Here is a 136100-nt window from a genome sequence, read left to right on the forward strand (position 1 = left end):
CTAAAAATATAAAAATTAGCCAGGCATGGTGGGGCGCCCCTGTGGGCCAGCTACTCTGGAGTCTGAGATGGGAGGATCTCTTGAGCCCAGGAGGTCAAGGCTGCAGTGAACGGTGCTTGTGTCACTGCACTCCAGCCTGAGCAACAGAGACTGATTCAAAAAAAAAAGGTGGGGGGGAGCTTATTACTTGAAAGAATGGTATAGACGTCTGATCACCTGAATCTACCATCCACAGTGTTTTGCGGTTGTGTGGCAAACCTTCACCTTTTTGAGGCTGTTCCTCGTCTGTAAAATTAGCATGATATGTATCTCACAGGGGTTTTTTTTTTCTTTTTGATGGAGTCTCGCTGTCGCCCAGGCTGGACTGCAGTGACACAATCTCGGCTTACTGAAAGCTCCGCCTCCCAGGTTCACACCATTCTTCTGCCTCAGCCTCCCGAGTAGCTGGGACTACAGGCGCCCGCCACCGCGCGCGGCTAATTTTTTGTGTTTTTAGTAGAGACGGGGTTTCCCCATGTTGGTCAGGCTGGTCTCCAACTCCTGACCTCAGGTGATCTGCCAGCCTCGGCCTCCCAAAGTGCTGGGACAAGGTGTGGTTTAGCAGTCCTACAAAGAATGAATTTGGCCGGGCGCGGTGGCTCACGCCTGTAATTACAGCACTTTGGGCGGCCGAGGCGGGTGGATCACGAGATCAGGAGATCGAGATCATCCTGGCTATCACGGTGAAAACCCGTCTCTACTAAAAAAAAAAAAAATATATATATATATATACACACACACACACACACACACACACACACAAAAATTAGCCGTGCGTGGTGGCGGGCGCCTGTAGTCCCAGCTACTCGGGAGGCTGAGGCAGGAAAATGGCATGAACCCGTGAGGCGGAGCTTGCAGTGAGCCGAGATCGCGCCACTGCACTCCAGCCTGGGTGACAGAGCGAGACTCCGCCTCAAAAATCAAAAAGAATGAATTCAGGCCCTTACCATTCAAAATGTAGTCCACAGAGCAGTGGGATCACCATCACATGGGAAATAGCTAAATGCAGATCTCAGGCCCCACCCAAACCTACTGAATCAATCTGCATATGAGAAGATCCCCAGATTATTACTGGAAAAAAGTTTAAGATGCACGTTTGGGCCAAAGGCAACTGAAATGGGGGTAAGCTCGGATGATGTGAGGATCCAGAGTAAACATGTAAGGCACTCCCTATTCGCTGCCTCGTTTGCACCTACAAGACCAGTAACTGGGAAAGGTGTCATTTGAACTAAGCACCATCTGGAGCAAGGTGGAGGAAGAGAGGGTTTTGGGACTCTTTCTTGTCAAAGAGGTTTAAGTAATTAGTTTTGTCTATTATACTAGAGATAAGTTAAGGTTCCACACACCAAAAGCTCACCTACTCCAGAGTCTTCATACCCGACAGACAATGGTGATAATCTTCTCCGTGTCCCTCCAACTTCTGCTACAAAGTAAGATCCTTGCTCACTCCAGTAAAAGCCCTTAGCCTAGTGTTAGAGTCACAGTGAATGAAAATAGCTTAAACCATGGCTAATTGACCCATTAAATAAAACAAAGCAACATATGCATAACAATAATTTGAATCCAGCACCAGAAACACCCCTAGGACCTTACATCACCTCCAACCACTGCTCCTTTCGCGCCCTAAACTCCTGAGGTCCCGCCCCCGACCGTGGGCTAAGGTCCGGCCCCCGTATTTCCGGGCGAGGGGTGGCCACGTGATTGTCGCCTATAACAATCAGGCCCTGCTCTCACCCACTGGCTAAAACCTGAGAGCGACAGTTGAATCCACCAATGGGACCCTGGAAGAGTCTAAGCGACAGCCAAAATCACCACTCAATGTCAGCTAAGTGTGAATAAGGCGGGACTTTAAGTACGGAAGCTGCCCCGGGACATGAGGAAAGGAACAAGGGAAAGACCCGGTGAAGGGGCAGAACAGGCAGGTGAGAGCCTAGGAGCCCTCAGTAATCTGAAGCTTGGTGGGGACAAGGGATTCAGGGCTAGAAAGGGTGCAGAAGCCTGAAGTAGAAAGAGACGGGATTTTGGTCCGGGGTGGAGAGAGCGAATGCATTGAAAAGGGCCAAGGCCCAGGATAACGTAGACATTTAAAGGGGCAGATGCCCCGAAGAGACATTCAAAAGGATACAGATGTCCAAGATAGAGCAGACACTTGAGGAGACCAGCTCAGCAAACGGAAGACACTTAAAGCGGTAGGTTCTCAAGAGAGAAGGAGTTTTTAAGACTACAGTTAAGCTTAGAAGACATTTAAAAGGGCATGGGTTGGGATTGGGGAACACGTTTATTAAAGAAGCAGGAATAAAGGAGTCGCTTGTCAAGGATCTGGTTAGAGAAGACTAGGGTCTTCCTCTAAGGAGGAACGTGCACGCCTGCTCTCCCCCATTGTCCTTTCTGGCTTCTCCAGGTTCCCTCGACCCAGGATCCCCTGTTCCCAGGCTATGGCCCCCAGTGCCCTGTAGACCTGGCGGGCCGCCTGTGCTTGCGACCCCTATTTGGGGGTCTGGGTGGCTACTGGAGGGCCTTGCAGAGGGGCAGAGAAGGCAGGACCATGACATCTAGGGCCTCTGAACTTTCCCCGGGGCGCAGCGTGACGGCTGGCATCATCATTGTTGGAGATGAGATCCTTAAGGTGTGTCTGGGACAGAAAAGGGGGGAGGGCGCCGCGTTCTCTTGTCCTTAAGGGCCTGCTGCACATCCCTCCATGGAGGGAAATGAGACAGGGTGGGAGCCTCCTTGCTGCAGTAGGATCCTGGAGTGGATCCAGCATACTGAAGGAAAATTAACCCTCATTCTTTGAATTACTCTACTGAAAAACTTGTAGCAACGTCCCTACAATTTTTCAACCTGAGAGCTGATTGAAGAAAAATAAAAAGGTCATTGCAATTTACCAAGCAGTATGGTAGAGGGCAGAGGGGCTACACAACAATGACAGGAAGCCCCTTGAGTAGAGGAGGTACAGGTGTATGTATTGTATATTTAAGAGTTTTACTCAGCCTTTTTGGAAATGACTCAAGGATGACAAGGGTTTTTTTATTTTTGAGACAGGATTTTGCTCTGTCAGCTAGGCTGGAATGCAGTGGCACAGTCACAGCTCACTGAAGCCTCCATTTCCAGGCTCAAGCAGTCCTCCTGCCTCAGCCTCTGAAGTTGCTGTGACTACAGGTGTTAGCTACCACACCTGGCTAATTTATTTTTATTTTTTTGCAGAAACAGGGTCTCACTGTGTTGCCCAGGCTGGTCTCAAACTCCTGGGCTCAAGTGATCCTCCCACACCTCGTCCTCCCAAAGTGCTGGGATTATAGGCATGAACCGCCGAGCTTGGCCAAATGTCAAGTTTTAATAGTAATCTTTTTAAATATTCTTTGTAAATTTGTCTTTTTTTTTTTTTTTTTAAGATAGTGTCTCGGGCCGGGCGCGGTGGCTCAAGCCTGTAATCCCAGCACTTTGGGAGGCCGAGACGGGCGGATCACGAGGTCAGGAGATCGAGACCATCCTGGCTGACACGGTGAAACCCCGTCTCTACTAAAAAATACAAAAAACTAGCCGGGCGAGGTGGCGGGCGCCTGTAGTCCCAGCTACTCGGGAGGCTGAGGCAGGAGAATGGCGTAAACCCGGGAGGCGGAGCTTGCAGTGAGCTGAGGTCCGGCCACTGCACTCCAGCCTGGGTGATAGAGCGAGACTCCGTCTCAAAAAAAAAAAAAAAAAAATAGCGTCTCACTCTGTTGCCCAGGCTGGAGTGCATTGGTGGAATCTCAGCTGACTGCACCTCTACCTCTCGTGTTCAAGCAGTTCTCATGCCTCAGCCACCCGAGTAGTTGGGATGACAGGCATGAGCTACTGCACTCAGCCTTAATAGACCCTTTTTTTTTTTTTTTTTTTTTTTAATTTTTGGTAGGGATGGACAGGGTTTCGCCATGGCTGGTCTTGAACTCCTGACCTCAAGTGATCCACCCACCTCAGCCTCCCAAAATGTTGGGATTACAGGCGTGAGCCACCACACCCAGCCCTGACCCCCTATTTTTATTTTTGTATGTGTGTGTATGTGTGTGAGACAGAGTTTCGCTCCTGTTGCTGAGGCTGGAGTGCAAATGGTTGCTCACTGCAACCTCTGCCTCCTAGGTTCAAGCAGTTCTCTCACCTCAGCCTCCCAAGTAGCTGAGATTACAGGCACCTGCCACCATGCCTGTCTAATTTTTGTATTTTTAGTAGAGACAGGATTTCACCATTTTGGCCAGGGTGATGACCCTTATATTTTAAGTGCCTACTAGAGCCTGGCAGTGTGCTATACATCACATATATGTGATTTTACTAATCTTCACAACAACCCTACGAAGTTGGCACTTTTTTTCTTTTTTAAAATTTTATTTTTCTGTGTGTGTTTGTTTTATAAACGGGGTTCTCACAATGTTAAACAGGCCAGCCTCAAGCAATTCTCCCACCTCAGCCTCCCAAAGTGATGGGTTTACAGGCATAAGCCATCTTGCCCAGCCTTTTTTTTTTTTTTTTTTTTGAGACAAAATCTCACTGTCACCCAGGCTAGAGCTAATTTTTTGTATTTTTGTGTAGAGACAGGGTTTCACCATGTTGCCCAGGCTGGTCTCGAACTCCTAGGCTCAAGCAGTCCTCCCACCTCAGCCTCCCAAAATGCTGGGATTACAGGCATGAGCCACCACACCTGGTCAGCAAAAAAGCCCAATTAATGATTAAACTGAGGGTCAGAGAGGTTGAGAAACCTGCCCAGGGTTACATACCTAGGAAGTTGTAGAGATGGGATTCCAGCCTAATGCCTGATAATCTCTTACTCCAAAACACAGACCCTTTTTTTTTCTTTGGTGACAAGGGTCCCTGTCACCCAGGCTGGAGTACAGTGGCACGATCTCAGCTCACTGCAGTCTCTGCCTCCCGGGCTGAAGCAGTCCACCCACTTCAGCCTCCCAAGTAGCTGGGACTACAGGCATGTGCCACCACGCCCGGCTAGTTTTTATATTTCTTTGTAGAGATGGGGTTTTACCATATTGTGCCAGTTGGTCTTGAACTTCTGAGCTCAAGCAAGCCATCACGCCCGGCCATCAGAACACAAACCCTTAACCACTAAACCCATTGTAGACAATTAGAGGGAGATGGGGCTGGAAAAGAAGATAGGGTGTACGCCACAGACAGCCCCAAATACTCTGCAAAGGAATTTGAACTTTATTCTGTATACATTTGGAAACAACAAATGGCTTTTAAGTCCAAGAGTGATGCAATCACAGTGACGCATTAATAAAGGTTACTGAGGAGACAGAGCAGAGCACTGTGGCTGGAGGCTGGAAGCCTGGCCAGGAAGCTGTTGCCATTGTCCAGGTGAAAGGTGCTAAGGACCTGCTTGGTGGCAGTGGGGACAGAAAGAAGAAAGCAGGCCAGGCGTGGTGGCTCCCACCTGTAATTCCAGCACTTTGGGAGGCTGAGGCGGGAGGATCACTTGAGACCAAGAATTCAACACCAGCCTGGGCAACATGGCAAGACCCCATTTCCACAAAAAAAAATTAAAATGAGCTGAGTGTGGTGGCACGCACCTGTAGTCTCAGCTACTCGGAAGGCTGAGGTGGCCCTTGAGCCCAGGAGGTTGAGGCTGCAGTGAGTTGTGATTGAGCCACTATACTCCAGCCTGGGTGACAGAGACCCAGCTTTAAAAACAAACAAATGGATTTTCCCACTCTTGTGTCCAGTCCAGGCCCCTCAGCAGCCTGAGGTGGTGTCCTTCAAAGAGCAGAGCACTGCATCATCAGGTGGATGCAGCCATCATCTCCAACCCCCTGCCCTTCATCCCTACAGTACTGACGGCCTCATCCTCCCCTTCAACCCCCAGGGACACACTCAGGACACCAACACCTTCTTTCTGTGCCGGACACTGCGCTCCCTAGGGGTCCAGGTTTGCCGAGTCTCAGTTGTACCTGATGAGGTAGCCACCATTGCAGCTGAGGTCACCTCTTTCTCCAACCGCTTCACCCATGTCCTCACAGCAGGGGGCATCGGCCCCACTCATGATGATGTGACCTTTGAGGCAGTGGCACGGGCCTTTGGGGATGAGCTGAAGCCACACCCTGAGCTGGAAGCAGCCACCAAAGCCCTAGGAGGAGAAGGCTGGGAGAAGCTGTCATTGGTGCCCTCCTCTGCCCGCCTGCATTACGGCACAGATCCTCGCACTGGTCATCCCTTCAGATTCCCACTGGTCTCCGTCCGAAATGTCTACCTCTTCCCAGGCATTCCAGAGCTGCTGCAGCGGGTGCTGGAGGGGCTGAAGGGACTGTTCCAAAACCCAGCTGTTCAGTTCCACTCAAAGGAGCTGTATGTGGCTGCTGATGAAGCCTCCATTGCCCCCATTCTGGCTGAGGCCCAGGCCCACTTTGGACGTAGGCTTGGCCTGGGTTCCTACCCTGACTGGGGCAGCAACTACTATCAGGTGAAGCTGACTCTAGACTCAGAGGAAGAAGGACCCCTGGAGGAATGCCTGGCCTACCTGACTGCCCGTTTGCCCCAGGGATCGCTGGTCCCCTACATGCCCAACGCCGTGGAGCAGGCCAGTGAGGCTGTATACAAACTCGCTGAATCAGGTAGGGACCTTATGGAGGAGGGGCAGTATGCCCAAAGCCATTGGTGCCACCCCAGATCTCAGTAATGCAGGGGCTGTTGGGTGCTTCCTGCAAATCCCAGAGAGGGCAGAAGATAGCTTCTGTTAATTCATTATTCTTCCAATAAACGTTGATTGAGTACCTACTTTCATCAGCACTGTGCTAGGTGTTGGGGATATAGCCCAAAAAGATAATGTATGCCCTGCTCTTGTGGACGAGTGTTTTAACAAGAAAGATGGACATTAAACAGGTGATCCTGCATGGGGTGATGAAGGGAGTGATCTCCCACAACAGGGAGATCAGCCTTGATCTGGGGTCAGAGAAGGCAAAGTGACATAAACTGAGCGATAAGGAGGATTTGGTCTAGTAGGTGGGCAAGAGCCAATAGTATGAATGATGGCCTGCAAGGAAGCAGCATGGGGTTTAGAGGAATGGAAGGAAGCCCACACCCCATGCCCCCTGCTACGGAGGAATGACACTGAGGCTACCGTGAGGTGTGGCTGGGTGGCAGATGGCAGGTCAGGGGCCAACTCTGCAGGGCCTAGTGAGCAGCATGAAGGAGTTTGGACTTTATCCTCGGACAATTGGGAAGATATCGAAGGGTTTAAGCAAGGGCAGCATGCCTTCACTCCCCTTTGATAGCCATATGTGTCCATCTGATGCCCTCTTCCCTGCCTGCTTGGCAGGGTCTTCTCTGGGGGAAAAGGTGGCAGGTGCCCTACAGACCATTGAGACTGCCCTGGCTCAGTACAGCCTCACCCAGCTCTGTGTGGGCTTCAACGGGGGCAAAGACTGCACCGCCCTCCTGCACCTCTTCCATGCAGCTGTGCAGAGGTGAGCCTGCCCCCTGGGAGACAAGACCCCTGATCTGTTTCTCCAGTTCCACATCCCAGAAAGCAAGGGGAGAGGGGGTGTATAGGTGGAGTTCAAGAGGGAGATAGTCTTGGTGACCTCTCAGTTCCATTCTCCCACCATATTGAGCATATGATATGTGCCTGGCCTTGTGTATGGATGTGCAGGCCACTATCCCTGACCACAGGGAGGTCACAGTCCACTGGGGAGATGGAAGATTTACATACCTGAACCAGGGATGCGTGCTTAGATTTGAGAGGTGAAAGGTCAGAGTGGGCTTCCCAGAGGAAGTGGGTCTAATGGACAGAAAGGACAAGGAAAAGGGAGAAGGGGTGGGAGTCTATTCCAGGGGCCAAAGAGAACAGTGAGCTGTTTCAGGAGAGCCATTTCCCTGTCCATGCTGGCAAGCCTGTGGATTCTTCCCCCTCCGCAGGAAATTACCTGATGTTCCAAACCCCCTCCAGATCCTGTATATCCGCAGCATCTCCCCTTTCCCTGAGCTGGAACAATTTCTACAGGATACTATCAAGAGGTACTAGGGGCCTGGAGGTTTGGGCTCCAAGAGAAGCTTGACAGAGCCCACTCCCGACCCCTACTTCTGTTTCTTCCTAAGGTATAATCTGCAGATGTTGGAAGCTGAGGGCAGCATGAAGCAGGCCCTGGGTGAACTGCAGGCACGGCACCCCCAGCTGGAGGCTGTCCTGATGGGCACCCGCCGGACTGACCCCTACTCCTGTAGCCTCTGCCCTTTCAGCCCCACTGACCCAGGCTGGCCTGTGTTCATGCGCATCAACCCACTGCTGGTAATGGGGAAGAGGGTTGATCGCCTTCAGTCTCACGTGCCCCATCAGTCACTGCACCCTAGCTCACTTGTAGTAGTGGGGAGGCTAGAGCCTGGAACCTGGATGAAGGGGCCTCATCATCCAAGTGAGGCAGTGCTATCTGTTCATTCATCCTTTTGACTAATATTTATTGAGCCCAAATTCAATAGCAGGCATTGTGCTTCCTACTGTGGACAGAATAGTGACTTAGACCTGTGCTGTCTAATATAGCCACTAATTATTTATTTATACTTAAATTTTAATTAATTAGAATGAAATACTTATGACTAAAAACCACTGAATTATATACTTTAAAAGGATGAATTTGACAGCATGTGGATACCTCAATTTTTCAAATTAAGTACAATTAAAAATTCAGTTCTGGCTGGGCGCGTGGCTTATGCCTGTAATCTCAGCACTTTGAGAGTCTGAGGTGGGCGGATCACTTGAGGCCAGGAGTTCGAGACAGCCTGGCCAACATGGTGAAACCCCATCTCTACTAAAAATACAAAAAATTAGCCAGGCGTGGCCAGGTGCGGTGGCTCACACATATAATCCCAGCACTTTGGGAGGCCGAGGCAGGCGGATCACGAGGTCAGGAGATCGAGACCATCTTGGCTAACAGGGTGAAACCCTGTCTCTACTAAAAATAGAAAAAATTAGTTGTGCGTGGTGGCGGGCACCTGTAGTCCCAGCTACTCAGGAGACTGAGGCAGGAGAATGGCGTGAACCTGGGAGGCAGAGCTTGCAGTGAGCTGAGGTCACACCACTGCACTCCAGCCTGGGCAACAGAGCAAGACTCTGTCTCAAAAAAAAAAAAAAAAAAAGCCAGGCATGGTGGCATGCACCTGTAGTCCTAGCTACTCGGGAGGCTAAGGCAGGAGAATTGCTTGAACCTAGGAGGCGGAGGTTGCAGTGAGCTGAGATCGCACCACTGCACTCCAGCTTGGGCAACAGAGCAAGGCTCTCTATCTCAAAAAAAAAAAAAAAAAATGCAGGCCGGGCATAGTGGCTCACACCTGTAATCCCTGCACTTTGGGAGGCTGAGGCAGGTGGATCGCCTGAGGTCAGGAGATCGAGACCAGCCTGACCAAGATGATGAAACCCCGTCTCTACTAAAAATACAAAAATTAGCGGGACATGGTGGCAGGCACCTGTAATCCCAGCTACTTAGGAGGCTGAGGTAGGAGAATCACTTGAGCCTGGGAGGCAGAGATTGCAGTGAGCCTAGATGGCACCACTATACTCTAGCCTAGGCAACAGAGTGAGACTCCGTCCAAAAAAAAATACAGTACTTTAGTATTTGTACTAGCCACATTTCAAATGACCACCATATTAGACAGTAGAGATATAGAACATTTCCATCACCACAGAAAGTTCTGGCCAGGCATAGTGGCTCACACCTGTAATTCCAGCACTTTGGGAGGCCAAGGTGGGCTAATCAATGCCTGTAGTCCCAGCTACTCAGGCTGAGGCAGGAAGATCGCTTGAGCCAGGGAAGTCAAGGCTGCAGTGAGCCATGATCATGCCAGTGCACTCCAGCCTGGGCAACAGAAAAGACCTTGTCTTTAAAAAAAAAAAAAAAAAAAATCGGGCGGGGCACAGTGGCTCATGCCTGTAATCCCAGCACTTTGGGAGGCGGATCATGAAGTCAGGAGATCGAGACCATCCTGGCTAACATGGTGAAACCCCGTCTCTACTAAAAATACAAAAAATTAACCAGGCGTGGTGGCTGGCGCCTGTAGTCCCAGCTACTCAGGAGGCTGAGGCAGGAGAATGGCATGAACCCGGGAGGCAGAGGTTGCAGTGAGCCGAGATCGCGCCACTGCACCCCAGCCTGGGCGACAGAGCAAAACTCCGTCTCAAAAAATAAATAAATAGACAGACATGGTCTCTGCCTGTCCTCCTGGAGCTCCACCCTTGCAGTAGAGGGTGGTTCAGGAATGGAAAGCAGAGAGTGGAGATGAAGTCCTTATCTTTCTCTTTGCATACATAGAGCAAGCTATACCAGAGAATCAGATAGCAAGCCCTCCTTCAGAGGCCAAGGGAGCAGAAGAGCCATCGATGGGCCCCTTCCCAGGACAGCAGGGGTAGAAGTGGGAGAGGGGAGCATTTGTGACTATTCTATTACTCTGACCTCCCAGGACTGGACCTACAGAGACATCTGGGACTTTCTGCGTCAGCTGTTTGTCCCATACTGTATCCTGTATGACCGAGGGTAAGGGTATTAGGGGAAAGGAATGGGTAAGGGAGTTTTTAGGGTGCTGGAATAGGGAGGGCCAGTAGGATTGCACACCCTACCACATACTTGCCCTCTACCCTCCCTGCTCCAGATACACATCACTGGGGAGTCGGGAGAATACCGTGCGGAACCCGGCTTTGAAGTGCCTGAGCCCAGGAGGACACCCCACATACCGTCCAGCCTACCTACTGGAGAACGAAGAAGAGGAGCGAAACTCCCGCACATGACCTCCCACCCTAGGAGGGAGGGAAGGACACTGTTCTAGGGTATAACCTGGCAATAAACCATGCCTGTCACTGTGCCTGTTGCTCTAGCTGTGTCTTCCTGCTCCAGAGGATGGGAGAAGCAGAATTGGGTCAAATGCTGCCAGCTCTGACTGGCTGTGCTCACTTTAAGGGGCCCAGGGGCAGGGCAGAACAGGCTGGAAAGGAGCTCTCACTGATGGTTCTCAATGTCAGCCTCAGCAGGAGCCCACCAGAGGGCAGAAGCAGGAGTTGTGCCAACCACTGGGAAAAGGGCAATCAGGCAAGGCAATACCCTGGCTGGAAGAGGGGAAGCTGCCTTGGCCTAGTTGTGGAGGATGAAAGATGGAGTGGCCAGGCCCTCCCTCCCACTAACCCCACCCTCCCATCCCTGTCTAGAGGGGCTGACTCAGCCTGTTCCCAGGCCTAGAACCTTCCCTTTGCTAAACCCTGGATCCTTTGTCTCTGTAGTCATGAGGCTGAAGGGGGTGGGGACAGTGTTGATAAAAGGCACTAGAGGCAGCTCCCACACCCTTCCTCAGAACTGCTGCCCACATGCAGCCCCGGACACAGCCCCTAGCCCAAACCCTACCTTTCTTCCTCGGAGGGGCCCCTCAAGACACTGGGCTGCGGGTGCCTGTCATTAAGATGGGCACAGGGTGGGAGGGCTTCCAGCGGACCCTGAAGGAAGTCGCCTACATCCTCCTCTGCTGCTGGTGTATCAAGGAACTGCTGGATTAATGGTGGCAGGGAACTGCCTCCTCTCCCCACCAGCACCATGGCTGGCATCGCTCAGGTGGGCAGGATAGAGTAAACAGGAGGCATAGCTGCAGCTTCTGTGGCAGAGCTTGCCTCAGCTTCTCATTCTCTTTAGCCCCCAGCCCAATTGCCATCAAGACTCCTGGGGCCAGCTGTGCTTGACCAAGGATGGGCCATAAACAATGAGTAAAGAGTGAAGTGTGGATCCTGCTTTGAGCTGTGTCATCTGGCGGACCTGCCTCATCTCTGAGCCTCCTCCATTCCCAACCCCTGCCTCTGGGGAACCTCTGGTGGGCAGGAGCTTGGACTGATCTGGCTAGGACCCCAGTAAGATTGTGGCAAGACCTGGCACTCCTCCAAGCTTGGCACAGTGGGCCCACCAGCTCAGATGGTTGATCTTACTATACTCTCATAGTACCAAGAATGGACTGTCTCCTAAGATAACTGAGAATCACTGAATTATAAATATAATCCACAGGCTTTGAGGCCCAAGATTCTAAATGTCTAAAGGGGAATCAGAAAAAGTCAGCACTAGAAGGGTCTGAGAGCCAGGGTGCAGACCAGGGAGGGAAGGAGCTTGTCCTGAATAGAACCAAGATTGAAAGCCAGGTTCCTGAGTGGGCAGGGTGGAAGACAGTCCAGGTTCCTCTCAATCTGTGGGTAAGGAGGGGACCCAGCTTGAGTAGGGTCTTCATCTGTGAGGCCAAGGGTGTATGGAAACCCAGAGGACCCAGCCCTTTCCCAAATAGAAGACCTGCCCAGGCAGCTTCCTGCTTCTGAGGATCTTGGGGAAAGCACTAAGCTGAGGCTAGTCCCCAGCTCCTGAAGGAAGTGGAACCGCATGAGCTACAAGAGCTCCCAGCTCACATACAAAGCTACAAGAGAAAGGCACCTGTGTGGCCACATGGGTCCCCCAGGCTTATCATGGCACAGCCCTATCAGGACATAAGCAGCTAGATTGAGCAGAATTGGCTCTTGACTTCCTCTTGGTAGCCACAGCTGGCATTTTCCAGGAGTTGCTCCGGTGGTGGAGGCGCATCAGCCACGTGCGTCATCCTGCTCATGGGGCGCTTATGCTTACTGATGCGCCCACCCACAGCCCCCACACCTCAGAGCCAGCCATGGGACTGCTCAGTATTTCCCTGGGATCCCCACCCAGCATTCTCTGTCCCCTCTTAGGGCTCAGTTTTCATCCCCCAGCCCTTTGTCACTTGGGGCACTGGCCTGGAGATTACGGTAGATAGGGCCCTCTTCCTCCCTGCCTGGGACCAGCTCTTCCTCAGCCTTCTTGTTAGTTAACTCTTGGTTTTTTTTGTTTTTTTTTTCTAGGTTCTTTTTGTAAAGGTGATATATGCCTACAGTAAAGAACTTTAGGCCAGGCTGGGTACGATGGCTCACACCTGTAATCCCAGCACTTTGGGAAGCAGAGGCAGGCAGATCACCTGAGGTCAGGAGTTCCAGACCAGCCTGGCCAACATGGTGAAACCGCATCTCTACTAAAAATAATCAGCTGGGCAAGGTGGTGAGTGCCTGTAATCCCAGCTACTTGGGAGGCTGAGGCAGGAGAATCACTTGAACCCGGGAGGCAGAGGTTGCAGTGAGCCAAGATCATGCCACTGCCCTCCAGCCTAGGGGACAAGAGTGAAACTCCATCTCAAAAAAAAAAAAAAAAAAAAGAACCTGGGGCTGGAGTGCGGTGGCTCTCCCAGCACTTGAAGAGCTAGTGGTGGATCACTTGAGGTCAGGAGTTTGAGACCAAGCCTGGCCAACATGGTGAAACCCCATCTCTACTAAAAATACCAAAAAAAAAAAAAAATTAGCCAGACGTGAGGGCGCATGCCTGTAGTCAGCACGGAGGCTGAGGCAGGAGAATGAGCTTAGATCCGGGAGGTGGAGGTTGCAGTGAGCCAAGATTGTACCAGTGCACTCCAGCCTGGGTGACAGAGCAAGACTTCGTCTTAAAAAAAAAAAGAGAACTCTAATAGTTAAAAGTCTCCTGGTCTATCCCCCAGTCCCTTAGTGCTGCCCCTGGAGGCAACCATGGTTACCAGTTTCTTGGAGAACATTCCAGTCTATGCATAGACTGCATCTTCATTCATTCTACAAATATTGAGTTTTTCAGTGTATACTTATATCAGTGTGGGTCTTTGGATACAGCAGTGAACAAAACAGATCCTTGTACTTGTGAAGCTTACATTTTAGGGGGCGGACAGGACAAACTAGAAACATTTTTTAAAGTATGTATATGTTATTAGATGATAGGCACTATCGGAAAAAAAAAGTGGAAATCGAGCTGGTGTTGGGAATGGGTCATAGAGAGCCTAAGAATTTGAGCTTTTATGCTGAGTGAAATGAGGAACTATTGCAGGATGTTGAGCATGAAATGGGTTTTTTTACTTAAAAGGCTCAAGCTGGCTGCTGTGTTGAGAACAGACTTCAGGGAAGCAAAGGTAGAATACGAGTGACCTATTAGGAGGTAATGGCACAATATAGGCCAGACACGTTGGTGGTCTCAGACCAGGTTTATAGCAAAAGCAGTAGTGAGGGGTGGCTGGATTCTGGATATATTACTCTTCCTAGTTAGTTAACATACTCTCCACATTGTTCTGCACTTTGCTTCTTTTCCTTTGATAAACCTTGGACAGGATTCAGGATCCCATATCAACACATGGAGAACTTGTCCATTCTTTTTTACAGCAGCCTAGTCTCTACAGTACTCCAACTTGAGCTTATTTCTTATCCCTGGCAGGTCAGTGCATCTTTTTTTTTTTTTTTTTTTTTTTTGAGACAGATTCTTACTCTGGCACCCAGGCTGGAGTTCAATGGTGCAACCTCAGCTCACTGCAACCTCCGTCTCCCGGGTTCAAGTGATTTTCCTATGTCAGCCTCCTGAGTAGCTGGGATTACAGGAGTGCACCACCATGTCCTGCTAATTTCAATTATTTTTTTTTTTTTTGAGATGGAGTCTCGCTCTGTCACCCAGGCTGGAGTGCAGGGGCACGATCTCAGCTCACTGCAAGCTCCGCCTCCCGGGTTCACGCCATTCTCCTGCCTCAGCCTCCTGAGTAGCTGGGACTACAGGTGCCCGCCCCCACGCCTGGCTAATTTTTTGTATTTTTAGTAGAGATGGGGTTTCACCGTGTTAGCTAGGACGGTCTTGATCTCCTGACCTCCTGATCTACCCACCTTGGCCTCCCAGAGTGCTGGGATTACAGGCGTGAGCCACCACGCCCAGCCAATTTCGATATTTTTAGTAGAGACAGGGTTTCACCATGTTGGCCAGGCTGGTCTCGAACTCCTGACTTCAAGTGATCCTCCCACCTTGGCCTCCCAGTGTGCTGGGATTACAAGCATAAACCACCGTGCCCGGCCTCAGTGCATCTCTTTAGGCATCCACAAAATGCAGCTTAGTGCTCTTGGCTGGTCCGTTGAGAGGCTCTTACCTGGTCCCAGTGATGGGAGTAGTCAGAATTTACCTTCCCATGAATCTGGGGCTCCTTCTTCCCCCTCAGAGCCTGTACCCTATTTGGCCAGCTCCAGCCCTTCCTTCCCTGACTCAGGCCCTGGCCTACTGCCTTCTTTTCCTTTCTTAGGCCTCACTCCCCCCAGGCGGGGCAGTGCCTGGAGGTGGATCCTGGAGTCTGAGGTCTGAGCTCAAGGGCCTTTGCCAGGGGAGGGGAAGTCTGGCAGAGACCACTGGGGAAGTGGTGGGTAGAGGAAGGCGGAGTCCAGGGCTGTGGCCTGTGGTGAGATGGCTGATAGAGAGCAGCAGGGGGAGTGAGACTGCCAGTGGCCCAAGGAGAATGTGAGTGGGAAAGAGGGCTTTGACAGTGTAAAGACTGGAGAATAACAGAAACCTCAGATACCATTCAGAGAGCCCTTTTCACAATACAGAGTGCTTTGGGCGCCACGGAAGTCCACTTCAGCAATTATCCCATGTTAACATGAAGGAAATAGGCCCAAGAGGTGAAATGATTCACCCAAGGACATACACAGCACACTGCAGTAAAGGAGTCATTTAGCAAACCCAGATTTTCAGATCACCAACTCACTGCTTCTCCTAATGAGCCTGCCTTCCTCTTCTGAGCTGCTGTTGCATGGAGATGGTGGCCAAAGTGGCCTGGAGGCAGGGCCATGCAAGCAAAAGCATGGAGGGTACCACCACCCCACTCTGCACCCACTCCATGCCACTTCCCACCTCAGCCCTAAGCTCCCTGTTCTCAGCCCATTTGGAGGTTTCAGCCTCAGCCCTTTCACCTAATCCACACAGGCCAAGAGATCTTTCCTGGCCCATGGCTGCCCACTCTGTGGCTGTTCCCCCACAAGTATCTCTCCCCAACTAGGGCAACTCAGGTTTTGAGTGTCCAAACTACTCCCTCAGGAACTCAAGTGGAGTGAGGTGGGAGGGAGGTGAAGGAGACAGGGTACAAGATATTAGGTTGGTGCAAAAGTAATTGCGGTCTTTGCCATTAAAACCTCGCATACCCCTTGGTGCCCTGGTGCCCTCTAATGGTCACAGGGGGTGGGGGAATGGGTGGAGTAGGAATGGAGACAAGAGGGACCAGATGGATGTGACCCCCAAGTACAAGAGCAAGAGGAGAAGCCTGATATCCAGGATTCCCGGCGGATTACATCGGATACAGGACCCTCGTTGGCATGCGAGAAACAGGTGGAGAAGAGGGATCACGGCCCAAGGGTCTGAGAAGCGGCAGGCAATAAACTGGATATCACAGCAATAATCTGGCAGTGGGGAGGCGTGGGTGGGTGGGGGTGTCCCACGTTTTCCCAACACCACCAACAGGCCAGCAGAAAGGGGGATGTGGCAATCATTTCACTGACAGAGCCAGAGCGCAGGCCTACCCCCAAAGGCATAGGCTTTTTTTGTTTTGTTTTGTTTTCTGAGACGGAGTTTCGCTCTTGTTGCCCATACTGGAGTGCAATGGCGCGATCTTGGCTCATGGCGACCTCCGCCCCCCCAGGTTCAAGCAATTCTCCTGCTTCAGCCTCCCGAGTAGCTCGGATTACAGGCGTGTGCCACCACGACTGGCTAATTTTTGTATTTTTACTAGAGACGGGGTTTCACCATGTTGGTCAAGCTGGTCTCCAACTCCTGACCTCAGGTGTTCCACCCGTCTCTGCCTCACGAAGTGCTGAGATTACAGGCGAGAGCCACCGCGCCCGGCATGGGCATGCAGGCTCTTACTTACATCCTATTTACATCTCTCTTGCATGTGAGTTATTTTCCCCCACCCACTTTCTCAGTTACTCTCAGACTCTAGAGTGTTCGCCAGCCTTGGAGCGTACGCGTTCCTCCAGCCATTCTCCAGCCTCAGTTCCTTTCCATCATTCGCCCTCAGCCTTTCGCCTACCCCAGCTTCAAAGAAGCGACCATACCTCCTAGCTGGCTGGGTTCGAGGAGCCGGGGACCTGCGCCTCCTGGTGGCTGATCGGAGGGAGGCTGAGTGCAGAGGGGTTCTCTCGCCTTCTCTGGGACGTGGAGTTTTGGAAAATGTTCCCCTGAGCTTCCTGAAGCTAAATTTACCTCCCCCGGCTTTGGGGGGCGCAGAGATCCCGGCGGCGATTAGCGCTGCGCGGCAGCCGGCTCCAACCCAGAGGCCCGGAATAGGCGCGGAGTTATAAATAGTGCCACCCGCAGGTGTTGGGGGGAGTCGGCAGGAGGGGGGTACCCCTGGCGGCCACGGCCCCTTCAGGTGGGTTGGGCGGTCGCGGTGGGAGCGCTGGGGGGCGGGGGGCGTGGGGGTCTGCGGTCTGAGCGCCCCCAGCGGTTTCCTGGGCGGCGGGTTTTTCGAGGGAAGCGGAGGCAGTCGAGGATGGGGGGGAGCAGCGGGGAAGAGGTGGGCGCCGGGCGCAGGCTGACACTCCGCTTGCAGCTCAGTTCCCCACATTCCGAAACAGTCCCCCAGACCCACTCACGCAGGACCCCGCCCAGGCAAAGCCTCGCCTATCTCGCCACCTGAAGGCCTCTTTCCCTCAGGTTCCGCAAGCATCTAACTTCTATGCTTCTACCCTTTGGCGCACGTGGCCCAGTCAGTCCGGGCACCTGGCCCTCACTCCGAGTCGCTGTCCCCAGCCCCAGGTATTCAGTCCTCCCACTCGGGGCTTTCATCCCTCTCTTAGGGTAAACACTTCCTTCTCTGAGTATTTCTCCAACTCGTGCTACTCTCCCCAAATATTAAGGTCTAGCTGGTCACCTAAAAATTTAAGTCTTAACATGAGGATCTGGGACGCTCCCCTATCCCCAGGCGGCCCCTGCAGGCCCCTCACTTGCCCTCCAGCTCCCAGTTCCAGTCTGGGCCTGGTGGCGGGGCGGGGGCGGCCGGCCCCTGGGGCCTAGCAGGGGCTTCAAGGGAGGGGGCGGGGTCTCCAGTCAGCGTTTCTCTACCGCCGCTGTTTCGGTCGTTTGGCGTGGTTAGGGGTTGGGGTAAGAGGGAATTTCAAGTAGGGGTTCCCCACTCCGATTTCTGAGTAAGGAGGGGAGCTATTTGCACCAGGAGAAAAAAAGAGACATGGGAGGGTGGGCGTCACTGAGGAACTAACTGAGGGTTCCAGGACTATTGGGAATGAGGTGGGGAGTGGCAATCTAGCCGCAGAAAGATCAGTCATGTTCAGCCAGATGTAGAACGCGACCCTCAGGGGGGAAGTTGAGCGAGACAAGCCTGAGGCACTGGGCACCTTTCGAGTTTCTGTACCCAAAGGCTGGTGCCAGGGAGCCCGCCCTGATATTGCCTCTGGAAGCCCTGGCCCTGCCCTTCCCGAGCCACGTTCCCACCCCCTGTCCCCCGCCCCCTTTCTTTGGCTATCCCCTTTCCTCCCCAAAGCAGCCCCCTCTCCATTTCACTTGTGGCACTGCCGCCTAGCTCCTAGCACAGCCCTTCGCCAGGCCTGCACTACCCGGACGGCTGGAGTAGGACGGGGAAAACCCCGGCCTGGACCCCACCGGCTCCTGGCCCCTCCGGACCAGAATCTGTCCGGCGGGGCTGAGAAGAAAACCCGGAGCAGTGACCGGCCTCGGGACCCAAGGGGGTCAGGGACGCCAGGAAAACCCGGAGCGGATTACTCGAGCCAGAGCGCCCCATGCCTGCAGCTACCTCCTCCTTCCTATAGCCCCCCTAATTCTCCAGTGAGATAATGTCTGGGGTGGGGGGCTGTTTGGTTTGGCCTGAGCCCTCAGGGGCGCCTCACACTTTCCGCCCCTGGCTGGGGCGCAGGGCAGCGGCCCCGAGGCTGAGTCACGGCCCGGCGCGGAGAGGGAGAGAGGGAGAAAGAGGGAGGGAGGGACCTGGACTCCGCCCCTCATGCGCGGGGATCCCGGGTCAGCCCGGGTGAGGGCCAGGGCCCCCCTGGCGCCGCCCATTGTGGTCCAACAGGTTGAGCTGGTGTCCCGAGGAGCCACCTGCTGGAAAGGGAGGGAGGCCCCCTGCGGAGGGGGGTTGGGAGGGGAAAGCGAGTCCGACCCGGTTCGGCCTGGCTTGTCGCGGGGGAGCCAAACCTGGCCCTAGGTAGCCTGATGTGATTCCGTTTGACACTAGTGGGAGGGGCCCTTTGGGGTACGCAGCTCCGCAGGCTCAGTCGGAAACATCCTTCACCCGCTACCTTTCTCAGTTGGGGGGCTCCCAAGTATTTATACCGGTCCTCCCCAAAACCTACACATACCACACATCCCAAAACATCCCGGCACCCCTCGCCACCTGGGTCTCTGAGCGAATCCATGTCAAGATATCCCTCCTCGGTGGAGACTCAGTTTCTCCACTTAGGGAACCCGCGGGATGGAGTTGGGGAGCAAAAGCGTGAGCGCGCCCCCTCCCCCTTCGCAGACTGGGCCCCTCCCCTCCGACAATGCCAAGGCCGCAGCGGGCACTGGCGACAGCACAGAGGCTGCTTGCCCGGGGCGCCCTTCCCTCCCCGCGGGGCACCGTCACGCGTGGGGAGGGACGCAGGGCGCCCGCAGGCTCAACTCCCCGGCTCCCTCCGAGAGGGGGTGGGGCGTAGGGGCCGGAGCTGAAGGCCTGGTGGCTCCCCCTCCCCCTCCCTTGTAGGTCCCTGACCTGATTATAGCCCCTCACGGGACCCCCTCCCTCAAGACCCTAAGTCCCCAATTCACTCCCACCCAGCCTATCCCTAACCTCTCATACCCTTCCCTCCTGAGGTCCTGACCCTGCAGAAGCCCCTCTTGGAGGAGAGGGAGCCCCTGTAGGGGGTGCTTGGTTCCCTGGCCGCTGCGGACACTGCCCCCTCCCCCCTCCTCTCCAGGTTCCAGGCCAGCCCCTCGGCTCCGCCCCCTCCCTGGACGAAAGCAAGGCGAGACCCACTGGAGATGAGCGGGTATTCAGGCCAATGGGCGGACAGGGCGGTGGCGTGCAGGGGGCGGGCAGAGCAGCGGGAAAGGGCTGGATGGGGGCCTGGGGCGGAGTTTGAGTTAAGGTGGACTGGGAGAGATAGGGGCAGGAGAAACGGGGGGGAGAGAGGGACCGCGGCAGGTGAAGGGAGACAGAGAGAAGGAAAGAAGGAGGGAAAGGAGGAGGGTGGAAAAGGCTAGGAGAGCTAAGTAAGAGTTTGGAGGAAGGGGGCAAAAAAGGAGAGAGGGACCCATCTGCGCTCTGCAGGGACTGGCTGGACGAAGGGGTTGAAGTTTATGTCCTTATTGGGCGGAGGGAGGGGGACCTGGGGGGGCGGTTGAGAAACCGGGAGATGGCAGAGGAGGTGGCGCGGGCCCTGGGGGGGGGGGCGGGTGGGAGCCAGGTGAATGTACGGCTCTTGGCGGCCGAGGGGGGGCGGGCGGCAGGAGGAGGCAGAGGGCGGCGGAGGAGGAGCCCCCCAGCAGCGAGCGGCGAGCAACTGACCGCGGCCTTCTGACCAGGACCGGAGCAGGGCCCCAAGCCCCCGGGCCTGGTGGGGGACGCGCTTCTTCCCACACCCTGAGCCTCAGCAGCTCCAGCCAGCGGACCCGACGGCTGAGAGGTGAGTGTACCCCACTTTTGTCTCCTAGCTCGGGGTTCACTAGACTCGAGACTACTGCAGTGTCCTTCGTCCGTCCTGTAAGTGGGACCCCCACATACACACGCATGCAGATCAGATTCCCACCACTCCCCTTCCCTGTGCTTTCCCAACACCCCGGGTCTCTGGAATTGGTTTTAATTGGGAGGAAAGACAGAGAAGGAACTGCGGATGCCCCCCAACCCTGGGCGGAGGGTCCCCAGAAACTTTCTCTGCACTTCTCCTGGGATCAGACAGACAGGCGGCTTCGGGATGGAGAGGGGGTGAGGCGACGCTGAGCGTTTCCCCAGTCTCCTTCGTGACTTTAGGGGGAGACCCCAGACCGGACCGAGTTGAGGGAATGGAAACGCTGACGGACTCTAACTAGGACAACGCGCACCCCCCCACCCCGCGCCCCCTGGCGCGGTGGGTTGGCCCCAGGCCAGTTGCATGGGGGTTGGGGGGGCGCAGGAGGAGCCGCTGCTTGGGGGAAAGTTACCGGCTGGACTACGGTTTCTTGCGCTTCCAGAGCCGCGCTCTCTCCAGCGGTAGTGGGGCTCAGCAACAACCTCCGAACCGACATAGAACGACCTCTCTCTCCCCTGCCCCTCAATCCCACTCCCTTCCTTCAGGCTCCAGTACCGCCGCTACCTTTTCCACGCCAGCTCATGCCCCCAGAACCCGAGAGCCAAGGCGGGTGACTAGGAAGAATTCTCCTACCTACCGCCCGTCCCCCCACCGGCGCCGGCGCACCTGCCCCAGCCCAGAGTGGGGGTCGCTACAGTGTTGTTGTAGAACCTACAGAGTGAGCCTGGCAGAAGGCTGCCATTCAAAGGGGTGGGGGGCGCTGCTTTCAATTTCCAGCTTTCTCTCCCTCCTCCCACCCCATCCCAAGTAAGAGAGCGACGTGTCCCGGCCAGAGCGAGGTGGGGGCGGGAGTGGGGGGGCGGCGTGGGCAGCGGGTTGTGCCCGGACACGTGCCTGCCCAGGCGCCCCGGCCCTGCTGGTGTTTAGAGAGAGGGCGGGTCCCCTGCCCCCCGCCCCGCACAACCCCCACGTATCAAAGGGCGGCTGAGACGTGGTGAGACCTCGGGGCGCCCTGGGGGGCGGGGGGGCGGGGAGCCTGGGTCCGGAGCAGGGGAGGGGCAGAGGCGCCGGTGCTAGCTGACCCACAGGAAACGAGCGCTGCTGACCTAGTTTGGGACACCGGAAGTGGGTGCTGGGGAGAGGGGGAGACCGGCTGGCTGTCCTGGCTTCCGGGCCAGGTGGAGGGTGTTCTTGAATTGACCCCCGCCCGAATGCCTTGGAGACCCCTAGCTGCAGCCGAGAACGGGAATGAGTCAGCGCAGCTATTCCTCCTTCCCCCAACTTATTCCTGGAGGAGGGAGACCGCTTATCAGGGGCGGGGGAACCAGATTGGGCTGTGAGGGGTTAAACCAGGATGGGAACTGTCTGTTCCCTAAGGGAGTATGTGTGAGTGCGGGGATGAGGCCTGGAGGATTATGGGGTTGCCTCCTGCTGCCCTACACGCACCAACTGGTTTGGTCACCCCTGTACCCGCCTGGCACTGCTGGGAGAGCTGGCATGGAGTGGGCATCAGGTTGGGGAGGAGAGAGTGGGCATAAGGAGTGTTGCGCTGCACTAGAGAGGGACATACTTGTGACTATGTCTGGGTGGTAGTTAGTGTTTCTCCTTAGCGGTAACTGGGGAGAAGGGCAGGGGGCTCCCCCTGGAGCAGCTGATGAAACAAGGAGAAATCTCTGTCAGTGCCTCTGTCCCTGGCCCCGGGGACCCCAGCTCCCCCAGCGTGCCTCTGTTACATGGTTGCTGTGGGCACAGCACAACTAGCTGGCACCCCCAGACACTGTCCCCTCCCTTGGGTACCATACACCCCCAGCCTTGGCATAGGGGTCAAAAAGGGGTTAATACCACCAGAATGGGGCTCTGGGGAAGAAAGAAGGCAGTGCCCACTAGGCTCAGGTGTCAAGGAGACAGGCTTGCTCTAATGGGACTCTCATCACTACTCAGCCCTGGCTGATGTAGACCCCAGTATCTGGAAGACAGGTGCTGTCCCCTTCTTCCCCATGGTGCCCCCTGGCACCCAGGGCCCCCAGCTCCTCCTTGGCCTAGTGCCTGCCCAGGGAGGGCGCGGCGGGCAGCGGGGGCTGGGCTAACAATGCACCATCAGGCCCTTTGTGTGCCTGCACTTGGCACCCTGGGGAAGGGTGGGGGAGGGGGCCCAGCAGGCATGGGGGGCGGAGCGCTCTGGGGTGGGGACAGTGAAGGCTGGGGGAGAGAAGCAGAGAATGAAAGCAGGTGGGGAGGAAAGGGAAGTAGGTCAGATAGGATGCCAGCCCCCCATTCCAAGCCAAGGCTGAGAAAACCAGCCCCTGATCCTATGGCTGCCTGCATGGCATCAGACTGAGGGACAGCCTAGGACTGGGCATTTCAGGTCAGAAGTCACTGCCCAGGGGACTGCTCAGATGGAGGAGGTTTGGCCTGGTACTGCCCCCCTTCTTAATGGCTAAGAGACCCAATTCTTCTGGCCCAAGACCAAGGTCCCAAGATGAGTAGTGAATGGGCTCCAGGCAGGGCACTGCCCTCTGACAGAAGCCTCTGGGCCTGCTGCGGGGCTTCCTGCCTCTGTCCCGCTTGGCTCCCTGACCTTCCTGAGAGTTAAGACTGCCCTGACACCAGGCCTTAGGGCCTATGCCTGTTTTGGCCTAGGGCAGGAGAGAACAGTGGGGGAGGAAGGTGGGGACAGGCAGATGGATAGGACCCTGGCATGGGGTGTGCCCGCCCTGGCCTCTTCCCCCTCCTTGTGCTGAGTAAACTCGTGAGTAAACTTGACGTTTTGCCCGGACAGTTTGAAGTTGCCTCGCTGCCCCCTCCCCCCCACCTCTTGCCAACACAGAAGCGGCCAGGCGCCAAGGCGGGCCTGGGGGACTGGGAGGTAGGGGATAGAGCTGCTGTCATCCACCATCAAGTGTTTGGTGGGGTGGGGACAAGAAAGACCCCCACACCCAGCCAGGCCCAGGTCTTGGCAAGAATCTTGGCTGGGGCCTGCAAGCATCTGTCCCAGAGCCTTGAGGAGCCCAGGAGAAGTGACTTCAAAGCAGGTCCTCTGCCCACGTCTGACCTCCACCCCTACTAGGGAAAGGTACCCAGCTACCACCTGGCCCCCTGAATTGCCATCTTTAATATTCACTGGCACAGGGACAAAGCTACCTTTAACAAATTCCCCAGGGAGACCAGAGAGGGCTGCCCTCTTCATCCTGTCCCACAGCTTAGGATGGACATCTTAGCCCTCTCTTCCCTGAGGCCTCCAGATACCGTGGTTCTGCTCTGGAGGATAGCATTCTCATTTGCCAGCACTTGCCCTGACTACATCTGGCCTAACCCCACATATACCTCTACCATATTCACCATCAGGCCTAGCCCTGATCTCCCCAAGCCCCTTCCTTTGCCTGCTATCCTCCCCAGAACCAGGTCAGCCTTCAGAGCTTCCCAGTCAGCAAATACCTATGCCAGATTCAAGGTTTGAAGGTGCCCCAGGCAAAAGAGGGCTGATGGAGGCAAAAGAAACAGTGATCCCCATAAATATATCAATTTGCTATCTTTTGACATCACTGATTCCTCTTCTTCCTCCCAGGCCAACAGAATGGCATGGGGAAATGCCATCCCAGTCCCTGACAGGCCTCAGAGTGGGGCTCCCCCAGGCCTTTACTTTCGACCTCATGTCTCTGGCTTCAATTTCCTTCCTGTTTCCACCGTCCCCCCAACTCCTCCCCACCCATATGCCCCTTTCAACAGACATCCTCTCCTCCTTCCTTCCTCCTTTCCTCCCCCTTTGCCTGGGAGCAGGGGTCCTCTTTCCTCCACCATGGACATCCTAGCCTTTTACCTCTTCTTAAACCTAGCCCCCTTGGAGATTCATGAGCAAGTCATCTGCCCTTCCCACCCATCAGCAAGGCTCTGGGGAAGAGGAGAACCCAGGGCTTCTCAAGGGGTACTACAACTCCCAAGGTACATACAAAGCAATTGTGGTGCACACTGGGAATTGTAGTCCTTGAGCTCTCAATTTGGCTGAGTCTGGAAGTGTTTCTTGATGAGGGTGAAAACCAGAACTGGGATGGGTTGGAATGTGGGTACCCTCTGCATCCCCCCACTTTATTCTTGCTATCGCATTGCCATGGGATGCCATGTACCTATGACTGACATCCATCTCCCTTGCTGAGACATGCTACCCGTCCTCACCTTGGGGCCCCACCCAAAAGATGCCCACACCCTGCCCTGCTGTCCCTGGCAGGGGTGAAACAGAGGGGCCCCATGAACTCCCTCCCTGCCCCCTGCCCTCTAGGCTGGTTCCCTCCCTTTATGGGGATCAAAGGGCAGAGAGCAGCCCCACCCCACTCCCTCGCAGGCTGCAGGCACTAGGGCTCTCAGGAATTGCAGGGACTTTGGTGCCCAAGCAAATGCTTGGGCAGGGGGAATGCCGGGAGGTTGGCACCTGGTGGTAGGGAGAGACACTGGCCCCCACCCTGGGGTGTGGAGCCTTCATTAACTGCTCACAGGGCTGTCCATTGCCTCCTAGGCTCTCCCTGTGTAGGCCCTGACCAGTGTGCTACCTCTTGAGGGGGTGGCTTGAGAACAGGGTCTTAGGCCTTATCTGTAGGGCCTAGGGGCCTGGGCCCGTCAGACTGGCACCAAGGCACAGGGTGACCCTCCCCCACCTCAGGCCCACAGTTGGCATGGGGCGCTGGGAGCAGGGGGGTAGGAGGGAGAGGAGGGCAGGACTGCCAGCATCCTGGTGGGTAGGTGCCAACCGGGCCGGGAGCTGGTGAGGGGCAGCAGGCCAGCGGCATTGAGCCAGCAGCTGTTGGGGGAAAGGGGAGGGGATACTTTAGGGGGCATTTCTATGGTACCCCCAAGCCTAGCAGGACTTGGGATGGCCTAGTGTCTAGGGGACACTAGGGCACTCCTCATTCCAGGAATAAGGGACCCCAGGAGTTGTTTAAGTGAAACTTGGTGGCCCATCCATGTCTGGGCTCAGAGCCCTCCTGAGTTGCCCCTCAGGCCCAGGCGGGTCCCACCCAACCGGCCAGGGTGGCAGCAGCTTGCGCAAGGGGTGGGGCTAGGCGCTTCCCAGCAGATGCCCCCTCCCGGCTCCTTCCTCTTTCGGTGCCCACAGCTCCCCCAATCTGTCTATCCCCCTCAGGCCAGCTCTGTACCCCCTGATCCCCCTGGCTATTGGGGGCTGGCATGAGTGCTGCCCCCTGGCCTGGTTGGCAGGGGTTGGCGCCCGGGCAAGGAACTGTGGTATGTGAGTGGGTTTGGGGTGAGGCTATGGGGAGGGCGGGGTGCCGCCTTGCCCAGCCCCTGAGGGCCCCAGCCCAGTACAAGGTAGGGAGAATTCGGCCAGCTCCCAGGGGGACTGAGGAGCCTGCTGGGGTCTAGAAGGCCTCCTTGTGGTCCCCATCCCACATATTCTGAGGGGCTGGGACCCAGGCACCTGTCACCCCTGGCACTGACCGTCCAGGGTTCCCCTCCTCCCTCTTCTGGCCACTGCCGCCTCTGTCCCCTCCCCTCCCTTCTTCCTTCTCCTGGTCCCACCTCCAGTAGCCTCTCCCATTGCTCCTCCTCATCTCTGTCCTCCTGGACTGTCCCAGCTCCTACCTTTCCTACCCCTCACCTTTTTCCTCTTTTAGGACTGAGTAAGGACAGGAGCGGGTGGGTTCTGCTGGGGCTTCGGGCACCACAGGCAGAGACTCTGGGCCCTCTCCCACGCCGCCAGCCCTCCGGTAACCCCTCCCTCCAAGCTGGGGGGAGGGGGGACAGCACCCAGAGGGTTAAGGCTGTAGGGGGGAGGGGCTGGGCCAGGTCGTGGGCGGCCCCTTTGAAGGAGGGAGCTGGAGCGGGGAACAGCCACCCTACCTCCCCCCAAGCCTGGCCCTCCCCCACCTGTCCCAACCTGCTGCCCCCAGGGGCCAGGAGGAGTTGCCGCCAGGCCCCTCAGCATTCAGGTGAGTAGGCCCTGCTCTGGCTTGGGAGATCAGGCCCCAGGGGGGCTTGGAGGCCTAGAATTAGCCTAGGGTCAGAGGACTGAAAAACAGGCCAGGAAGAGGGTGCCCAGACTTCACAAGAGAGTTTAGGGAACTGAGGGCTTGAGAAGCGGGAATGTGGGGAGGCTTCAGTGTCTAAGGGGACCCGAGCGGATCAGGAGAGGCAGAAGAGCGGCCTATAGGGACTGAGTGATTGCTGGGCCAGGCCAGAAGGCTGGTCAGGCTGGCAGAGAGCCGGGCTCCGGAGATCGGGCTGGGGTGTCCTCTGGGGCTGGGGGGCTCAGGTTTCTGCCGGCGGCTTGGCGGGTGTGGGGTTACCAGCCAGCTCGGTTACCCAGCTGGAGACACTAGGCTGGGGGGAGGGGGTGGGCACAGGGCAGACCCTGGCACCTTGTGCGGTCTCCTCAGGCCCTAAGGGGAGCTGGCACTGTCCAGGCAGACCCTGCTGAGAATCCTGATGGCCAGAGTCTGTCCAAGTGGACAATTGCCTGGTCCAGGGTGGGCACCCTCCGGGGAAAGTCCAGCAGCTCCAGGGCTGGAAACTCTGACGGGCACAGAGGCACAGGTTGTCCCTCCACCCCCACCCCACATCCGCTCTCGCTGCAAACCCCCCTCCACCACTTATTCTCCCCAACTGGCTCCCAAATTGTGGTCCCCTGCTTCATCCAAAAGTGGGGCGTGGATGCCCTAAACTCAACCATCTTTTGGCAAGACCAGGTGTTGGAGGGCAGGCCTGGCCCCTGATTTAATTCCTCTGCCTCTCTCCACCCCTCACATGCCTGGGGAGAAGGGAAGGGATGCTCGAAGCAGGGGGCCAATGGAGACAGTGGAGAGGTTTGAGCAAGAGAGAACCAAGGGGAAGAGAAAGGAGAGGCGGGGACAGTTCCTGGGAGGAGGCCTAGGGACACTGATGTGGTGGAGAGGGTGCGGAGTTCAAGGAGGGCTGAAGGAAGGAATGCAAAGGGTGGACTTGCGGAGGGAAGACAAGGGTCGAAGGAGGCAATGAGAACAAGGAGGCCAAGAGAAGGGCAAGAGTAGAGGCTGGCTGATGGCAGGGAATACCCAAAGGTGGTGGTGCGAAGGCTGGGAGAATTGCCCCCATTCCTTCCTCCGCCATCTTTTATCTCCCTCATATTTCCCTTGGTGGAGACTAAGGGGCTATGGGCAAGGGCTTGTGTCATGGAAAGAAAATGTAGGGAAGCATTAAGGTCTACCTCATTTCAGGAGCCCCAGAACCAGGACTGGGGGATTTGGAGCTGGGTAGAGACTTAACCCCCACAGCACCGGGAAGCAGCCAACTCCCCTCGCCTCCTTCCCCCTTCGTGGCTTGCGGTCTCTCTTCCCCGCCTCGGCCCCCAGGAAGTGTGAGTGCTGGGGGTGGTGAGGTTAGGAGGGGAAGCGTCATATGGGGGATGGGGAAGGCATGCACAAGCTTGGAGGGGCTGGGGTGGGGAGAGAAGAGCTCCATAAATGTCAGAGCATCCCTGGGCAAAGAACCTCTTCTTTGAAGCCCTTCTAGTCCTCATGTGAGAAGAGGTTCAGCCCCTTTACCTTCCCTCCCCAACTGGGCAATCCAGATGGCTTCGGCCCCTGGGCCCCAGAGGCCCTGAGAAGTGGTGGAGGAAGCTGGAGAATAAGGATTCCTGGGTCCCTTAGGACTTTGGACTGGCTGTCCAATTTCCCCACCCCCCTGGTCCAGACGCAGGCCAAAGCCCTGGCTTCGTGCAAACTTAGTTCCAAAAAAACAGGAAGAGAACCTGAGGCTGGAGTTGGGGTGGGGGTTGGAGGGAGAAAGGAGACAGAAGTAAGGGGGAGGGGTGGCCAGCCAAGGCACCAGGAGCGTTGGGAAGAGCCTCAGGTCTCTCCATCATCCCTGGCAGGAAGATGTTACAGCCTGGTCCTCATCCTCCCTCACCCCAAGCTGCTGCTCCTGGAGAAGCCTGGCCAGGCCCCTCTCAGGCTCCCTGGCAGAGCCTAGAGGTAGGGGCCTTGGAACCTGGGGAGGGGGGGCTCTGTGTGCCTGTGTCTCAGGCCCATATCTATTTTCTCCGCCGCTAATCCTGGTTCTGCCTGCTGCCCCCCACACTAAGCCTCACTCCCCTAATCCCCAGGGTGGGGAAAGGGGGGCCAGCTTTACTCAGCTGCCCTGTTCAGGGCCTCCTATCCCTGCCCTTCGGCTGGCTCAAGCCAGCAGTGTTGGCCCTAGTGGCCCCCAGCCCTGCACTGGACCCTGCCTGAGGTCAGCATCTGGAAAGAGTTCCTGTCTCCCTTTTCTTTCCAAGACCGGGCCAGTGGCCTCCACCTTTTGGTTTCTTGGTGCTGGACATACCCTGCCAGGTGTCCTTGAGCACTGAAGGGTAGGTGATAGGCACTCCCACCTTTACCCCCTCCCAACTTTCTCACCCTGAAGTCTTCCCCCAACCAAAGATAGGGCAGGCTTGACTCAGGGCCCAGTTTCAAGAGAGCTGCCCACCGGCTTGGCCGGTCTAGCAGGCCTGACAGTGAGGGGAGCCTGGGGGGGTGGCGGGAAAGAGGGGAGTGATGGGGCGGGGCCCCCAGTTCTTCCCCCTACCAGGCAAACAGACCAAACAGACCTTGCCCGGTTCCCTGGCACAACTGCACCCCCAACCACCACACACGCCCATGCCCACGAGGTCTTAGCAAGAGGGGGCATGCCAGACTGGGTGGGGATGGGCCGCCTTCATGGGGCGTCAGGGGACTGGGCCCTCTGGGATGCAGAGGTGGGAAAGGTGCCCAAGGTGGGGTGGGCACCCTGGCACCAGTGCCCTACCCTGGCAGAAAGAAGGGACGCCTTCGCCCCACCCATCCCTCCCAGATGATGGGCCTAGGAGGGCCCCTTGGCCTGGTTGGCACCACCATAGCTCCAGGTGGCACCTATATTGGCATGGGTGCTAGAACCCTGGGTAAGGGTTAGGGGAGTTTCCCAGAAGCTAGAGAACCTTATGAACACCCTCTCCTTCCCACGCATGTCCTCTGCCTCTCCCCCTCTTTCATTGCTACCTCTTGGCCATGGGCATTGGATTTGGGCCTAAGGAGTTAAACACCCACCCTTGCCCAATCCCTGTGTGAGTTGCGTGGTGAACGAGCCTGAGCCTGTGACCTGACAGTGAGGTCAGCCAATCAGCGCCCCCACCACACCAAGTTGCCACGGAGACCGGCCCTGGGGTGGGAGAAAGGAGGCGGGCTTAGCAGCGGGAATGGGTGGGGTGGGCAGGGAAGGAGGGAGAGGGATGGGGTGAGCCACGTGCCTGCCAGTGCCCAGCTCCCAGCCAATGGACAGCGAGGACAGCCCCACCCATCCCCCTTAGGAAGGACAGGATCCACTTGGGCCCAGGAGGGTGCCTACTGCTGCTTAAGTGGCTACAGCCACTGTTGCTGCTGCTCCTCCTGCTGCTGCTGCCCACCTGGCTTTTGTTTGTTCCCAAGTCTGGGGGCCATTTGCCACTTGTACCATTTGTAAAGTACAGTCAGGAGGATTAAAGGGAGCAGGGAGAGCTCTCAGATGGCTTGGTTCCTAGGGAGAGAAGTGGTTTGAGGACTTAAGGTGGAAACAGGTGGGCTATCTAAGGGTGCCTAGATGTGGCTTACAAGCAAAGACGGACATGCGGGTGCTGCTCACCTAAGGTTTCTGTGTAGGAGCCCTGGCCTTGCAATGAAGGGGGCAGGCAGGGAGGCAGACACAGATAATGCAGTTCTTGTGTCCTAAAGAGAAAATCTGTGGCCGGGCGCGGTGGCTCAAGCCTGTAATCCCAGCACTTTGGGAGGCTCAGACGGGCGGATCACGAGGTCAGGAGATCGAGACCATCCTGGCTAACACGGTGAAACCCCGTCTCTACAAAAAAATACAAAAAACTAGCCGGACGAGGTGGCGGGCATCTGTAGTCCCAGCTACTCGGGAGGCTGAGGTAGGAGAATGGCGTAAACCTGGGAGGCAGAGCTTGCAGTGAGCTGAGATCCGGCCACTGCACTCCAGCCTGGGCGACAGTGCGAGACTCCGTCTCAAAAAAAAAAAAAAAAAAAAAATTTGTGGCTTAACTCCCCCATTCACTCCCCCACCCCCCCAAAAAAAACCTTTCCCCATCAATGGCCAGGGCTGAACAGCTGCTGACGCGGCAGAGGGGACACTGACAAAATATCAGTGGGACTTGCCCTAAGGATCAACAGGGGTAGTCTTTAATATTACATATGAGGAACAGGCCTCCTCAGGAAAGGAAGTGACTTATCCAAAGTCATGTAGCTAGTAGTAGCCTGGTTCCCTCAGGGTGATTTGAGGGAGGGAGGCTGACCTGTCCCCAAGTAGTTTTCTTAACAGAGGCCATCTGTATAGTGGAATCTGACCCCAGGCTAGGCCAAGGCCAGAACATTTATTGAATCCCCACTGTGTATCAGACATTGTGCCATATTTGGTCTCATTTAACCCTCACCACAACTCTAGGAGTCAGGTGGAATTATCCTATATTACAGACGAGGAAGGCGGCTCAGAGATTAAATCACTTGTTTAAGGTCATGGAGCTAACTGGTGGCAGAGACAGGATTCAAACTCAAACCTGGCTGACTCCAGAGCCCAGCTCTTTCCAGGCCCCAGCACTGTCTCCAGTTGCTCCAGACCCACAAAATGTCAGGGCTGAAGGGCTGAGCCATTGGGGCCACTACTTCCACCCCCTCTTTGCACAGCTGAGGAAATGGAAGCACAGAGAGAAATGACTTTCCCAAGGTCATTCAGCAAGATAGTGGCAGAGCCAGGATTTAAAGCAGGTCTCACCCCCTTCCAGGCCCCAACCCCTGCCCACACCTCTGCCAGCCTTGGGATGGCTGGCTGCTCTGCACCCACCTCCTGTGGCTGGGCGTTGGAGGGTAAAGGATAGAGAGCAGGACCAAGGCCCTCTGGAGATGTGGCTCTCCTGGAATACGGAGAGAGGGGTGGCAGTAGCTGAGGGGGAGTTGGGGGGTGGGACTGGAACTTGGCCTATTGGCAGTGGGGGAGGGGGCGGGGGCGATGCTTATCTGTGCGGGGCAGGAAGCAACCGCGCCAGCCAGTGACACCCCAGCAAAGGGTGGCTGCTCCTTGGCCCCATGGGGGAGGGGAGGATGTGGGGGGAGGGATGCTGGGAGCTGTGTTTCCCGTTTGGCCTCAAGAAGCGGGGGATCTAGAAGGGGAGATGAACCTTTGGTAGCCAGGGGAGGGGCACGAGGAGGAAGAGGATGATGCTTGGAAGCTGCCTTCTCTTGTTTGCATATGTTTTACAGTGTCCTAGCCGCTTTGGAGAGAGATAACTTGAGTTAAAGCACCTGTCTGTGCCTGGCCTCCAGCAGATATTGGTCCAGTGTGAGTCTGAACTCTCTCATTGGCCTCTCCCCAGGTTATGAGGAGGTTTCACTACAAAGACCGTTACCTCACTTTTCAAATGACTGAGGCCAGCTGCCAGTACCACCCCCGGTCCTTCAGCCAATTCTTTATGAAGCCTGAACCAGGACCCAGGCATCTTAGCTCCCAGTCCACTGCTCCTTCCAAAGAGATGGGGAAGGGGGCAGGTGACACAGATGGACCTCTATGAAAAGGCCAGAAAGGCAGGGCTCCTGCTGCCACAGAGGCAGAATAGAACAGTGTAGTGGTTAGGAACAAGGACCGGGCCCACTGCCTGAATTCAAATACTGTTCTGCACTTAACTTGGAAAATCACTTCACCTGTCTGAACCTCAGTTTCCTTGTCTGTGAAACAGATGATGATCATACTTTGGAGGGTTTTGGAAGATGAAATGAGTGTAAAGTACGCAGAAGGGTGACTGGCATGTAGTCATCCTTCAATAAGTATTGGCTAAAGTTGGTCCTCTTTCCCCAGACCCCTATGGGCTGAGCGCTCTTAACCTCCCCTCTATTTGACTCTGCAGGAGAAGATGGGGAGCCCCGAGGATGACCTGATTGGGATTCCATTCCCGGACCACAGCAGTGAGCTCCTGAGCTGCCTCAATGAGCAGCGCCAGCTGGGCCACCTATGTGACCTCACCATCCGGACGCAGGGCCTTGAATACCGCACCCACAGGGCTGTGCTAGCTGCCTGTAGCCACTACTTCAAGAAGCTATTCACTGAGGGCGGTGGCGGAGCTGTCACGGGGGCCGGGGGCAGCGGGACAGCCGCTGGGGGAGCAGGAGCAGGTGTGTGTGAGCTGGACTTTGTAGGGCCAGAGGCACTAGGCGCCCTCCTTGAATTTGCCTATACAGCCACACTGACCACCAGCAGCGCCAACATGCCAGCTGTGCTCCAGGCTGCCCGCCTGCTGGAGATCCCGTGTGTCATCGCTGCTTGCATGGAGATTCTGCAGGGCAGTGGGCTAGAAGCTCCCAGCCCAGACGAGGATGACTGTGAGCGAGCCCGCCAGTATCTGCAGGCCTTTGCCACAGCCACAGCCTCTGGAGTTCCCAATGGTGAAGACAGTCCTCCACAGGTGCCCCTCCCACCACCTCCACCACCGCCACCTCGGCCTGTTGCCCGCCGCAGCCGCAAGCCCCGGAAAGCTTTCCTGCAAACCAAGGGGGCCAGAGCAAACCACCTAGTCCCTGAGGTGCCCGCAGTACCTGCCCATCCCTTGACCTATGAGGAGGAGGAGGTGGCGGGTAGAGTGGGCAGCAGTGGGGGCAGTGGGCTGGGGGACAGCTACAGCCCTCCCACAGGAACCGCCTCCCCTCCTGAGGGGCCCCAGAGCTACGAACCCTATGAGGGTGAGGAAGAAGAAGAGGAGCTGGTATATCCCCCAGCCTATGGGCTGGCGCAGGGTGGCGGGCCCCCGCTGTCCCCAGAGGAGCTGGGCTCAGATGAGGATGCCATCGATCCTGACCTGATGGCCTACCTAAGCTCCCTGCACCAGGACAACCTGGCACCAGGCCTGGACGGCCAAGACAAGCTGGTGCGCAAACGCCGCTCCCAGATGCCTCAGGAGTGTCCTGTCTGCCACAAGATCATCCATGGGGCGGGCAAACTGCCTCGCCACATGAGGACCCACACAGGCGAGAAGCCTTTTGCCTGCGAGGTCTGCGGTGTTCGATTCACCCGGTGAGCAGCAAGTGGGGAAGGGCCCGGCAGGGGTCGTGGGTAGGGGACAGGGTGGGAGGAGAGGGGGAAGGAGTTAGGAGACCCGAGGTGGAGGTAGGTGGTCGTGGAGGGACTGGGACATGAGTGGGTTACTGGAATGAGGAGAGCAGAATAAAACAAACCAGCGGGGGGGGTGGGTCTGGAGCATGAAGGATTTGGTGCCCAGGAGGGCAGTGCTGGAAGCAGAGGAGTGGATAATGGCAAGCCCTCGTTAAGCTAGAGGTGAGCCAGCAGGGTATGCTGGGGCAATAGTGGGGTAACAAATGGTGAGGGACAGGGATGGGACAAGGCCAGGGTGGTATGACCAGAAGGAGCCAGGGATCCCATCCTGAACACCTCCCTGCCCCTCACCCCTGCCTGTGCCAGGAACGACAAGCTGAAGATCCACATGCGGAAGCACACGGGAGAGCGCCCCTACTCGTGCCCGCACTGCCCAGCCCGCTTCCTGCACAGCTACGACCTCAAGAACCACATGCACCTGCATACGGGGGACCGGCCCTATGAGTGCCACCTGTGCCACAAGGCTTTCGCCAAGGAGGACCACCTGCAGCGCCACCTCAAAGGCCAGAACTGCCTGGAGGTGCGCACCCGACGGCGCCGCAAGGACGATGCACCACCCCACTACCCGCCACCCTCTACGGCTGCTGCATCCCCCGCTGGCCTCGACCTCTCCAATGGCCACCTGGACACCTTCCGCCTCTCTCTAGCTCGATTCTGGGAGCAGTCAGCCCCCACCGGGCCCCCGGTCTCTACCCCGGGGCCCCCTGATGACGATGAGGAGGAAGGGGCACCCACCACACCCCAGGCTGAAGGTGCTATGGAGTCCTCTTAAAGAGGGACGAGGGCCAGGCTGAAGCAGCACAAGGCCGGGGACACCCATGCCAAGCAGTGGGAGCACGCAGGACAGACACAGCAGGGGTCTGGGGCACGGAGCCTTGCTGGTGTCAGCATCAGCCCTTCCTCCCAGAGCCCTCATTCCAATTCCGAGCTAAGAAGGTATTGGGGCAGAGGCTCCCCAAATTGGGGTGATCCCCCAAGGAGTGATACATATATTGTGTATATATTTACAGCTCTATTGTAAAAGTGGGGTCCCTGTCCCCAGCTGCTCCTGGGGAGTAGAAGCAATAATGTATTTCTGATTTGTGGGTCCCACTTCGGCTATGCGGGTTTCTAGGGGGTGGGGGCTTGGGACCAAAGCCTTGCCCCGCCCCTCTGCCCCTTGGGGGTTTTGGCTGTGTAAGGGGGTGAAGGACTGCCCCTCCCTTCCGAGACCCCTCCTTCCTGGTTTCTGTTCCTTTTTCCTGGCAGTGAATTATGCAAAGGGGGCCGGCAAAGGAAGGGTAGGTGGGGGAAAGCCAGGTGGAAGCTTGAAAGACTGGGGGACTGGGCCTGTAAGGAAGGAGCCATCCCAGTCCCCCTCCGCCCTGCTGCCGGCGCTGAGTCATGGGGTCGCGGAGAAGAAGGGGGCAGGGTGGCCTGATTGGCTCGCCCGCCCCTGGGGGCAGTGGAGAGGGGCCCCGCCCAGCTAGGGGAGCCGCTCCGTTCCACTCCCCTCCCTGTCCCTCCCTCCCCGCGGCCCTGGGCAGGGAATGTCTTGTTCCCGCCGCTCCCTCCCCGGGGCCAGAGGGCAGGGCGGGCCGGGCGGCGTCCTACCCTCTTCTCCTCCTCCCCATCTCCTCCCCGCCCAGGTGCGAGCCGGAGCCGCCGCCACCGCTGCCGCCCCTGACTCACGCCGCCCCCGGGCTGGCGCAGCGAAGGGTGTGGGACAGGGTGAGGGGTTGGAAGAGCCTTGTGGAGAGCGGGCGAGCCGGCGCCATCTGGCGGCCATGCCCTGAGCGGGCGAGCGCCCCCCGCGGCCACTGGAGCGAGCTGTCTTCTCCTCAGCCACCCCAGCTGGTGAGCGGCGCCCCCTTGCCAAGGCAGTGGGCACAGAACTTCTCGCTTGGCCGCAGGGAAAGGGGCTGCGGACCTGTGGGAAAGTGATCCCCTTCCCAGATCCTTGCCAGCTGGGCTTCCTGTCAGGCAGGGGAGAATAATCCCTTCACTCTTCTCTTAGGATTGAATCCACCCCCATTCTGTACATAGCCTCTTCTGTTGGTCTTGAAATCTAGTTTCAGATTTTTAACTACCCAATTCTGCTGGGGGTGGGGGACACCCCCCCTTCCTCGCTGGGTGCTGGACCCCTTTTGCAGCCTGGGCTCTGCCTTGCACTATTTCCCCTTCCTGGCCTGACGGCTCCTCCCCCTCCTTAAAAGGGGCAGGTTCAGGGGCCCGGTGCTCTTCCTCCCTTCCATGCACCCCCATGCCCATTTGCACAGCTGCCCAGGTACCCCTAACAGTGGGGAGGGGTCACAGGGAGGGGGTAGCGGGACCAGTCCCTGTATCTATTTAAAAAGTGATGATGTAATATATTGGGGTGGCAGGGAGGTCGGGTTGTCCTGGGCCTCATCTTAGCATTTCAGGTGATGGGGGGAGCCCAGGGCTGGGGAGACCTGGGGCCCAGCCCCAGAGAGTGGGGACAATGTGGCCTCCTTTCTCCCTACTTTCGGCTTTCCCAGTCAGTGCCTTAGGGGGAGAGGCACTCCCCCCGTCCTATTCCCCTCCCCCCATCCCAACCCCCCGACCAAGGGTGTAAGCGACAGGAAGAAATAATAATAATTTAAGATTCACACTTGTGTCCACTTTTGGTTTATTTGGGGGGTAGGTGGGAAGGATCAGGAGGAGAGGGAGGTGAGAGAGGGACTGAGGGTTCTGAAGCTGGAGTGGGGGCTGCTTTGGGGGTGGAGGATGTCTCAGGTGGTCTGTGGGGCTCAGGGCTGGTGAGAATGCTAATAGGCTGATGGGCTTCAGGTAAGGGCTGCTGCCCGTGCTTTCTCTGCTGAGGCCCCTTCTCCTCATCCAGGTCACTAGTGAGGAGAGGAAGGGTGTGGCTGGATCACCCACCTTCTGTCTTCACAGGTGCATCCCTGCCCCCTGCCCTGCCCCATCTGTTCAGATCCAGCTCCTGTTCTTTATGAGGAACTCCTGCTCTCTCAGACCCACGAGGCATACCAGCCCATGGCTGTAGATATTTTCTGATTTTAGGCTGATGCTGAGCAGGGGCAGTGACTTGCCTGAGGCCACATGGCTAGGAAGGGCGGAACCACTAGTGACCTCAGTGGTCACACCTGCTCAAGGCTCAAGCTGTCCCCTCTGCTGACCCAGCTTATCCTTTCACTGGGCCCTCTAGAACCTCTGAAAAGAAAGCTTTGCTTCCCCTTCAACCTCTCGACTCATCACGACCTCCACCGTCCCATTCACACTGGAATGTGCCCACTGGACAGTTTTATTTGCAGTCCTCCCAAGAGGAGGTAGCTTAACCTTCTCAAACCCAGCTGGCCCCTAGTGATTTTTGCAAAGCCCCTGGCTGCCACGACAGCTATATCACCAGTGCTGTGGCTGTCTCCTTAGGCCTGCCAGACACCTGCCACATCTGTTTAAGATGCCGGCTCTGGACTCCTGCTGTTTGTATGGTCCTACAACCTCCTCGTTAGAGGACCCATCCAATTCTCTGGCCTCTCAATCCCTAACCTCCTTGGTCCTATTGACTGTCATCTCTGTTCCCACTCAGACGTCCTCCTCAGCCTTGGCCCTTCACTGGATTCATTCCAGAGTTCTTCCCTGGCCATGGCCCCCTCTCTGAGCCCCTCCTGTTCAGGCAGCTCTCCCTCCTGGCCACTGCCCCTGTTCTAACACGTCATCAAGACAGAGACCCTGGGCTGCCCCCAGGGGCCTTAGCCCCACCTCTTCACCAGTCATCTTAGACACTCTTACCAAAGACAGCTCAATTCTCACTCCATCTTGTCCTCCTGACCTGCCCAGAAAAAGCCCTCCACCCGTGAATCCTATTCATGGCTACCACACATGCCAGAGAAAATCACATAACCAAGCGCACTGGAGCAATCATTACAGGTTACGGCTTCCAGCATCATCTGGGCCTTTGACGCTACCTGGAAATCCCTTAACCTCCCCAGTCGGCTTCTTTGCACACTTGCCACAGTAGGTCTTTCAACCTCTACCACCCACTCCTTGAAATCTTTATTCCACTCCCAGCCACCTGCTCTGCTCTCTCAGCAGGTGCTCTTGCCTCCTCCTCCCCAGAGAGAAGCAAGGCCTCCAGGCTGGAGTGGGCTCAGCTGCTCAGGGGAAAGTATACTCTCCCCTCTGCCTCTGCCAGCCTGCTCCTTTCTAAGGCAGGCCACCTGGTCCACCTGGCCCTGGAACCCAAACCTCCCTCCCCAACGCTCTTTTACACTGCCTAAATGCTCAAATCTTCCTGTCCTTAGATCTAGAAAACGCTTTTAGTGCTGACTCCCCTTCAAGCTACTTTCTTGCTCTGTGAAGCTAACTCTGTCTTTCTCTTCACCATCAAGCTTACATTTTTTCAAACTACAGCACTCATTAGATTAAAAGCATTATCAAACTCCTGGCAACAGTGATTCAGGAGCCACATACCATATTTCTGAGTCCTTTTAATTTGTATGTATGTATGTATGTATGTATTTAGAGATGGAGTCTCTCTCTGTCACCCAGGCTGGAGTGCAGTGGCGCGATCTCGGCTCACTGCAACTTCCGCCTCCTGGGTTCAAGTGATTCTCCTGCCTCAGCCTCCCAAGTAGCTGGGATTACAGGCGCCTGCCACCATGCCTAATTTTTTGTATTTTTAGTAGAGACAAGGTTTTACCATGTTGGCCAGGCTGGTCTCAAACTCCTGACCTCAAGTGATCCACCTGCCTCAGCCTCCCAAAGTGCTAGGATTATAGGCGTGAGCCACCGAGCCCAGCCTTTCTGAGTCTTCTTTACCTGACAGCCCTCAACCCATCATGACAGATCCAGTTTTGGTCTTCCCGATGCCATGAAAAACATTCCCACAAGCCACTCCAGTGATTTCCTAACTGCCTGTCACCTGTCTTCACATGATCCTACTTGATTTCTATTTTTTTTTTTTTTTTTTTCTCATTTTTCGAGACTAGGTCTCGTACTATTGTCCAGGCTGGAGTACAGTGGCAGGATCTCGGCTCACTGCAATCTCCGCCCCCCGGGTTTACGCCATTCTCCTGCCTCAGCCTCCCGAGTAGCTGGGACCACAGGCGCCCGCCGCCTCGCCCGGCTAGTTTTTTGTATTTTTTAGTAGAGACGGGGTATTTTTTTTTTTTTTAATCTTCTCATTTTTCGAGACTAGGTCTCGTACTATTGTCCAGGCTGGAGTACAGTGGCACAATCTTGGCTCACTGCAGTCTCGGCCTCCCTGGCTCAGTGATCCCTCCCACCTTAGCCTCCTTAGTAGCTGGGACTAAAGATGTATGTCACCATGTCCAGCTAATTTTTATATTATTACTTATTTATTTATTTATTTATTGAGACCAATCCTCCCACTCATTTAGCCCAGGCTAAAATGCAGTGGCACAGTCTTAGCTCAATGCAACTTCTGCCTCCCAGGTTCAAGCAATTCTCCTGCCTCAGCCTCCTGAGTAGCTGGGACTACAGGTGTGTGCCACCATGCCTGGCTGATTTTTGTAGTTTTAGTAGAGATGGGGTTTCACTATGTTAGCCAGGCTGGTCTTGAACTCCTGACCTTAAGTGATCCTCCCGCCTCAGCCTCCCAAAGTGCTGGGATTACAGGCGTGAGCCACCCTGCCCTGCCAAGTTTTTGTATTTTTAGTAGAGATGGGATTTTGCCATGTTGCCCAGGCTGGTCTCAAACTCCTGGACTCAAGAGATCGGCCCACCTGGGCCTCCCAAATTGCTGAAATTACAGGTGTGAGCCACTGTGCCCATCCCCCCACTTGATTTCATAAGTTTGCCTCTCCTGCTTTCTTGAGCCTCTCCCCTCCCTGTCCCCTCCCACTCTCCCGCCATGCCCTCTGCCAGGATGATCTAGCTCATCCTCTCTCTTACAGTCTCTAGCTCAGCCACCCCCCAAAAATATACCTCCAGCCCGGAGCCCTGCCCTTTTCTAACTACCCCCCTGGGCATCTCCAGCTGGATGCCCTACAGACACCTCAAAGATCTCAAACTGGGCCAGTCGTCTTTCACCAGAACCTGTTTATCTTCCTGCCCTAACACCTGCCCAGGCCCAAGCATAGAAATCCCAGTCACACTCAGCACCTCAGTCCTGAGACCATCACGAACTCCTAGACTAAGACAAGCTCCTCTCTGACCTCCCTGCTCCTACCCAACCTCCACTCTGCCTTCTTCGTTTATGGTCTTAAAAGACAAATATGAGCATATCACTTTCCAACCTAAGCTTTTCAAATGACAAGTTAAGGTTCTTGCCCCTCTCTTCCCACCTTGACTTCCAACCTCATCTCCCAGCATTCTCTGAGGTCTCTACCCAGTCACACCCATCCCTTGGGCTCTACCCTTCTGAATGCCTCACATTCTCCAAACCCACACAGGCCTCCCCTTGGAATGCTTTCCTCTACTTCTCAGCCTAACAAACCACCAAGTTGCACCCAAAATCCAGCCCATGGCCAGGCACCATGGTTCATGCCTATAATCCCATAATCCCAGCACTTTGGAAGGCCAAGGTGAGAGGATGGTTTGAGCTCAGGAGTTTCGAGACCAGCCTGGGCAACATAGTGAGACCCCCGTCTCTACAAAATAATAATAATAATAAAATAATAATAAGCCAGGCATGGTGGTGTGCCTGATGTCCCAGCTACCCAGGAGACTGAGGTGGGAGGATCACTTGAGCCCAGGTGGTTGAGGTTGCAGTAAACTGGGATTGCGCCACTGCATTCCAGCCTGGGTGACAGAGTGAGACCCTGTCTCAAAACAAAACAAAACAAAACAAAAATCCAGCTCATTTATCACCTCTTCTATGAAGCCTTCATTAATATGCCCCTTTTCCCAAATTGGCTGTTGTGTCCTCTGTGCTGTCCAGAGTGTACTTCACTCCTTTATCAGGGTACTGTCCACCCTGTTATCTATTCGATGTCACTCTCCCCAAGGGCATGGTGAGCTCCTCCAGGGCCACGGTGCTAACACAGAGCAGCCGCTTGGCAAACCTCAGTTACTTCCCCTCCCCTCATGTCTCTCTCAAGCCCTGGCAAAGGTCCAGACACCCAGGAAGGCCTTTGTAAATGGAACAGAACCTGCTTAGGCCTCACAATTCCCAGGTGCCAACTCCTGCTTCCTGCTCACCTGGACTCGGAAGTGGACTCCACTGAGAGGCTCCTGCCGAGCACTTCTTGGAGCGGTTGCTGCAGTAACCATGCCTGCTCAGGGTCCTTCCATTGAGCTGCAGCCAGCCATAGCTGAGGGCCCTCCTCATCGCTGGAGTCCCTGGAGAAGACTCTCATCTCAGTGGCCCGCAGACACTCTGGGAGAAGGGTGGCTACTTCCACTGCCCCCACAGACTCCACCCACCCCATGTCACTGAAAGACTCACAGCTCCAGGTCTAGGTCCCCCTGGTAGGAGAGGGGAGATGCACACACAGAGCAGGTATTGTCCAGGAGGCGGAAGCAAGTGAGGCAGTAGAGACCTGGCGGAGGCCAGGGGGAATGGAGGTGAACCCGAGCTCACCCACCCATCCTCTGTGCTTCCTGGCTGCCAGCCCCTGCCTCCCCTCACACCCCTGGAGGAACCATCCTTGTCAAGGGGTGCATACTAGGGAACTGCTGCAATGTCACTTGCACATAAATCCTATTCATAAATACCCAGGAAAATAAAGGCAAGCATGGAGAAAATGAGCTACCTGAGGCCTCTGTGTAAATGAGAACATGCATAGTAGTGAAGGGAGGGGCACAAAAGGTGAGGTACAAGAGAAGTCCATCAAGGAAGGACCACAGTGGATTGTCATAGGCAAGTGGGGTAAGTCTGAGCAGCGAGAGGCACACGCCCCAGGGGGTCTCACCTTGGCAGCCCGGGGTACTGCAGGACACAATGTTCTCCATGTCTCCCTCATGCTGGGGCTGCCCACAGCCCAGGCAGTAGGCCTGATGCAGCCAAAAGTGGCTGACAAATGGACCTAGGCAAGGGCACCTAAGAAAGGGGTCACAGACACTAAGCAGGCCAGACCAGCCAGCTTAAGCCTCCCCACTCCAGCACCAACCTCCAAATGGCAGGGAGGACTTTCTGACTTCCTGCAGTACATCCTCCATCCCTCTGACTTCAGCAGCAACCTCTCCATGGCTCTGCCTTCCTTCCTCCCTTCACTCCTCACCCCTAAGAATTCCCATCTCTCACGGTGTTAAGGGCATGCAATGGGCATCCTCTTCAACCAAATCTCTTGACACTTAGAGAGGACAGAAATCCATTCCGACTCCTGGCTCTTTTTCTTTCCCCCTTGCCCCACCCCTATAGGAAAGACAGTGGCCTCACCGACTGGCCAGCACTAGGAAGGCACTTCTGTGGCCCTGGTCAGCCGCCCGCCGCCTCACTGATCGGTGCAGGGCAGCCAACAGATTGGTTCGGCGGCTCAGAAGTATGTTGTACAGGTAGGAGATCCTCTCCTGGTGCGGGGAGATCAGGGATGGGGTCCCACTTGACCCTGTTTTGTCTGCCTGGAATGCCCTCTGCGCCCATCTCCACTCCCTACCTTTTCCTTCTGTCCAACTCCTATGAATCCCTCTAAGTTTGGCTCAAATGCCCTTTCCTCTGGGAAGTCTTCTGGACTTGCCCAGGTGGAGTTACCACTCTCTCCTCTGGTTTTCCATAACACTTTTATTCATTCCTAAATAAAAGTGCTTTTTAAATTACAATGTCTTGTTAAAAGCTTGTTAAAAGGTGACCTCAGGATCACCTGAGGTCGGGAGTTCAAGACCTGCCTGACCAACATGGAGAAACGCTGTCTCTACTAAAAATACAAAATTAGCTGGGGTGGTGGCACATGCCTCCACCAGTTACTCGGGAGGCTGAGGCAAGAGAATCACTTGAACCTGGGAGGTGGAGGGTGCGGTGAGCTGAGATTGTGCCTTTGCACTACACCCTGGGCAACAAGAGCGAAACTCCGTCTTAAAAAAAAAAGGAAAGGAGGCCGGGCGCGGTGGCTCAAGCCTGTAATCCCAGCACGTTGGGAGGCCGAGGCGGGCGGATCACAAGGTCAGGAGATCGAGACCATCCTGGCTAACATGGTGAAACCCCGTCTCTACTAAAAATACAAAAAACTAGCCGGGCGTGGTGGCGGGCGCCTGTAGTCCCAGCTACTCGGAGGCTGAGGCAGGAGAATGGCCTGAACCTGGGAGGCGGAGCTTGCAGTGAGCCGAGATCGCGCCACTGCACTCCAGCCTGGGTGACACAGCGCGAGACTCCGTCTCAAAAAAAAAAAGGAAAGGAAAAAAAGCTTGTCTGGCCTGCCTCGAGTCTGTGAGCTCCAGACTGTGTCTGGTTCATCTCGGCATCCTTGGAGACCAGCATAGAGATAGGGGAATATAGTAGATGCTCAGTAAATGATTAGTGAATGAGTAAACCAATGGTGAGGGTTTTTTGTTTGTTTGTTTTGTTTTTTGAGATGGAGTCTTGCTCTATGGCCAGACTGGAGTGCAGTGGCGCAATCTCTGCTCACTGCAACCTCCACCTTCCGGGTTCAAGTGATTCTCCTGCCTCAGCCTCCCGAGTAGCTGGGACAACAGGCACGCGCAACCACGCCCAGCTAATTTTTGTACTTTTAGTAGAGACAGGGTTTCACCATGTTGACCAGGATGGTCTCGATCTCTTGACCTTGTGATCTGCCCGCCTCAGCCTCCTAAAGTGCTGGGATTACAGGCGTGAGCCACCGTGCCTGGCCCCGATGGTGAGTTTTTAATTATACCTCAACATGCCAACACTGCCCCCACCATGGTTTTTGTTTTGTTTTGCCGAGACAGGGTCTCACTCCATTGCCAGGCTGGAGTGCAGTGGTGCAATCATAGCTCACTACAGCCTTGAACTCCTGGGCTCAAGCGATCCTCCCTAGTAGCTGGGACTATAGGCACACACCACCATGCCTGGCGGGTTTTTTTCCTTTTCTTTTTTTTTTTTTTTTTTAATAGAGACAGAGGCTCACTTTGTTGCCCAAACGGTCTCTAACTCCTTGCCTCAACCAGTCTTCCTGCCTCAGCCTTCCAAAGTGCTGGGATTACGGGTGTGAGCCATGGCACCAGCTCCACTCTCCAACTCTCCCCCATCTCTCATTCCCCACCCCCCCAACACCCCTGTGATTTTAACAAAACTTTGGAGGTAAATGCTGTCTCAGGAAGCCCCACTCCAGAGGCACCATTTCTCCCAGCCCCATCTTGGGTCCAGAAGTCTGCAGTCCAGGTCATTTGCTTTGGAGTTCAACCAGAGGAGAGAGGGCTGGAGCTGCTGAAGGAATTCAGCTCCCAAAGCCAAAACAGCCAGCCACTAGCTAAGCCCCCTGGGGAGGGGGCAGGGCCTAGCTCCCAGCCCTGGACCCCTCACCTGCTCCCGGGATGGGTAGTAGGAGGCACAGATGACTCGCCGCAGCCGGCTGACATAGCTGCCAAACAGGGTGACGAAGAAGCATAGGCCATACATGACGCCTGGGAGCACAGCAGCCAGTCAGCCTCACCAGCAGGCACAGGTGTCAGCCCACCCCTGATGCCCCCCACACCCTCAGCAGTCTGCACCCCTCATTTCCTGCATGGTGTCCACTCCCCCAGGGCCCTCAGGGTGTGGTTGATACCAATGACTATGTAGCCAGTGCTGTCCGGCTCCGAGGGACGAAGGAGACAACGCCGGGACAAAATACTGATGTTGCCTTGCTGCAGGACATCAAATGCTGACACCAGGTCACGATAAATATTCCCAGCATAGCCAGTCCCTTCCACGGTTATAGACACCAACACAGGACCTGGCACAAAGACACTGTGTGAGTGACACTCATGGCAGTTGCTATGCAGAAAAGCCCACACCTTCTGGAATGAGGAAAGTGGAGCAGCGCAGGTCATAGGATGACTCAGACCCTCGGCTGGGGGCCTCTGATGCCTCAGGCACCCTCATGGTGCCCTGGCGCCTGACCTCAGTTCTGGCTCCTAGGACTGGCCCCATGGTCCAGCTGGGTGGTACTGGTGTCTGGTCTTCCTATCCAAGCCACCACATCTAAGACGACCTTAATGGTCAGTGAGTCCACCCCCCTGGCCTCCATGACCGCCCAGAAGCGGTATTTATTTATTAAATTTATTTTTTGAGACAGGGTTTCACTTTGTCACCCAGGCTGGAGTGCAGTGGTGGGATCTTGGCTCACTGTAGCCTCAACCTCCCAGGTTCGAGTGATTTTCCTGCCTCAGCCTCCCAGGTAGCTGGGACTATAGGCACGGGCCATCTTTTTCGGCTAATTTTTTTTTTTTTTTTTTTTTTTTTGTAGAGAGACAGGGTTTCACCATGCTGACCAGGCTGGTCTTGAACTCCTGAGCTCAAGCAATCTGCCTGCCTTAGCCTCCCAAAGTGCTAGGATTACAGGTGTGTGGAGCCACTGTGCTTCAGGTCTCCCAGAAACATATATTAATTCTGAGCACTGACTGTGTAGTGGTGACATCTCTGGTCCAAGTGCTTTATTGTTTGGTTTGGGGTTTTGGTTTTTGTTTTTTGGGAGTTTTTTACTTTTTTCTTTTTTTTGAGACAGGGTATCATTCTGTAACCATTGGCGCAGTGGCGGATCTCGGCTCACTGCAGCCTCCTCACTCCTGGGTTCAAAGTGGATTCTGAGCCTTAGCCTCCTGAGTAGCTGGGATTACAGGCCACCACCTCAGCTCTGGCCTATTTTGTATTTTATTTATTTTTATTTTATTTTTATTTTGTGACGGAGTCTCCTGCCTGTCAGCTGGGAGTGTGTGGCTGGATCTCAGCTCACTGCAAGCTCCCACCTGGCTTACGCCATTCTCCTGCTCCTAGCCTCCGAGTAGCTGGGACTAGCTCACCCACCTCTCGCTAAGTTTTTTGTATTTTAGTAGAGATGGTAGGCCTCACCCCTGTCAACAGGATGGTCTCTCTTGTACCTGACTCCGTGGATCCCACCTCCTGGCCTCCCAAAGTGCTGGGATTACAGGCTTGAGCCACCGCCCGGCCATTGTATTTTTAGTAGAGACAAGGTTTCACCATGTTGGCCATGCTGGTCTTGAACTCCTGACCTTAGGCGATCTGTCTTCCTCAGCCTCCCAAAGTGCTAGGATTACAGGCATGAGCCACCGCAGCTGGCTCACACTCTCAGTTAATGGCTTACCAGGCACTTGACACACTTAATTTATTTTATTTTTTTCTTCTTATTATTTTTTTAGACTTAGTTTCACTCTTGTTGCTAGGCAAGTTGCTTAACCTCTTCAGCTTCAGTTTCCTCTTTTTTTGTGCTAGGATTACAGGCATGAGGCACCCACCTGGCTCCAACACACATAATCTAATTTACTCCTTACAGTGACCCAGAGAGGTTGCTACCATTATTATTCCACTGTTCAGATGAGGAAACTGGGCTAGCACAGTGGCTCACGCCTGTAATCCCAACACTTTGGAAGGCTGAGGTGGGTGGATCACCTGAGGTCAGGAGTTTGAGACCAGCCTGAGCAATATGGTGAAACCCCATCTCGACTAAAAATACAACTGGACATGGTGGCATGTGCCTGTAGTCCCGGCTACTTGGGAGGCTGAGACAGGAGAATTGCTTGAACCCGGGAGGCGGAGGTTGAAGTAAGCCAAGATTGCACCACTGCACTCCAGCTTGGGTGACAGAGTGAGTGAGACTCCATCTCAAAAAAAAAAATGCCGAGCATGGTTGCTCACACCTGTAATCCCAGCACTTTCGGAGGCCAAGGCAGGCAGATCATGAGGTCAAGAGATCGACACCATCCTGGCCAATATGGTGAAACCCCATCTCTACTAAAAATACAAAACTAAGCTGGGCATGGTGGCATGTGCCTATAGTCCCAGCTACTCACAAGGCTGAGGCAGGAGAATCGCTTAAACCTGGGAGGTTGCAGTGAGCCAAGATGGTGCCACTGCCCTCCAGCCTGGTGACAGAACAAGATTCTGTCTCAAAAAAAAAAAAAAAAAAAAAAAAGAGGAAACTGCAGCTGAAGAGGTTAAGCAACTTGCCTACTAATAAAGTCACCACCTAATAAAGGACAGAGCTGGGATTTGAACCCCGGCCAATCTGACTCTAGAGCTTGCATTTTAAACTACTCTGTATTATATAACCTTGACCTAGACACAGGTGTTACTAGGCAGAGGATAGAGTTGAAAGAGTGGCCCACTTGGGGGCTGCTGAGTAACAGTGACATGGGGACATTCAGGCAGTCACCAGGACTGAGGATGGGAAGAGGAGAAGGCTTGGGAGCAGGCAGGGAGATGCAGGAGCAGGTCGAGGGGGCTGCAGTGGGTGAGTGGGAGGAGGCTGTCGTGTAGGCACTCACTGCGGGCCACAATCTCCCCCTGCAGCTGGTGCCGGGCCAGGTCGAGCACCCAGAAGACAGCATAGTCTAGGAAGACTAGGAACAGCACGAGGAGGAGGTGTCGGATAAGGTTGAAGGTCTCCAGAATGTAAAAAAACTTCTCCCATTGGGACAAGAAGATGGAGCCTGAGCAGGAGTGGGATGGTCAGGAGAATGCTCCCCAGTTCTCCCGTCCACCAGACCCCAGTTCTTGGAGAGGCCTCCTGCCCCTAATCAGACTTGGGCCTGTCTGCTCATCGGGAATATGGAAAAGAAAAGCTGTGAGGACTCCGGCAAGGATGGAAAACACTCTTCAGGGGAGGGGGCTCCGTGGCTAGAGGGGAGGGGCCTGCCTATCATCTCCACCTGGCCCTGTGGTCCATTCCAGTCTCAGGAGCCCTCCCTCCTAGGGCATCCCTCATCCCCTTACCTGTCTCCCCACCTCACAGGCAGTCCTCCCCCTCCATATTAGCACTTCCTGCCCACCTGGGGAAGCCCTCCCAACTTGACGTCCCTCACTCTGTGTCCATCCCCTGATGTCCTGATGTCCAGGGTGCTCCCAGAAGCACCATCTGCCTCTCCTGTCTCTGGCTACTTTCTCCAAGGGTGTCTATGTTCTCCTTTCAGACGGCGGGCTCACCAAGGACTGGGCAGTGTCTTCCCTCAGCCTGAAAGTTCCTTAAGCTCTGGGTCTCCTCCTTCTGGCCCCGCCCCAAGCCCATCCTGGGCCCTGCCTGTGCAGGGGCTTAGGGGCGGGGCAGCGGGGCAGGGGGAAGCCCTGGCCTCCCTGAGCTCGGCTCTCCCTGTCCTCAGGGTCCTCACCCGGTGGGATGTAGCGCCTGGCCTCGTGAGCACTGAGCGGTAGCACTGTGGGCAGCCCTGCCGCGGAGCGCACAGCCTCCATGCGCAGGAATTGGCTGGTGATGTAGATATTGTCATAATGGTCCCAGTTCAGGTAACAGTACCGGTAAAATAGGGCTCTGGGAAGGGGAGGTAGAGCACATATGAGGCCCTTTACCACCCCGGGACAGACCCCACAGGGCATCCCCCCTTCAACCCCACTTCAGCCTCCCTGGATGCTGGGGCGGCATGGGGATGAGCTGCTTCCTGCAGCCCTGGCCCTGCACACCCCACCCCGTGCCGCCCGGTAGCGCCTCACTGGAGGTAGAGAAGCACAAGCAGCAGAGGAGTGGTGAACCCCATCAGAGCCAGGGCCTCTCGGACACGGTGCAGCTTCATGCTGACAGCCTCGTGGAGGTCCATGGCTACCTGGGACAGACTCCGAGAGGCATTGAGATCCACAGAGAAGTGGTGGGTGGCTGTCATGTTGAACTCAAACTCCTGACGCACCCGGTTGAGCAACTGAATCACAGCTGGGGCCAGCAGGTTCAGGGGAGACGTGGGCAAGGAGAGTTAGGAGAGGGTGGAGCTGGCCCTGGGGAGGGGCCTGGCATAACCTATAGGGTGCAGCTCACAGACCAGCTGGGAACCCCCAGTGTTTGGGTCAAGGTGGACTGAGGAGGGGACAAAGCCTCCACATATGGCCATCGCCACCACATGTTCAGCACCCAGCACGACAGAAGGCATGCAACAGATGCCCCTAAGGAATGATCTTGATGACTTGAGTGTGGACCTGAGTGTGGACAGGAGGCCCTGGTTCTGTTTTCAGCTCCTGCTCTCACGGCAGGCTGTGGTGAGGCACTGGCCCTTCGCTGGACCTCAGTCTCCTGATCTGTATTTGTACAGCATGGATATGGGCCTGGGTGATCTCTTGAGCCCCTTTCTTTCTCTTACATTCTCCTTTATGGGCTGGGAGCACTGGGGGCTGGCCATGGCCACACTGGGATGAGGGAGGGAGACCACTAGGGAGCACCACATGTGGCAGGAGGGGGTCACTCACGGGTGCCGATGGTCTGGCGCAAGAAGGGCTGAATGTACTTAGGGATGACGCAGAACACCTGGACCACTGATGGGCGGAGTCTGCTGAGTGTCCGAAGGAGGAGCACAGCCAGGCCTGCCCCCCACCTCTGGAGACCTCTTCTCACAGGGCCTCTTTTCGATTTTCCTATTGGCCTCCACATTTGCTCAAAACCTTGTAGCACATCCCTGTCACCCCTCTCTCCCAACACCAGTCCCTCCCTACTGCCCACCCCCACCCCCAATACTGGTCCCACCAAACTTATTCCTCTCTATTGCCCCCAATGGTCCTCCTGGGCCTGTCCTCCCAACTGACCCCCACATTTCCACCCCGCCCCACCACACATAGGCTCCTCCCTGCTGGCGTGCCCTGGTTTTCTCACGACTGGCAAGTCCACAGAGCGTCAGTTTGAAGGGCATGAGCACGTAACACAGATGGTAGGCTTGTGGTATGACCATCATGCAGCTGTCCTTGGCATCATCAAAAACCCGTGCACACTTCAGGTAAGGGTTGCCCAGTTCCGCGTTGCACACATCCCCGATGTGCAGGAGCCACTGCCATACATTCCGGAGAGCCCTGGCTGGGGACAGTTGCAGGGTTGGCACCCAGGGCTGGAATCCTACAGCCTCTTCTCAGAGGTTTGGGGAACAATACCACAGTACCCAGGGTTGGAGAGGCCTGTGGTCAGGGACCTGGCTGTGCTGTGTCCAGTGAGCACTAGCCCGCACCCAGGAGGGGCCTGAAAAGCCCTGGACAGGGATACAGGTGAGGAGACTGAAATTTTTTTTTTTTAGATGGAGTTTCGCTCTTGTTGCCCAGGCTAGAATACAATGGAGTGATCTCAGCTCGTTGTAACCTCCGCCTCCTGGGTTCAAGTGATTCTCCCGCCTCAGACTCCCTAATAGCTAGGATTATAGGCATATGCCACCACGCCTGGCTAATTTTTATATTTTTAGTCGAGATGAGGTTTCGACATGTTGGCCAGGCTGGTCTCAAACTCCTGACCTCAGGTGATCCACCTGCCTCAGCCTCCCAAAGTGCTGGGATTATAGACGTGAGCCACCTCACCCAGCCTTTTTTTTTTTTTTTTTTTTTTGAGACAGAGTTTCACTCTGTCGCCCAGGCTGGAATACAGTGGCGCAATCTCAGCTCACTGCAACCTCTGCCTCGCAGGCTCAAGTGATTCTCCTACCTCAGCCTCCTGAGTAGCTGGGACTACAGGCGCATGCCACCATGCCTGGCTAATTTTTTGTATTTTTTGTAGAGATGGGGTGTCACCATGTTAGCCAGGATGGTCTCGATCTCCTGACCTTCTGATCTGCCTGCCTCGGCCTCCCAAAGTGCTGGGACTACAGGCATGAGCCACCACACCCAGTCCCCCCTTTTTTTTTCTTTAGAGATGGAGTCTCACTCTGTTGCCCAGGCTGGATTGGAGTGCAGTGGCACGATCATAGCTCACTGCAGCCTCAAACCCCTGGGTTCAAGAGATCCTTCCACTACAGCCTCCCCAGTAGCTGGGACTACAGACATGTGCCATTACATCTGGCTAGTTTTATTTTTTATTTTTTTATAGAGATGGGGTCTTGCCATGTTGCCAAGGCTGGTCTCAAACTCCTGGGCTCAACCAATCCTCCCACCTCGGCCTCCCAAAGTGCTGGGATTACAGGTGTGAGCCACCGCACCTGGCCAAGACTGGGTGCATTTTGAGTCCCCAGGAGTAGACATGCTAATGTGCTTACCTACATGTTTCACACCATCCATGATTGACCGAAAGAACTTGCGGACCCGGTCAGCCACCTCTTTGGTCTTTTGGGCAATAGCTTTAATCTTGTTCAGGGCACCTGATGGGTGAGGGACAGAGGCACTGTGGAGTCTCCTCCTTTAGGGGCTAGTTCTCAACATTGCCCCTTAAGCAGGGAGTGGAGAGGAGGCCACCGTACCAGAGGTGGGGAGCCTGGATTCTGGGGCCTGGGAGATAGTTAATCTGGGAGTGGAGGAGGCCAGAGAGCAAGGAGAGAGGGTTTAGCTGTGCCCAGAGTCCCTTCCAGGCCCAGATGCTCTGCAATTAGCACCAGCAGAGAAGGAGGCCAAAGGACTATAGAACATGCAGGATGAGGGGGGCAAGGAGGACCTGTGGGAGACAGTGGTGGAGGTGGGGGACTTACTGACAAGGGGCTGCTTGGCCCGCTGTAGCACTTCGGCGGTCTGGTTCAGGGCCAGCTCTGCCCCACAGGCTACAGCCTCGCTAGCCCGGGTGAAGTTGCGTAGAGTGTTGGCACAAGGACCTTGAAGCACCAACCCAAAGGCAGCCACCAACAGTAGTGTCCGGCCCTGCCCTGCGGGCGACAGCTCCGTTAGAACCAAGAACCCAGCCCCAAACACGGCAGCAAGTCCCTTCAGAATATTTCACTTAAGCCTTCAGAATATTTCCCTTAACCTCTGCCTCTCCCATAGTATCTCTCCTGCCCCAGCACCGGCTCCAGGACCTGCCCCCTAGCCCTGGGTGCCAAGCTCACTGGAGAAGGCCTGGGGCAGCAGCAGGAGGACAGTGGCTCGGACCTGGCGGGAGAATCCCATGCCCAGGCTAAGGAAGGCGGCCAAAGTGAGGGTGCCCACCAGGCAGCCCCAGGGGCTGTGCCCTTCCACCAGTAGCTCCAGAAGCCCATAGGCCGTGGCCAAAGACAAGCCCAGGGTAAAGCCTCCCACGCTGCGAACCACAGCTCTCGCCATGCTAGGCTCCTCTCCCCTGAAGGGGTGCACAACATCCTTCATGACTTTGGGCATGGCCGCTGAGGCCAAATGTCTGCCTGTCTCCAGGAGATGCCCGCTGACTTCCGTGCTCCTGGAATTTCTCACCGTGTTCTAAGGTTCCAAGGGCTTTCACTGCATGTGTCTTGGAATCCCTGACCCAGTTCCGAGGACTGGAGAGGGGATAGGTAGGTCTCTAATCTCCTTCCCCACTTTTTGAAGCAGAAGGATGAAAAGGCCTAGAGATCAGGTCTAGGCTTCCCGTAAGGCAGAAGAGACAGGCAGCGCCTCTCTTCTCTCACCAGAACCTTGTGTCCAAGGAGGTCTTTCAGGAGACTTGGGATGAGTGGTGCTTCCCCAAAACAGACTCATGGACATTAAACATCATCAGAGTGGGGCAAGAAGGCAAAGAAGAAAACAGCCTCATACCAGTGAGTCACTCAGCAGAGACCCAGCATCCCTTGACCTCCATTCTCATCCCATCTCTCCTCCTGGAACTCCCGCACACTATCTCCCAACTTGGTGTCCCAGCCTCCACCTCTCTGGTCTAGTGCCCCCTGCCCCCCAGCCCAGCCCTTGCCTTTTCTATCCCTTACACCCATACCACTTCCTCAGGCTCCCTCATCCTCCTCCAGGGTCCCCCAAGTTCCTACTGTTCCACATCCCAGGTTCCCCCAGCCTCTAACCACCTGCAAGCCCTGAATCCTAATGAACCCCATCCCGGGCAGAAGAGTGGGCTGTTGAGCTACCCTGTCCCCCTCTTAGTGGTGCAGAGGCTCCTGAGCTGGGGGCTGCCAGTCTCCTGTAGCCGGTTCCTATGGCGCCAGCCGGGCGAGTTTCCCGTCACTGCTTTCCTGCTGGGGGCAGGCGCTGGGGGGCTCCTGGCCATAGGTGAGTGTGGAAGCAGAAAGTCCGGGGTGGGCAGAGGCTGCACCAGGGTTAGGACCCATCTTTTGGCCCTTGGCTTGACCCTGTGCCCTTAGGTCTCTTTCAGCTCCTGGTGAACCCCATGAACATCTATGAAGAACAGAAGATGATGTTTTTGTACAGCTTGGTGGGTTAGTGCTGGGCAAAGACCAGGAACACTCAAGCGGCCTGTGGAACACAGGACCCTCCTGCATGCCCAGGAAGGAGTCAGGGCTTGTTTCTTCTGTACCCAAGCATCCCCTGTGGCTTCAGCCTCCTCCTGGGCTTTAGGGGGAGGTCCAGAGGGAAGAGGCCGCCAATTTAAGAAGGAAGACACCATCCTTGCCCTGAGGGAGTCTCTCCATTCTGAGGGACTCCCCATCACCCACATGATATAGTCCCACCCCATAACCCTTCAAAACTCTTATCTCTCCTGACCTGTCTGACCTCGTTTTCTGATCCTCCTAAGAAATTCAGTTCATTCATTCATTCATTCATTCATTCATTCATTCAGCACTTACTGAGAATCTGCTGAGGATTTAGCAGTGAACAAGGATGACAAGCATTGAGCCGTTTTGCTTTGGTTTTGTTTGTTTATTTTTGCTTTTGCTTTTGTTTTGAGATGGAGTCTTGCTCTGTCGCCCAGGCTGGAGTGCAGTGGCTCAATCTTAGCTCACTGCAACCTCCACCTCCCAGGTTCAAGCCATTCTCCTGCTCAGCCTCCCAAGTAGCTGGGATTACAGGCACCCGCCACCATACCCAGCTAATTTTTGTATTTTTTTAGTAGAGACAGGGTTTCAGTATGTTGGTCAGGCAGGTCTCAAACTCCTGACCTCAAAAGATCTACCTGCCTTGGCCTCCCAAAGTGCTGGGATTACAGGTGTGAGCCACCGTGCCGAGCCCAGTCTGGATAATTTAACAGCTCAGTAGCTTCAAGAAGGACTCAGGTTCCTTCTGTCTTTTCTCTGCCATCTTCAGCCTATTGACCACTTCTCTTCAGGTCACAAGATAGCTGCAGCAACTCTGGCATCACATCTTTATACAACAATGTCAAAGATCAGAAAAAAAAAAAAAAAAAAAAAAGAGGAAGAAACAGGTCAGGCACGATGACTCATGCCTGTAATCCCAGAACTTTGGGAGGCTGAGGTGGGTGGATCACTTGAGGTCAGGAGTTTGAGACCAGCCTGGCCAACATGGTGAAACCTTGTCTCCACTAAAAATACAAAAATTAGCCAGATGTGGTGGTGCACACCTGTAGTTCCAGCTTCTTGGGAGGCTGAGGCAGGAGGATCGCTTGAACCCAGGAGGCAGAGATTGCAGTGAGTGGAGATCATCATGCCACCACACTCCAGCCTGGGTGACAAGAGTGAAAGGCCATCTCAAAAAAAAAAAAAAAAAAAAAAAGGAATATAAGTTCAATCCCAGGCCCAACTTCACTGTCTTGGGCTGTGTGATTTGAGGCCAGGGAAAAAGGAAAATGACCTAGGTGACAAAGACTCTGTCTCAAAAAAAAAAAAAAAAAAAAAGAGGAAGAAACATCCTTTCCTCATGTCCCTTTTTAGGAACAAGGGAAACTTGCCTATAATCCCCGCAGTAGACTTCCTCACATCTCTTTGGTCAGAACTGCGTGCAACACATGCCCTTTCCTGAACCTGTCCCAGGCAAGGGAAATGGAATTAGCATTTCATCACCTGTTTATTGAATTAATCCTGCTGGATACCAACAGGAGACTACTTTTTCTCTGACCCACTATATTCGAACATGTTTTTTTCCATTGATAACCTTTCACACAGCCCCTTAGATTTCTAGTTATATTTCTTTAGAAGACCTAGTCCTACTTCAACAATTAAGACTTATTTTTAGGGATTAAAGAGGTCCAGTCCATTCTACATCAAACTTTTTTTTTTTTTTTTTTGAGACAGAGTCTTGCTCTGTCACCCGGGCTGGAGTGCAGTGGCCGGATCTCAGCTCACTGCAAGCTCCGCCTCCCCGGTTTACGCCATTCTCCTGCCTCAGCCTCCCGAGTAGCTGGGACTACAGGCGCCCACCACCTCGCCCGGCTAGTTTTTTGTATTTTTTAGTAGAGACGGGGTTTCACCGTGTTAGCCAGGATGGTCTAGATCTCCTGACCTTGTGATCCGCCCATCTCGGCCTCCCAAAGTGCTGGGATTACAGGCTTGAGCCACCGCGCTCGGCTACATCAAACTTTTAACCTCATCCATTCTCAAGCATCTTCCCTCCTTATCTTGCCCTCCCCATCCCTTAGGCCCCCAGCTCAGGCCTGCTCCCTGGCATGAGGTCCTACAGTGGAGAAGGGGCGTGGCCTGCTCTTTCCTTTTTTTCCTCTACTTCCTTCCCTTTCTGGTTCTTCTGATGTCAGAAGGGAGATTAGAAGAATTAGAGGAAAAGGGACAAAAGTCGTTAAGTCACCAATGCTGTTATAATTCCACTTGGATGCCTGTGTGTAGCAGGCACTCACACCCTGGCTGTCCCAGTGGGCCTGATTATCATCTCCTTGGAGGCTGTGTGTGGACCTCAGCAGTGCCCAGTTTCCTGCAGAGGGCAGTTCTTTTGGCTGACCTCAAGTGAAGCCCCCCTTCAGGGGCCACCCACAGCCTCTTGCTTTTTGGATCCCTCCCTCCAGCAGACTGGAAGTGCACATGTCCGTGCCCTGCCAGGCAGAGAAAGCAGGACACCTTCCTTTTTGTGGAGAATGGGGTCTCGCTATATTGCCCAGGCAGGTCTCAAACCCCTGGGCTCAAGCTATCCTCCCGCCTCTGCCTCCCTAAGAGCTGGGATTACAGGCATGAGCCACCACACCCCGTCAAAAGCAGGGCACCTTATGGCTGCCTCTCTCCTGCCCTGATGAGAAGCAGATACCAGTCTCCATGCTTGTATGCCCCCATCGTCCAGGGGAGGTCTACAGAGGCATTGCAGAGGCTGAGCTCTCCCAGGAGCTCTCCCTCCACTCTGTGTTCTGGTGGCAGCCCTGGAGTGGTCTCATGAGGCAGCCCTGGAGTGGTCTCATGAGGCTCTGCACTCAGCAGGAGTCCAGTCTACAGAGACCAGGCAGGTTCCCCTTCCTGCATCACCAGTCCCTGAAGCCTGTTGGACTCCTGGAGTCTCTCACTTGACATGTGACACCCATCCTCTCCACAGACTCTCCCTCTCTGCCCGCCCATTCCAGCCACTCTTCTCCCCTTCCAGGAAATCCACATTGCCAGTCATTTTTTTTTTTTTTTCCCAAGACAGAGTCTCGCTCTATCTCCCAGGCTAGAGTGCAGTGGCATGATCTCGGCTCACTGCAACCTCTGCCTCCCAGGTTCAAGCAATTCTCCTGCCTCAACTTCCTGAGTAGCTGGGACTACAGGCACCTGCCACCATGCATGGCTAAATTTTGTATTTTTAGTTGAGAGAGCCATGTTGGCCAGGCTGGTCTCGAACTCCTGACCTCAAGTGATCCACCTGCCTTGGCCTCCCAAAGTGCTGGGATTATAGGTGTGAGCCACCATGCCTGGTCCATATTGCTGGTCTTTTTATATAGACAGGGTGGGATACAGGAGTAAACATCAAGTTTTGCTCTTTTGGTGAGCTCAGAGAAGACACCCATAGCTCCATGGGGCTCTCATTAGAACGTAAGGCAACTATTTGTCAACTATTGGCCTCAGCTCAAGTCTTTGGCCAGAAGGCCAAGACCACAGAACTAGTCCCTTTCAATGTCCTGTTCTACCATGATTGGTTTGGACAGATCCAGATTTATCCCTCAGGGGCTGGGGCAGGGCCAGGCTATTGCCCTTGCAAAAAACCCAAGTTGTGTTAGCAAGGAAGAAGGCAGAAAAAAACTGTGGGGTGGCACCCGACAGGGTTTGCCACAAACCTGTATGACTAGGTGGAGCCAGCCATGTGAAGAACAGGGAGAAGAGTGCTTCTGGCAGGGGGAACAGCTAGGGCAAAGATCAGAGAGGAGGAATGAGCTTGGCTTGTCCAAGGAGCAGCAACAAGGTCTGTGTGGGTAGACATGGTGGGAGAAGGGCTGCATAGCATGAGATCAGGAAGCAGGCAGGAGCCACATCACAAGCTAGGTAGACCATGTTAGGGAGTTTAGATTTTACACCAAAAGTGGTAGAAAGCCACCAAATGATTTGAAGCAGGGAAGGGACATGATCTGATTTATGCTTTTGCAAGATCACCCTGGCTGCCTTGTAAAAACTGAAGTGTAAGGTAGCAAGAGAGGACATAGGGAGATTCATTAGGTTATAGTCCCAGTAAGAGATGATGGGGACTCTACCAGGACAGTGGAGATGGAGGAAGTGTAAGGATTTGGGATTTGCTTTGGCGATCATTGAGTGAACACTCCATCAACACAGGAATCTTCTAGCTCCCCTGACCAGCTTATAATGCTCCTTTGGCCTGGAATGCCATCTGCACCTCCTAACAACACTTACTCACCTTCCAGGCCCAGCTGACACATCCTCTCTTTGTCCAGCCTTCTCAGCCCCACCCCTCCCTGCAGAAATACCTACTCCCTCCTTGGCTCCCACAGCGCTCTATAAGCACCTCCCTTGTGCACTTAGTACATCGTGTTGTAGTCATTTGTTTACTCATCTGTCTCTTTCTCTGGATTATGAGCTTCCAGAAGTTCACTGTCTCCTTGCAGAGACCACAGGGAGACACATGTGAAACTGCTAAAACATACCAGGCAGTACATGACTAAGGGCTAAAATTAGAGGCAGGGACTGCGAGTGCTGTAGGTATCTGAGCACTGGGAGTACTGAGGTGGGCTCTGATCTCTCTTCTGACCACTCTGAGCATGAGCGCGTTTCCAGAGTTTTTCTCTTGCTCTCTCTGCTCCCTCAACACCTAGGGTCAGTGTGACTGTAGCCCAGAAAACCTTGACTCCTTTCCCTAACACAAACACACACAAGTCAATCATTTGTGGCTTTTTAAGTTCTAGCCATCCCTCTATGCCCTTCCAGAGACTGGCACATAGCTGAACTCTGTGAGTGGCTGCTGAATGAATGAATGAGCGGCCTAGCAGGTCTATCAGAGTCAGTGTAAATGGGGATAAGGGCAGGATGGTGGTGGTTCCAGAATGGGGTGTTGCAGGTGGGTGTTCTGGTAAACAAGAGGAAGGGAAGCAGCTTCCTCACTTTGCCTCACCACCTCCTGGGCTCTCCTGACAGGCTTGGGAGCCATGGGCTGGGGGACCTCCCCTCACATCCGCTGTGCTAGCCTCCTGCTAGTACCCAAGATGCTGGGCAAGGAAGGCAGGCTCTTTGTCCTGGGATACGCCTTGGCTGCCATCTATGTGGGTGAGTATGTGGGGGCCAGTGAGTTACACTGAAGCAGTGACCCTGGGTGGGCCATCCAATGGGAGCCAGGCTGGGTGAAGGAGAAAAGGCAAGGGTGTCATCCCAGCTGCTCTAATTTGCTGTGTCCCTGAGGGAGCTCCTGCCCATATCTGGGCCTCCTAAGTTTATAAGAGTGAAAAAATTGGCCAGGCACAGTGGTTCATGCCCGTAATCCCAGCACTTTGGGGGGCTGAGGTGGGTGGATCACCTGAGGTCAGGAGTTCAAGACCAGCCATGGTGAAACCCCATCTCTACTAAAAATGCAAAAATTCACCAGGTGTGTGGTGCACACCTATAGTCCCAGCTATTCAGGAGGCTGAGACAGGAGAATCGATTGAACCTGGGAGGCGGAGCCTGCAGTGAGCTGAGATCACACCATTGCACTCCAGCCTGGGTGACAGAGCAAGACTCCATCTCAAAAAAAAAAAAAAAAAAAAAAAAAAGGCCAGGCACGGCAGCTCACACCTGTAATCCCAGCACTGTGGGAGGCCAAGGTAGGCAGATCATGAGGTCAGGAGTTTGAGACCAGCCTGACCAACATGGTTAAACCCCGTCTCTACTAAAAATACCCCCAAAATTAGCCAGGTGCGGTGGCACATGCCTGTAATCCCAGCTGCTCAGGAGGCTAAGGTAGGAGAATCACTTGAGCCCAGGAGGCGGAGGTTGCAATGAGCAGAGATCGAGTCACTGCACTCCAGCCTGGGTGACAGAGGGAGACTCCGTCTCAAAAAAAAAAAAGAAAAAAAGGTGAAAAAAATCAAGGGTTGAACTAGATGACCTTCCATAGGCTTCTCGGCCCCACCACTGTATAGTTCTAGGAGATGGGCACCATGTGCAGAGGGGAGCTGAGCGGGTTTGAGAAAGTGCTGGTTATACAGGGAGGTGACCCACCAGGGCCTCTTTCTCCAGGGCCAGTGGCCAATCTGCGGCACAATCTCAACGACGTGATCGCATCGCTGGGCTGCACCGTGGAGCTGCAGATCAACAACACCCGTGCGGCTTGGCGCGTCTCCACAGCCCCCTTACGGGCCGTGTTCAAGGACCTGCTGGTCAGGAATCTGCACAGGCAGGGCCTGGGGGGTCCCTCTCCCTGGAGCCAAGTTTACTTGAGCTGGGAGTTGTCACCCTGGATTTACAGTTCTCCAGTGGGGATACTACTGGCATTTTTTGCAGAACTATTCCCAAACATTGCAGAATATGCCCTGGTCCTGGGACATTAAATGCCAGGAGAGCCCCTGAGCCATTGGGACATGCTCTATACACATTTCCCAATACTTGAGTGGTCAGTACTCTGGACAGCTGAACTAGAATATCTAGGAAATTTGAGGGCCTTGGCCTTAAGTAGCTGAGAAGTTTTGAAGACAAGAGGATTCAAGAGTTGGGTATTGGAGGGCTGGAGACTGGGGTTTGAGAGAATTGGAGAGCTAGAGAGTTGGGGAGATGGGGGCTGAGGGGTTTGGAAGTTGGGGCATTCAGATGGCATAATGATCTCAGAGATTAGTGGTGAAGGGTAAGGCCTAAGGACCTGGGGAACCACTGACCAGGAAGGGTCTGGGATGGGAGGACCGAGAAGAGCTGAAAGTCCCGGAGGTACGCAGAGCCAGGACATGTGGGATCAGACAAGACAGCTGCGGAGAGCAGGGAGCTCCCAAGGGCAATGGACAGCTGGGAATTTGAGGTGAGAGGCTGTGTCTCAGGGCCTAGGCTCCCTGCCAGCCTGAGGTGAGAGCCCAAAACTCGGCTACTGGGGGAGGACAGGCCCTCAGGCAGCAGAAGCTCTAAAGCCTCAGCCCTCGCCCTTTCCTCCCTCCACCTCCAATCCCAGAGCAGCAAAGAATTGCTGAGAGCAGAGACTCGGAACATCTCCACCACCTTTGAGGACCTGGATGCCCAGGTGAAGAGCGAGACAGGCTACACACCTGAGGATGCCATGGACTCAGGGGAGACAGCCCAGGGCAGGGAGGCCCACCAAGCCCCAGCCTCCAGCCTCCACCTGTCGACACAGAAGATGTATGAGCTGAAGACCAAGCTGCGTTGCTCCTGTGAGGGGTATCCCTGGGGAGTGGAGGGTGGGGTGGGATGCAGGGCCAGCGTTGTGGATCAAGATGTGGGGACCTCAGACACCCTTGCTCCTTCCTACAGATGTGGTGAACCAGGCCATACTCAGCTGCCGTCGTTGGTTTGACCACAAGCATGAACAGTGCATGAAGCACATCTGGGTCCCACTCCTCACCCACCTGCTCTGCCTGCCTATGAAGTTCAAGTTCTTCTGTGGCATTGCCAAGGGTCTGCACAGTTGCAAAGGGGTGGGGAGCATCAGGGGTAGGGAGCTGAGTCCTTGGGACCCATGGTAGGTGACAGGCAGGAAAGCAACAGATGAGGAGGGTTTTGGCCCTGAGGCCACAGCATCCTTAGAGCCCAGTCCATCTGCTGAATAGCTCTGTGACCCAGGGTGAGTTACAGCAAAGCTGTGAGCTGTGGCTCTTCATCTGAAAGATGGGCATGGGCAGAATAACAGTAATTCTTGCATTAAGGGCTTTTTTTTTTTTTCTTTTGTGAGACGGGATGTTTCACTCTTGTCACCCAGACTGGAGTGCAGTGGCACGATCTCGGCTCATTGCAACCTCTGCCTCCTGGATTCAAGCGATTCTCCTGGCTCAGCCTCCCAAGTAGCTGGGATTACAGGTGGCCGCAACCACGCCCAGCTAATTTTTGTATGTTTAGTAGAGACGGGGTTTCACCATGTTGACCAAGCTGGTCTTGAACTGCTAACCTCAGGTGATCCACCCACCTCAGCCTCCCAAAGTGCTGGGATTACAGGTGTGAGCTATCGCACCCAGCCACATTAAGGGCTTTTGAGGATTTACGGGGCTAACATATGTGAAGGCCGTGGCAGAGCTGGCACACAGAGGAGCTGCTCTGTAAATGCTGGCTCTCCTTACTGATGTTTGTTATGGTTGAGGATAGGTTGACAAAAATAGGGGAACTCAGGCCTGGTTCCTGGAAGGCAGAATCCAAAGAGAGCAGAGAGGGGAAGACTCGGTGTTGGTATGGTAGCAAGCCATGGGCAGAGAGACAAAAAAGTAGGATGAGGAGGACCACAGAAGGACAGGCAGGCCAGGCCTGCACCTGGAGGACAGGCCCAGGGAGGCCCCCTGACCCCGCCCACTGTCCACCAGTGATGGAGGTTTGGTGCCGCAATCGCATCCCAGTGGAAGGCAACTTTGGGCAGACCTACGACACCCTCAACCAGTCTATTCGTGACCTGGATGGGGAATTTTCAGCCAATATTGACTTCAAGGTAGAAGGCAAGGGCGAGAGTTGGTGGGGGGTAGATAGGGAGTGGGAGGAGGGCATTAGGGAATAGGGCTAGAGAAAGGACAAGTGAGAGAGCACAGGAAAGAGGTGACCAGGGGTGAGGAAGGGGGACAAGGAGGGGAATGTCGCTGCTGTTGAGGAGGCCCTCTGTTTCTCATCTCCATCCCCGAACACCTAAGATGGGCAGGGGAGGGGAAAGGTGGTGAGGAAGGGACAGTGCCAAGCCTGTGGTTTGTGCAGACTTGGCCTGGGGCGGGAGCTATCAGCCAGATATGAGATGATGTCAGCTGATGTAGGTGCAGGGGAGCAAGACTGTGTCCAGGAGGGTAGTGAGCAGAAGGAAGTGACAACTCCTGGAGGTCCTGGAAGGGTCCCGGAGACACAAGTGGGGTGTTGGGGGACAGATGGCATGAAGAGGTGGGACCTGGGTCTGGCGAGGCAGCCGCAGGCTGAGTTTGCTCATGTGCCCTCCACCAGGAAGAGAAGCAGGCTGGGGTGCTGGGGCTCAACGCGAGCTGGGAGCGAGTGAGCACTGAGGTGCGGGACTACGTGCACCACCAAGAGGCCCGGCTGGAGTGGGCCCTGGGGCTGCTGCACGTGCTGCTCTCCTGCACTTTCCTGCTGGTCCTGTACACGTGAGCCATTGTCCCCACCACAGCAGCCCTCCTCTGCCCAGAACTAGAGCCCTGCCCTGAGGCAGGCTGTAAGGATGGAACCCTAGTGCCTATTCCCACCTCTGAATCTGAGTATTATTTACCTTTGTCTTCATTAAGTTTGTTTACACAAAGTTAAAGGAAATGTGGACATTTTGTCAGAAGAACATTACCCATGTTCCCACTGCCTTAAAAGGCCAACCATCTTCATTCATCCACCTCCTTCCAGCCTTTATCCCAATACTGATTTTTTTTTTTTTTTTTACATTTAGCTTTGACTTTTGATTTTTTCTTGCCCTTCATATTCCCCTTGGCTCTGACTTTGTGCCATTTTTATCTTTCCATTTTGCTTTCATTTTCTCCTGCCTGCTGCGTTGGCAGCGACTTTCCCTCCATTTAGAAGAAAGTCCTCAACCCCACCCAGCCCAGTGACCAGCTGGACTGCCCCGGGCCTTGCTCTGCTCTAGCTCCCCTGCTGGTCTCTGGACCTTCTATTTCCCATCTCTACTCCTAAACACCTGAGATGGGCAGGGCTTAGGTGAGGGCCGCCACAGGACTGTTGCTCTGTCTGCCCCTGTGTGGGGGGCCTAGAGTGACTGCAAGTGAGTGGCTATGTGTGTATCTAGGGCCCTGTGGGAAGACAAAGATGAAGGAGCTCTACTCCTGCCCTCAATAAGCTCATGGTCACCGGACATGGTGGCTCACTCCTGTAATCCCAACATTTAGGGAGGCCGAGGTGGGAGGATGGCTTGAGTTGAGGTGTTTGAGACCAGCCTGAGTAACACAGTGAGACTTCGTCTCTACAAAAAATGAACAAAATTAGCTGGGTATGGGGCACATGCCTGTAGTCCCAGCTACTTGGGAGGCTGAGGCAGGAGAATCACTGGGAGGTCGAGGCCGCAGTGAGCTGTGACTGTGCCACTCCATTCTGCATTCCAGCCTGGTGTCAGAGTGAGAGCTTGTATCAAAAAAAAAAAAAAAAAAAAAAAAGCTAATGGTCTAGTTGGGATGATGAGATACCCACAAGACAGAGATGGTTCAAGGGCCATTCTATGGATTGGCTTTTGGGATGTGTGTGGGAGCTGAGAAGGTGCCCCTAGAAGGGCCATAACTGGGCTCCAAATGGCTGCAGATGGGGAGCGATGGTCAAGGAAAGAAGGGTGTCCCTTGGGTAAGGCTCCTGGTATCCGTGGGGTATAGAGGGCAGAGGCTGGCCTGGAGGACTGAAGTGGGCATGACCAGAACAGTCTAGAAAGCCCTGCAGGAAGACCTGGAACTGGCAGTGATGGCAAGATGGCCTCAGGAAGTCTGGAGGCAGGGAGGCCAGGCTGGGTCAGAGGTTAGGGAGCCTGGCCCGGGTAAAGCATGGCAGGAAGATGGCTTGAGGTGGAGGGGGAAAGGGAAAGGTGCAGCGAGGATCAGAGCCAGCTTGTGGAGGGAAGGAAGGAGACACAGAGTCAAAAGCTACTTCCAGGCTTTCAAGCTGGGTGAGGTCATGCACTGAAAGGACAGCTGGCGGGAGGGCAGGCCCTGGCTCAGGAAGCCCAGGCACCGCCTCTGTGAGCCTCTCCACAAGAGGGCGCTCACAGTATGTCTTTGCACTTAACAGTAGTTTTAAAGGCAAAGATGTGGATTTTTACAGGGCCCCAGAAGCAATAGCATTGAAACTAATGTTGCACGCTTTACAGAGTTTATTTAATGTACTTTTACAGTTTTAAACACATTTGCAATAATTAACATTTTTTCCTTAGCAAACTGAAGCATTATGTGGGGCTTTGGGAAATACGTGGGAGATAGCTATATATGCAGGCATGCACCCATGCACACATGCACCATGCTCACGGGTAGGCAGGGAGGGCCAGGGTGTATTGGGGAGGATAGAGATGGTGGTTTGGGATGAGTTTTGCCCTAGCACACCTCCAGGAGATATGCTGCAGGCAAAGCCAAGAGGCAAGAACTTGTGAGTCACAGTGGATTAGGTGATTCCTGAAACTTCCAGGAGTTTTCTGTCTCTGTGACTCTGCTCGATATTCATCCTGCAAGATGCATGCCTGTCCCTATCTCAGACGCACACATGCAGCTCCCTCCCAGACAGGCTGGCCATGCCCTCCTCTAAGCCCCCACCTCATCCCCTACTCACTTCTGCTATGTCTCACCCATCGTGTAGGGGGATATCTTCCTCTACACGACTGGAAGGCAGGGACAGAGTCTTCTCCTTATTATCGCCATCGCCTAGCAGTGCCTAGGACATAGATGGTGCTCAATGAATGCTGGCTGGTTGGCTGAAAGACTGTGCCTCAAGGAAGCCCATGTTTGGGGATGGATGAGGAGAACCTGGAGGAGACAGAGACATCCCCACCCATCCACCCACAGGTCTTTCTCCTACATGGACAGCTATAACCATGACATTCGTTTCGACAACATCTACATCAGCACCTACTTCTGCCAGATCGATGACCGCAGGAAGAAGCTGGTGAGTGGGTGTGGCACTGCCCAGGGATGCCTTGCTATGTGCCCTGTGTGGGTTCATGTTCCAGGAAGGCAGAGGGGGAAAGGGCAGAGGGCCCTTGGGCTTCCTAACTGTGTGGACATTTGTTTTCCAGGGCAAACGGACTCTGCTGCCACTCCGCAAAGCTGAGGAGAAAACCGTCATCTTCCCCTGCAAGCCCACCATCCAGGCCTCAGAAATGAGCAACATGGTGAGGACAGCATGGGGTGTGGGCTCCTGGGTGCAAAGACAGGCCTGAAGGTGAGGGTGGAGGGTAAAAGGCACCAGAGAGTGCTCCGTGCCCAGACAGGTGGCGCTGCCCAGCTCTGCCCCTCCTGCTCCTTGGCCAGGTGAGGGAGCTCCTGGAGACACTGCCCATTCTGCTGCTGCTGGTGGTGCTATGCGGCTTGGACTGGGCTCTCTACTCCATCTTCGACACCATCCGCCACCACTCCTTCCTGCAGTACTCCTTCCGCAGTGAGCCCATCCCCCAGACACATTCCAGGCCCAAGAGACACCCTCTGGAGAACTCCAATGCCTGCACAGGCACTCCACCCTCGTTCTTCCAACTGTGCCTCCTCCTTCTGCCTTTTTTTTTTTTCCTGAGACAAAGAGTCTTGCTCTGTCACCCAGGCTGGAGGAGTGCAATGGCACGATCTCAGCTCACTGCAATCTCCACCTCCCAGATTCAAGCAATTCTCCTGCCTCAGCCTCTTAAGTAGCTGAGATTACAGGTATAAGCCACCATGGCCAGCTAATTTTTCTATTTTTAGTAGAGATGGAGTTTCACCATGTTGGCCAGGCTAGTCTTGAACTCCTGACCTGACCTCAACTGATCCACCTGCCTTGGCCACCCAAAGTGCTGGGATTACAGGCGTGCACCACCGTGCCGGCCATCCTTCTGCCTCTTCTTTTCCCCTTTCTATGATTCAGCCCCTCCCTGTCCTCCTCAAGGTCAAATGTCAGCCCTGCAACCTGACAGCTCTCACAGCAGAGGAGGGGGGCTCTTTACCCCTTTATACTTACAACAGGGAGCAGGGAGGGGTTAGGATTCATCGAAGTGACAGAAAGACCCAGGCAGCTGAGAAGCATTTCTGTGTCTTGACCCCTCCTTGACATCCACCCCACATCCTGTCCCACCTCCTTAACACATTCCTGATTTCCCCACCTGCCCTAACTTCCCTACCCACCCTCCTGGCTGCAGGCAGTCATAAACTGGAGGTGAAGGTCGGGGGAGACTCCATGCTAGCCCGGCTTCTTCGAAAAACCATTGGGGCCCTAAACACCTCCTCAGAGACAGTGATGGAATCAAACAACATGCGTGAGTGATGCTGAAAGTTTGGATCTGAGGAATTGAGGGCGGTGGGGCAAGGGTCAAAAGACACCAAGGTAAAGAGTTGGGGGCCTGGGCCTCAGGTGTGGAGAGAGGGGCGTTGGAGCATTTGAGCTGGGGAAATTGGAGCAGGGAACACATCTGGGCAGGCTTGAATAAGGGGAGCATGACAAGCTTGGGTCAGAGGAGTCTGGAGGCCAGGGTCTTGGGGCTAGAGGGCCCCAGCCCTCCAGAGCAGCACTCTCCAACAGGACGTTCAGCCAAGATGGAGATTTGCAAGATCTGTGCCACATTTTGCCCAGTGGCTACAGTACTGACAGGGCAGTTCTGCAGTGAGGGGCAGGCTGGAAGAGACCAGGGGAATCAGAGGCCCTGCCCGCACCTCCCACTGGGATGGGAAGTCCAACCCAGGGCTGCCCTGCTCCTTGGCTGGTCCTGACCAGACCCCTGGTCTGCCCCTCCCCTAGCCTGCCTGCCCCAGCCTGTGGGCCTGGATGCCAGGGCCTACTGGAGAGCTGCACTACCAATTGGCCTGTTAGTGTGTCTCTGCCTGTTACAGGCTTTTGGCTACCGACTCCGGAGGGTCATCGCAGCCTTCTACTTCCCTTTGCTTGCCTCTGTGACTCTCCACTTTACATTATTCTTGCATAGTAAGCAAGGTGACCGCTAAAGACGCGACACACACACACACACACACGCACTCTCCTTAGCCGCGACCTTAGCTTCCCTTTACCATCCTATCTTTGATGTTTTCCTTCCTCATTTCGTCATATCATTGACCCCCTCCCTGCCCCCAGCGAGAGAAGAAGCGGATCCTGTTCCTCTCTACAATGACCTACTGAGGAAGAGAGCAGCCTTCACCAAACTCAGGAGGGCCGCTATCCTGAGACGGGCGCGACAGCAGAAGGCTCCAGTAAGTCCAGGCGTGAGTGCTGCTGCCCGCTCCTGGCTGGGTTTAAGTACAGTGGGGCAAGGGCAGCTCCCTTCAGTCCACCCAGCACCCACCAATGGTCGCAGGCCTACTCCAGCCTGGTGAGTTCTTTTTGTTTTCTGAGATGGAATCTCACTGTGTCACCCAGGCTGGAGTGCAGTGGCACGATCTCAGCTCACTGCAACCTCTGCCTCCCGGGTTCAAGCGATTCTCCTGTCTCAGTCCCCCATTCCACAAGTAGCCAGGATTGCTGGTACAGGCCACCACTCCCAGCCACTTTTTGTATTTTTTTTTTTTTTTTTTTTTTTTGAGACGGAGTCTCGGCTTCGTCAGCCTAGGCTGGAATGCAGTGGTCGGATCTCAGCTCACTGCAGGCTCCTACTCCGGAAAGTTCACTTATTCTTCCTGCCCCGTCCTCCGAGTAGCTGGGACTACAGGCCTCAGCCACTCGGCCTCGCTAGCTTTTCAGGAGTTTAGTAGAGACGGGTTTCACTGTCGGCCAGGGATGGTCTCGGATCTCCTGACTCTGATCCGCCTGCCTCGCCTCCCAAAGTGCTGGGATTACAGGCTTGAGCCACCGCGCCCGGCCAATTTTTTGTATTTTTAGTAGAGACAGGGTTTCACCATGTTGGCCAGGCTGGTCTCAAACTCCTGACCTCAGGTGATCTGCCCACCTCAGCCTCCCAAAGTGCTAGGATTACAGGCGTGAGCCACCACACCCGGCCAAGCCTGGTGAGATCTGATGTAACACATGCTGAGGGCCCTAGCCATCCAGCTCCTAAGGTCAGGGCTGTGCCCATTTCTCAACCCCAGGATTCAGCCCAGCCTAAGACACTCAGTGGACCATTAGGAAGCAGGCAGAAAAGGAGAATGAGATTTAATAGTCTGCTCAAAGAAAAGCAAGAAGGCCGCACAGAAACAGGAGGCCCAAGGCAAAACCATAGGTTCTACCAGAGGGCTGCAGACCAGAAGCTCAGTGCAGTTCAGGGGATGGGAGGAGACAGGTGGGCTGGGAGTCAAGAAGGCCTCAGGCAGGGGCACATGGTAAGGCACATGGAATCTGAAGAAGCAGACTCCAGTCCAAACTCCCTCATTACGTTGTGTCACCTTGGCCAAGGTCTTCACTGAGCCTCAGTTTCTCCCTCTGAAGAATGGCAAGACTGGAGAGATCTGTAAGGCCTGCTCACTGGAGATCAGCCTAGAGTGGTGGTCAGGTGTGGGACTCCGGTGCCAGAGGGCCTAAGTGTGAATCCCAGCTCCTTCCCTCATTACTATGACACCGGTGTGACCTTGAGCACATGACTTAACTGCTGTGCCTGCTTTTGCCTTCCGTAAAATGGGGTTAACTACTCCATCTGGTTGTTGTAAGGATTAAATGAGTTGTACTCACATGGTGCTGGCATGCAGCAAGTTCCATATGCATGCATGTTGTCATTCTGTGACCCTGGGCAGTGATCACATCTCCAAGCATCAGTTTTCTCACCTGAAAAAGAGGTGATAATAACACTATCTGCCTTATATGATAATTGAATTTTTTTTTTTTTTTTTTTTCAGACAGAGTCTTGCTCTGTCACCCAGGCTGGAGTGCAGTGGTGCAATCTCGGCTCATTGCAAGCTCCACCTCCCGGGTTCACGCCATTCTCCTGCCTCAACCTCCCGAGTAGCTGGGACTACAGGCGCCCGCTGCCATGCCCGGCTAATTTTTTATATTTTTAGTAGAGACAGGGTTTCACCGCGTTAGCCAGGATGGTCTCGATCTCCTGACCTCCTGATCCGCCCGCCTCGGCCTCCCAAAGTGCTGGGATTACAGGCGTGAGCCACTGTGACCACTTTTTTTTTTTTTTTTTTTTTTTTTGAGACTAAGCCTCACTCTGTCGCCCAGGCTGGAGTGCAGTGGCATGATCTTGGCTCACTGCAACCTCCTCCTCCCCAGTTCAAGCGATTCTTGTGCCTCAGCTTCCTGAGTAGCTGGGATTACAGGCACGCACCACCATGCCTGGCTAATTTAGAATTGAAATAATTTACGTACAGTATCTTAGTACAGGACCTGATATTATAAACAATGAGTGGCAGCCATTCTTATTTAATCAGTCCTAACAAAGTTCATAAAAGTGAGACTGTGTTTGCTTAGCTTTTTCCCTGGTACCTGGATAGCCCCAGCCCCCATGACACACAATAGGGGTCAAATGAATGTGTTATGAAAAAATGAAATCCAAAAAACAAAAAAGAACATGCTGGGATTCCTTGACAGGGTCGTGAAGCAAACTGAATGTGAATGCACAGATGGAAATGTGCGGGACAGCCATTCCAAGCAGAATGTGCAAAGACTCAGAATCCAAAGGGAATGCCAAGTGCCAGGGCTAGTCTCAGGAGAAACTGGCTCAGAAGAGAACAGCTCTCAGGGAGGGCTAAAGTGGGAAAGATGCTAGAAAGGGACCAGGTGATGGAAGGCTCTGAAGGCCAAGCCCAGGAGTTCTTCTGCCTGTCTGGCAGGCAGCAGGGCCTCTGGAGTTTCTTGGGCAAAGAGTGGCTGCTTCCTGGGTAAGGTGGCTTGTGAAGAATCCCTGACAACTGTGTGGAGACATGTCGTGAGGGATGGCAGGGAGCATAGTGAACTAGGTTTGTTGTTTGGAATTAGGGTCCCTGGGGTCCAGCCAAGTTGGATTGTTTACTATCTGTGTGACTTTAAGAGTCACTTCACCTTTCTCCTCTGTAAAGTGGGGATAGCAACAGTGATAGTCGATCTGGCCTGCTCACTTCTCAGCCTCACTGTGAGAATCAAATATGATTTACAGGAAAGTGCAAATGAGAGTTGTGGCTGATATCTGCTCGGAGAGAGCCTGGAGGGTGCATCCTCCCATTCTCTATCATAGAGTTGGGGAGGGAGGCACCCTAGCCCTCCAGGAGTTTCCTTTGTCCAACCCAGCCTCCTCCAAGATGCAGGCATTGTCAAGCCTGGCGACTTCAGTCAGGAAACGCTGTCCAGGTCCCCTTCTTTCCCGCCTCGCTCCCCGGCTGGCGCTAACGCCCACCTTCCAACAGCGCCACCCGCTGGCGGATATCCTGCACCGCGGCTGCCCGCTCCTGCGCCGCTGGCTGCGCCGGCGCTGCGTGGTGTGCCAGGCACCCAAGACGCCCGAGTCCTACGTGTGCCCGACGCTGGACTGCGAGGCCGTGTACTGCTGGTCGTGCTGGGACGACATGCGGCAGCGGTGCCCGGTCTGCACGCCCCGCGAGGAGCTCTCCTCCTCCGCTTTTAGTGACAGCAACGACGACACTGCCTACGCGGGGTGAAGAGGCGTCCTGCTCGCTCTTCCGCCCCGTCCTTCCCGGTTAATAAAATGCCCTGTACGCTTCACGTGGGTCGGGGACTGGGGTGAGCCGCGCGCTGCCTCGCCTGCAGTCGGGAGAGCCTGTCCGCCCGACTTCTCCAGAGCCAGGCCGCGCACAGCTGGCAGAGAGGCCGCGAAGCTACTAGGGAGGGGTCCAGACCTGGGGCCGGGTGAAGACGCGCCGCCCAAGCCGGTCAGACCGGACCCCGGTTCCCATCCTGCACAGTTGCGGGAAGGCTGTAGCGCGGAGCAGCCCGAGCAGCGCCGGCGTCGTGGGCGGGGTCCCGGCTCCCGAGTGCAGCCGGGATGGCCTTGCCGAGGGCGGAGCTTGGCTTGGGGCCAAGTGGGAGGGGGCGGGCCGGGGCGGGGCCTGGTGGCTGCGCGGCGCTGCTGGGTGCTCCGAGGCGACCCGGCCGCCGGCCGCTCCTCGGTGCGCTGTTCCGCACTTGCTGCCCTCGCCCGGCCCCAGGCGCCGCTGCCATGCGGCTGGCGCTGCTCTGGGCCCTGGGGCTCCTGGGCGCGGGCAGCCCTCTGCCTTCCTGGCCGCTCCCAAATATAGGTGAGTCCTCGGCCTGTAGTGGGTCGGGGGGGCGGACTGGGAGGGAGGTGCAGGAAAGTCAGAAGGCATTAGGGTAATGGGGCCGGACGGAGACCCTGGGAGAGCCCAGCCAGAGCGCGGCCCGACCTGGTCCGTTGTCCTGGGCCTAGGGCCCAGTGATTTGGCGATGGAGTGGAGAGGGAAGGAGAGGGGATGCCGGCGCCCCCTTCCTCCTGCCTGGTCATCCTCTGCGCGGTCCCTGCGGACACTTTCAGGCTCAGGTACCAGGTACTGAGGGGCCTGTCCAGCGCCACTTCAAGATCGTAGTGAGAGGGTAGCTGCTCCCCAGGGCTGGCATCTTCGCTGCTCTGGGGCCTAGCTTACCGTTCCACCCGGTGCCAGGGCGCAGAGCGGGCATGGCTTGTAGGGTTTAGTGAAGAGGATTCTCTCTAGCCTGTATTCCAGGCCTGGGGCCGCCAGGCACTCCTCACCCTGGTGCTGTTGCCACCAGTGCCTGGCCGAGCGGGAGGGGCCCGAGAGGAGCCAGGAGAAGGGAGAATTGGCCAGGAAAGAGGCTGGGACACCAACTCCTCCTTGGAACTTTCACTTCCCGCTGCTGTCTTGGGCCGGGACCGAGAGGGCAGGCGCGGGTGGAGTGTCCGGAGGAGAGAGGGCCATTGTGTGTTGGGGGGGTGTGGGGGTGCTCGGGGAGGAAGCAGAGGCTGTAGGCAGCGGGTGTGCCTGACTGGGCATGAGGGTGTTTAGGGAGGTGGGGGTGTTTGCACTGCTTACCCAGAAATGGGCGTTCCTGGCATCTCCGATGTGAGCGAAGGGGAGGGTGAGCGGGCACCCGGCCACAAGGCTTAGCTCAGTCTCCAGAGGGGGCGTTCCTGAAGTGGGGGGAGAGTGATTGGGAGGGAGTGGGAACAGGGGAGGGTCCCTGTGAGAACCTGGGATTGGCCGGAAGGGGACAAGGAGGGCCACAGGCTGAGCAAGCCGAAAGTCTTTCTTGGGGACTTGTGAATGGGTGGGTGGAAAGCCATAAATTAGAGAGACACCCCCTCCATCCAGTATTTTCCTTTAAGTCTCAGCATGCAATGAGGAGGCCCCTCAGGTGTCTAAGGGCCTTGACTGGCTGGGAGCTGGTGGGTCTGAGGGCACCTGCCACCCCCAGCCATGCTGTCGATTTCCTCAGTACTGTCTTCGGGTGTCCTGGGACCTGCAGGTGGCACCGAGGAGCAGCAGGCAATGTCAGAGAAGGCCCCGAGGGGGCCCTTGGAGCCCCAGGTCCTTCAGGACGATCTCCCGATTAGCCTCAAAAAGGTGCTTCAGGTGAACTCCCACACCCCTCTAATAAATAAATGAATCCACACACGCCCCTGCATAGTCAGGTGTCTCAAGGCCAAAGTTTGGCTGAGGAGCTGGTGGGTAGAGCTCGCTGTAGTGGGTCTATCCCAGGCCCAGCTGCCTCTCCCACCACACCCCAGCACCTGGCTTCACTTATCTCCCTCTCCCTCTGCACGCACATCTGTCTGCCTCAGCCCCACCCAACCCATCCATCTCCACTGGGGAAATTGTGAAGCCAAACTTGCTTTCTTCATCTCATGTTGTCGGTTTTTTCAGTGGGGGGATTTGGAAAGAGTCAGGACCTTACCAAACCACCCCCCAACCCCATTATAAAGCTGAGTCAGAGGAAGGGCTGGGGCTTGTGCTGGGTCCTACATGGTGCTTCCTCTCTGGGCAGGAAGCCGAGAAGGGGCGGCTCAGATACCTTCCTTGACCTCCCCACACAACCCCCCAGAACAATGCCGCAGGCCAGGCAGGGCTTCCTGGCCCTTCCCCTGGGATCCCCCCACCAGTGATCTAATCGCTGGTGCTCTTCTGAGGGCCTTAGGTTTTCTGGTTAGAGAGGCTGGGAGTTGTGGGCAGGTCTAGGGAGGTGACCTGCCCTCTGGTGCCCACAGACCAGTCTGCCTGAGCCCCTGAGGATCAAGTTGGAGCTGGACGGTGACAGTCATATCCTGGAGCTGCTACAGAATAGGTAATAGTGATGGTGGCAACAACAGTGACCACAAGGCCAACAACTTGTATAGCATTTATTATGTGCCAGGTGCTAAGTGCTTGTGCTCATTTAATCCTCATAACAACCCTGTAAGGGAGATACTACCATGTATTATTGTCCTTATTTTATACATGAGGAAGTCAAGGCACAGAGAGATTAAATAACTTGCCCCAGGTCACACAGCTAGTATGTGGTGAAAACCAGATTGGAATTCAAATAAACAGAGTCAGTGGCCCACCCAGTATACTTTGCTGACCTGGTGTCAGGGAGTGGAAAAGTTGGCTGGGGGGTGTTCCCTGGTCCCCAGCCCCACCACCACCTTCAGGCCTCTGCTTGTCAATGCACGACCTGGGAAGTGGCTTGAGCACTGCGTTCTTTTCCTTCACTCCACAGGGAGTTGGTCCCAGGCCGCCCAACCCTGGTGTGGTACCAGCCCGATGGCACTCGGGTGGTCAGTGAAGGACACACTCTGGTGAGTCAGGGCCTCTTGTGCCGTTTTTGGCTTAGGGGAAAGAGGAAGGGAGTAACTGGAAGATGAGAAGACACTGCCTATTTTTACTGTCAAGCTAGACTCCTCGGTTCCAGTCCTGGTCTGCTCTCTGAGACAACACTAATGTTGTTCCTGTGCTGCAGGAGAACTGCTGCTACCAGGGAAGAGTGCAGGGATATGCAGCCTCCTGGGTGTCCGTCTGCACCTGCTCTGGGCTCAGGTATACTGGGCGGATTTGATGACAGTAGAGAAAGTAAGGAGACCCAGGCATGGAGCTGTAATGTTTTCTAACTTCCTTTCTTTTTTCTTAGAGGCTTGGTGGTCCTGTCCCCAGAGAGAAGCTATACGCTGGAGCAGGGGCCTGGGGACGTTCAGGGTCCTCCCATTATTTCCCGAATCCAAGATCTCCACCTGCCAGGCCACACCTGTGTCCTGAGCTGGCGGGAACCTGTACACACTCAGACTCCACCAGAGCACCCCCTGGGACAGCGCCACATTCGCCGGGTGAGGATGAATGGCAGGGGAGTGGGCTTCACTTGTCCTGAGCGCTGACCCCCAGACACTCAGAGCTATGTGTTCACAGTAACAACAGCTCCTGCGAATGGAGCACTTTCCACATGTTGGGAACTTTGTGAACATTAGCTCGTGTACTCCTCCCATACCTAGGAGGTAGGTGCTATCAATAGCTCTATTTTAAAATGAAGAAACCTTACAAAAAGTATACAGGCATGGTGGCTTGTGCCTGTAGTTCCAGCCACTCAGGAGGCCGAAGTGGAAGAATCGCCTGAGCCCAGAAGGCGGAGGTTGCAGTGAGTCGAAATCGAGCCACTACACACCAGCCTGGGTGACAGAGTGAGACCTCATCTCAAAAAATAAAATAGGCCAGGCGCGGTGGCTCAAGCCTGTAATCCCAGCACTTTGGGAGGCCGAGACGGGCGGATCACGAGGTCAGGAGATCAAGACCATCCTGGCTAACACGGTGAAACCCCGTCTCTACTAAAAATACAAAAAACTAGCCAGGCGAGGTGGCGGGCGCCTGTAGTCCCAGCTACTCGGGAGGCTGAGGCAGGAGAATGGCGTAAACCCAGGAGGCGGAGCTTGCAGTGAGCTGAGATCTGGCCACTGCACTCCAGCCTGGGCGACAGAGCGAGACTCCGCCTCAAAAAAAAAAAAAATAAAATAAAATAAAATAAAATAAAATAAAGTGAAAATAAAATAAAATATATAAAATATAAAATCTAGCTGAGACAGGTTAGGTGGTTTGCCCGAGGCCATACAACTAATAAATGGCCTATCCATATTAGTTGTATTTGGCTCAAACGCTTCATCTGTCTTATGATCCCATTTGCAGAGAGCTCTCACTTGGTTATAGATAATACATAGTTACCAGTGATAAATCAATATAAACCCAATTTCCTAATCTGTAAAATGAAGATAATAAAACTACTTGCTGCAGAGAGTTGCTGGGAAGATTAAATGAGTCAATATAGATGTGAAGTGCTTAAAACTGTGCCAGGCATATGGTAAGTGACAAGAGTTGATATTGGGATTTTTTCAAATTATTATTATTATTATTATTTGAGATGGAGTCTCGCTCTGTCACCCAGGCTGGAGTGCAGTGGCTTGATCTCGGCTCACTGCAAGCTCCACCTCCCAGGTTCACGCTATTCTCCTGCCTCAGCCTCCCGAGTAGCTGGGACTACAGGCGCCCGCTACTACGCCCGGCTAATTTTTTGTATTTTTTAGTAGAGACAGGGTTTCACCATGCTAGCCAGGATGGTCTCGATATCCTGACCTCGTGATCCGCCCACCTTAGCCTCCCAAAGTGCTGGGATTACAGGCATGAGCCACGGCGCCAGGCTAAATTATTATTTTTTAAAAATTTGAAAAAAAACCCACTGAGTTTGGAGCCAGAAAAGCAGGGGTCTACTCCGACCTTCATTATCTACTTCCTGGTCCTCCTTGGCAAGTTCCTGGGCCCTCTGGCCCTCAGTGGCTCATCTGTAAAATGGGCTCTTCACCCTCCTGTTTCACCCACAGAGTAGGAGTGGCTGCCTCTTGGTCAGCCCTGCACAGCTGTTGGCTGCGAGCGGCAGGTTTGCCTGATACTTCTTTTTGTCCATAGTGGAGGCGGGATGTGGTAACAGAGACCAAGACTGTGGAGCTGGTGATTGTGGCTGATCACTCGGAGGTGAGCCGGCTGGCCCCTGCGCATCCTCCTCCCCCCACACTGCCCTGCCGCCTTTCATGTCACCTCTCTTGGCCTACAGGTCCAGAAATACCAGGACTTCCAGCACCTGCTGAACCGCACACTGGAAGTGGCCCTCTTGCTGGACACAGTGAGTGCTGGACAGGGCAGCCCCCACCCCAGGCCCCTGACCATGACAGCCCCTCTTCTGAGCCCCAGCTCTCTTTCAGTTCTTCCGGCCTCTGAATGTACGAGTGGCACTAGTGGGCCTGGAGGCCTGGACCCAGCGTGACCTGGTGGAGATCAGCCCAAACCCGGCTGTCACCCTTGAAAACTTCCTCCACTGGCGCAGGGCACATTTGCTGCCTCGATTACCTCACGACAGTGCCCAGCTGGTGACGTAAGGCCCAGACCCAGCCAGAGAGGCCAGTCCTGTCCTGGCCAAATTCACACCCCTTCAGCACTTGCCTCAGCCCCTGAAGCTCTGACCACCGTGGCTTCTGGCCCTGAACTTTGGCCTCTCTGTCCCACAGTGGTACTTCATTCTCTGGGCCTATGGTGGGCATGGCCATTCAGAACTCCATCTGTTCTCCTGACTTCTCAGGAGGTGTGAACATGGTGAGTTATTTCCAGGTCTCCTCCTCATTCCCAATTCAGTTCCTCCCAAGTGTGGAGGCATTTATTCACAGAAATCCCCCTACAAAGTTGCCCAACCCCAAAGCTATGGGTATAGAGGGTGGAGATGCGTGATGTGGCCTTTGCAGTCAGGGAGCCCTCGCTTGTGGTCAGCTCGTCACAGTGTACACAGTCATCCCCTGTGCAGTCTTCCCATTTCTTGGAGGGTAGGAGGCAGCTGAGGCCCAAAGAACAGAGGTGATCTCCAAGGGCCCACAGTGAGGCAGGGGGACAGAGCTGAGCTAGAGCCCAGGTTTCTGCCATCCAGGCCTGGGTTCTGCTACTTTAGAAGCAATTCAGGAGGGAAGCAGTGCCTGCTGAGTGCCCGTGAGGTCAGACATGGAGGGAACAGAAGCAGAGAGGGTGGTCTGGGCATTGTGGTGGAGGCAGGCTGGGACTGGACCTGCGGTACCCCTCCCCAACGACAGGACCACTCCACCAGCATCCTGGGAGTCGCCTCCTCCATAGCCCATGAGTTGGGCCACAGCCTGGGCCTGGACCATGATTTGCCCGGGAATAGCTGCCCCTGTCCAGGTCCAGCCCCAGCCAAGACCTGCATCATGGAGGCCTCCACAGAGTGAGTAGCTGCAGGATGGAGAGAGGCGGTGGGGCAAGGGGCAGGGAGAGGCCCCCAGCCCCAACCTTCCTTGCCACACTCCCCAGCTTCCTGCCAGGCCTGAACTTCAGCAACTGCAGCCGACAGGCCCTGGAGAAAGCCCTCCTGGATGGAATGGGCAGCTGCCTCTTTGAACGGCTGCCTAGCCTGCCTCCTATGGCTGCTTTCTGTGGAAATATGTTTGTGGAGCCGGGCGAGCAGTGTGACTGTGGCTTCCCAGATGTGAGCCCCTTTCCCAAAGCCTCGCCCCACTCACTTCTGTGCCTTCACCCTGGTCATTAGCCCTCTCCTAGCCTCCTGAGCTCCTCTTGGGTTCTGAAGGGACTTCCCACCCCTCTCCTACTCGCCGTGTCTGTGGGGACAGCATGTGGGTTGTTCGTCTCTAGCCCTTGCTTGCTGTGTAGTTCTGGGCATCCTTCTGGTCTTGGCCTGTGGGAGGAGGAGGGATTGGAGGGAGGCTCACAGGCCCCACCTGCTCTGATGCCTGGCCCCCGTGCTCCTGCCCACAGGACTGCGCCGATCCCTGCTGTGATTCCTCAACCTGCCAGCTGAGGCCAGGGGCACAGTGTGCCTCCGACGGACCCTGTTGTCAAAATTGCCAGGTGGGTAGAGACTAGACTGGCCACCCAGAGCTCACCTGCCGGGGCCAAGGTGGAAAGGGTCATTCTGACCCCCTAGCTGGATTTGCCCAGTGCCCACACTGATGCTCATCCACCCTCGACAGCTACGCCCGTCTGGCTGGCAGTGTCGTCCTACCAGAGGGGATTGTGACTTGCCTGAATTCTGCCCAGGAGACAGCTCCCAGTGTCCCCCTGATATCAGCCTAGGGGACGGCGAGCCCTGCGCTGGTGGGCAAGCTGTGTGCATGCATGGGCGTTGTGCCTCCTATGCCCAGCAGTGCCAGTCACTTTGGGGACCTGGAGCCCAGCCCGCTGCACCACTTTGCCTCCAGACAGCCAATACTCGGGGAAATGCCTTTGGGAGCTGTGGGCGCAACCCCAGTGGCGGCTACGTGTCCTGTACCCCTAGGTAAGTGAGGAAACCTGGCTCCTCCTTTGGGTTTCTGGGAGTCTTGGCCCTGCTTCTACTAACCTGTGTGCCCTTCCCCCTTCCCCCTTCCCCCAGAGATGCCATTTGTGGGCAACTCCAGTGCCAGACAGGTAGGACCCAGCCTCTGCTGGGCTCCATCCAGGATCTACTCTGGGAGACAATAGATGTGAATGGGACTGAGCTGAACTGCAGCTGGGTGCACCTGGACCTGGGCAGTGATGTGGCCCAGCCCCTCCTGACTCTGCCTGGCACAGCCTGTGGCCCTGGCCTGGTGAGCAGCCTGGGTGGGCAAGACCAGGTGTGAGAAGGGACATTTGGACCACAGTGAAGTGCCCAGACTTCACCGTTCACCAACGTCAAAGGCAGGGACTCCAAGGGAAGTCAGTTTCTTACTTCAGATGGAGCAAAGCCTATCAACCCACTACGCGCTGGTTTCCCCATATGTAAACGCAGGGTGTGACCTCAACCTTGTTGGCCTCCCAGTCCCATTAAAACTCTGTGGGAATCTGATCCAGGCTTTTCTCTCCCTGGGTCAGGTGTGCATAGACCATCGATGCCAGCGTGTGGATCTCCTGGGGGCACAGGAATGTCGAAGCAAATGCCATGGACATGGGGTGAGCTGGGATGGGTGAAGTGGAAGGGGAGCAGAGAGCCTCTAGAGAGGAAAAGGATGCTGGGCTTTGGAAACAGACATATCTGGGTTCTAATCCTTGCTCTACTACTTCCTAGTTGTGTGACCTCAGGCTGGTTACTAACTTTGCTGAGCTCAGTTTCCCCACCTATCAAATGGCTATAATAATAGTATCCCCATCCAAGGCACATGAGGTGAGTATGAAAGCATCTAGCACAGGCTGGGCACGGTGGCTCACACCTATAATCACAGTTTTGTTTGTTTGTTTTGTTTTGAGACAGAGTCTTGCTCTGTTGCCTAGGCTGGAGTGCACTGGCGTGAACTCGGCTCACTGCAACCTCCGCCTCCCAGGCTCAATTGTTTCTCCTGCCTCAGCCTCCCTACTAGCTGGGATTACAGGCACCCGCCACCACGCCCAGCTAATTTTTTTATTTTCAGTAGAGATGGGTTTCACCATGTTGGCCAGGCTAATCTCAAACTTCTGACCTCAAGTGATCCGCCCGCCTTGGCCTCCCAAAGTGCTGGGATTACAGGGGTGAGCCACTGTACCCAGCCAAATCACAGTACTTTGGGAGGCCAAGGCAGGAGGATCACTTGAGGCCAGGAGTTCAAAACCAGCCTGGTCAACATAGTGAGACCTCGTCTCTATCAAGGAAAAATTTAAAAATTAGGCCTGCTGGTGCACACCTGTGCTCCCAGCTACTTGGGAGGCCAAGGCAGGAGGATTGCTTTAGCCCAGGAGTTCGGGGCTGCAGTGAGCCATAATTGCACCACTGCACTCCAGCCTGGGCAACAGAGTGAGACTCCATCTTACTTGCTGTCTAAAATAAAATAAAACAAAACAAAACAAACACAAAGAAAGCAAGCATGTACCACAGTGCCCAGCACACAGAAGGTGCTCAGTAAGTGTTAGTTTGATCTAATTTGCTCTGGTGTGGATAAAGACCCTCCAGGCTCTCTCTACACATCATACCCAGCACAACCCCCAGTTGTAGAAATGTGAGATCTTGAAAAGCTAGAGATAAGGAAATAGTTCCAGAGTGCAGCATTCCTCATTGCTCACCTTATACCTCCTAGGTCTGTGACAGCAACAGGCACTGCTACTGTGAGGAGGGCTGGGCACCCCCTGACTGCACCACTCAGCTCAAAGGTGGCATGGGGTTGGGGGACAGGGGCAGCTGGGAGGGCAAAGTGGTTCATGCTTTATCTTTCCCCCTCGGCCCTCTCTTTCTGACTCCCCTTTGCTGCTGGTTCCCTGAGTCTGCCCTTTGACCCCTTCACTCTCCCTGATCACTTGACTTCACTCCCTGCCCCCTGCGCCTTCATGGCTCTAGAGTTCTTAGCCCTGCCCTCCTTTAAACCTGACTTCCGCCCACAGCAACCAGCTCCCTGACCACAGGGCTGCTCCTCAGCCTCCTGGTGTTATTGGTCCTGGTGATGCTTGGTGCCAGCTACTGGTACCGTGCCCGCCTGCATCAGCGACTCTGCCAGCTCAAGGGACCCACCTGCCAGTACAGGTATGAGCATCACCTCCCTGCTACCACTTCCTTTTTTTTTTTTTTTTTTTGAGACCGACTCTGGCTCTGTCGCCCAGGCTGGAGTGCAGTGGCCGGATCTCAGCTCACTGCAAGCTCCACCTCCCGGGTTCACGCCATTCTCCTGCCTCAGCCTCCCGAGTAGCTGGGACTACAGGCGCCCGCCACGTCACCCAGCTAGTTTTTTGTATTTTTTTTAGTAGAGACGGGGTTTCACCGTGTTAGCCAGGATGGTCTCGATCTCTTGACCTCGTGATCCGCCCATCTCGGCCTCCCAAAGTGCTGGGATTACAGGCTTGAGCCACCGCGCCCGGCCTACCACTTCCTTTAACTGGGGACAGTGCTGAAGGCTGCCTCACCTCTGCAGCCCCTGCAACCTGGTTCTGAGCCCCAAGCCCCTTGGACCTTAAACTTGCTGACTGCCATACCCCACACTTCCCTTCCCTATATGCACCCACAGCTTTTTACCTCACAGCTGTGCCCCTGTGGGGTGGCTGGAGTGCTAGGGCCATTTCTCCCCAGGAGCTCCTGTGCTGGATAAGTGGGGTCTTCCCTCAAGCTAATAAATAACGCCCCCACGGGCCCCACCACAGTTTTCCCTATACCACACATAAGTGCCTGCAAAGAAAGGGTTAACCCCACTCAAGGATGGCATAAGGTAGAGAACAGGGTCTGAGGCTGGGCCCTCTCCCTTCTTGCCTTTCCTCATGCATAGGGCAGCCCAGTCTGGTCCCCCTGAACGGCCAGGACCTCCGCAGAGGGCCCTGCTGGCACGAGGCACTAAGGTGAGTCCCAGATGCCAGAGGAAGGGGACTCCACCTTGGCTGGGCATCCAGCTTGGACCCTGGGGGGTGCACATTAAAGGCTCCAGACTCAGAGAAAGGCTAGCACTGCCCAAGAGTCAGTCGAAGGAGTCAGGGCCAGCCCTGCCCTGCCTTCCCCTCCCCTGGCTACAGGCAGAGAAGCTGAGTCCAGAAGAGTGGGGAGGGCAGCCAGCTGGAGCAGGGGCTGCTGGGCTCCATCCACTGGCCAAGAGGTGGCTTTGAGAGGTGGGTCTATCCGTGCCCCCAGCAGTGACCCCAGGAGGGCACAAGGGCAGTGGTGCTCAGAATGGCCTTCCGTGGGCCCAGGTCACCATGTTAGAAGGGCTGGTGAGCACCCCCGCCCTGAGCCCTCTGCTTGGATGATGGGAGTGTGTGCACACCTCCTCCCCACTTGCTCCCCACCTGCATGCACCTGCATAACTGCATGCACAGCACCCACTGCCCTGGGCCCCTGCCAGCCCTCCCTGGGCACTGACCCTTCTCTGCCCACTCTGTCTCTCTGCTTCCTCTTCCCCCTCTGTGCCCATCTGCCCCTCCTGCCCTCTCAGCAGGCTAGTGCTCTCGGCTTCCCGGCCCCCCCTTCCAGGCCGCTGCCGCCTGACCCTGTGCCCAAGAGACTCCAGGTAAATCTGGGCCAGGGCCCGCCCTGAGCCAAGGCAGGTGGGAGGCTTGGTACCCAACTGCAGTTCTCATCCCTGCTCCCTGCCAGTGGTGCTCTTCATTAGGTGATCGGGGTGCCCCTCAGCCTTCAGACACTCTGAGCCCCAGAAGCAGCAAAGGGTGAGCCTCCTGCCTTGGTTTCTACCACCATCTGGTGGTCAGTGGCGGGACTGCAGTCGGCCAGGGACTCCGCGGTTGACCTACACCTTCCTCCCCTGAGACATCAGCTGGCATGCCTCCAAACCCTCTGCGCATGCCCTCATTCTCTCCTGCCCCCTGGCTGACTTTGCATGTTGACTTGAACCCCTCTGGGGAATCTCTATGCATGTCCACAGCCCCTGGTTATGCTCTCACAGCCACTGCCCCTCTCTCTGTTCAGGCTGAGCTGGCTGACCGACCCAATCCCCCTACCCGCCCTCTGCCCGCTGACCCGATGGTGAGAAGCCCGAAGGTAACGGTGGGGGGAGAGAAGGGCACGGCCTCTCCCCCCATCTAGGGCTGTGGTGCTGGTAGCCATGACGGTGGTGGCCGTGGCGAGATGCCCCCCTCAGTGCATGAGGGCACATATCCAGGTGGTGCCTTTAATGGTGACAGGTTTGTTTGCAGACAAGGGTGACCGATGGTGCTGCCCCCAAGCTGGTGTTCCCCAGCACCAGTGCGTTGGGGGTGGGCAACAAGACACCCCCCGAACCTAAGCCGGCCTCCTGCCTTCTCTCCCTCAGTCTCAGGGGCCAGCCAAGCCCCCACCCCCAAGGAAGCCACTGCCTGCCGACCCCCAGGGCCGGTGCCCATCCGGTGACCTGCCAGGCCCAGGAGCTGGAATCCCGCCCCTAGCGCTACCCTCCAGGTAGGAGGAGCCCTGGGGATGGGTGGGCGGGGCGAGTGACCTGGGGGAAGGGGGTCTCTGACCCTTTTTTCTCGGCTTCCCGCACTCCAGACCAGCGCCACCGCCTCCGACAGTGTCCTCGCTCTACCTCTGACCTCTCTGGAGGTTCCGCTGCCTCCAAACCGGACTTAGGACTTCAAGAGGGGGGCGTGCTCTCTGGAGTCCCCTACCATGACTGAAGGCGCCAGAGGCTGGACGCGGTGTCTTAAGGCTCCGGGCACCGCCACGCGCTGTCAAGCAGCACTCTAGGGACCGGCGGCGTAGTTGCAGTTGGGGTTTGGGGAGGGGCTGGGGGTTGGAAGGGGTTGAGGGAGGTCCGCACAGCCTGTCTCTGCTCAGCTGCAATAAACGTGACATCTTGGGAGCGTTACGCAGTTTGTCTGCTTCTAGAAGCCGGGTCGCTCCTGCTGCGGTTCCAGGTCTGGCCGCCAGGAGACGCTGCTGCCTCAGATGAGGGCGGGCTGTGTGGGGCGGGAGTACCAGAATGGGTCGGCGTGTGTCCCCGGGATGCTCGCGGCTTCCCTCTGCCCAGACTGGGATGGCTTTCGGCGCAATCTGTCAAGCCGTTGGACCTGCCGTCCCGACTCTGACCACTGGCTGGGAAAAGTGGATCTGGCTGGTGTTCTCAGAGCCCAGGAGCCAGGGCGGAGCGGGGCGGCGGCTGCTCCCACGATCCCAAGGCGGCGCACCTGCCTCCTCCCCCTCCGCCACCGCCGCCACCTGAGGGATCCGGAACAAAGGTGCTTTGTACAGGCTACAACCACCTCATTACTTCGTCTTCGGGACTGGGGCCGCGTGGGCCCCCAGCCCGGATCGAAGGTGTGGAGCGGCAAGGGACAGACGCCAATCCCAAAGTGAGCATCTAGCGCGCCACCTAAGGCTTTTTAGGGAAGGTGGTCCCAGAAGCTGTGTTGTCCCTTCCGCTTGCACTATCCCTAGATTTGCAAAGAAAACGGGGCAGTGTATGAAGGTGGTTGGATAGGCTAAGGTTATGTACCCTTATTTAAAATCTTCCAAACTTCTAATAAGGCAGTCTACCCAGGACTAAAGCAGACACGAAAGGGATAACCTCCCTAAAAATATTGCTGTTGGAATACGTCCTTCTTCCCCGTCCCCTCGCAGTGAGGTGCAGCCTCAGCAGAAGCTTTGGCGAACCCGGCGTGCGCTGCGGTGCACAGAGGGTTAACTGGAGTTGGCGCTGGATGGAGAGGAGGAGACGCGCTCCCATTGGCGGAAAGTTATCCAGGGCGGGGTCTGTGAATCTCCGCACCCCACCCCCCTTTCCACAACCCCCCTCTTCACTTTGTACCTTTCTCGCCTCGACTGTGAAGCGGGCCGGGACCTGCCAGGCCAGACCAAACCGGACCTCGGGGGCGATGCGGCTGCTGCCCCTGCTGCGGACTGTCCTCTGGGCCGCGTTCCTCGGCTCCCCTCTGCGCGGGGGCTCCAGTGTCCGCCACGTCGTCTACTGGAACTCCAGTAACCCCAGGTAGCCGGGCCGAACCGGGCGAGCGCCTAGCCAAGTCTGCGCGCTCCCGGGCTTTGCGCGCGCCCGCCACCCGCTCTGTGCGCGGCGCCGCCTGAAGCTGGCCGCGCGTCGGGGCTCCTTTGTTTGAGCCGGCGGGGAAGGGGGGAAGGGGGAGGGGCGAGGCGCGCCCTGGGTCTCCCCACAGCCCGCATGTGTTGGGGGGCAGGCAGAAGACCCCAGCCCCGAGGGTTGTCTAGGGGGTCTTGGAGCATGGACCTGGGGGGGCCTTTGCCCGCACTCCGGGCTCCGCCCCCCTCGCTGCTCTCCTGGCATCCCCAGCCTCCCGCCGGCCGGAGCTGGGGCTGGCGAACTTGAGATCAAGGGAGGGGGCTTTACTCTTGTGAAAGTGCGTGGGTTACTCTCCTGCCCGCTGGGTCTCACCTCTGGCTCTTGCTCTGTTTCCTGATCTCATTTACTATCTCTGCTTTCATCTCTGTCTTTATTGGTCCTTCTGTTTCTTTCCAGTGTCAGCCCTGCCCTTCTAGCTGAATCACCTCTGGGCAAGTCTCGTGACCCTCCTAACCTCATTTATCTCACCTGTATAATGGGCTAATAATACCTAGTACCCTGGGAAGTCCGGCGGGGTAAGTGAGGTCATGTATGTGAAAGAAGCTCAGGCTGTACAGATATAAACTATTATTTCTTTCTCTCTCCTGAGCTGCCTGCCTTTGAACCTCAGTATATTTTACTGTTTCCAACCCCTTCCCCAAGTCTCCATGTCTCTTCTGTTTCCCAGCTGTTTTTCTTTCTGATTTTCTACTTGAGACAATCTATAACTCTATTCATTTCTTCACTTACTAACACTTATTTATTAAACACATACTGTGTGTGCCCAGCTCTGTGATAGGTTGCAGGGGATTAACTATATAGATGAGAAGATCAAGACCCTGCCCTCTGGGATTCCACAGACTCTGGAGAACAGGCGCAGGCAGCAGAGCCTGCGTAAAGACAGGTCATTACAATACCAAGTGATAAGAGCTTTTGTTGTCCTTGGACTCTGAATTCCTCTATCTCTGTCACAGACCAATGCTTCTGAATCGCTTGGAGGACCTGTTAAAAATTCAGGTTTCTCACTCCCCAATCTTAAGGTTTCTGGTTCATTCATTCAATCCACAAATATTTATTGAACACTATCTTGTGCTGGGCACTTTTCCAGGCACGGGGAATGCAGTAGAACAAAACTTACCAAGGCCCTGTCCTTGCTCAGCTTGCGTTCTAGTAAGCCTGGACTGGCTAAACCCAGGAATCTTCATTTCAAATCAGAACTGATACAGGTGGGCCTTGGACCACCCATTGGAGGCTTTTCCTACGTCACGCTTCGCTGTGTTTGTGGTATGGGGGGTGGTTCATGCAGCATTCGGTACTGTGGGGAGCAGCCTGTTCCAGCCCTTCCCACCTGTGCTGGCTTCCCCAGGCAGCTCCCAAGAGGTGGGGAAGGGAGTGCTGAGAAGACTGAAGACTGGGTAGTATGTGGACTCCCCCCATGCCTGGCACTTGCTCCTCCTGGCCAAAAAAGGGAGGCACCTAGCACCCACTCCCTCATTCTTTTTTTTTTTTTTTTTTTTGTTAATTTTTAGAATTTAGAGACAGGGTCTTGCTCTGTCACCCAGGCTGCAGTGCGGTAACAGCTTGCTACAGGAACTCATGGACTCAAAGGATCCTCCCGCCTCAGCCTCCCAAGCAGCTGGGACTACAGGATTGCACCACCACACATGGCCTTTATTTATTTATTTATGGTAGAGACAGTCTCACCATGTTGCCCAGGCTGGTCTTGAACTCCTGGCCTCAAGCAGTCCTCCCACCTCGGCCTCCCAAAGTACTGGGATTCAGATACTAGCCACCACACCTGGCCTCCCTCATTCTTTTTTTACCATGACATTCTTTTCACCCTTGGGTTGAAGTCTAAAGGACAGTGTTCCTCACTTTATATCTGTGTTTGAGGAGACCTTTCCCAACCCCCGTCTCCTCCTCTGTATCTGCAGCTGCACTGTGTGCAACTGTACTTCCTGCCTCTGCCCAGCTTCTTCACAGCATCCATCCACCTGACATTGATCAAGCCTGGTGCTGTACCACGTTGAGTGTTGGGCACTGGGGCTAGAGAGGTGTGTGGCACCTCCACCCTGAAAGATAGGGTGTGGTGACCCTCTTTCTGGCATCTAAGCTGTGTGGTTATGGGCACTGCAGGTCTTAGCCTCTCGGAACCTGTGAATCAATCATCTCATCCATTTCTTGCACTCTTTTTGTCTCTCAAGAGTTGTCAGTCTGGGGACCTTGGGTCTTCCTGAGCTTCTCCGTCGCTCATGGGTGGAGAAGAGGCTGTGAGGGGCCTCTGAGAAGGGGTGTCTCTGGCCTCCATGGCCATGGTGTGGTGCCCTCCCCTCCTCAGCCCACCCCTGTCTTATGCCTGCAGGCTGCTTCGAGGAGACGCCGTGGTGGAGCTGGGCCTCAACGATTACCTAGACATTGTCTGCCCCCACTATGAAGGCCCAGGGCCCCCTGAGGGCCCCGAGACGTTTGCTTTATACATGGTGGACTGGCCAGGCTATGAGTCCTGCCAGGCAGAGGGCCCCCGGGCCTTCAAGCGCTGGGTGTGCTCCCTGCCCTTCGGCCACGTCCAATTCTCAGAGAAGATTCAGCGCTTCACACCCTTCTCCCTCGGTTTTGAGTTCTTACCTGGAGAGACTTACTACTACATCTGTGAGTGGCCAAGAGCACACTGGATACCTCTTGGGAAGGGTAGGGAGGGGGAAGGAGAGACCTGGGAAGAGGAGGAGCTGGGTCTCTAATGTACACTGGGTTGGGGCCTGGGCTGAACTCAGGACTGGGGAGGGAAATGTCTAGTAAGGCAAAAGTAGGAGGAGCTAGGAAAGGGGGCCAGGGAGAGAGAGGCCTGGATGGGGCCTGATACATGGGTGTGGCCCCAAAGTAAGGAAACGCTTTCCCGGGACCTGGAGAGAAGAAAAGCTGGGAGGGTCTGAAAGAGTTTGAGGCATACAAAGGGGTGACTCCTTGTGCTAACTTCTTCCCAATTTCCCACTACCCAGCGGTGCCCACCCCAGAGAGTTCTGGCCAGTGCTTGAGGCTCCAGGTGTCTGTCTGCTGCAAGGAGAGGAGTAAGTGGGTTGGGGGCATGGACCCTACTGGCTAATGTGGGGCCTTGGGAAGGAGGGAAGGAGTGAGAAGAATCTAGGAGCATCAGACTCCAGGGGTCCTGGTGAAGTTTCAAGCTGTGCTCTCTTCTCCCCATTTAGCCTTGTGGGAGCTTCTACTGCACCATCCTCTCCCCACTTCTGTTGTGTTTTGTTTTGAGACGGAGTCTCTCTCTGTCGCCCAGGCTGGAGTGCAGTGGCGCAATCTTGGCTTACTGCAAGCTCTGCCTCCTGGGTTCATGCCATTCTCCTGCCTCACCCTCCTGAGTAGCTGGGACTACAGGCACCCGCCACCATGCACGGCTAATTTTTTGTATTTTTAGTAGAGACGGGGTTTCACTGTGTTAGCCAGGATGGTCTCAATCTCCTGACCTCATGATCTGCCCGCCTCAATCTCCTGACCTCATGATCTGCCCGCCTCGGCCTCCCAAAGTGCTGGGATTACAGGCGTGAGCCACCGCCCCCAGCTCTCCCACTTCTTTTTTAAGAGACAGTGTCTTGCTGTGTTGCCCAGGCTGGAATGCAGTGGCACAATCATACTTCACCGCAGCCTCAAACTCCTGGGTTCAAACGATTCTCCTGCCTCAGCTTCCCGAGTAGCTGGGATTACAGGCGCCCGCCGCCACAACTCACAGCTGGCTAAATTATTTTTTATTTTTTGTAGAGATAGGAGCTCACTGTGTTGCCCAGGCTGGTCTTGAACTCCTGACCTCAAGAGATCTCCTGCCTCCCAAAGCACTGGGATTACAGGCGTGAGCCACCATGTCTTGTGTGGCCTCACTGCACACTTTTTTTTTTTTTTTTTTTTTTGAGACAGAGTCTCGCTCTGGCTCTGTCGCCCATGGCTGGAGTACAGTGGTGCGATCTCAGCTTACTGCAACCTCACCCTCTGGGTGCAAGCAATTCTCCTGCCTCAGTCCGCCGAGTAGCTAGGACTACAGGCGTGCGCCACCCAGCTATTTTTTTTTTTTTTTAGTAGAGGCAGAGTTTCACTATGTTGGCCAGGCTGGTCTCAAACTCCTGGCCTCAAGTCATCCGCTCGCCTCAGCCTTCCGAAGTGCTGGGATTACAGGCATGAGCCATCACACCCGACCTACTGTACACTTTTTTAAGCTGGGCCAAGAGAATGGGGTGTCCAGGGGCAAGGCCCTTCAAGGCCTTAGCTGAGTTGGTTGTCTCTATTGGCAATTTTGAGGAGGCTTGGAAGTTGGGGCTTAGAAAGGATGAGGTCGTAGATCATGGGAAGGGATTGGCTGGTTTGGGAGACCCTGGAGGATGGTAAAGGAGGGAACTGCTAATGGGAAGGGGAGGAAAGAGGCTGGTAAAGTGGGAGGACTGATCAGTGCTACCCCCTCCCCCTCACAGAGTCTGAGTCAGCCCATCCTGTTGGGAGCCCTGGAGAGAGTGGCACATCAGGGTGGCGAAGGGGGGACACTCCCAGCCCCCTCTGTCTCTTGCTATTACTGCTGCTGCTGATTCTTCGTCTTCTGCGAATTCTGTGAACCAAGCAGACCTTCCCTCTCACCCCAAGGAGCCAGAGCCCTCCCAAGATCCCCTGAAGGAGGGGGATCCTTGCTGCCTGCACTGGGGGTACCCATTCAGACCGACAAGATGGAGCATTGATGGGGGAGATCAGAGGGTCTGAGGTGACCCTTGCAGGTGCCTGTCCCCTCATCACAGGCTAAAGAAGAGCAGCAGACAGCCCTGGACACTCTGAAGCAGAGGCAAGACAAACATAGGTGCTTTGCAGGCTGCTCTGAGGGTCTCAGCCCATCCCCCAGGAAGACTGGGATTTGTTACGATCAAATCCTCAAGCCAGCTGGGGGCCAAGGCTGAAGACCTGGGGACAGGTGGATTGCTGGACCAGGGCAAAGAAGCAGCCCTGCCATCTGTGCCCTGTGGGCCTCTTCCCTGGGGCAGCACCTTGCCCTCCCCACGGGGTCACCCACTTGTCTTCTGTGAAGACGGACTCTTCATGAGGTTGAATTTCATGCCAGTTTGTATTTTTATAAGTATCTAGACCAAACCTTCAATAAACCACCCATCTTTTTGTTGCTCTCCCCAACCTACTGCCCTCAGGCCCCTTCCCTGATAGCAGGACTCCCTGTGGCCTGTACTCTTCAGCTTAGCTTGGCCTGACCTCCATGCCAGCTGTGCTCAGGCCATCCATGCCAGGCCTCAGTGGGCACCCCTCTGGGCAATGTGGGTGGGTGCCAGCAGCAGCTGTGGAGCTTGGCACCCTCTCTCACCTCCCCAACCGGCTTCCTGTGCTGAGGAGGGGCAGATGCTCCTGACAGCCCATCCGCTTGGGGCCCTGCCCAAGTCCTGGTAGCACCAAGCCGGGTGCCCAGCAAAAGCAAGAGGTAGTATTAATAGAAAGACAGCATCTGGGTTTCAGAATGCCTGGGTCCCTGAGAGTTGGTCATCCCTCCCCCTCCCCAAGGGCACTCTGGGCGGTGCCTGGCCTAGAACTGGGAAGGTGGGGTCAGATCAAAGCCTCCTTCCCCAGCGGCCTCTTTGTTCCTAGCTTTTATAAGGAGGAGGAGGTGGGGCTGAGGAGGGAGGGCCCCCTCTGCTCTCAGCCCACACTGTCTCTTCCACCTCTGGTAGGCGAGGCTATGATCCCCACAAGGCGAAGTGGGGCCCTCTTTCTGAATGGTGTCCTGGATGGTGCCTGGGTAAGGGGCGCCCCTTCCCCTGCAGCTGTACTTTACCCGCCTCGGTGCCCCGCAGCCTCCACCGGCACGGTGCCAGCCCGCCTGGCACCGAGCCAGCGATCGATAGGTGGATGTTGTGCTGATTAGCTCGGCCCGGCTGCGGCAGCGAGAGGCAGCGTGTGAACACGGTTAGGGGGGCGGGGGGGAGACGGCGGTGGCGGGAGGGAGGGCGCTAGGGGTCCAGAGACCGACACAGAGGTGCTAGGGTTTGCGAACCCCTCCCCCACCCCTTTGCACACCTAGGTCAGATCCCGGGCTCTCTCGGAGCGGGCGGGGGCCCTCTCCCCCACCACCATGCACCGATTTCGGCTGCCATCGTTCATGTTAATTCTATTGCTCTGGCTGAGGCCTTGGGTGGAGGGCAACACTGCGGGCAGAGCAGACTCCAGTCAGTCCCTTCCCCCATTCGAGGCCACCTTTCAGAAAACGCCTCTTGTAGGTAGGTGCATGTATCAGGGCCTTCACCCCAAACCTTGATCTTTAGCGAGGGCGAGGGTCTGGGGCTCGAAGGAGAGGGTGTAGTCGGCTGAAGGAGAAGCTATGGGCTAGGTCTTCAGGTCCTGGGTTCAAGTTCCATCTTTACAGTCATCCAGGAGGGTGTCTATACGTTGCTATGGAAACCGGCTTACTGCTACCTCCGCCCCTCCCAAGTGAAGCCATAGGCTGAGTAGACTGGGAGCGACTGGTTAGCAGCCCTTGCCCTGGATTGAGAACTGTGGGGGTCTCACCCGGCTCCCAGCGTCCCCAGACCACCCCTCTTTTCGCGGAACCAGGCGGGCGCGCTCGCTCCCGCGGCTGGGGCTGGCGCGCGGATGCGCGGCTGATAAGAACGCATGTGCGAAAGAGACGCGGGGCCCAGTCAGCTTTCCCCGCACTCAGACGCACGCCCTAAATGTCGGGCGCTCCCACTTGACGCGGACACACGCCCCTGCCGGCCGCCAAGCCCCTTGCAGGTGCAAGGGCGGATGCCTCAGCTACCGCGGGAGCCTGGCTGAGGAGGTGGTGGGGGCTGGGGGAGTCATAAGCTTAGGCCCGCCCAACCACAGGCGCTCAGGCCAAGCCGGCCTTCCCTACACACACTTTGCTCATAGCATGCGCGGGCGGCTGATTCAGTCCCGGGGCGCGTCCCCATGGAAAGCCAGGGCCGAGTCCACTCATGGGGCCGAGACGGACTGCAGGCGCTGGGAGGTCTTCCCCACGAGAAGCCCTCGAGGCGTGTTCCAGGGCGCGGTTCCAGGAGGCTGGGCAGGCCTGAAAGTTTTGGGGCGTAACCGATCTCCCCTAAACTCAGTAGCGCTAGGCGGCTCAGGGTGGGGCCCTCAATTTACTGGGCCTGCCCTAGTCTCTCCCAAATAGATGCGAAAACTCCACTCATCTTTACCTCGCCCTATCTCCCTGTTTGAGAGCCTGAGAGTCTCTGCGACCGGGAATCCTGCTCCACACTTTCTGGGGTTGCAAATCTCCCTTTTCTTCTCCAGATTCAACCCTGAAGTTTTGTTCTTTTTGTGTCACCTCCCCCCTTTTTCTTCTTCCCTTTTATTAGTTCCTTCTTTTCTTTATTTTTCATTCATTCAGCACATTGTGAGCTTCCGGCGCGCCTTTCAGTAGGCCAGACGCTAGCTGGGGTCGTCGGGGGATCCCCAGCGGTGACGCAATTGAAAAGGGTGCACTCCGGTTTCCAAATAGCCAATAGAATCCCGGGGCCTGGGCCATGAGGTCATCAGCGGTGATGCCCATTGGTTCAGGTCTGGAAGTGGGGGAGGGGTCCCCATAGCAACCGACGGTGCGTCCGAGTGCAACCTGGAGAGTAATGTTTGCCTGAGCTGCTGTGGCAGCTTGGGATGGGGTGGGGAAGCTGGGGTGGAGCTCAGCTTCCCAGGTCCTGCAGCCCTAGCCCAAGCAAGCTCATCTCTCTTGAGATCCTTTTTCTCTCTCAAAGTAATGGTCAGCACCACTTAACGCAGAAAGATTAGGAAGAGATTGGTTATTGGCGACAGCATTGGGGTACTGGGTGCAGAGCTGCTGCCACCAGGAATGTCAGTACTGAGATCCTGTGTTAATCTGCATATCGTCTGCATCTCATTTGCATTCTCTTCATTTAAGGTCAAATTGGGCAGACATCTCCACATCCCCAGCCCTGTCGCCTGTTTCTGGAATCTATCCCTGAGTGGCTCTGTAATCTGTCCCTCAGTTCTCCACCTTCATACCACACCTCTCCTCGCGTTCTCCAGTGTCTGTTGGGGATGGATGGGGCAAAGCCAGCTACAGAAGAAAGGATAAGGAGTTTGTTCTCCCTCTGAATGTTTGGTGACAGATGGAGAGTGCTGGTCTATACTGCTTGGAGACTAAATTGGCAAAGCCAGTGGTGGGGGGAGGTGCCCCGGCTGCGTGGAGGGTCTCCAGGGCCAAATCACCCACATGCCTGGTGGGGTGCTGGAACTAGGGATGCCTGGTTCCAGCAAGGGGCAGGCCCGCCCACCTGTCTGGTGCCAAGGCAGCTTCCTTCCTCCAATTAAACACTAATGAGGTGTCATTAACCCTTACCTTGCCTGCCAACCCTCTGGTCAAACGCAAATTCGTGGTCTCACACTGCGGGAAGGGGAGGAAAGGAGGGCTTCTGGAGAGCTGAGTGGTGGTGAGGGGACCAAGAGAAAAGAAGGCAGGGTCAGAGGCCTGAGTAGCATGCATGGTTATCCTCTGCAAGCTTCTGAAGGATCCTAGAAATGGATGTCCCACTGTCAGAAGGCATTTATTCTTTTGTTCCTTGATTCAACAATTATTAAGCACCTCACCTACTCCTACTAAGTAAATACTAGGCTGCATACTAGATGCTGGGGATACACACTTGCATAAGACAATCGCTTCCCTTAAGGGATCTTCAGATTACCCAAGGAGACAGACTCGCCAATGAGTAATTATAATGCGAAGTGAAAATGCTAATATAGAGCTATATACAAAGTGTTATGGGAACACGGGGAAAACGGGTCGTCAGAGAAGGCTTTGATTTTGAAGGACAAAGTTTATGGCAGAGAGGGGATGTGTAGAATAATGTCTGTGAGTTTGACACAACATGGGTCTATGTTTGGATGTGTTTTCAGGACTGCTGGTGTCTGCCTTCCCAGAGCGGCATGTTTTGCATCCGTATGTATGTGTGTGAGTGTGTATGTGTGTTGTGTCTGGAATCCCTTCTCCTGAAACACATTGTGGTTTTATTACAGATCAATGTTTGCTGTGAAGCTCTTCAGCAGATTGGCCTGAACCTGCCCAGCCCAGGGGAGGGGAAGTGGAGACTGATGTTGGCTCCTCGGGAAAGGGTGGGCAGGCACCATCTTCACACTGGGGGCCCAGACCCCTGGCTCCCCACGTGGCAGCAGGCTGACCAAGGAAGGCAAAGGGTTGGGTCCCAGGCTTCGTAGGGTGTGCCCAGGCTGTAGTCCTCTCTGTCCCTAACTTCTCAGAGGAGACACGGGGGTTACCGCTACCACTACCCAGCAAGATCTCAGGCCCCCTCCCCCAACCTGTTCTTCTTCTGTCTGTGGAGGAGCAGGCCAGCTCAGACCTGTTTGCTGGCTCTCCCACAGGGAGCAGATCCTTTCCAGGGGACACAGAGGGCTGGGGAATGCTGGGGCCTACTGGGTGGCTGCCAGATAGTCCACCCTGGCCCTCCAAGGCTCTCTCCATCCTGGATTCTCCCCACCCACTCTGGGGTGCCACTCTTCCGGTTTTTGCCCAGACACAACCATTTTTACCAAGGAAGGCTTCAACCACTAGGCACAGGGTGGGGGCCAGAGCTCTGGCAGGGAAGACTTGTTGGGGGTAGTGGTTGTGATGCTACTCAGAGACCTCTGCTCCAATCTCTCTGCCTCCTTGCGACCACTGTCTTCCTTTCTTTCTTTCTTTTTTTTTTTTTTTTTGAGACGGAGTCTCCCTGTGTCGCCCAGGCTGGGGTGCAGTGGCCCGATCTCGGCTCACTGCAAGCTCCGCCTCCCGGGTTCACGCCATTCTCCTGCCTCAGCCTCCGAGTAGCTGGGACTACAGGCGCCCGCCACCACGCCCGGCTAGTTTTTTGTATTTTTAGTAGAGACGGGGTTTCACCATATTAGCCAGGATGGTCTCGATCTCCTGACCTTGTGATCCACCCGTCTCGGCCTCCCAAAGCACTGGGATTACAGGCTTGAGCCACCGCGCCCGGCCCCCCTTTCTTTCTTTTTTAAGAGACAGGGTTTCACTCTGTTGCTCGGGCTGAAGGGCAATGGTGTGATCATTGCTCACGGCAGCCTCAAACTTCTGGACTCAAGTCATCCTCCTGCCTCAGCCTCCCAAAGTGCTAGGATTGATTACACGTGTGAGCCACTGCATGGGCATTGCAGCCACTTTCTTTTCTTTTCCTTTTTTTTTTTTTTGAGACGGAGTCTCGCTGTGTTGCTCAGGCTGGAGTGCAGTGGCGCGATCTCGGCTCACTGCAAGCTCTGCCTCCCTGGTTCACGCCATTCTCCTGCCTCAGCCTCCCGAGTAGCTGGGACTACAGGCACGTGCCACCACGCCCGGCTAATTTTTTGTATTTTTAGTAGAGACAGGGTTTCACCTTGTTAGCCAGGATGGTCTTGATCTCCTGACCTCGTGATCCACCCGCCTCGGCCTCCCAAAGTGTTGGGATTACAGGCGTGAGCCACTGCGCCCAGCCATTGCAGTCACTTTCTAGAAAGCTAAACTTTGGTGAAAGTCTGGATCTAGGAAGACTTTTAAGGCTTAAGGAACGTCTCTGGGGTCTGAGGAGAAGGTCAAGGACCCCTTCTTCCACACTGTCAAGAATAGAGAATTCCTTTTTTGACTGTAACCTCCTCATCTCATTCCATCTAATCTTTTCCTCCCCCTTGCATACTTTCCAAGCCCTAGGTCACATCTCTCACTATGATAGCTATTAGAAAGCTTGGAAATGAGGGAGAACAAATGGAAAAGAGTCTGGGCTGGTCTAGGTGGGCAGGCCTCAGTAGATAACCTCTTAATTATAAGAAACCCTCCATTAATCCAGTGCCTCTGGGATCCTAAACACTGTGCTAAGTGCTTCCCAGGCATTATAGATCTTAATCCTCATAACGACCAGCTCCCTGAGGTGGGGCATTATTATCCCCATTTTACAGATGAGGAAGCTGTCTCAGAGAAGTTAAGTGACTAGCATAGTTAGCAAGTGGTAGAACTGGAATTCGAATCCAAGCCCAGGCTGTTCATTGCTCAGCCAATACTGCCTCCCTCTCAGCTTCTCTCGAAATAGCATTCAGAGGACACACACACAACTCTAGTGTAACACCCCAGAGCTGCCTCCCCACTCCAGGCTTCATGGCTTGCTGGACTCATTAGAGGGCTCAGGGCATGACCAGAATCAGAGGTGATTATACCCCAATGCCACCCACCAAGCCCTGCATCCTAATTTTCTGTGAACTGGACCACATACCAGTGCCCATGTTCCCTGCTGTCAGGCATGTATGCAGTCCCATGTCAACTCATGGATGTTAGAGCATCCTCAGAGCCGTGCCGACACACACACTTGCTGGCACCCAGGTTTCCCAGTTAGGACTGCACCAACAGCCTGCCTGGGCTGGGGTCACACACATGGGCCCTGTGCAACGTGCAGAACCTGTGAATATTTCATGCCTGGAGCTGGCAGCTGCCTCTCTTGCTCACACGTGTGCCTGATCTTCCCTCTCACACGATCCTTGTTTATTTGTTTAATGAATTATTTATCCATGGCCCCCGCTTCCCTCCTGACCTCCCCCTTCCCCAGGCCCTAGCCTCCATGATTTATTGAACACGGCTCAGTTCTGTGGTTGCCACCTACTGTCCCAGAAGCTGCCTTGGGCCACACAGCCTGAGAGCTCCCTCTGTCCCACACCTGCTCAGCTCCCTGCTTCCTTGGCCCCTGAGGGATGGAGGAGAGTGAGGCATCATGTCAGAGTCCTCCCAGGAGCTGAGCTCAGTGCCCTGGGAGAGATCATGGCAGCCAGCAGTGTGCTAGCAAGCCCAAGGGTCACAGCCTGCAGGTAAGTAGGAGGAGGCCTGAAGCCCTGAAGACAGGACCAGCCCCATGGAGGGAGCTCCAATCTCCACAGAGGCCCTCATCCAACAGAGAAGTAGTTCAGGGCCCAGGCCTTAGACACCAGTTTTTCACACTATAGGTTGTGATCCACTGGGGATGGTAAAGTCAAGAAGTCAATTTTATGGGCCTCAACCAGCTTTTTATTTTACTGTTTTTAATTTTAAAACTAGAACAGCCGGGCGCAGTGGCTCAAGCCTGTAATCCCAGCACTTTGGGAGGCCGAGACGGGCAGATCACAAGGTCAGGAGATTGAGACCATCCTGGCTAACACGGTGAAACCCCGTCTCTACTAAAAAAATACAAAAAAACTAGCCGGGCGCGGTGGCGGGTGCCTGTAGTCCCAGCTACTCGGGAGGCTGAGGCAGGAGAATGGCGTGAACCCGGGAGGCAGAGCTTGCAGTGAGCTGAGATCCGGCCACTGCACTCCAGCCTGGGCGACAGAGCGAGACTCCGTCTCAAAAAAAAAAACAAAAAAAACAAAAAAAAAACTAGAACAGAGGAAAATATCATAGCGCATCCTCTGTAGTAAGGGTAAGTATTGTTTCATGAAACTTATTATTTCAGTTGAATATGTGTGTGTGTATGAGTGTGTGTGTATGAGAGTGTGTGTGTGTATGAGAGTGTGTGTGTGTATGAGAGTGTGTGTGTGTATGACAGAGTGTGTGTGTGTGTGTGTGTGTGTGTTACTGAACTGCAATGCAAAATATAATCCTACTGTGGTGGATCACAGTCAGGAACAATTTGAGTTACAGTTACATGCAAACGTCTAGACCCCATCAATAGAGGCCTGGGTCCTTCCATGACACATGCCACAGAGAGAGGCCCGGGCCTTTAGATTAGGCCCCGGGCATGTGGACAGTGGCTCAGATCTTATACACAGGGACTCAGTCCCTAGAGAAGCCCAGACCTTATGAATAGAGGCCTATAGACAGACATAGGCATTATAGATAGAAGCACATATCCTGTAGACATAATTGCCATATAGGGTGGTATAGTTTATGCATAGCACAAAGGAGCCACCCAAGGGGAAGGGGACATCAGCCCAAGCTCCCTCACTAAGACAGGGAGCCACATAGAGCCACCTCTCACTGAAGGAGGCAGCACCTTTGTTTTTGCACAAAGGCACCACTTGCCAAGAGATGCACCCTAGGGACTGAGCCTGCAAAGAAGGGTCCTTTTTCTAATTCACACAAAGGCCCAAATCAGCTAGCAGCCCTATGGATAGAGGCCCAGGTAGACAAAGCACTAGATCCCACGGACACAGGCCTAGCTAGGCCCTCTAGAGAGTATCTCAACTTCAAAACCAGAGGCTTCAACCCCATAGAGAGAGCTGCTTAAATCCTGTAGAGAGGGCTCCAGATTCTAAGAGAAGGGCTCAGTTATTATTGGAGGGTGGGTGTGGGGGTGCAGATTCTAAAGAGTACCCAGACCCTAAAGAAAAAGGCCCAAATTCTTTTTTTTTTTTTTTTTAGGTGGACAGGAAGTAGAATTTATTGGTGAATATTAAGAGGGGGCAGCACAGTGGAAGCCCTCATGAGTGCAGGGCCTGCCACTTGTCCAGAGCACCATGATTGGGAACGTACTTGACCCATCTGGGATGAGCCGCTTCTCAGCCACCATGTCTTCAAATTCATTAGCATTGAACTTGGTGAAGCCCCACTTCTTTGAGATGTGGATCTTCTGGCGGCTGGGGAGTTTGAACTTGGCCCTGCACAGGGCCTCAATCACATGCTCCTTGTTCTGCAGCTTGGTGCAGATGGGCATAACTTGGCCAATGTGAACCCTGGTCACAGTGCCCTGGGGCTTTCCAATGGCATCTCGCATGCCTGTTTGGAGCCTACACTGGGGTAGTGCAAGGTCAGAAACATGAACATCCATCTGAAAGGACTGTCTCCAAGGTCCCTTAGAGCAACCCATACAACAAACAGGCTGCATCACTACCAGGGAAGCTGCTGTTTACAGCCATTGCACACTGGGCCCCCATGAGGAAAGGAACTCAGTCAGCTTAATTGGCTGCAGGAAAAGGCCCAAATTCTTAAGCAGAACCTAGATTCGATAAACAGGGATATAACTTTTCTAAAATGGAATTTAAAGTCCTAGACCAAACAAGCAAGTTCCTGTTCACTATCAATATGGGCAGTGTCTCTGCCAACTGTGGGCCCCTACAGAGAGAAGCTGACCTTGTGGAGCAGGGAATATGATTTGAGTGGAGGGGGCTGGGATTTGTGGCACCTGGAGTAAGCAGGTTAGCATCATTTGGGTGAAAAAAATCTCTCTGGGGATGAGGAGCCTGGAGGGAGGGAGAGCTGTTTGCAAAGTTCCCCACTCCCATCCCAAGGGGCCTAATTTGTTTGCTGGCTCCTGAGAAGGATGAAGAGATCTCCTGGGGTGGAGAGGAGCCCAGAGAAGACAGAGCCTACTCTCACCTGGCAGCAGTCAGACACACAGCTTATTCTGGATAGCACAGCCCCTACCCCCAGCCTAGCACGTAAGGCTGACTTGTGGTCAAGACCCTATCCTGCCACAGATAAGCAGATGCGGGGCGGGGCGGGGCGGGGGGGGGGGGGGGGGGGCGTTGCCTGCATGTTCCCTTTCCTGAAGGATAGAAGCAAAGTAGCAGCATGCCTGTCTCCCTGGACACAGGTGGGTTGGCTTGCGTTCTGAGAACCCAGTTAGGCCTGGTTCCACCTGGTCTGGGCCTCTCCAAAAGAGAAGAGATAAGGGGCGGATAGCCCTAGGTATGGTTTCTGAACCCTTTTCCTGAACTTCTACTTCCTAGGAAGAGACGAGAGCAAGGAACTGTGTGTGTCGGGATGCATATGGATTTGTGTGTGTGTTGTGTGTGGATGGATATAGGTGTGTGCTCAGGTGTCTTTGTGCCTGGGTTTCTCCAGATCTCTAGCAGTCTGACTATGCCCTTTCCTATATGTGTCTGGAAGGTGTGCCTGTGTGTCCACATGTCGGTGTCAGGCGTCTGTGTCTGAAGAGGCTCTGCCTTTGGGTGACTGTGTCTTTTTTCCTGAATGTGTGTGTGTGATGTGTGTGCTTGGGTGTCACTGTGAGGACAATGAGTGTGGTGAGAGCTGGAACACAAGGTGCTCTGCCCTCTGACTCAGGATCAGCGTCTCTGAGAGTAGGAGTGAGAATGCCTGGGGACACCCCTGGCTGCCCCAGGAGGGGCCCTGCCTAAGTGCCAGTAAGGAATCCTCTGTAGGTGTCCAGGGAACCCTGCTTTGCCCCAGCTGACTCTCTCCTTGACCCCCTCCTGCGCCTTGGGTTCTGGACCGCTGAAGGCTCTTACAGCACCTAGTATTGATATTCTGGGGGGCTGAGCTCTTTTACTCTGCCTGCAAGAAAACAAGCCTCATTCTCAGCTGGGGGCTTCAGGTCACCAGCTGTCAGGGCCTTGGTGCCAGCTGAGGACTTCTCCACCACCCTTCTGTGCCCACCTGAGTCCTCATGCACACGGGAAAAGGGGGCATGGACGCAGCAGAGGGCCACAGTGTTCAGAAGGGAAGGGAGTCCAGCCCTACTTACTAAGAGGTCCTGGATCCCCAGCTTCTTCTCAAGTCTGCTTCTTCCCCCCATTCCCAGAGATGAATGGGCTTCCCTGAGGTCCAGATCCTTATCCTGGGTTCCCAAATCCTTCTGGGAAATTCAGCCTGGGGAGCAAAAGGCCCAGGACCAGTTGTAGCAAACTGAACCCAAGAGGGAGAGGCGAGGCATGCGCTGGTCTTTCCGGAGGGGGTAGCACCGTCCCCAGCTCCCATGCGTCGCGCGCTCCCGGCCGGAGCGGGATGGGACCTGTCGGGGGCGCGCCAGGGGCGGGGCTTCGGGGGCGCGCCCAGGAGGGCGGAGGGAAGGGCTGGGGGCGTGGCCTAAGGCCGGGGGCCGGCGGCGGCGGCAGCAGGGAGCTGGGAAGCGCAGAAGCCGGGAGCGCGGGGCTCAGTCGGGGGGCGGCGGCGGCGGCGGCTCCGGGGATGGCGGCGGCTCCGCTGCTGCTGCTGCTGCTGCTCGTGCCTGTGCCGCTGCTGCCGCTGCTGGCCCAAGGGCCCGGAGGGGCGCTGGGAAACCGGCATGCGGTGTACTGGAACAGCTCCAACCAGCAGTGAGTCGGGGACCCTGGGAGTCCGCGCGTCCGGTGTCAGTGAGATGGGGAGCCGGTGGGCCCGAGAAGTCCTGGGGGATCCCGGGGTGGGAGTCCTGGGAGACCAGAGCTGGGGACTGGGAGGGGACAGAGAGGGGGACGCACTCTGTGGGCGTCTAGGAAACTCGGGGGTGTCTGAAGAGGCTGTTGGGCTATAGTAAGGAGCGCTCGGGCCGTGCGGAGGAGGCTGCTGGAGGGGTCCCCCACCCCATCTTGGCTTCTCCCCGCACCCGCCGCTGGAATAGCATGGCCCTGTCCCATAGTCCCCCCAGTTGGGCTGGGGTTTGGGGGTAGCGGTGTGCTGGGGATAGGCCGCTGCATTTTTGGGCCCAGGGATGACCTGTTTTTGGCCATGAGGGCTTCTAGGGGTTCTGTCTAGGACTCCTGCTTTTAAAAGTGGGGTCCAGAGCTGAGGCAGGGAGTCCGACCGAGCACCTCCCTAGAAGGAAGGCAAATGGGTTGTCTTGGTTGTGTGGATAAGCCCGGCTGGGGTGAGCTAGGGCTGGGTCGCCGAGTTGGGGGGCCCTAGGAATGCTGCTTGGTTAGGATGGGAACGTGGGGTACCCGCGAGAGGGAAGGAGGCAGAGAGATGTCGGTGTGTCACACACGCACACACACGCCCGGGCTGGGGACGGCGAATGGCTCCAAGTGTGAGCGGGCGTGCGCGGCTGTCAGTGTGCGTGTGTGTCTGAGTGTGTGATTTGTGTGTCTGCGTCGGCGATCGTCTGGGGGTGGGAGCGGGCGGCGGGTCGGAGAAGGGGCTGCGGTCGCTGTCCGCGCGGCAGGCTGCGTCTGGGCTGGGGTGGCTGTTGGCGCCGCCGCGGTCTGGGCGGGTGTCAGGGCGGCCGTGTGGTTTCCCGGGGTGTGTGGCGCGGCGGCCGGGTGCTGGCTGCGGGGCCGGGTCCTCATTCTGCTCAGTCCTTGCTGCCCTTGTCTTCTCCTCCCCGCCAAGCCGCCGTGTGTATCACCCTGGCCACCTTAGTGTGTGTCTGTGTTGGTAGGGGGGGATCCCTGGGGACGCGGGGGTCACTGTCACACCTGCCCGGGCGGTGGCGGCAGCACTGCCTCTGGCTCCCCACCCCAGGGACCGACCAGGGAGCAAATGGCCAGACCCCAGGGGAGGGGACCGGGAGGGCCAGGCGGCCGCGACCCCCCAGCCTTTCGGAGGAGGGGCTGCCGCTCGCCGCTCCGCTCTTTGTTGTTTGGGGCTCCGCGCCTCCGTTTGGGGCTCCGCGCCTCCCCCTCTCTCCCTCCTCGCGCCCGGAGTGTCAGACTGGGGGTGGGGATGAGCCAACGACGCCCCCCTCTCGCTTCCCATGGAAACCTCGGGGGTGGGGACGTGGCCCCTCCCCCCCGGAGCGGGACTCCAAGAACTCCGGGGGGCGCTGGGGGCTGACTTTCCAGCTCTATCTAGCTCAGCCCCCTCCCCCAGACTCACACGTCCGCCCCCCACCCCGCTAGAGTCTGGCGGGGAGTGAAGAGCTCGCAGGTGAGGGGCCCCGGGTTCCCCGCCACCCTTGGAGCACCTCAGCGTTCTTAGGGGAAGCCAGAGCAGGGGAGGATGCGGGAATAGGTTTGGTGGGGGGAGGTGTTGATCAGGTTCCCCTCCCCCGCATACACCTGGGCGCAGGTGAAAGCTCAGGGAGCGGGTGGGGGAGCCCGGGTTCCGGGAGCCTCCCTTCTGTCCTCTCTACTCCGTGCGGGCCTGAGCCGGCAGAGGTAGAAGGGGGCGCACACCGGGCCAGGAGTCTGCCGCCGCCCCCGCCTCGCTTCCCGGGCCTTTGTTGCCGCTGCGCCCGGGCTCCCCGGCTCCCTCACTGCGGCAGCCGCGGCCCCATAAATCGTGAGAGCGACGTGCTCCGGAGCCGAGAGTGGAGAGGGCCGGGTAGCTGGGGGCGGGGCCGACCGAGCCACGGGCTCCCGCGCCCCCTCCCCCTAGTCACGTGAGCTGGGCTCCTGGCTCCCACCTCCCGTCACGTGCGGAGGGTCTCTGCCCCTTGGGGTCACGTGGGGAGGGTCTTGCGACCCCGCCTCCTTGGGGTCACGTGGGAGGGTGCTGGTGGGACACGTGCATCGGCCTCCTTTGACAGACCTGGGGACAGTGCCCTGCACACCGGCCACGACCTAGCCCTCTGCCCCCCACTCAGTACTTCTGTTTAGTCCCGTGGAATAGGAGAGACCTGTTCCCAATCTGGCCCAGAAACTAGGGGTGGGGGGACTGTATTGGAGGGATGCATTAGGTTGTGAGGTCGAGGAGTCCCCTAAGCCCGGAATCGAACTTGGTGAGGCGGGTTGGGACGGCCGATGGCCAAATATATGCCCCCTGGCCTGTGTTTCATTTCTTTGCAGAGCTGAGCAAGGATGTTGGTATTCGCCCCTGTCTCAAGGAGCCTCAGGAACATCTTTCTATATAGCTGTCTCTCTACTTATCTCTGAAACGCTTCTGTTGCTGATCTCTGTTTCATTCATACATTCATTCAACAAATATTTATTGAGGCTCTACTACGTCCCTGATGGTCTTTCTCTGTGTTTTCTCCCAGTCTCTGAGTCTCAGCCCTGCACCCTTCGCTGTCTCTGCTTCTCTCCTTTGCGTCTCTGTCTCCGTCTCCGCTGTCTGTGGGCCTCTCTGGCCTGCCTGTCTCTCCTGTTCTCCAAGACTCTCGGTTCTCGTTCTCTTCCTTGCCTCTCTCGGTTTCTGGCTTCTCTCGCGCGCCGTGTCTCCCTTCCTTTCCCCTTTTAGTGAATCCGGCCTCTGCTAACCTCCCCTCTCGGTGTGTGTCTCCGCCTCACTCCGTCTCTGTGTCTCGCTTTCGGCGGGTCTCTCGCTCCTCTCCGCCGCTGCAGATCAATAAACCTTCGCCGCCGCCGCCGCCGCCGCCGCTGTCGCAGGGAGGAGGGGCGGAGGTGTCGGGCGCGCTGATTCTCCCCTACCCGACGCGGCCCAGGGAAGCCTTGCGCCCAGACCCGGGCTGACCAGACTGGGACGGGCGGGGCGCCGAAGCCCAGGGCGCCTGAGGGGCGCAGGGGTGTCAGCGTGCAACCGCCGCCCCTGGAGCGTTCCAGCCACCACCGCCACCACCCTCAAAGCCCGGGCGCGCGGACCCCACGCCGCGCACACGTGGTCCGGCCTCGCCTGCTGGAGCGGGCGGCGCGCAGTCTCGGGGACGCGCGCTAGAGGGAAGAGGAACCCGGGTCTACGTTCTTCCTCCATCCCTTTAACTCTGCAGCCCGGCATCTAAGGCCGGGGCTGCGGGTGGGGGGATGGCGAGAATTTGACAAGTTCAGGGCCCCCTGGGATCCCTTCCCTACTCTCTGGTCTTGTTAGACACCCTGTTTACTGCCCTAATTGCTCCGGGCTAGGGAAGAAGTTTGCTCCTTCCCCGCTTCGCCCCCCTGCCCCCTCCGCGGACACTCCAGGTTAAGTGAGGCCAGGCGCGGCCCAGCAGGGCACTGAAAGAGACAGAGAGGTGTCGGGATGCGCCTCAGAAGCGGTGAGAGTCGGGAGAGACCGAAATAACGGGGTGAGAGGGTACCCCCTCCAAATGGGGTGTGTCGGCATTCGCCTTTCTGCAAGAGAGGCGAGAGGCTATAGGGGATGAAGTGGAATAAGAGAGAACAGTACGAAGGAGCAGAGCACAGCCCGGTCCCCAGGTCCCAGGCCACCCCCACCCTTCCGCAGGAGATGCGGCCCTGGAGGCGGGGTTAGCTGCGGAGCTTCGCAGGGGCCCAGCGGCACCTCTCTCTCCGCACTACCAGGGAGAGGGAGGGAGGATGACAGATTCAATTAAAGTGCCCAAGCCATGCAGACACGTTGGGTCTCCAAAGAGTTGTGACTGGGAATTCCTTGGCTCCCACCCCGTTTGTCCCCGTGCCCTCTGTGTACCAACTGGGCCCAGCCACCCCACCGGCAGGTCTTTCTCTCACATACCCAGCCTTGGGGGGGCATTTCAGGGGCTGTTCCTGCCACACAGCGCAGGAGTACTTAACAGATAGCTTCCCTTCACCTGTGGTCGCCCTGCAATCTTTTTTATAAGACTAGTCCTGCCCTGTTGAGGAAATGAAATTACCTGTAGGAATACCTTGGGTGTTGGCTTCCTCCCTGCTGGAATGGGGTGTGTTGTAGGGGGAACTGGGCGGTACAGCAGGGAGGGGCTGCTTCAGAGTGGGACTGGAAACATGGGTGAGGCTCAGAGACAGAGATCCCAGTGTGGCTGTGCAGCTGCTCCAGACCTGGCACCCTCACCGCTGGCGGCCCCCTCCCCAAGGCCTGAGGGGAGGAACAGACTATGGGGTTGGCAATGGACAGGCAAGCCTAGGATGGCAGCTTGGAGCCAGGCCTGGTCTAACCCGTTTTCCTGCTCCCAGTGCCCCAGGCCGAGACTCCTGCCCACCTGAGTGCCAGGGCAAGGGAGGGGCCTGAGTGACCCATTACTCCCATGGGAACGGAGTGGGGCTGATGGCATTCCTGATGACCCAAGGAGGCTGTGCCAATTCTTACTGTACCTAAACATCAGCTCTCTGCCTGCCTCACTGCCAGGCTTAGAATGGGTTGCTGGTGGAGGGGACAGCACAGGCAAAGCCAAGGAAGTGGGGTCAGCGAGGAGGGACCTTCAAGGCCCCACCGCATGCAGAAGCCTCCACGCTCATTTCTTTAATGCATCTAATTACTGTTTGGGGAACTGGGTGGTGCCTGGTGACACGGGGAGCCAGTCTCTCCCCTCAGGGAGCTCACAGGGACTAGGGACCCCGTGATTTGACATTTTGCCAAGGACCCCATGCCTTCCTGTGTCCACCACTCTCCTGGCACTGCCAAGATATGTGTATTCTTACCCTAAAGAAATTAGGGAAAACCCCTGCCCCCTCCCCATTCAGAGGTTTCTCCATCCCCACACCGCTCAGTACCGCCATTGAGGATGTTAAGACCAACACTTTGATGGTGACTAGCAAGGCAGGTGGGGATTACAAGGGACCCAGCATCTGCTTCTGTGTCCCAAAGAGGGATCAGGGAAATAAGAGGCACAGCCATCTTGTCTAGGCCCTGTGCCCACTGCTCTGCCCAGCATCATTAAGGGGGGCCTTTGTGCCAGGTTGAGGAAGGAGGTGCACATTGCACAATGAGACAGAAGTTTGGGCTGGTTGGCATGATGCCACGTGGAGTCTTGGTGCTGAGTCCCTTAGCGCCCTCATGTGTTTAAAGTTCCTGGGAGCCTAATTGTCCTTGGCCTCAGGGTGGGGTCTCTGTCACGGGACTCTGTCAAGGTACAGAAGTCAGTGATACTGTAGTATGGGGAGGGCAGGGAGAGACCCCCAGATTGGTGGGGTCAACCAATACTGGCATGCGGGCCAGCACACATACAGCCCAGCTTTTCTGTGTGTCTGCCTCCTATGAGTGGGCGGTGGACATATTTGTGTGTGTGCCATAGAACTTATGCATGTATATGCATGAAGCCGCCATACATGCGTCTGTAAGGGCAGGTCCTGTTGGACTGGCCCCGGGGGTGGACTGGCAGCCGCAGGGAAGCATGGTGGGAGAAGCGATTGAGGGTGTGTGTGTCCCTCGGAAGGGATCCCTCCCACGTTCACCCTTGGCTTCCATCCCTCCCATCCCTCCTCCCGGCTGCTGAATTATGGGGGATGGACGGAGGAAATCCGGGCCTGGGTCTGGGAGTCGCTGGGGCCTGCGCCGTTTCTGTGGCAACCAAAGCGTACGCTCCCTTCTTCCCTCCGCCCCTCTCCCTCGCCTCCTTTTCTTTGGAGGCAGGCCGGGCTTCCCTGCGCCTTTGCTACCCTCTGGTGGCCAACAGGAGAAGGACAGACCAAGAAGGAGGGCACGGAAGAAGAGTTAGGGGAGCGGCGGCACTAGGGCCCCGGGGGCAGAGACAGGGCTGAGCCGCGAGGAAGCTCGGAGGAAAAGTCAGGAGGCTACCCGGACCCTGGGGAGGGGCTGCGGAGCGGTCAGATGGAAAGCGGCTTTGCTCTGGGGTTTCTTCTCTCTGAGCCGCTTCCTCTTCCCCACAGCCTGCGGCGAGAGGGCTACACCGTGCAGGTGAATGTGAACGACTATCTGGATATTTACTGCCCGCACTATAACAGCTCGGGGGTGGGCCCCGGGGCGGGTCCGGGGCCCGGAGGCGGGGCAGAGCAGTACGTGCTGTACATGGTGAGCCGCAACGGCTACCGCACCTGCAACGCCAGCCAGGGCTTCAAGCGCTGGGAGTGCAACCGGCCGCACGCCCCGCACAGCCCCATCAAGTTCTCGGAGAAGTTCCAGCGCTACAGCGCCTTCTCGCTAGGTTACGAGTTCCACGCCGGCCACGAGTACTACTACATCTGTGAGTGACGGCGGCCGGGCGGGCAGGTCTGAACGCGAGAGTCTGAGTGACAGCCGGGGGGTGGAGCCCCGAGGCTCCGGGGCGGGGCCGGCTCGGCGGGCTCCAGGTCTCGCGGCTGAGAGATCCGGGAGAAGGCGTGGGCACGGGGCGCCTCAGGGGTTCAGCTTAGACGAGGTCGTGGGGCCAAGAGAGGAGTTTGGTGACAGTCCCAAGTTTGGGCTGCGGAGAATCGCTGTTTCTGTGAGGGACATTCCGGGGTTGGAACATCAGGGATCCCAGTTTCTTAAGGAATGGGATCAAAGGGGCTTCTGGGGCCGACGGCAGAGCTACAGTGACCTGTGTCCAAAGGGTAGGGGAGCTCCTGAAGGAGACCGCCCGACGGGGACAGTTTGAAGGGGGTGAGAAATAGAGCCGTCGAGGGAGGGCACAGGGCACGAATTGGGCGAAAGTGACTCGGGCCCTGTCTCCTCCCCAGCCACGCCCACTCACAACCTGCATTGGAAGTGTCTGAGGATGAAGGTGTTCGTCTGCTGCGCCTCCAGTGAGTAGACTCGGCTCCGAGCCGCGCCCCCATCCTCAGCTCCCTGCTTTGGGGCTCCCCTGGCTTCCTGGGGGTGGGGGTGGAGAGCACAGGTGAGGGGGGCTTGCTCCCCAGCCGTAGCAAGGGGAGGGAATCCTGGCCCTGACTCTCCCCTCCTCTCTCCCCACCCGCACCCCACCCCGCAGCATCGCACTCCGGGGAGAAGCCGGTCCCCACTCTCCCCCAGTTCACCATGGGCCCCAATGTGAAGATCAACGTGCTGGGTGAGTCTGCGCAGCGCCCTCTGGTGGCCACTGCTGGAACCGCAGCCCCCCACCCCGGTGCCTGCTCACCTCGCATGCCTTTCCCGGGGGCACTGATCCTTCCTACCCCGTGGGTGATCACGTCCCTGGCTCCACTGCTGCTGCCGCTGCCGCGTGCCCCTGCCCTGGCGCGCAACCCAGCCCTCACCAGTCTGTCTATTCCTCTGTCCACAGAAGACTTTGAGGGAGAGAACCCTCAGGTGCCCAAGCTTGAGAAGAGCATCAGCGGGACCAGCCCCAAACGGGAACACCTGCCCCTGGCCGTGGGCATCGCCTTCTTCCTCATGACGTTCTTGGCCTCCTAGCTCTGCCCCCTCCCCTGGCGGGGAGAGATGGGGCGGGGCTTGGAAGGACCAGGGAGCCTTTGGCCTCTCCAAGGGAAGCCTAGTAATGGGGCCTAGACCCCTCCTCCAGTGGCTAGAAGTGGGGCCTGCACCATACATCTGTGCCCGCCCCCTCTACCCCTTACCCCCAGGTAGGGCACTGTAGTGGACCAAGCACAGGGACAGCCATGGGTCCCAGGTGGCCTTGTGGCTCTGGTAATGTTTGGTACCCAACTTGGAGGCCAAAAAGGGCAGTGCTCAGGACTCCCTGGCCCCTGGTACCTTTCCCTGACTCCTGGTGCCCTCTCCCTTTGTCCCCCCAGAGAGACATATGCCCCCAGAGAGAGCAAATCGAAGCATGGGAGGCACCCCCATTGCTCTCCTCCAGGGGCAGAACATGGGGAGGGGACTAGATGGGCAAGGGGCAGCACTGCCTGCTGCCTCCTTCCCCTGTTTACAGCAATAAGCACGTCCTCCTCCCCCACTCCCACTTCCAGGATTGTGGTTTGGATTGAAACCAAGTTTACAAGTAGTCACCCCTGGGGGGGCGGGCAGTGGACAAGGATGGCAAGGGGTGGGCATTGGGGTGCCAGGCAGGCATGTACAGACTCTATATCTCTATATATAATGTACAGACAGACAGAGTCCCTTCCCTCCTTAACCCCCTGACCTTTCTTGACTTCCCCTTCCAGCTTCAGACCCCTTCCCCACCAGGCTAGGCCCCCCACACCTGGGGGACCCCCTGGCCCCTCTTTTGTCTTCTGTGAAGACAGGACCTATGCAACGCACAGACACTTTTGGAGACCGTAAAACAACAGCGCCCCCTCCCTTCCAGCCCTGAGCCGGGAACCATCTCCCAGGACCTTGCCCTGCTCACCCTATGTGGTCCCACCCATCCTCCTGGGCCTTTTTCAAGTGCTTTGGCTGTGACTTTCATACTCTGCTCTTAGTCTAAAAAAAATAAACTGGAGATAAAAATAACTGAGTGTGTGTGATTTCAAGGGGCCATCACCCTTCTGTTACACTGGTTAAACCCCACAGGTCACAGGGCCTGGGTAGGAGAGGGAATTCTGGGGCCAAAGAGTCACAACAAGGTGTTCAGACCTTGTTCTGGGGCTCATCTTCTTTACAAAGGCAACGCTGCATGGAAAGAGTAACGGGCCTCCTGACAGGGCCTGGTTGACTTTGGGCAAATCACTCAACCTCTCTGATTCTCAGGTATCCCACCAGAAAAACTGGTTGTGGTATCACTCTGTCAGGGTTGGTGTAGGGATTAAATGACGTAAGGAGTTAAAGGCTCCATCAATTATGGTTTCCACCTTTTCTTCCCCTTCCATTCTGTAGTTGAGGTTCTTGACTGGGGTCTATGGATTTCAGGGGATTTGAGAACCTAGACAAAAAAAATCTATCTTTATTTTCACTCGCCTATAACTAAAATTTAACATTCTCTTGTGTGCTTGGGCAGCAAGCCATAGTAGTATTAATAGTACCTGTGACTTTGTAACCAGAAATCACAGATGTTTTCAGGCTGCATTATAGTTGTTGAAGATGTCTCAAAATACCATTTACACTCATCAGTACTTTGAAATGATCATAGTTGTTAGACCTTCCTCATTTTTAATGTGTTAATAAGAAAGCATATATATTACTATATCAATAAATGTAGATGTTTTGATAACGTTCAATATAATCAGCTTCCTTTATAACCCTTTGTAATTTTACTCATTTCAAACATTATGCCCAAGGGGCTGTGAGTTTGCTGGGGCTGGGGCTGCTCATAACTACACCACCCTGCATCGCTCAGGAGGGCAGAGGGGAAAGAAGGCAAAAGACAGGAGAATAGCCACTTCCTGGGGGCCCCAGGGCGAGGTCAGGGTTTACAGGCCAGCGCAGCATAAGGGAGTGCGGACAGGGGCTGAAATGTACCTGCAACTTCACTTGCTGAGCCAAGTTTCTGGCCCAGGGAGGAGACACCTTATTTCCAAGCTGTGCACTCATGGGACTCCATCCCACCCAGGCTCTCTAATTGGCACTGTGTGGGCAGGCCGGATCCTGTGTGCCCCTGCAGCTCTTGCCAGCTGCTTTGTGAGAGTGAGCCCTTGGTGGCAGGGACTGTGTTTTCTCCTCCTCTCTCCCCATGAAACATGGAAAATGGAATCTCAGCTGGACTCTGGAGAGTGGGTGGGTTTCCCCGTAGCGGAACAGGGAGGAGTGTGGGGTGGGAGAGCAGGTGGGGAAAGAACTGGGGGCAGCCACTAGACCAGTCTGAGACTCCCTGCGTACTGATAGACAGGAAAGGTGGGCCTATCCATCTAATCGTCCATGCATTTAACCCACATTTATCGAGCACCTGCCAAGTGCCAGGCTCTATCCTAGGTATTGGAGACACAAGATATAGCCTCTACCCCAGAATAAGCTCATACTTTAGTATTGGTTGATGTATGAGCAGAAATCGGTAACACACACATACAAAACTGACAACCAGCTCTTTCGTGGGTAAATGCCTGGGGGCTGTGGGAATGCCAAGAAAAAGCACACATTTGCCTAGGGACAAAGGGAAGAGGCTTCAGGGAGGAGGAGATACACAGAGCTGGGGCTGGGTCCTGTTGGGGAGAATCTCGAGGGCCTTGAAGCATGCAGACTGAGGACTTGTCTCATGAGGGAGCCCATAGCAGTGGGCCTGGGCTGCAGGCTTGCTTCAATCCCCAGACCAGGCAGGATAGGGGCTGGCCAGCTGGGCTCAGGGAGGGCCTTGTGGATTCAAAACTTCAGGAATGGTAAGACTGAAAGGGCCAAGCGCTTTGGGCAGTAACTAGAATAAGCCAGCTTCCATTTACTGAGCACCTCCTATGTGCCGAGTGATGTGCCTTTGTAAGCCTCACTATTCCAATAACACAGATGAGGATCTAAGACTAGGGTCACACAGCCTGGCTAATTATAGGGCTGGCATTCAAAGTGGGTCTAATAGGAGGCTGAGGTTGGGAGGACCACTTGACCTCAGGAGTTTAATGCTAGCCCAGGTAATATAGCAAGACCCCATCTTTTATTTTTATTTTTATTTTTATGTTTATTTTTATTTTTTTGAGACGGAGTCTCACTCTGTCGCCCAGGCTGGAGTGCAGTGGCGCCATCTTGGCTCACTACAACCTCCGCTTCCTGGGTTCAAGTGATTCTCCTGCCTCAGCCTCCCGAGTAGCTGGGATTACAGGTGCATGCCACCAAGCCTGGCTAATTTTTGTATTTTCAGTAGAGACGGGGTTTCGCCATGTTGGCCAGGCTGTTCTTGAACTCCTGACCTCAGGTGATCTGCCTACCTCAGCCTCCCAAAGTGCTGGGATTACAGGTGTAAGCCACTGTGCCCAGTCGACCCTATCTTTAAAAAAACAAAAACAAAAACAAAAACAAAACGAATGGCCAAGCACAGTGGCTCAGGCCTCTAATCCCAGCACTTTGGGAGGCTGAGGTAGGAGGATCACTTGAGCCCAGGAGTTCGAGACCAGCCTGGGCAACATAGGAAGACTCCATCTCTACAAAAAATTTTAAAAATCCAGGTGTGGTGACAAACCTATAGTCCCAGCTACTGGGAAGACTGAGGCGAGAGGATCGCTTGAGCCCAGGAGTTCAAGACCAGCCAGGGCAACATAGTGAGACCCTGTTTCTACCAAAAAAAAAAAAAGCTAGGCGTGATGGTATACACCTGTAGTTCTAGCTACTCTGGAGGCTGAGACGGGAGAATTGCTTGAGCCCAGGAGGTCAAGGCTGCAATGTGCTATGATCACACCACTGCACTCCAGCCTGGGCGACAGAGCAAGAGCAAGAACTGACTTTTTTTTTTTTTTTTTTTTTTTTTTTTTGAGGCGGAGTTTCACTCTTGTTGGCCAGGCTGGAGTGCAATGGTATCATCTCAGCTCACTACAACCTCCACCTCCCGGGTTCAAGTGATTCTCCTGCCTCAGCCTCCCGAGTAGCTGGGATTACAGGCATGAGTCACCACACCCAGCTAATTTTGTATTTTTAGTAGAGACAGGGTTTCTCCATGTTGGTCAGGCTGGTCTTGAACTCCCAACCTCAGGTGATCCGCCCACCTTGGCCTCCCAAAGTGCTAGGATTACAGGCTAGAGCCACTGCGCCTGGCTGACCCTGTCTTTTAAATAAATAAATAAGTAAATTGGCCAGGCACTGTGGCTCACACTTGTTTTTGTTTTTGTTTTTGAGACGAGTCTCTGTCGTCCAGGCTGAGGCAGGGCCGACCCGCTTCACTGCAAGCTCCGGGGCCTCCCGGTTCCCGCCATTCTCCTGCCCCAGCCTCCTATAGCTGGGACTACAGGCTCGGCCACCTCGCCTCGCTAGCTTTTTGTATTTTTTAGTAGAGACGGGGTTTCACTGCAGTTAAAGCCAGGATGGTCTCGATCTCCTGACCTCAGTGGATCTCACTCGCCTCTGCCTCCCAAAGTGCTGGGATTACAGGCTTGAGCCACCGCGCCCGGCCGCCAGGATGGTCTTGATCTCCTGACCTCGTGATCCGCCTGTCTCGGCCTCCCAAAGTGCTGGGATTACAGGCTTGAGCCACCGCGCCCGGCCTGTGGCTCACACTTGTAATCCCAGCACTTGGAAGGCCAAGGTAGGCAGATCATTTGAGGTTAGGAGTTTGAGACTAGCCTGGCCAACATGGCGAAACCCAGTCTCTACTAAATATACAAAAATTTAGCCAGGCGTGTGGTGCATGTCTGTAATCCCACTTACTCAGGAGGCTGAGGCAGGAGAATCGCTTGAACCTGGGAGGTGGAGGTTGCAGTTGGTCGAGATCGAGCCACTGCACTCCAGCCTGGGCGACAGAACAAGACTCCGTCTCTCAAGAATAACTAACTAAATAAATAATAAATAAATGAAATCAGTTTTAAAAGCTGCGGAACCCTGCTGAGGATTTTCCCCTCCAGCGAGGCTTTCAATCCCAGAACATGAAAGGGAGACTGGGGAGAGAGGCCTGCAATTACATGGCCAGACACCAATGACCCTGAGCCTGTCTGGTACAGGGCCCTACTTTGTTTGTTTTTTGTTTTTTTTGAGACAGAGTCTCGCTCATCGCCCAGGCTAAAAAGTGCAGTGGCGCGATCTCAGCTCACTGCAAGCTCCGCCTCCCGGGTTCATGCCATTCTCCTGCCTCAGCCTCCAGAGTAGCTGGGACTACAGGTGCCCGCCACTACACCCGGCTAATTTTTTGTATTTTTGGTAGAGACGGGGTTTCACCGTGTTAACCAGGATGGTCTCGATCTCCTGACCTCGGGATCCGCCCGCCTCGGCCTCCCAAAGTGCTGGGATTACAGGCGTGAGCCACCGTGCCCTGCCCAGGGCCCTACTTTGTGACACCAAGGTCTGCAGAGCCCAGGGCATCCTGGCCAAGGCAGTAGTGAGATGTCAACCAGGCACAGTGGTATGGCCTGAGGGCAGAGACGGAAGGGAGAGAAGGAAAGAGACCTGAAGTGCAGACCCAATGCCTACTGATGGATGGGAGAGGAGAGAATAGAATGGGCAGAATAGAACAGCTTCAGATATGGGACTGAGCAAGACATGGGGGAGTGGAGCAGATGGCAACAGGGCCACAGCTGGTGAAGGGGAAGCCAGGAAGAGCTCCCCGCTTTCTACTGCCCAACTCCAGCACCTGGGAACCCTTACAATTGACTGGTAGCCGCCAGATGGTGCCCCAGGGCCTGGACATTCTGCTCATCCTGCTGTCCCACCCCAAAGCACAGCCCCCAGGCAAGGGAACTTCAAGTCAGTGAACTGTGCGGGCTCCAGACTGGCAGAGCCCCTTCCACAAGGGCAGCAGCCTCACCCTGGGCAGGGTCTTCTTCACCCTTGTTTTGTCTCATACTGGCCGCCTCCAGCATGGGCACAAAGAGGGCTCCCATCTGACACGCTGGCATTCCCAGAGGCTGTCACAGGTTAATGCCCCCAACACAGGTAGAGATCACACACATCCCTCCTCTTCCCATCCTCCCCAGGGTGAAAAACAACAGCAACATCAAACAACTGAACAGATATTTTGGCTTGGAGAGTAAAGTTCAGAGCTGCCCCACCCCTCCCTTCCGGGTGAGAGGTCACTCCAGCAGCGCTGTGGGTAGGAGGGAAGGAGCTATTTACAATCCTGGCTGGAGTCTAAGCCTCGCTGCCACGTGGGTTTGCCACTCGGGGCCTGCAAGTCTGCCGATATCCACCAGGTGGCGCAGCACCTGGGCTGGGACCCGCCAGAGCTGTGAGGGGAGCTTGGGAAAGGTTTGTGGTTGGTGGAAGGGCTGAGAGCTGGTGTTGGTCTTTTTTTTTTTTTTTTTTTTTTTGAGACGGAGTCTCGCTCTGTCGCCCAGGCTGGATTGCAGTGGCCCGATCTCGGCTCACTGCAAGCTCCGCCTCCCGGGTTCACGCCATTCTCCTGCCTCAGCCTCCGGAGTAGCTGGGACTACAGGCGCCCGCCACCACGCCCGGCTAGTTTTTTTTTTTTTTTTGTATCTTTTAGTAGAGACGGGGTTTCATCGTGTTAGCCAGGATGGTCTCGATCGCCTGACCTCGTGATCCGCCCGTCTCGGCCTCCCAAAGTGCTGGGATTACAGGCTTGAGCCACCGCGCCCGGCCTGGTGTTGGTCTTTGAGGGGACTCAAGCAGCCGCGCTGTAGGACCCTCTGTTCTCAGGCCTGGGGCAGGGTGGGCTAAGAGCCAGCCCACTCTCTGTCCATTTCTCGTATCCCCAGTCTCTTCTTTTCCTTCCCTAGTTGTAGATGCCATGGGGTTGGGAGTGGACTTGGGCTCAGTCCACAGCCGTTCAGCCCAGACCTACTGGGCACCAAATCTCACCATTCTCCCTCAACCTCCATGTTCTGTCCAGCTGGCAAACCAGGGATACAGACTGGGCTGGAGGCACGTGGAAGGGGGACAGAGGCGTGGACTGGAGGTGGTAGTGACGGGGCTGGGGGGCCATGGATTGGAATGAAGGATACCAGCTGGGACCAGAAGACAAGAACTGGGATGAGGGGGGTGGGAGGATATGCGAGGGGAACGAGGGGCATGAGCTGGGTTGGGGGCATGGACTGGCAAGAGGGGCCCAGGTGGGAGGTTGTAGCAGGATGAGTCGCACAACAGGGTGATGGGAACACAGGTTCAGTGTCTGCAGCCGGTGGACGACAGTCTGGGGAAGTGTTACACGGATGGGATAGTCCAGATGTGCTGGGGCTGGGTCAGCCAGAGACACATTGGGCCAAGAGCAGCAGAGCAGCTTCAGGCTGAACCCGGTAATCTGGCCTGTGATCTGACCCCAGGGAAGTCTGGCATCCTCCAGTTTCCTCTGGTGTGGCCTGGGGGAGGGGCAGATATGACCCCTGCCCAGAGTGTCAGCACCAAACTCTTGGCCTTCACCACACATCTGGCCCCAGGTAATTACAGGGCTGTCGCCAAGCCTGGCTATAAAAGGATGGATGGGCCAGCCTAGGAACCTGGGAGAGCTAGGTTCAACTGACCGGGGATCCACCAGCCTGCCCCTGAGAGGCTGGCATTGGCCAGGGGATGCTAGAGTATCACATTCAATGGCACACACTTCAGTGCATGCCAATCATATAATCTCATAACCTTGCAACCGCACACAGTCAATCAAACTCAGTGCTGAGGGAGAGGGGGCTGGGGGGCAAAGCAGGGAGGAAAGCAGGGGCTTTGTTCACACAGCTGAAGTGGGAGAGGCCCCCCACAGGGCTTAGGGACCAGTCCAGGCACCCACAGGAGGGAACACGCACACACACTCATCCATCATTTACACACACATCCATGTGTGCACATTCGACCCGTTTTGCGGCCGCCGCACTCAAGCCATTCATGGGCATTAGGCACATACTAACTCCCCACTGTCTATAACACAGTCACGAAAACACCAGCCCCTACACAGGGCAAGGGGCTCCCAGGTACCCTGAGCCGTGCTTGCATCCAGGATCACATTGGGTGACACACTTGAAGGCTGGCATTCAACAGATGATACAATTCTCTAACACAGACCCAATGACAATCCCAGCCAAGCCAACTGGGCAAACCCTAGAGTGGAGAAAATCAGAAGAGGAAAGAGGGGGGAGGGGGTAGATCAGAGCCACATTCACACCCTCTGGAAACCGACAGGTCATTTCAACAGCCAGAGGAGACACAAAAACAACCTCCAGGACCCCAAGGATATACGCAGACACACACACAAACACAAGGAGAGGCAGGGGCTTCTCAATCACATCCATATGTGCACCCACAGATACATGCCCACACCCAGCATCACACGCAGTGCCCACCACATTCTTCCCAGGAACCTTAGGAACCCCCTATGCACTCCTGCCTTGCGCTCGTGAAGGAGAAGACAATGGTGGCAGGGAGCGGAGGGGGCTGGGAAGAGTAAGAACTAAGCTTGAGACAGGAGAAAGCCCTCTTCCCACACCACAGACATGCCTGCACACACACGTGTACATGTGCACACACACACACACACAGATGCCAGACCCTGAGCCTCCAGGGAGAGCCCTGAGGAGACATCAACAGAGGCTGCCCAGCTCCACATGGGGCCATGCCCACAACTGACTGCCTGGACACCAGCACTGCCCACTCTGGGCACAGACCCCAGACCTGGCCTCTCTGCACCATTAAGCACACTGGGCATGGAGGGTGACCCCCGCATCCCTCTGTGCCCCCAGGCTTGTCACTTGGGTGCCCTTCAGGGCCTGGCAGGACCTGGTCTGACAGTGGGAAAAGGGTATATTCTCAGTGCCCTCCCAAAACGGCCCCCAAAAGAGGCCTTAAGAGTCTTCCTCCCTCCTTGCAGGCTAAGCACACAGCAGGCATCATGCTAACCCCTGGGTGTACAACCCAGAGTCTGGCGGCCATTTGGCTGGGCCTCTGGCCGGGGTTGTCAGGGAAGACTTTGGGAGAGATGAGAGGCTTGAGGGATGATTGGCAGTTTGCCAGCTAGGGTGTGGGCGTTGGTTGGGAGGGACTATGAGGGGAGACAGGCCAGCAGAGGGGGCAGCATGATCAAAAGGATGGAGGCTGCTGTGTTTATGTTTCACAGCATAAGCAGTCACAGAAACATTCACACTCACAACAAGCACGCCCTTTTCACACAGTGCGCCTTTGTGCACGCGCGCACCCTCCTGGAGCAAGACTGTGGTCTGTTCGCTCCAGGCTGCCCTCGCACCACTCTGTGGCACCATCCCCGCAGTATCCATGAGATGACATCCCCTAGAGACCCTCTCACACCTGCACCCTGCTGAGGGGCTGCCTGTCTGTGGGTGCCCATAGTGAGCACCCAGAGTTGAGGGAGCCTCCTCTCCTGGGACAAGTGGCTGGGAAGTCGGGGACATTTGAGCAGTCCCTGAGCCTTCTAGGGCTGGAGCGAGCAGAGAAGCCAGGGAGACTGTGGCTGCCTGGGAGTCTTAGAAGCAGTGATTCTCTTTTAGCCAAAAGCACTTAAGCAGAGGCCCGAGTTAAAAATAGGCTGGATTTACTGCCAGAAGGTGGCAGGAGAGGAAGTTTCTTTCTGACGGTACTCATTCTATCCCAAACACCTAGAGAGGCTCTATGGGACGCTGCTGGGCTGGGGAACCCCACCCTACTGTTTTGTGTGCTAAGGAGGTGGCCAACACGCCCCCTGTGATCTTAACTTCATTTTCTCTCCTTTATTGGTTCATGATGCTACACTTAAATATTTTTTTGTGATTCTTTCAGGATTACACAATGCTTCTTTAACTTATAGTCTATCTGCACCAAGTAATATCACACCACTCAGCGCAAACACCTTCCTCCCATTCCCCACCTCTCCGCCTTTGTGCTGTTGTCGCCATGGATTTATTTCTACATATGCTATAAGCCCCACAATACATTATTAGATTTGCTCTAAACCCTCAACTATCTTTTAAAGAGAATTTTTAAATCAGAAAAATATCTTTTCTATCTACCCACATATTTACCATTTCCAGCTCTCTCAATTCCTTTGTGTAGATGGAGATTTCCATCTGGTATCATTTTTCTTCTGCTTGAAGGACTTTTTAAAGCCGTTCTTCTAGTGCAGGTCTACTGGTGATGAATTCTTTCAGCTTTTGTATGTCTGAATGCATCTTTATCCGTTTTCCTGTTTGAAAGATATCTCCACTGAATTCTAGGTTGACAGTTTTTATCTTTTCGTATTTTAAAGACATTGCTCCACTGTCTTCAGAGTTGCATTGTTTCCAGCGAGAAATCTACTTCTATTTTTCCTTTTTACATAATGTGTTTTTTTCTCTGGCAGCTCTTAAGATTTTTGTCTTTATCACTGGTGTTCAGCAGTGATTAAGGCAGATTAGGATGTACCCTTGGTGTAGTTGTCTTCATATTTCTTCTGCTTAGGGTTTATTGAGCTTCCTCAACATAGGAATTTATGGTTTCCATCAAATTTGAAAATTATTGTTCCTTCAGATATTTTTTCTGTCATCTCTCCTGTGAATCTGTTAGACCCACTTTTCTGGTCTCCAAACAGGCTACTTGTTATTCCACAGCTCACTGATTTTCTGGGTTTTGGTTTTGGAGGGTTTTTTTGTTTTTTAAGTCTTTTTTTCCTCTCTGTGTTTCATCTTGGATAGTTTCTATTGCTAAGTCTTCAAAAACCTTTTTTCTACAGGGTCTAATCTGCTTTTAATTCCATCCAGATTACTACATTACTACATTACTACATCTGAGATGTACTTTTCATCTCAGATATTACACATTTCATCTTTAGAAGTTCAATTGAGGTCTTATTTTATATCTTTCACACCTCTCCACATCGTGTTCATGTTTTTCCATATCTGCTTGAATATATGGATGGTATTTAATAATAGCTATTGGAGCTAAAGTCCTTGCCTACTAATTCTGTGACATTTCTGGATCAGCTTTCTGTCATTATTTGCCTGTGTCTTTGCATGCCTGGTAATTATTGATTGGATGCCAGACATTGTATATTTTATGTTGTTTGGTGCTAGATTTTTTTTGTATTCCTTTGAATATATTTGAGCCTTGTTCAGGGACTTAGTTAAGTTACTTGGAAACAGATTGATCCTTTTAAGGTTTGCTTTTAGGTACCATTTGGCAAGAGGAGAATAGCCTTTGGTCTAAGGCTAATTTGCTGTCACCACTGAGGCAGTATCATCTGAGGACTCTACTTGATGTTCCATGTATCAGTCAGTATCCAGTCAAGAGGCAGAAACCACATAGCAATTTGAATAGGGAAAGTTTAATGTAAAAAAATATTTTTTTCTTTTTGAGACAGGGTCTTGCTTTGTTACCCATGCTGGTGTGCAGTGGTGCAATCATGGCTCACCATAGCTTCTACCTCTTGGGCTGAAGTGGTTCTCCAACCTTAGCTTCCTGAGTAGCTGGGATCACAGGCATGTGCTACCATATCCGGCTAATTTTTAAATTTCTTTTGTAGAGACAGAGGGTCTCCCAATGTTGCCCAGGCTGGTCTGGAACTCCTGGACTTAAGCAATCCTCCCCTCCCACCTCAGCTTCCCAAAGTGCTGGAACCACAGGTGTGACCCACCACACGCAGCCTAATGTAAAAAGGTATTAACTTAACAAGGGATTGAGGTTAGAAGAGATTGGCTAGTAAGAAATAAACAGAACTCTAAATGAATACAGGAATAGGGGGCCAGGCGCAGTGGTTCATGCCTGTAATCCCAGCACTTCAGGAGGCTGAGGCAGGTGGATCACCTGAGGTCAGGAGTTAAAGACCAGCCTGGGCAACATGGTGAAACCCCGTCTCTACAAAAATACAAAAATTAGCTGGGCATGATGGCAGGTGCCTGTAATCCCAGCTACTCAGGAGGCTGAGGCAGGAGAGTTGCTTGAACCAGGGAGGGCAGAGGTTGCAGTGAGCCGAGATCCTGTCATTGCATCCCAGCCTGGGTGACAGAGCGAGACTCCATCTCAACAACAACAACAACAACAATACAGGTATAGCAGATACAAGAAGCGACCACTATTCCTGGGGCTAAGGTGGAACACTGAAGAACAGCCCTCCCCATTCTGCCTATTGTCCTATGTCTGGAATCACTGTTTCATATAGTCTGTCAGCTATTTTAGTTGTTTAAAGCAGGTGGAACCGAGCGCGGTGGCTCATGCCTGTAATCCCAGCACTTTGGGAGGCTGAGGTGGGTAGATCACTTGAGGTCAGGAGTTTGAGACTGGCCTGGCCAACACAGTGAAACCCCATCTCTACTAAAAATACAAAAATTAGCCGGGCACAGTGGCACATGCCTGGAATCACAGCTGCCTGGGAGGAAGAGGTTGCAGTGAGCTGAGATTGTGCCACTGCACTCCAGCCTGGGCGACAGAGCAAGACTCAGTCTCAAAAAAAAAAAAAAAAAAAAAAAGGCAGGTGAGAAGATGGTCCTTGTTTCCCAGCTCTCCTCTCTGCATCTGAGAAGCTGCATGTGCTATGGACTCGTGGAGCACACCAGAGTCAGGAAGAAAATCTCCTTCCTCCCGCAGTGTCTCTCTAGCACTTTGCATTAACAAAGCTTAACATCATGCTGGGCTGGCAAAAGAAAAATAATTAAAGGGCCCAGCTACATTTTCACAGAGCAGGCAATGAAAAATCAATTTAGAGCTGAGAGGCAATACATTAATACTGGCACAAAGTGGTAACTGTGAGGAGGTCTTTCCACTCTGGTTTGTGGGAACACAAAGTGTTCCTGGCACTGCGTGAGCACTTCAGATTGTTTGCTTTTTTTTTTTTTTTTTTTTTTTTTGAGATGGAGTTTTGCTCTTCTTGCCCAGGCTGGAGTGCAGTGACGCGATCTCTGCTTACTGCAACCTCTGCCTCCCGGGTTCAGGCAATTCTCCCGCCTCCTGAGTAGCTGGGATTACAGGCTCACACTACCACGCCCAGCTAAGGGATCACAGGCATGAGCCACCACGCCAGCCTTCCTGCGTCTTTCCTGTGTTCTTTCCCTAATCCTGTCCCTTCCTTGTATGCATGTACCACTTAGCACACAGCTGAAGATTTGAGGGAGACCCTGCAGATGGCTGTGCAGCTCTCTCCTCTCCAGTACTCTGCCCTGTAAAATGCAACCATCTACTCCCAGCTACTCGAGAGGCTGAGGGAGGGGAATTGCTTGAACCCGGGAGACAGAGATTGCAGTGAACTGAGATTGTGCCACTGCACTCCAGCCTGGTGACAGAGCAAGACTCCGTCTCAAAAAAAAAAAAAGACCTTGTTGTGGCTGGGTGCGGTGGCTCACGCCGGGGGGATCATCTGAGGCTGGGAGTTTGAGACCAGCCTGGCCAACATGGCGAAACCCAGTTTCTACTAAAAATACAAAAATTAGCCAGGTGTGGTGGCGCATGCCTCTAATTCCAGCTACTTGGGTTGGCTGAGGCAGGAGAATCACTTGAACCCAGGAGGCGGAGGTTGCAGTGAGGAGAGACCGTGCCACTGCACTCCAGCCTGGGTGACAGAGAGAGACTCTGTCTCAAAACAACAACAACAAAAACCCCAAAACTAGCATAAACACTCCTGTATATCACAGGGCGGGGGAGGGGCTTTATATTGTAATGTATACATGTATACACCATCCTTTTTTTTTTTTTTTTTTTAAGACAGGGTCTTGCTCTGTTCCCCAAACTGAAGGGCCATGGCATGACCATGGCTCACTGTAGCCCCGACCTCCCAGGCTCAAACAATTCACCCACCTCAGCCTCCCGAGTAGCTGCGACCACAGGCACATGCCCCCATGTCCAGCTAACTTGTATTTTTTATAAAGACCAGGTTTCTCCATGTTGCCCAGGCTATTCTCGATCTCCTGAGCTCAAGCCATCCTCCGGCCTCAGCCTCCCAAAGTCCTGGGATTACAGGCATGAACCACCACACCCAGACTACATCATCCCTTTTAATTGTATATAATTAATTTTATTTTATCATAGTAACACATTACATCATGACATAGTTTAAAAAGTCAAATAGGGTCAAGTGCAGTGGCTCACACCTGTAATCCCAGCACTTTGGAAGGCTGAGGCAGGACGGTTGCTTGAGGCCAAGAGTTTCAGACCAGTCTAGGCAACATAGCAAGACCCTGCCCCTACAAAACAACTTTTTAATTAGCTGGGTGTGGTGGTACATGCCTGTAGTCCCAGCTACTCAGGAGGCTGAGTGGGAGGATGGCTTAAGCCCAGGAGGCTGAGGTTGCAGTGAGCTGTGATCATGTCACCGCACTCCAGCCTGAGTGACAGAGCCTAACTCTGTTTCTAAAAAAATGGTCAAGTGGGGCCAGGCACAGTGGCTCACGCCTGTAATCCCAGCACTTTGGGAGGCTGAGGGAGGCAGATCACCTGAGGTTGGGAGTTCAAGACCAGCCTAACCAACATGAAGAAATCCCATCTCTACTAAAAATACAAAATTAGGCCAGGCATGGTGGCTCACGCCTGTAATCCCAGCACTTTGGGAGGCCGAGGTGGGCAGGTCATGAGGTCAGGAGATCGAGATCATCCTGGCTGACATGATGAAACTCCATCTCTACTAAAAATACAAAAAAAATTAGCCAGGCGTGGTGGCGGGAACCTGTAATCCCAGCTACTCGGGAGGCTGAGGCAGGAAAATCGCTTGAACTCAGGAACAGAGGTTGCAGTGAGCCGAGATTGTGCCATTGCACTTCAGCCCGGGGAACAAGAGCGAAACTCCCTCTCCAATTAAAGAAAAAAAAAAAAGTCAGGGCCGGGCGCGGTGGCTCAAGCCTGTAATCCCAGCACTTTGGGAGGCCGAGACGGGTGGATCACGAGGTCAGGAGATCGAGACCATCCTGGCTAACACGGTGAAACCCCGTCTCTACTAAAAAATACAAAAAACTAGCCGGGCGAGGTGGCGGGCGCCTGTAGTCCCAGCTACTCGGGAGGCTGAGGCAGGAAGAATGGCGTAAACCCGGGAGGCGGAGCTTGCAGTGAGCCGAGATCGCGCCACTGCACACCAGCCTGGGCGACAGAGCGAGACTCCGTCTCAAAAAAAAAAAAAAAAGTCAAATGGACCAAACAGCTTTGATGAAAAATGACAGAGGCCGGGCGTGGCAGCTCACACCCGTAATCCCAGCACTTTGGGAAGCTGAGGCTTGTGGATCACTTGAGGTCAGGAGTTTGGGACCAGCTTGGCTAACATGGTGAAACCCCACCTCTGCTAAAAATACAAAAATTAGCTGGGCATGGTGGCACACGCCTGTAATCCCAGCTACTCGGGAGGCTGAGGCAGGAGAATCACTTGAACCCAGGAGGAGGAGGTTGCAGCAGTGAGCAGACAGGGTGCCACTGCACTCCAGCCTGGGCAACAGAGCAAGACTCCATCTAAAAAAAAATAAAAAAAGGAAAGTGGCACATCCTGCCACACCCTTCTCCAGCTCCCAATCTCACATCACATAGGCAACCACTCTCTAATCTTCTAGTTCCTTCTGATATTTACCTTCATTTTTTTGTAGTCCCAGTGAGTAGCTGGGACTACATGTGTGTGCCACTATACCTGGCTAATTTTGTATTTTTAGTAGGGATATGGTTTCTCCATGTTGGCCAGGCTTATCTCAAACTCCAGACCTCAGGTGATTTGCCTGCTTCGGCTTCCCACAGTGCTGGGATTATAGGCCGGAGCCACCACGCCCGGCCCATATTTCTTTTTATTTTGTTTTATTTTTAGAGACAGGGCCTCACTCTGTTGCCCAGGTTGGAGTGCAGTGGCATAATCATAGCTCACTGTACCCTTAAATTCCTGGGCTCAAACAATCCTCCCCGAGCCTCCCAAGTAGTTGAGACTGCAGTTGTGCACCGCCACACCCAGTTTACCTTTATATTTCTAAATAAGAAGCTTGCACCGCTGTTTTTCTCTTTTTTTCTTTTTCTTTATTCAATGTTAGACCTGCTCTATTGACTTCCTCTCATGAAAGATGAGGATTCAGTTCTCTGTGTCCTGCCTCTCAATGCACGGACACACACATTTCACCTATGCCCTCCCAATAGAGGCAAATCCAAAATTTTTGGTTAAATCAATATTTAGCATTTAGATGGTTATTAAACTGTAACAATTATTTACAATTGACTCACATAATATACTATGATTCATTCTATTTCTTTAAAAACTTTTTCTTTTCCTTGGAATTAATAACTAACTGGAAAGACCAATAACCCAATAGAGAAATGGCCAAAGAGGCTGGGAGTGGTGGCACACGCCTGTAATCCTACCAATCCGGGAGGCCGAGGTGGGCAGATCACAAGGTCAGGAGTTGGAGATGAGCCTGGCCAATATGGTGAAACCTGGTCTCTACTAAAAATTCAAAAAAATTAGCCAGGTGTGGTGGGGCATGCCTGTAATCCCAGCTATTCGGGAGGCTGAGGCAGGAGAATTGCTTGAATCTGGGAGGCAGAGGTTGCAGTGAGCCAAGATTGTGCCACTGCAGCCTGGGCAGCAGAGTGAGACTCCGTTTCAAAAAAAAAAGAGAGAGAGAGAGAGAAAAATAGCCAAAGAACACGAACAGTTTACTGAAAGGAAATGCAAGTGTCTTTTAAATGTTTAAAAGGATGCTCAGTCTCACACTTTACTGAAAGGAAATGCAAATGGCTTTTAAATGTTTAAAAGGATGTTCAATCTCACACATAAGAGAAATGAAAATTAAAACCACACCAAGACAGCACTTCTCATTTATCAGCGTGGCAAAAATCCAAAGGTTTACAACACAGTCTGTTGATGTGGCTTTAGGGAACAGGCATTTTCATACGTTGCCAGTGGGAGGGCAAAGCTGTATCACTCACATGGAAGGGGATTTGGAGATACCAAGCAAAATGACAAATGCATTTACCCCTTAACCTAGCAATCCCCCTTCTGGGAATGTGTCCGGTAGTGATGTCTATGCACATTTGAAACGAAGTATGTATATACTTATTCATTGTGGCATTCACTGACAATAGTAAAGTATTGGAAACAACCCAAGTGTCCTATGGAGGACTGGCTAAATAAACTACTGTACATCCATGCAATGGAACTAAGCTACTAGACAAAGGAGTAAAGAAGTTCTCCAAGAAGGAGCTCCGGGATGTATTGTAAAGTGAAAATAGCAAAGTGTAGAACAATGTATATAGTACGCCAGAAATATAAGATAGTGTATTTGGTGTATTTCTATTTACTTGTACCTTATTTAACAAACAAACAAAAAAAACCACTGGAACACAGCAATGTGAATATAGACAACACTACTAAATTGGACATGTAAAAATGGTTAAAATGGCCGGACGCAGTGGCTCACGCCTGTAATCCCAGCACTCTGGGAGGTGGAGGCGGTCAGATCACGAGGTCAGGAGATCGAGACCATCCTGGCTAACACGGCGAAACCCCGTCTCCACTACAAATACAAAACAATTAGCCGGGCGTGGTGGCTGGCACCTGTAGTCCCAGCTACTCGGGAGGCTAAGGCAGAGAATGGCATGAGCCCTGGAGACAGAGCTTGCAGTGAGCTGAGATCGCACCACTGCACTCCAGCTTGGACGACAGAGAGAGACTCCATCCGTCTCAAAACAAAACAAAACAAAACAAACAAACAAAAACACAAAAAAAGGTTACAATGGTAAATTTTTTGTTATGTGTTGTTGTTGTGTTTTTAACCACTTTTTCTTTTTTTTTTTGAAACGAAGTCTCGCTCTGTCACCCAGGCTGGAGTGCAATGGTGCAATCTCGGCTTGCTGCAACCTCCACCTCCCAGGTTCAAGTGATTCTCCTGCCTCAGCCTCCCGAGTAGCTGGGATTACAGGTGTGCTCCACCGTGCTCAGCTAATTTTTGTATTTTTAGTAGAAATGGGGTTTCACCATGTCAGCCAGGCTGGTCTCAAACTCCTGACCTCAGGTGATCCACCTGTCTCGGCCTCCCAAAGTGCTGGGATTACAGGTGTGAGCCACAGAGCCCAGCCTTTAACCACTTTATTTATTTATTTATTTATTTATTTTTTATTTATTTTGAGACAGAGTCTGGCTCTGTTGCTCAGGCTAGAGGGCAGTGGCTCAATCTTGGCTCACTTCAACCTCCGCCTCCAGGGTTCAAGCGATTCTCCTGCCTCAGCCTCCCGAGTAGCTGGAACAGGCATGCACCACTATGTCCAGCTAATTTTTATATTTTAGTAGAGACAGCTAATTTTTATATTTAGTTTCATCATGTTGTCCAGGCTGGTCTTTTTTTTTTTTTTTTTTTTTTTTTTGAGACGGATTCTCGCGCTGTGTCACCCAGGCTGGAGTGCAGTGGCGCGATCTCGGCTCACTGCAAGCTCCGCCTCCCAGGTTCACGCCATTCTCCTGCCTCAGCCTCCGAGTAGCTGGGACTACAGGCGCCCGCCACCTCGCCCGGCTAGTTTTTTGTATTTTTAGTAGAGACGGGGTTTCACCATGTTAGCCAGGATGGTCTCGATCTCCTGACCTCGTGATCCACCCGTCTCGGCCTCCCAAAGTGCTGGGATTACAGGCTTGAGCCACCGCGCCCGGCCTCCAGGCTGGTCTTGAACTGCTGACCTCAAGTGATTCGCCTGCCTCAGCCTCCCAAAGTGCTGGGATTACAAGCGTGAGCCACCATGCTGGGCCATAACCACAATTTAAAAAACAACAGCAACACCACACTGGCAGTGTACATAATGGAAACTAATAAAAATGGCTGCCTGTTTGTGGGGAGACTAGGTACTTGACTCTGGTTTGTTTTTGTTTTAGAGACAGGAGCCTTACTATGTTACAGCCCAGGCTGGCGTTGAGCTCCTGCGCTCAAGTGATTCTCCAGCTTCAGCCTCCTGAGTAGCTGGGACTATAGGCACAGCCACTGTGCCAGCTTATTTTGAGTTTTGAACCATGTGAATGTATTGCCTATTCAAAAATGAATTCAAATTTTGAAATTGCCTGGTTTATTTAATTTAGTTTGTTTTTCTTTTTACTTCTTATTAATTTACCCCTTAACTCACTGATAGATCCTTCCTCTTAATAGAGTCAAACTCAGCCAGTAGCCTGGCAGCGCCCTTTTTTCTTGGAGACACCCTTCCTGGAATCCTGTACTCCTTTGCTCTAATCTGGGGTGGTGGTTCTTTGGTTCTGATAAGCTGGTGCCATCGTGGAGCTTCCCTTTACCAACATTCTGGGAATGCCTTTCCACTCTTTCTGGCGTATCAGCATTGTTTTCTGGATACTATGTCTCAATCTTTCTGTTTCTCAATTCTTCCTGCATTTTGTAGAGCACAGCTCCAAAGCTGCCTGAGAAACACTGCATGGGAAGTAAATGTTTTGTGTCATGAAAGTGCCCTTTATTCTAACCCCATTCTGTTTGTTTGTTTGTTTGTTTCTTTTTTTTTTTTTTTTTTTTTTTTTGAGACGGAGTCTCGCTCTGTGGCCCAGGCTGGCGTGCAGTGGCCGGATCTCAGCTCACTGCAAACTCCGCCTCCCGGGTTTACGCCATTCTCCTGCCTCAGCCTCCCGAGTAGCTGGGACTACAGGCGCCGGCCACCTCTCCCGGCTAGTTTTTTTTGTATTTTTAAGTAGAGACGGGGTTTCACTGTGTTAGCCAGGATAGTCTCGATCTCCTGACCTCGTGATCCGCCCATCTCGGCCTCCCAAAGTGCTGGGATTACAGGCTTGAGCCACCGCGCCCGGCTGTTTGTTTCTTAAGATGGAGTCTTGCTCTGTCATCCAGGCTGGAATGCAGTGGTGCGATCTCGGCTCACTGCAACCTCCACCTCCCGGGTTCAAGCAATTCTCCTTCCTCAGCCTCTTGAGTAGCTGAGATTACAGGCATGCGCCACCACGCCCGGCACTAACCCCATTCTTGATTGTTAGATTAGCTGGAAGTAGAATTCTAAGTTGGAAAACATATTACCTCAGAAGTTCAAGGTCACTGATTCAGCTATCCCAGTTTCTAGCGCTGCTATTGAGAAATCCAAGTCAGAACAGATTCCTGATCCTGTATATGAATACTAATCTTTATCAGTCATTCTAAATTTTCAGTTCTTAGAAAGTTTCTTGGCTGGGCACGGTGGCTCATGCCTGTAATCCCAGCACTTTGGGAGGCCAAGGTGAGTGATTGCCTGAGGTCAGGAATTGGAGACCACCCTGACCAACATGGCAAAACCTCATCTCTTCTGAAAATACAAAAATTAGCCAGGCATGGTGGCAGGCACTTGTAGTCCCAACTACTTGGGAGGCTGAGGTAGGAGTATCACTTGAACCCAGGAGGCGGAGGTTGCAGTGAGCTGAGATCACGCCACACTGCCCTCCTGCCTGGGCAACAGAGCAAGACTCCTTATCAAGAAAAGAAAGAGAGAGAGTCAGAGAGGAGAGAGAGAGAAAGGGAGGGAGGGAAGGAGGAAGGGAGGAAAAGAAAGGAGGAAATGGAGGAAGAAAGTGTTTTGTATTATTTCTTGGATAACTTCCTCCCGTCTCTTCTCTTTTATAGTTGAATGTTCAGTCTCCTGGATTAATTCTCTAATTTTTCTATTTTTCTTCTTTGTTCCCCAACTCTTTGTCCAATTACTCTGCTTTCTCAGAGATTTTCTCAGACTTGCCATTCCTTTGGTTAATTGTTTTTACTTACCTATATTTAATTTCTGAGTAGTTTAGTTTTTTTGAGACAGGGTCTCACTCTGTGGCCCAGGCTGGAGTGCAGTAGCACGATCTTGGCTCACTGCAACCTCCGCCTCCCAGGCTCAAGTGAATTCTCCTCCCTCAGCCTCCTGAGCAGCTGAGATTACAGGCGTGCGCCACCATGCCCAGCTAATTTTTGTATTTTTAGTAGAGAAGGCAGTATACTATGTTGGCCAGGCTGGTCTTGAACTCCTGGCCTCAAGTAATCCACCTGCCTCTGCCTCCCAAAGTGCTGGCATTACAGGCATGAGCCACTGCACCTGGCCTTATTTTATTTTTTAATATAACCTGGTTCTCATTTTATGAATAATCTCTTACCTCTAAAAATACTAATTGCCATTTTAAAGGTTCTCTTCTACTCCCTGAATGATTCCTATTTCCCTTTGATTTCTTTTTCTCTGTGCTTTGGTCTCTTTTTCCCCTTGGTGGCTCTCCACTCACATTTCTGCATGAAGCAGGACAAAGTGCTGTTGGGTGACCGTACACCTGGCTTTCCACGGCACACCCTCTGGCACGTAAGCTCCTCAAGGCGAGGATCTACGGCAGTTCTGTTTATAGATAGAGTCCCAGCACCTAGAATGTTTTCTAGCGCATAGCACGTGTTCAATAGTAGGTGCAGAAGGGAGTAAGGGTGGAAGGCAAGAATAAAAGGACATCTAGTGGCTTCTCATTTGTTCTAAATGTCAATCTTTGGCCTGAGACCATTCTCTGGAATTTTTCCAGAAGAGTTCTCTAATCTTATTCCTGGAAGTGTAAACCTGGCTCTCAGGAAACAGGGGGAAGGGAGCAGCATACAAGGCTGCCATTTTTATGTATCTACTCCTCAAAGCCACTCTGGTGTTCCTGAGAATACAGCAATGCCCTTCCTGTTTTTTAAGATCCTACTTTGTGCTCAGAACTTTTTTCTGGATATGTTCTCTACAGTATGGAACAAAGTCCCTGCCTTATGAAGCTTTAGTCAGCTGGGGAGAAACATAAAATAGAAAAGAATATTAGATAGATAGATAGATAGATAGGATAGGGCCGGGCACGGCGTCTCACACCTGTAATCCCAGCATTTTGGGAGACCAAGGTGGGTGGATCACTTGAGGTCACGAGTTCAAGACCAGCCTGGTCAACATGGTGAAACCCCTGTCTCTACTAAAAATACAAGTATTAGCCAGGCGTGGTGGCACATGCCTGTAGTCCTAGCTACTCAGGAGGCTGAGGCAGGAGAATCGCTTGAATCCGGGAGATGGAGGCTGCAGTGAGCCAAGAAAAAAAAAGAGGATAGAGTAAGAGGCGTGTGTGTCTGTGTGTCTGCATGTGTGTGTGTCAGCATGCTCCATTGTGCATGCTGTAGCCATCAGGAAAGACTGTCACTGCAGGGAACATTTGATTGAGCCAAATTATGTATTGGAGGAGAATTTCGCTTCCTCGGTTTCAAAGTACAAATTCCCTGAGGCTGGAGCATGGCCGAGGAGGTCGAGGAGCATGAAGAAGCCCAGTGTGACTGGAGAATGGTATGTAAGGAGGGAAATTGGTTGAGAAATGGTGGAGGCGGGCGTCAGGGGATTGGGAGACCACAGTGTGCATCTGACTTTCACTGTAAATGTGACTGGGAGCCACTGGAGGGTTTGGCCAGGGGAGCACAGGATAAGAGTTACACTTTATTTTATTTTATTTTTTATTTATTTATTTATTTTTTTTTGAGACGGAGTCTTGCTCTGTCGCCCGGGCTGGAGTGCAGTGGCCGAATCTCAGCTCACTGCAAGCTCCGCCTCCCGGGTTTACGCCATTCTCCTGCCTCAGCCTCCTGAGTAGCTGGGACTACAGGCGCCCGCCACCTCACCCGGCTAGTTTTTTGTATTTTTTTTTTAGTAGAGACGGGGTTTCACCGTGTTAGCCAGGATGGTCTCGATCTCCTGACCTCGTGATCCGCCCGTCTCGGCCTCCCAAAGTGCTGGGATTACAGGCTTGAGCCACCGCGCCCGGCCAAGAGTTACACTTTAAAGGATCTCTTGAGGCCAGGTGTGATGGCTCAACGCTTTGTAACTCCACTGGGAGGACTGCTTGAGGCCAGGAGTTTGAGACCAGTCTGGTAACATAGTGAGATCTTTTCTCTACAAAAAAAAAAAAAAAAAAATTAGCCTGGTGTGGTGGTACGTGCCTGTAGTCCTAGCTACTTGGGAGGCTGAGGTGGGAGGATCGCTGGAGCCCAAGAGTTCAAGGTTACAGTGAGCTGTGATTATGCCACTGCACTGTAGCATCAACACAGCAAGATCCTGTCCCTTTAAAATAAGTAAATTAAATTAAATACATTAAAGGATCTCTCAACTGTGTGTGAAGAATAGGACTAGGCTAGGCATGCCTGTAATCCCAGCACTTTGGGAGGCCAAGGCAGGGGGATCACTTGAGGTCAGGAGTTTGTGACCAGCCTGGCCAATGTGGTAAAATCCCGTCTCTACTAAAAATATAAAAATTAGGCCAGGTGTGGTGGCTCACACCTGTAATCCCAGTACTTTGGGAGGCCAAAGTGGGTGGATCACCTGAGGTCAGGAATTTGAGACCACTCTGGCCAACATGGTGAAACCCTGTCTCTACTAAAAATACAAAAAATTAGCTGGGCGTGGTGGCGGGCACCTGTAATCCCAGCTACTTGGGAGGCTGAGGAAGGAGAATTGTTTGAACCTGGGAAGTGGAGGTTGCAGTGAGCTGAGATTGCGCCATTGCACTCCAGCCCGGGCAACAAGAGCGAAACTTAGTGTCAAAAAGCAAAACAAAACAAAACAAAAATTAGCCGGGCATGGTGGTGGGCACCTGTAATCCTAGCTACTCGGGAGGGTGAGGAAGGAGAATTGCTTGAACCTGGGAGGCGGAGGTTGCAGTGAGCCGACATCGCCCCATTACACTCCAGCCTGGGCAACAGAATGAGACCTTGCCTCTAAAAACAATTTTTTAAAGTAAAAATATAAAGAAATTAGAATGGGAATAAAAAGAGACAAAAGAAGGCTGAGAGGAAGAGACAGCCAGCCTAACGGGGAGGAAGGCCATGCCCACCCCAGGTGCATCCCTAGCTGCACCCAGGCCTGCTTGTCACAGCCACTTCTTTCTCTCCCGGGAACTGAATGGGCTTGACCATCCCGCATTTGTCTAACTTTGAAGCCAAGCAAGGAAGTAACATTAATATGACAAGTGAGGTCCGAACAACAGAAGGAGATGCATTTCCATTTGGTGACCATAAACCTATCCTGCCCCCGACCCCAGGAGTGGATAATCTTCACGCCCAGGTCCTCTGTGTCCGGGTGAAGCACATCCACGGGGATCAGGTATCAGAAAGGGCTGCTTAATTACGCTGAACATCCCCTCCAAAGGGGACTACAGCTGCACGCAGCTGATTCCCAAACTTGAACCAAAAAATCTTACAAGAATGTGGATGTCTTCAGTCCCGACCAGCTCCAGCCCTGTGTCAAACACCACGTGCATGCCACATCACACATCACACCATATCACAAGCCATATCAAGGAGGACTTTGCTCAGGGGCTGGTGTCACAATACTTCAGGCAGCAATGCTGGAGTTATCCACACACGAAAGCAAACAGCCAGCCCCCTAGAAATTTCTGGAAGTTTAGAAACATTCCTGTTCTTGTCTGAAAACCCATGTCTTTGCCATAATGTGGTTTAAGACAAATCACAATCCCGAGATTCCCCAAATCAATTCTGATGCTGGTGTTGCTGCTTTGGAACATCACTCTCTACAGCCATAAACCCAAGCAGATGCCACTATGTGCCGGACACTGGCAGAGGCCTTGGGGGAGTCTCACTCACTGCCCATCAGGAGCTGCAGTATGGGCTTTGGAGTCCAGTCCTGCAGACTTGAGCCTGAAGCACAACGCCACTGTGTGCCAGCTGTGCGGCACTGACCCTCCAGTGCTCCCAAGGTGACACTCCTTCCAGCCTTGGAGGGTTAATGTGACAGGTTGTATAAAGCTCCCACGTGTCTGGTATATTGTGGATGCTGGATAAGTAGTTGTAGTTGTTATTGCTAATAAGTAACAATGTGTTGCTTCCTGGGTGTCAGGAAAGTGTCAAAGTCACGAAAGGCTACAGGAGTTCAGAGGGTGGAGACATCACCAAGCTGTCCTTCCTGGAGGACGTGGAACTTAGCATAGTGTTGCCAGATAAACTACAGAACTCGCAGTTGAATTTGAATTTCAGGTAATGAATGAATTTTTTCTTTTTTTTTTTTTTTTTTGAGACAGAGTCTCACTCTGTCGCCCAGGCTGGAGTGCAGTGGCCGGATCTCGGCTCACTGCAAGCTCCGTGTCCCAGGTTTACACCATTGTTCTGCCTCAGCCTCCCGAGTAGCTGGGACTACAGGCACCCGCCATCTCGCCCGGCTAGTTTTTTTTTTGTATTTTTTTAGTAGAGACGGGGTTTCACCGTGTTAGCCAGGATGGTCTCGATCTCCTGACCTCGTGATCCGCCCGTCTCGGCCTCCCAAAGTGCTGGGATTACAGGCTTGAGCCACCGCGCCCGGCCCATGAATGAATTTTTTCTTAGCATATCTCCCAAATATTCTATTGGACATATTTAATACTAAAAAACCATTCGTTGTTTATCTGCAATTCAAATTTAACTGAGTATCCCATGTTTTCATTTGCGAAACCAGCCTAAATCTGAAGAAAGGGTGGCGTAGATGGGCTGCAGGGAGAGGTTGGAGGGGAGTCTGCCAGGCTGAGTGGGAGAGCTAACGTGCCTGTGCACTTACATCTGCCAGGTGCTATGCTGGGCAGTTTACAAGTGTCACAAATCCTTGTGAGGTATTTATTATTCTCTTCACTTTGCAGATGAGGGAACTGAGACTCAATACCATTGCTAGTTAGTATTTAAACCCTAGGTCTGCCTGGTCCCTAAGCACCTGTTTCTTCCCATGTACCACATCCTAGGGGCAACAGGGAAGCAAAGCAAAAGGGCATGAATGCCCACCTTCATGTTAGAGCCCAGCAGGCACCTGCCTCAGTGCTGTTCCAATACAGGCTCACTATTTAACACCAAGGTTCTACAAGGTATCTTTGTTTCTCCTTCCTTCCTTCCTTCCTTCCTTCCTTCCTTCCTTCCTTCCTTCCTTCCTCCCTCCCTCCCTCCCTCCCTCCCTCTCTTCCTTCCTTCCTTCCTTTCTTCCTTCCTTCCTTTCTTCCTTCCTTCCTTCCTTTCTTCCTTCCTTCCTTCCTCCCTTCCTTCCTCCCTTCCTTCTTCCCTTCCTCCCTTCCTCCCTTCCTCCCTTCCTCCCTTCTTTCCTTCCTCCCTTCCTCCCTTCTCTCTCTTTCTTCTTTTTTTTGATGGAGTCTTGCTCTGTCGCCCAGGCTGGACTGTAATGGCACAACCTTGGCTCACTGCAACCTCTACCTCCCAGGTTCAAGCAGTTCTCTTGACTCAGCCTCCCAAGTAGCTGGGATTACAGGCACCCACCACCACACCTAACTAATTTTGTATTTTTAGTACAGACAGGGTTTCACCATGTTGGTCAGGCTGGTCTCGAACTCCTGACCTTAGGTGATCAACCTGTCTCAGCCTCCCAAAGTGCTGGTATTACAGGCATGAGCCACCGCACCCGGCCTCTCTCTTTTCTTTTCTTTCTTTCTCATTTTCAAAAGCTGAACACAACAGCTAGACTTACCGATTGCCACCCCCTTTAACTTTCCCACCTAACGAAGCAGCATTTTGGGTGCCTTTGAATTATTCATACGAATCGTGTTCCTTCCATGCTCAGTCTTGTGTTCCATGATATCTAGCCCAGAAGCTACTGCAGAGAATAGTGCCCAGTGGCTGGAGTGGCACCATCCTTCATCAATCAAGTGCCAGGAAATTTCATAATAAAGACAAATTTGCCACAGGTTTTCTTACCCCTCATAAATGCTATCACCAAACAAAAGATTTCCTTGCAAGATAGGCATTATGTATCATAACAACTAAATAAAACCACATTTTCTTCAAATTATATTTTGAATTCCATCAGTTCTAAATTCAACACAATTAATTTTGTACTCTATTTTGGTGTTTGTTTGTTTGTCTGTCTGTTTTTAGACAGGGTCTTGTTCTGTAACTGAGGCTGGAGTGCAGTAGCATGACCTTGACTCACTGTAGCCTTAACCTCCTGGGCTCAAGTGATCCTCCTACCTCAGCCTCCCAAGCGGGTGGGACTACAGGCGCGCACCACCACACCCGGCTATTTTTTAAGTTTTCTGTAGAGATGGTGGTATCACTAAAACCAGCCCAGGCTGGTTTTAAATCTCTGGGCTCAAACGATTCTCCCAAAGTGCTGAGATTACAGGCTGAAGCCACTGCACCAGCCTACATCTATACTCTGAATGATGCAAAGTTCAGAGCATGAAATATTTTAAAATATTTAAGTGTAGGCCAGGCACAGCGGCTCACGCCTATAATCCCAGCACTTTGGGAGGCCGAGGCAGGTGGATCACCTGAGGTCAGGAGTCCGAGACCAGCCTAGCCAACATTGTGAAACCCCGTCTCTACTAAAAATAAAAAATTAGCCGGATGTGGTGGTGCACACCTGTTGTCCCAGCTGCTCAGGAAGCTGAGGCAGGAGAATTGCTTGAACCCAGGAGGCAGAGGTTGCAGTGAACCGAGATCATGCCACTGCATTCCAGCCTGGGCGACAGAGCAAGACTCCGTCTCAAAAAAACAACCTTAAGTGTAATGGCTTTTACCAAGTTGGGTCCATGTCAATATGGGTTTTTTAATTTTCTGCAAAGTAATTCCCTTATAAAAAGAAGAAGAAGAAGTTTAATTCAATAAACATTAACCAAGATCCCACACTGGGCACGGAACTGCAGGGAAGACGACAGCCAAGACACAGTTCTGGTCCTCAAAGGACTTGTGATGGGGAAGGGACACATATTCGGCTAAATTTCAGAAGAGAAAGAACGAAGTAAACATTGTAAAAGACAAAATGTCACAGGGGCCCAGAAGAGAGAGTGATTAATTCGCTCTGTGGGGAGATGGTATGGAGCCAGGCTGGGAAGGATGAGTAGGATTTGACAGCTGGTGAAGGCGTCCCAGGCAGAGGGAACAGCTTAGGCAAAGGTAGAGGCCACGATGTGCGGGGGTCTAATTGTCACCATCTAATTTATCAAACTGCATGTCGCTCTATTCTAATTATGATGTGTTGTCAAATATTATCACACCTGCTTGCTTCAGAAGTAAAAACCACATACCTGTATTATTAGCCCCGAAGGCCTTTAACTAATGATTTATAATAGAGTGACTTTAAAAAAGATGCTAATTTCCCAGACTAAACCACCCCCGCAGGACCAGAGGCCCCTTCCACACATTCCAACACTGGGAACACACACCCTGACAACAACAGACCCCTTTTCTTGCTCCTGGTTCTTGCCGGCTCTTCTGCATCTCTGCCTCTAAACCTGGTCGTTAACACGTCCTCCAGGCCACACATGCACATGTATTACCCACGCCCCCTCCACCGTGCCAGACAGGAAACACATTTGGAGGATTTTAAACAATTTTAAAATGTGCCCTCAAATTTTACAACTTGCTTGACTTGCCTGAGGGAGGAACCAAGCCCCTTATATAAATGTCGCCGCAAACTGGCTTACTCCACATCCCACCCAGCTTGGGGACCTGGGGTTTCTGGGGGGTTGTTTATTTTTATTTTCTTTTTCTTTTTTATTTTTTTTACATTTCATCTGTGTCTTCTGTGGGCACTGGCTTTTTAAATCATGTTTATTTTATGTGTTCTGCTGGTAGCCAGTGAAGAGGAGACACTTACCCCATTCCACAGACCACCAGCCACACAGCCAGCCTAGGACAAAAGCATTTAGCAGGCTCTGGGATGACCTATGAAGAAACATCTCAAGGAGAAGGATTCCTGGCGGTGAATCAGACAGTTCCTAGACCCAGGCGCTGTGGCGCAGAGGAAAGGCCCCTCTCCTGGCAGCAGGGGTAGGATGGACCCCTCTAGACCTGGGAGGAGTGAAACCTCAGGGCCCCAGCCCCTGACCCAGTGCCTTATCCACAGGATGCCCTCAGGACGCC

At 54.4% G+C, this 136100-nt stretch overlaps 8 protein-coding genes and 1 non-coding gene across 31 annotated transcripts; 7 read left to right on the forward strand and 2 right to left on the reverse strand.

The window, feature by feature from the left end:
* The first annotated feature begins 1753 nt into the window (after positions 1-1753).
* FLAD1 (flavin adenine dinucleotide synthetase 1) lies at positions 1754-10863 on the forward strand. Of its 2 annotated transcripts, none has more exons than XM_003892739.4 (8): positions 1754-1961; positions 2441-2665; positions 5885-6629; positions 7334-7481; positions 7933-8031; positions 8113-8302; positions 10465-10538; positions 10654-10863. In XM_003892739.4, exons 2-8 carry the CDS (start codon positions 2585-2587, stop codon positions 10787-10789), a joined length of 1473 nt encoding a protein of 490 aa, XP_003892788.1. In that variant the 5' UTR covers positions 1754-1961; positions 2441-2584; the 3' UTR covers positions 10790-10863. The 2 variants fall into 2 exon arrangements, with proteins under 2 accessions (XP_003892788.1, XP_009180713.1); XM_009182449.4 differs by having other exon boundaries at positions 1792-2228.
* On the forward strand, positions 10863-12618 carry LENEP (lens epithelial protein). Its single transcript, XM_017947499.3, has one exon. The coding sequence runs from the start codon at positions 11360-11362 to the stop codon at positions 11543-11545; it is 186 nt and encodes a 61-aa protein (XP_017802988.1). The 5' UTR covers positions 10863-11359; the 3' UTR covers positions 11546-12618.
* A 7651-nt stretch (positions 12619-20269) lies between these two features.
* ZBTB7B (zinc finger and BTB domain containing 7B) lies at positions 20270-36398 on the forward strand. 5 transcript variants are annotated; one of them, XM_031653399.1, is made up of 5 exons: positions 25472-26580; positions 27844-27983; positions 28500-28599; positions 32529-33688; positions 34094-36398. In XM_031653399.1, the coding sequence occupies exons 3-5, from the start codon at positions 28504-28506 to the stop codon at positions 34557-34559; spliced, it is 1722 nt and encodes a 573-aa protein (XP_031509259.1). In that variant the 5' UTR covers positions 25472-26580; positions 27844-27983; positions 28500-28503; the 3' UTR covers positions 34560-36398. The 5 variants fall into 5 exon arrangements, with proteins under 5 accessions (XP_031509260.1, XP_031509262.1, XP_031509259.1 ...); XM_031653402.1 differs by lacking the exons at positions 25472-26580; positions 27844-27983; positions 28500-28599 and adding exons at positions 20341-20542; positions 31888-31966; XM_009182517.4 differs by lacking the exon at positions 25472-26580 and having other exon boundaries at positions 26997-27983.
* DCST2 (DC-STAMP domain containing 2) lies at positions 35828-69910 on the reverse strand. Of its 8 annotated transcripts, none has more exons than XM_017947516.3 (15): positions 69807-69910; positions 68165-68257; positions 51212-51382; positions 50786-50887; positions 49429-49626; positions 49029-49220; positions 48288-48501; positions 47951-48108; positions 47111-47275; positions 44395-44562; positions 44151-44251; positions 42093-42223; positions 41626-41753; positions 40913-41053; positions 35828-36633 (listed from the first exon to the last, which is right to left on the reverse strand). In XM_017947516.3, exons 2-15 carry the CDS (start codon positions 68199-68201, stop codon positions 36320-36322), a joined length of 2220 nt encoding a protein of 739 aa, XP_017803005.2. In that variant the 5' UTR covers positions 68202-68257; positions 69807-69910; the 3' UTR covers positions 35828-36319. The 8 variants fall into 8 exon arrangements, with proteins under 8 accessions (XP_017803005.2, XP_021780166.2, XP_021780163.2 ...); XM_003892736.3 differs by lacking the exons at positions 68165-68257; positions 69807-69910 and adding exons at positions 41160-41253; positions 51563-51904 and having other exon boundaries at positions 36400-36633; positions 49029-49094; XM_017947510.2 differs by lacking the exons at positions 68165-68257; positions 69807-69910 and adding exons at positions 41160-41253; positions 51563-51904 and having other exon boundaries at positions 36400-36633.
* DCST1 (DC-STAMP domain containing 1) lies at positions 51891-70130 on the forward strand. The gene is given in 18 exon segments (XM_031653413.1): positions 51891-51982; positions 52100-52225; positions 52560-52685; positions 52778-52852; positions 57884-58012; positions 58961-59100; positions 59877-60093; positions 60194-60337; positions 61231-61352; positions 61847-62004; positions 64396-64495; positions 64626-64721; positions 64861-64987; positions 65715-65831; positions 66311-66462; positions 66641-66664; positions 66667-66756; positions 69817-70130. Coding segments are annotated over 17 exon segments (2130 nt in total). The 5' UTR covers positions 51891-51982; positions 52100-52164; the 3' UTR covers positions 70069-70130.
* A 343-nt stretch (positions 70131-70473) lies between these two features.
* Positions 70474-82631, forward strand: ADAM15 (ADAM metallopeptidase domain 15). Of its 9 annotated transcripts, none has more exons than XM_021924497.2 (23): positions 70474-70665; positions 71870-71976; positions 72609-72685; positions 73100-73178; positions 73340-73416; positions 73508-73700; positions 75322-75387; positions 75467-75535; positions 75615-75784; positions 75918-76002; positions 76488-76636; positions 76723-76897; positions 77185-77277; positions 77400-77704; positions 77801-77996; positions 78262-78339; positions 79434-79506; positions 79735-79873; positions 80607-80676; positions 81264-81338; positions 81755-81826; positions 82098-82222; positions 82313-82631. In XM_021924497.2, exons 1-23 carry the CDS (start codon positions 70587-70589, stop codon positions 82353-82355), a joined length of 2595 nt encoding a protein of 864 aa, XP_021780189.1. In that variant the 5' UTR covers positions 70474-70586; the 3' UTR covers positions 82356-82631. The 9 variants fall into 9 exon arrangements, with proteins under 9 accessions (XP_021780189.1, XP_021780191.1, XP_021780195.1 ...); XM_021924499.2 differs by having other exon boundaries at positions 81267-81338; XM_021924503.2 differs by lacking the exon at positions 81755-81826.
* Positions 82632-82715: 84 nt separating this feature from the next.
* EFNA4 (ephrin A4) lies at positions 82716-89003 on the forward strand. Of its 2 annotated transcripts, XM_009182472.2 has the most exons (5): positions 82716-83115; positions 83384-83750; positions 86200-86486; positions 86834-86902; positions 88304-89003. In XM_009182472.2, coding segments are annotated over exons 1-5 (861 nt in total). In that variant the 5' UTR covers positions 82716-83114; the 3' UTR covers positions 88441-89003. The 2 variants fall into 2 exon arrangements, with proteins under 2 accessions (XP_009180736.1, XP_003892804.2); XM_003892755.3 differs by having other exon boundaries at positions 82716-83750.
* Positions 89004-97634: 8631 nt separating this feature from the next.
* Positions 97635-97768, reverse strand: LOC116272138. Its single transcript, XR_004180860.1, has one exon. It is a non-coding gene; the product is annotated as a small nucleolar RNA SNORA70 (small nucleolar RNA).
* Positions 97769-99617: 1849 nt separating this feature from the next.
* On the forward strand, positions 99618-108375 carry EFNA3 (ephrin A3). Of its 2 annotated transcripts, XM_009182468.4 has the most exons (5): positions 99618-99857; positions 105915-106228; positions 106704-106769; positions 106955-107032; positions 107246-108375. In XM_009182468.4, the coding sequence occupies exons 1-5, from the start codon at positions 99730-99732 to the stop codon at positions 107374-107376; spliced, it is 717 nt and encodes a 238-aa protein (XP_009180732.1). In that variant the 5' UTR covers positions 99618-99729; the 3' UTR covers positions 107377-108375. The 2 variants fall into 2 exon arrangements, with proteins under 2 accessions (XP_009180732.1, XP_021780243.1); XM_021924551.2 differs by lacking the exon at positions 106955-107032.
* The last annotated feature ends 27725 nt before the right edge of the window (positions 108376-136100 follow it).

The sequence above is a fragment of the Papio anubis genome, chromosome 1 (assembly GCF_008728515.1).
Source record: "Papio anubis isolate 15944 chromosome 1, Panubis1.0, whole genome shotgun sequence".
In the NCBI taxonomy this organism is placed as follows: Eukaryota; Metazoa; Chordata; class Mammalia; order Primates; family Cercopithecidae; genus Papio; species Papio anubis.

Bases quoted from the DNA above. Each gene is read 5' to 3' on its own strand.
- ADAM15 (XM_021924497.2), top strand. From the start codon at position 70,587: ATGCGGCTGGCGCTGCTCTGGGCCCTGGGGCTCCTGGGCGCGGGCAGC. The intron at 71,977-72,608 runs GTGAACTCCCAC...TGGTGCCCACAG, and splicing joins GCCTCAAAAAGGTGCTTCAG to ACCAGTCTGCCTGAGCCCCT. The intron at 78,340-79,433 runs GTGAGCTGGGAT...TATACCTCCTAG, and splicing joins GCAAATGCCATGGACATGGG to GTCTGTGACAGCAACAGGCA.
- FLAD1 (XM_003892739.4), top strand. From the start codon at position 2,585: ATGACATCTAGGGCCTCTGAACTTTCCCCGGGGCGCAGCGTGACGGCT. The intron at 6,630-7,333 runs GTAGGGACCTTA...CCTGCTTGGCAG, and splicing joins ATACAAACTCGCTGAATCAG to GGTCTTCTCTGGGGGAAAAG. The intron at 8,303-10,464 runs GTAATGGGGAAG...CTGACCTCCCAG, and splicing joins TGCGCATCAACCCACTGCTG to GACTGGACCTACAGAGACAT.
- LENEP (XM_017947499.3), top strand. From the start codon at position 11,360: ATGCAGCCCCGGACACAGCCCCTAGCCCAAACCCTACCTTTCTTCCTC.
- EFNA3 (XM_009182468.4), top strand. From the start codon at position 99,730: ATGGCGGCGGCTCCGCTGCTGCTGCTGCTGCTGCTCGTGCCTGTGCCG. The intron at 99,858-105,914 runs GTGAGTCGGGGA...TCTTCCCCACAG, and splicing joins TGGAACAGCTCCAACCAGCA to CCTGCGGCGAGAGGGCTACA. The intron at 106,229-106,703 runs GTGAGTGACGGC...TCTCCTCCCCAG, and splicing joins CCACGAGTACTACTACATCT to CCACGCCCACTCACAACCTG.
- ZBTB7B (XM_031653399.1), top strand. From the start codon at position 28,504: ATGTTACAGCCTGGTCCTCATCCTCCCTCACCCCAAGCTGCTGCTCCT. The intron at 28,600-32,528 runs GTAGGGGCCTTG...TTGACTCTGCAG, and splicing joins CTCCCTGGCAGAGCCTAGAG to GAGAAGATGGGGAGCCCCGA. The intron at 33,689-34,093 runs GTGAGCAGCAAG...TGCCTGTGCCAG, and splicing joins TGCGGTGTTCGATTCACCCG to GAACGACAAGCTGAAGATCC.
- EFNA4 (XM_009182472.2), top strand. The intron at 83,751-86,199 runs GTAGCCGGGCCG...TTATGCCTGCAG, and splicing joins TGGAACTCCAGTAACCCCAG to GCTGCTTCGAGGAGACGCCG. The intron at 86,487-86,833 runs GTGAGTGGCCAA...CCCACTACCCAG, and splicing joins AGAGACTTACTACTACATCT to CGGTGCCCACCCCAGAGAGT.
- DCST2 (XM_017947504.3), bottom strand. From the start codon at position 51,830: ATGCCCAAAGTCATGAAGGATGTTGTGCACCCCTTCAGGGGAGAGGAG. The intron at 49,627-50,785 runs GTAAGCACATTA...AACTGTCCCCAG, and splicing joins GGATGGTGTGAAACATGTAG to CCAGGGCTCTCCGGAATGTA. The intron at 48,109-48,287 runs GTGAGGCGCTAC...TCCCCTTCCCAG, and splicing joins CTTGTGCTTCTCTACCTCCA to AGCCCTATTTTACCGGTACT.